This window comes from Vicugna pacos, chromosome 14 (genome assembly GCF_048564905.1).
Source record: "Vicugna pacos chromosome 14, VicPac4, whole genome shotgun sequence".
In the NCBI taxonomy this organism is placed as follows: domain Eukaryota; kingdom Metazoa; phylum Chordata; class Mammalia; order Artiodactyla; family Camelidae; genus Vicugna; species Vicugna pacos.
Window position 1 is genome coordinate 28,248,055 of NC_133000.1, and position 144,179 is coordinate 28,392,233.

The window sequence follows — 144,179 nt, forward strand, 5'->3', positions numbered from 1 at the left end:
CTGAGAAGGTAGTTAAAAATTGTAAAGCCTATGTAAATGGCTGAAGGGTCTGTAGAAATAGAGGGATTACCTCTGGTATACATATTTATTCAGCACTAGCCATGATTTTCTGAGAGGAGGAGGCTTAACTGAACTTCTGAGAAACAGCAGATTCTAGTTGAACATGAGGAGAACTGAAGTTGAGTATAAGTTGCTTTGAACCGTGAGCCATTGGCAAGTTATAAAAGCTACCCAAGTCTCAATTTCTCCACATACAAAGTGGGGAAACAGATATTTAATTCTTGGTGTTAAGATGTTCCAAAGGAGTCAGATATTAAGTGTTCCCAATAAATCATTTCTCCTGTAAATAAAGCAAAAACATAATTGAGTAACAGTGTTATTACCACTTCTAATGCTATTATTAGCAATAATTTTTGTTTATTGAGCATGTTATATAATCTGCATTGGGACAGTGGCTTTACATAAACTTATTGAGCATTACCTATGCACTCTAGCTATTTTAATGAGCTACCAGTTTTATGTCATATCCTCTAGATATAATTTTAAAATCAGTTTTGTCAGGAAGAAATTTTTTAAAGCAATTATGTAGATGAGAAATCCCTATTTGTCTGGAATAGAATTGGTCTCTAGGCTGAAAGACTATAAGTATTATAGGCCTTTAGAAGCTTTATCACATCCACTGTCTTGTTTGAAATCATATCTCTTTGTAGTAACTAATGAAGTTTTCAGTAGCTCCGAGTAACAGCTGAGACAACAAAAGTTCAATTAAACTGTGACTTCCCTGGGTTTTCTTAGAAACTGTTGGAGCTTTGACTTAAATTTAGTTATTTTTAACCTTTAATTCCAGTTTCTTTTACCTTATAACATACTTTATCTCTGCCTTGATGATAACTTGGATACATTAGTAACTTTAGAAATATATTTTAAGGGTCATGTTGAATAATTTTTTCTCTGGTTTTCTGGAAGTCAGGACAAGAGGGTATGCCTCTAAAACAGTAGAGAAGGATTTTAGAGTCTAGGATAAATTTTTTTTTTTTGCTTTTACAAGCTGTGAAACATTGTAATGGAAAAAATATAACAATATTTGGATGAAGATGTGATCAGAATAGGCTAAGTGATTCACCCAAGATGTTCTCCCAGCTTAAGATGATAACATTTTTCATCATGTATATTGTCCACTTTCCTGTAAACTTCTTTCTATGCCTGTGAAAATAGATTTAGCTTGCCCTTCTTCCCCAACACATACACCACCCAAACTCATATCCCTGCACACAAACAGAACCTTTTAGAATGGATAATGGTAAACCATAGCAGCTCTTTGATTGCTTGTCCTAGGTTAGTTATATTTGCCTATTACTCAAAACAGTGGTTTCTGATGAAAAAGTTATAAAACGGATGAGCAAGGTGGGCAGAAACAAACTGGATGCTCAGGTACTTAGAGAATGAACTAAGCAGGCCTCATACTTTGCTGTGATTCTGCATAGAGATCAGCTGAAGCAGGTGTTGACCACTTTGCTTTTTCTCTTCAATACAATGAGGTAGAGATTTTAACTTCTTGGCACTCACATACTAGGCAACTGAACCACTTGAGACTGTCACAGGTGAAATGGGATGAAAGTTTTTGTCGATGTCATTTTTTAGGTTGTCCTTTTCTCTGCATCCTGTGGACTGAAGCTGATAATTTTCTAAAAGAGTTGCAAGTATAGCTATTACTCTCTTCATAACTTGTCTTATCTCTGGAATCAGTTATCAACTTACCTGCCTTAAGTATGATCATTATGTATTTCCCATACTGATCAATTTATTTGGAAGATACTGTCTGGGAGTTTGGAAAGGTCTGTGAGCATTTTAAAGATGTTGTTTGATTGCCTAGGAATATTTCACATATTGACATGATAGCATAGTTATAATAACAAACAGAAAGTATAAAATGTGAAAGGGAATAATTATTCTGGAAACATTATATGTTAAATGCTGTTTTCTGTTCAGATGGCCATTAGTAATAATCTAGTAATAATTGTGTTACCCTCAGTACCTATAGGATCTGCTCAGATTCTCTACTGAGTAAAATTTTGTGGCATTTAACTACTGCGTTCCAAAAAGAACTTTTGCAAAAATAAAAAAAAATGAAAATCCTGTGTTCCATAGGTGTGTCTGTTCTTGAACTGTGATTTTTCACTGGAGGGGATGATGACATTACCTTTAATTAACTATATCTTTGAAAATTTACTTATAATTCAAGACATAATGCATCTGGCAAAGGTTCTGGTGCTTAATATGATTTAAAAAATGCTCCCCCTACACCTAATCTGAAGTATTTAGTTAATTACTCATCTACTCCTATCAAACCTAAATTGAGTCCAATCTGATAGAGAGCAATCTGCATAATGATGGTCTCAATAGACAGTAAAGAACACAAATATCTCATCTTTCTAGTTTCCTCTGGTAATATCTGGTCTATTCATTATGATTTCAAAGTGACAATTCTTTTTTTATTATTATTATATTCTTTTGAGCTAAATGTATACACATGCACCTTCTATGTTTGTTCTTTATATTGCTTTCAATTAATTTTCATTTATTGAACATTTGATGAAGTGCAGGTCAACATGACTTATTTTCTGTAACTTTGATCCTACACTTATATAAGGGAACACAATCTATTAAAAGGTATTGAGAGATTCTAACTTACTCAGAGAAAACTTGAGGTAACTTTAACCAAGTCACCTTAACTTGAGGCTCCCAGCTAGCATAATGACTTCAAGTCAACCTTAATTCATCCAGTCAGTGTTGAATTTAACTCAGGATGTAGTTGGATTCTATTGGGTTTCTGAGAAATTTATCATACTTCAATTTTTTGGAAAAGAATAGCCATTTTTAGATTAGATAACATTCTTTGGAGAATTATAAGGCATTTCCAAAGAAGTGCCATCATTCAGAAATTATTCACCCTGTGATGTTTTACCAAAATCATACATCTGTGTCATATAGGTAACTTGGCATTAAAATTGCACTTATTGCTGTGTATATGTGTGCAGACTGAACATAACCAGGAAATATGCACTCTAAGTGATGTGCTTAAATGCAGAACTAAGAAATATTGTCTCACAAGCTTGTCAGTGGTGTGCAGGATGCAGTCTTGTTTTTTTCCTAATTTATGCTGCTGTTCTTTAGCTTGCATTGGAGTTGATATTATATATTTGGGAGAATACAGCATAAAATGGTAAGCTCTTTCTCTTTACAGTAACAATTTTACTTTGATTTTTTAGATAGCATAAATTCTGAAAAGTCAAAGTTCTGAGCAGAACCAGAACAAATGTACAAGTAATCACACAGTCAAGAATTGTGTAGTATCTGAGATTTCACCATACCTGTAAGCTAACAAGTGAGCCTACCATGGTTTTATGGATATTGGCAGAAGACAAGAGAGTCCTCAGCCAGAGACATAGGGCTTTATTACTCACAGTACAGCAGCAGCCAGAGTGTCAGCAACTTTTTTTTTCCAGTTCCTTAAGATCCAATTTCCACAGGGAAATATGAAGTGGGCCAGGTGACAACTGCTTACACAGAGTATTGTGTTATAGGAGAGAAACTCCAAACTTAGGGAACTTATATCTTATAATGGTCAGTAAGCATGCCCACCATTTGCTGTAGAGAGAGATACTTATTCTATTATTCAAGGCTGTTTCCTACACAAACAGCCGTGAAAAAAGTCTGTATTATAGAAGTTAGCAGAAAGTCAGTGCCTATACTTTTATGACATGCAGAAATGCAAAAGATCCTGGAGAACTGACACTTTCAAAGATGAGACCAAGATTCCTTGTCTAGAAGAGTGTCTACTTCTTGCCTAGGTTTATCTATCAGTTTCAGTTTCTTGTCTGAGAAAAATATCTCTTCCTCTATATAACACTTGGTAAAATAATTTGCTCTCATTTTCCCATCTCCAGCTTACTTCTTAACCCATTTCTCTCTGGAACATCTTTGAGGATGAACTTACCAGTCCTTATTTTTCTTGGTATCACAGTAGCAAATGATAATACAAATCATTTCTTCCTTTTTGAAACAAAGTCTTTTCTCAGCTTCTGTAAAACTATACCTCCCCTTCCATCATCACCTCTCAGTTTGCTCTCAGAGTTGGTTATCTTTTCCCTTAAAATCATCCATGTCCTTTGTGATTTGGTTCTTTTGTTTACATACTCTCTGTATGTGATATTACAAATTCATGGTGTTGATTTCTCTCAAACCTAGACCCAGTTCTGAACTCCAGACCCATATTACAACTTGCTTTGGGGACATCTCTGTTTAGATGTCTTACTGGCAAATTCATTCACCAAGTTTAACACATAGCTCACCACCTTTCTTGGTCCCCTAAACCTCCATCTTCTCTTCTGCCACTGTCTCATCAGCTGATACCACCATATTATTCTTTTCCGATTTATGTGGGTGCCATCTTTGACTCTGCTTCTCCTGTATACTATGTGTGCATATTTATCTATGCACTGTTGATTTTGCCATCCACTTCCCTCCCCATATATTTCTGTCATCCTTGCCATAACTACGTTAGCTCAAGCCACCCTCATATACTAGTGCTAAGCGTGTTAAGATTCTACACACCTGATCTCTGACTCTAGGGTCACTTTAATCAAATTCATTCTATAACCACAACTAGAGGAGTAAAATGCCAATCTGATCTTGTCATTCACCTGAATAGAACATTTTCTTGAGTCCACTATCCGTTGCGGTAAAACTCTAACTCCACATCATGGGATAAAAAGCTTTCAAATTTGTCCCTGCTGATCTGTTCTGCCTCATTTCTGACCATGTTTTCGTCCAGCCACATCTACATTCTCTCTCTTTCCATAGACGTCATTTCTCTCTTTTACCTAAGAACTTTGATACATGTTGGAAACTATCCCATTTGCCTATTGAACCAGATATCAAGTCCACAGGGAGGTTATTTTTCAGATTCATCTTTCCTGTCCTAAGGGGCTCCCATAGTCCCCTTAACCTCCTGTCCCCAAGCACTCTTTCCCATGAACAGTAGTTGTGGGTTTAAATTCTAACTATCCTTCTGCTCTGTTAGCTCCATGAAAGTAGGGACTTTTTTGTCTTGTATATTATATTCTCTAGGCCCACATACTACTCTGGGCTGAGTGAAGCTTCTCAATAAATATTTTTGAATGCATGATTAAACGAAAGTAAGATTTAGCTCTTTTCACAGTGAATTATATCTTTATCTTGGCAGGCCCAGGTATCTCTGTTTTTAATATAAGAGAATAATGATACCATTCATATAACAGGAATTACACACATATGATAATGGAGGACATTTTAGCATGATTTTATGTTTGTAGGTGTATGTGTTTTACTCAGAGCTGAATAATACCAGTAATATACTCTGGCCTTCTGGCATGTGGAAGTCTCTCAATAAATATTATAATTATTAATGAATGAATGAAAATAAGAGCTAGCTCTTGTCACAGAGAATTATGTCTTTTTCATGACAGATCCAATTGTATTTTTTACGTAATGCAATAATGATAGCATTCCCAGAATAGGAATTACACACATACAACAGTGAAGGCCATTTTCTCACAGCTCTTCTCGGAGCTGTACAATGCCAGTGACAGAATCAGGGATCTCTCGGGTGGATAAGTGGGTATTATCCATTGTATGCAGTGCTGAAAATGTGTAACTATTTTCTCTTTGAAGATATTGGTGCACTGTACTTAATCAGGATTCATTTCTTCAGGGTGAGGTTCTGCTAGAGCAGGTGCATGCCTGAACAGAAGCTGCCTTTTCTGCTTTGAATATACGTTCAATTCCTCAGAGAGTGTAGTATAAGTCAGAGGAGGCAGGGATCTTATTTTACGGCCGCTGCTGCCTTTTGTCTCTGATGACTGTTGCTCTTGCAGCTTTCTTATGAGTAGGGGAGAGGAGCAGCAAGCCTTGTTTGAAATGAACTAATACAGCTTATTCTTTCTCACTGATAGAGAGCAACTGTAGTTGTTTAGCCCAGTGGAGGCAGTGAGACAGCAAGAACCACTGGGGGCGGGAGGGAAGATGCTTCCCTTAGACGCAGCTCTTCAGCTCATAAAAAACTGCTCTACAGGTAAAGAAGTACTGATACTACAGGTTATCATTCTGTCCATGGCACTCTGGAGGAGAAACCCTTTGAGATTATACCAATTAAGTGAGCCTTTCAGTAGCCTCAGTGATTAGAATGCATATGATCTCTTTCTCATATTTTCTTGTGGATGTGTGTACTTGAGTGTTGTGTATTTATTGTGAAGTGTGCCTGGCAATTTCGGAGGAATTGTTTATTTGTTTGGTGCTATTCCACAGCACATGCTGTGCTTTCTCTTTTAGGGACAGTAGTAGTGCTTGTTACATATGATTACTATTCTGTAACTGTGCTTGGTTCAAGCTCTAAAAAATATATATGCTATTATTGCCTCCCAACTTTATTTTTAGCTTCTTAATAATGTTGCTGTATCTTGCAACACCCCTCAGAGCTCAGGCTTACATAATGTTAAAAGGCAAAGAAAGCCAAAAACGTTCTTATAATATTCTTAGAGGAAGATACCTGCTATTAAAAATATTTAACTTCTACTAAAAGACTAAAATGTCTTTTGATAATATGTTTGCAAAAAAAACCTTTTTGCTACTTTGAGGGCACTATCACAAGTATAGTTTATATCATTAAACTTAATAGACATTGCATAAATAAAATTACTTTCCTTCATTCCTAGAACAATTCTTGCTCCTTTTAGTATAAAAATTATATTTATATGAAAAACTTTATTCGTTCATTTTATTTATTTATTTATTTATTTATTTATTTATTTATTTATTTATTTATTTATTTATTTATTTATTTATATTTGGAGCTATCTTTTCTTGGCTTTAAGATAACTTTGTAGCTTGAAATTACTTGGCATTTTCCTTCCAGATTAGAGATTGTATATTTTGACCTTGGAATCTGGATTAGACTAGCACAAAGGACTGATTTTATCTTTCCAAAGCTCCACGTCTCCATTTTCGACAGAAATCACTTCTGTAGATTGTTTCTATGGGAAGATGTCAACTTAAATTTTTATTTATTTTCAAAGGACTAGAGAGGACCAATGTTTATTTAGAAGCAATTTCTTTCTAATTTTGTTTTTTTCTCTGCATTTTATTGAACTTCAGGCTTCATAAGGAACTTGCCTCTACAACTGTGGTTCATAATTATATGTATCCAGCATAACATCCTTCATAGTAGTAGAGCAGGCAGACAGCTGTTCCTAATGGCAAGTGAAGAGTGAAGAAACAGCAAACAAGTATAGCAATGTTTATGCATATAATATTCCCTGGGTTCCACATATTTTCTCAAACTTTAAAAGACAAGTCTCTAAATTATAAACAAAGACACTCAGGTTCAGTGAGTTAAATAACCTTCATAAGTACACAGAGCTAGTGAGTGGTGTTATGAAGGATGGTGAATAGAATAGTTAATATATAACACTCCTCAGTAAAGCATGAGAGTTTGCCCACAGTTTAATAGTAGTCTGTTTTCTTTCCAGGAAGCAGAAATTATTTACAATTCCTTTTAGGAAAATAAAATGTGTAACAGCAACACTTTCAATTATTAGCTAATAGAGGTAAATATGACCAATTGTAATTAGTACTAAATTTAGCAACATATCCTTGATGATAGTGACATAACTAAAGCATGGAACTTTCTTTCTTTCTTTCTTTCTTTTTTTTTTGATGGGGAGAGTTGCCAGAGTTGCAACTATTTAAATGTTATAAAAGTTCAAAATTTTAATGTAACTTCCAGGCATTCCTATAGAAATCTCATAGCATCTTTCAGTTTTCCCTAGCATTCAGATGTGAATTAGTATGTTCAACCCTCACATGTATGTTTTCAGCCTGCACCATTTTCTATTCATTGTTAGCTTATCTATCCCCTTATATTTCTCTTTTTAACATTTTTATTGATTTATTATCATTTTACAATGTTGTGTCAAATTCCAGTGTTCAGCACAATTTTTCAGTCATTCATGGACATATACACACTCATTGTCACATTTTTTTCCTCTGTGAGTTATCATAAAATTTTGTGTATATTTCCCTGTGCTATACAGTGTAATCTTGTTTATCTATTCTAAAATTTTGAAATCTCAGTCTATCCCTTCCCACCCTCAACCCCCTTGGTAACCACAAGTCTGTATCCTCTGTCTGTGAGTCTATTTCTGTCCTGTATTTATGCTTTGTTTTTGTTTGTTTGTTTTTGTTTTTGTTTTTCAGATTCCACATATGAGCGATCTCATATAGTATTTCTCTTTCTCTTTCTGGCTTACTTCACTTACAATGACATTCTCTAGAAGCATCCATGTTGCTGCAAATGGCATTATGTTATCAGTTTTTATGGCTGAGTAGTATTCCATTGTATAAATATACCACTACTCCTTTATCCAGTCACCTGTTGATGGACATTTAGGCTGTGTCCATGTTTTGGCTATTGTAAATAGTGCTGCTATGAACATTGGGGTGCAGGTGTCATCCTGAAGTAGATTTCCTTCTGGATACAAACACAGGAGTGGGATTCCTGGGTCATATGGTAAGTCTATTCCTAGTCTTTTGAGGAATCTCCACACTGTTTTCCATAGTGGTTGCACCAAACTGGATTCCCACCAGCAGTGTAGGAGGGTTCCCCTTTCTCCACAGCCTCTCCAGCATTTGTCATTTGTGGATTTTTGAGTGACGGCCATTCTGACTGGTGTGAGGTGTTACCTCATTGCAGTTTTGATTTGCATTTCTGTGATAATTAGTGATATTGAGCATTTTATTCATGTGTTTTTGATCATTTGTATGTCTTCCTTGGAGAATTGCTTGTTTAGGTCTTCTGCCCATTTTTGGATTGGGTTGTTTATTTTTTTCTTATTGAGTCACATGAGCTGCTTATATATTTTGGAGATCAAGCCTTTGTCAGTTTCACTTGCAAAAATTTTCTAACATTCCTTAGGTTTTCTTCTTGTTTTATTTCTGGTTTCCTTTGCTCTGCAGAAGTCTGTAAGTTTCAATAGGTCCCATTTGTTTATTCTTGCTTTTATTTCTTCTAGGAGAAAATTTTTGAAATGTATGTCAGATAATGTTTTGCCTATGTTTTCCTCTAGGAGGTTTATTGTATCTTGTCTTATGTTTAAGTCCTTAATCCATTTTGAGTTGATTTTTGTATATGGTGTAAAGGTGTGTTCTAGCTTCACTGTTTTACATGCTGCTGTCCAGTTTTCCCAACACCATTTGCTGAAGAGACTGTCTTTATTCCATTGTATATTCTTGCCTCCTTTGTCGAAGATGAGTTGACCAAAGGTTTGTGGGTTCATTTCTGGGCTCCCTATTCTGTTCCATTGGTCTATATGTCTGTTTTGGTACCAATACCATGCTGTCTTGATGACTGTAGCTCTATAGTATTGTCTGAAGTCTGGGAGAGTTATTCCTCCAGCCTCTTTCTTTCTCTTCAGTAATGCTTTGGCAATTCTAGGTCTTTGATGATTCCATATAAATTTTATTATGATTTGTTCTAGTTCTGTGAAATATGTCCTGGGTAATTGGATAGGGATTGCATTAAATCTGTAGATTGCCTTGGGCAGTGTGACCATTTTAACAATATTGATTCTTCCAATCCAGGAGCATGGAATATCTTTCCATTTTTTAAAGTCTTCTTTAATTTCCTTCATCAATGGTTTATAGTTTTCTGTGTATAATCCTTTCACCTCCTTGGTTAGATTTATTCCCAGATATTTTATCACTTTGGGTGCTATTTTAAAGGGGATTGTTTCTTTACTTTCTTTTCTGTTGATTTATCATTAGTGTAAAGAAATGCAACTGACTTTTGAATGTTAATTTTGTAACCTGCTACCTTGCTGAATTCTTCAATCAGCTCTAGTAGCTTTTGTGTGGACCTTTTAAGGTTTTCTATATATAGTAACATGTCATCAGCATATAGTGACACTTTTACCTCTTCTTTTCCAATTTGGATCCCTTTTATTTCTTTCTCTTGCCTGACTGCTGTGGCTAGGACTTCCAGGACTATGTTGAAAGGAGTGGTGAGAGTGGGCATCCTTGTCTTGTCCCAGATTTTAGTGGGAATCTTTTGAGTTTTTCACCGTTGAGAACTATGCTGGCTGTAGGTTTGTCATATATAGCTTTTATTATGTTGAGATATGTTCCCTCTATACCCACTTTGACAAGAGTTTTTATCATAAATGGGTGTTGAATTTTATCAAATGCTTTTTCTGCATCAATTGAGATGATCATGCGGTTTTTGTCCTTTCTCTTGTTGATGTGATGTATACATTGATTGATTTGCATATGTTGAACCAGCCTTGTGTCCCTGGGATGAACCCCACTTGGTCATGATGTATAATCTTTTTTATGTGTTGTTGGATTCTATTTGCTAAAATTTTGGTGAGGATTTTGGCGTCTATGTTCATCAGTGATATTGGCCTATAATTCTCTTTTTTTGTAGTGTCTTTGCCTGGTTTTGGTATCAGGGTGATGGTGGCTTCATAGAAAGAGTTTGGGAGTATTCCCTCCTTTTCAATCGTCTGGAAGAGTTTGAGAAGGACTGGTATGAGTTCTTCTTTGTATGTTTGGTAGAATTCCCTCATGAAGCCGTCCGGTCCTGAACTTTTATTTGTAGGGAGGTTTTTAATTGCTATTTCTATTTCCTTTCAGTGATCGGATTGTTCAAGTTTTCAGTTTCTTCTTGATTCAGTTTTGGTGGACAATATGTTTCCAGAAACTTGTCCATCTCCTCTAGGTTATCCAGTGTGGTCCCATATAGTTTTTCATAATATTCTCGTATGATATTCTGTATTTCTATTTTGTTTGTTGTTATTTCTCCATTTTCCTTTCTTATTTTGCGAATTTGTGGTCTCTCTTTTTTCTTCTTTGTGAGTTTGGCCAGAGGTTTGTCGATTTTATTTACTTTTTCTAAAAACCAGCTTTTGGTTTGGTTGATTTTTTTCTATGGTCTTCTTAATCGCTATTGTATTTAATTCCTTTCTGATCTTTACTGTTTCTTTCCTTCTGCTGCTTTTTGGGGCTTTTTGTTCTTCTTTTTTTTTTTTTTTTTTTTTGGTTTTTTTATATTTTTTTATTTATTTATTTTTTACATTTTTATTGATTCATAATCATTTTACAGTGTTGTGTCAAATTCCAGTGTTCAGTACAATTTTTCAGTCATACATGGACATATACACACTCATTGTCACATTTTTTTCTCTGTGATTTATCATAACATTTTGTGTATATTTCCCTGTGCTATACAGTGTAATCTTGTTTATCTGTTCTACAATTTTGAAATCCCAGTTTATCCCTTCCCACCCTCTACCCCGCCCCCCCCCCGGTAACCACAAGTCTGTATTCTCTGTCCATGAGTCCATTTCTGTCCTGTATTTATGCTTTGTTTTTGTTTGTTTGTTTGTTTCTGTTTTTTAGATTCCACATATGAGCGATCTCATATGGTATTTTTCTTTCTCTAATTTTTCTAATTCATTCAGGTGATGGGTTAACTTGTTTATTTGAGATTGTTCTTCTTTTTTGAGACAGGACTGTATCGCTATAAACTTCCCTCTTAGCACTGCCTTTGCTGTGTCCCGTAGGTTTTGAGTGGTTGTGCTTTCATTATCATTTGTCTCAAGGTATTTTTTAATTTCAGCTTTGATTTCCTCATTGATCCATTAATTTTTTCAATATCATACTGTTTAATCTTCATGCTTTCATTTTTTTCTCCATTGTTTCTCTGTTGTTGATTTCATTTCATGGCATTGTGGTCAGTAAAGATGTTTGAGATAATTTCTATCTTCTTAAAATTGCTGAGGTTCCATTTCTGCCCAATTACATGATCGATCCTGGAAAATGTTCCATGTGCACTTGAAAAGAATGTATATCCTATTTTTTGGGGGTGTAATGCTCTGAAATTATCCACCAAATCTAGTTTTTCTATTGTAGTACTTAATTTCTCTGTTGTCTTGTTTATTTTCTGTCTGGAAGATCTGTCTAGTGATGTTAATGCAGTGTTAAAATCTTCAACTATGATTGTATTCCCATCAATACCCCCCTTTATCTCTGTTAGTAATTCTTGTATGTACTTAGGTGCTCCTATATTGGGTGCATACATATTTATGAGTGTAATATCTTCATCTTGTATCACTCCTTTAATCATTATAAAATGTCCCTCTTTATCTTTCTTTATGGCCTTTGTTTTAAAGTCTATTTTGTCTGAAATCAGTACTGCAACACCTGGTTTTTAGGATTTTCCATTTGCATGGAATATCCTTTTCCATCCTTTCACTCTCAATCTATGTTTCCTTCTCCCTAAAGTCGGTCTCTTGTATGCAGCATATTGAAGGTTCTTGCTTTATTATCCAGTCTGCCACTCTATGTCTTTTGACTGGAGCATTTAGTCCATTAACATTTTCAGTAATTAATGATAGATGTGTGTTTATTGCCATTTTGAACTTATCTTTGCGGTTGAATTGGTATATCCTCTTTCTTCCTTTCTTCTTCCTTTTGTGGTTTGGTAATTTTCCTTTGTTTTATCATAGATTTTATTTAATTTTTGTGACTCCCTTGTAAATTTTTGGCTTGTGGTTACCCTTTTTTCTAAATCAATTAAGCTATTACTATAACTGTTTTTATTAAACTGATAATAACATGATCTCAAACCCATCCTACTGTTAAAAAAATTTAAAAAAAAAAAGAAAAAAAATTCTATATTTCCCTGCCTCCATCTCTTACTCTCAGTGATTTGTATGCCTTCTTTTATAATTTCGTGTTTTCTTTATTTGTAATTCATTAGTTACCACCTTTCCAGTTGTGAGTTTCTCATTTCTGTAGCATCCTGCTGCTTTTCTATTCAGAATAGCCCTTTCAATAATTCTTTTAGCACAGGTTTAGTGTTGCTAAACTCCTGCAGCTTGTTTTTGTCTGTGAAACTCTTTATTTCTCCTTCTATCCTAAAGGATAGCCTTGCTGGATAAAGTACCCTAGGCTGCATCTTTCTTTTCATTCAGGGCTTTGAATATAACTTGCCACTCACTTCTGGCCTGTAGTGTTCGTGTAGAGAAATCAGCTGAGAGTCCTATGTGGGTCCCCTTGTAACTTACTCTTTGCTTTTCTCTTGCTGCCTTTAGAATCATTTCTTTATCCTTGACTCTGGCCATCTTGATTATGATATGTCTTGGTGCGGGTCTATTTGGTTTATTCCTATTTGAGACCCTCTGAGCTTCCTGTACTTGGATATCTGATTCCTTCTTTAAATTTGGGAAGTTTTCAGTCATGATTTCTTCAAAAACCTTTTCAATTCCCTTTGACCCTTCTTCCCCTTCTGGGACCCCTATTATGCAAAGATTGGGACGCTTTATATTATCCCATAGGTCCCTTATGCTATTTTCATTATTTTTTATTTGCTTATCTTGTAGTTCTTCTGAATGGGTGCTTTCTATTGCCCTTCTTCTAGATCACTGATTCGTTCCTCTGCATTAACTAGTCAGCTTTGCACAGCTATTAGATCATTCCTCATCTCTGTCAATGAGTTTACTGATTCTACTTGGCTCTTCTTTATAGCTTCAATTTCATTTTTGACATATTTTATATCTCTAAACACTCTTTTAATTCCTTCAGCAATTTGATCACTCCGTTTTTGAAATCTTGATCTAGTAGGCTATCGATGTCTATTTCATTGATCTTTCTTTCAGGGGATTTCTCTTGTTCTTTTAATTGGGAAAGGTTTCTTTGTTTCTTCATCTTGCTCATACCCCTCTGGCACTGTGGTTTATGGAGTATCAGTTGTCTATTTTGGATCTTAAGGCTTTTGTCTATCTAATGCCTATTTAGGAATAGAACTTAGGAACAAAAAGAAGAAAATAGAGAGAGAAAGAATTTTAAAAGAAGGGAGAAAGAGTGTTTGAAAACAGTGTATAATGAATAATAGAAGAGTGAATTGAAGCAGAGTATTAATCGGGTTGATTAATACTTTTAAAAAAAGGGGGGGAGATGAATAGATGTATTTGAAACCTGTGTCTAATGAATAACAGGACATCAAAACCCAAGAGAGATAGAAATGAATTAAGAAGTAAAAATTAAGAGAGTAATAGAAAATAGAACAGGTAAAAATAGACTTAAAAAAAAAGGAGGGGGGGTTGTCGGTGTTCTCCTGGAGTCTGTGTGCTTTTAATGTGAAGTCTTTCTGTCTTCATCCTGTTTTGAAAGCTCAGCTTGTTGTTTTCAGATGCCCTCGGTTGACGCCCTCTTTTGTGCTGCTCCCAACACCTTACGGCAAGCAGATCACGCCTCCTCCAACACGGGGTCAGGTGCAGCTCTCCTCTGCTGTGGGCGGGCGGGTCACTGCCCCTCCAGATGCAGCAGTCAGATGTTGTAGAATGGCCAGGCAGGAGGTTGGGTTGTGCCCCCTCCCAGCACCTCGGACAGGGGCTGTGTTCCTGCCCGAAAAGCGGGGGGCCGCTCTCCCTCTACCTGCGCTTCCTGTAACTCCGCTGCTCTGTGCGGCTGTGCCCTCCGCCCTGGTCGGCGCTCCGCAGGTGGGCTCAGGGAAGACCGAGGGACAGCCTTGTCCCTGCTCTGAGCCAAAACCCAGCTCCTTTTTTGTCTTTGTGGAGTAAGTTCTCTGAGGGACCAGGATGGATGGATCCTATCTGCCCCGGGCTGTAGGCCCGTCTCAGTCTGGCCTTTGAGGCTGCTAAGCCCTTTGGTTCGGATGCAGGTTTCGCCCCTGCCCCCTCCTGGGTGCTCAGCTCCAGAGGATATGGCGGCTGTGCCTGAGCCCCGCCTCTCTTCCCCCGAAAAGTTTTCGTGAGTTTTCAGAGATGAGGGTGTGCACCCTTCCCCTGAGAGCACATCAATCTTGCTGTTTTATGGAGGGCCCAGTTTGTTCTGCCCTGTGCACCCACAGCCACGGTGCACCGCCCCTTGTATTCCCCCAGGGCTGCCTCCATGCAGCCACCCCCGTCCTCCGCCCAGCTTGTGCAGCCTGGCCTTGCCCGCCGCTGCCGGCCTGTATCTCAGGCTAGGTGTTGGGGGGACGCTCTGTGCCTGTTTATCTTAGTTGTGTCAGACAAGGGCTGCTCTGTACAGATCCGAGCCTCGAAGTCTCCCCCTCCGTCCCGCTGGCCTCTCAGTTGTAGAGGGGAGACCCAGCAAGCGAGCGCCAGTCCTCCTTTGCCGCTCCCTCCCCTCAGGACCCGTCCCGTGCTTCTTTGTCTTTTGTTCTTTCTTTTTTCCTTTTCTCCTACCAGATTTTTGGGGTCTTTATCTTTTGAAGAGGGCGATGTTCTGTCGGAGTTCCGCAGGTGCTCTGGTTGGCTGAGTGGGTCTGTAGATTTGGGTCTTGGTGTATTTGTGGGAGAGGGTGACTTACGAGCGTCCTTCTACTCCGCCATCTTTTCCGTCTCCCCCCCTTTTATTTCAATTCATCCTTATCCTTCACGTCATCTTTATTTTCCCTTCATTTACTTTGGTAGCAAAATAACCAGTTCACAATATACTACTTGATGTCCTAGCTCTAACATTGCATTTCTTTCTTTTATGCATCATGGGACAATTTTGATTAGGGGAGAAGAAACTTTTTTTTTGAACTTATGTATTCCATTGATGTTTGTTTTATGAATTGGAAGACGTCTTTACCAATAAAATAAATAGAAGTACTGAAAATACTCTTACAAAGTTTATCTTTTTTAATAATTGGAAAAAGAGGGGATTGGAAGGTTGTTCTTACAGTGGAGAACAAATATATTATCTGTAAGAGTGACTTGGCTAGTCAATTTTGATAGTAAGAGATTAGGGTAACAATATTTTATTAAAAAATTACATAAGTACTTGCATTCAACTGATCAACAAATTTTGGAAAGACATTTCGATCTGCTTTAGAAAGAAGGATAAAAAAGATCTAGTCATATTCTATCTTACATAATATTTTAGTTATATTTATATGTATTTTATCTCCCTAAGTGAATCATAATCTCCTTGAAGACAGGAATTATGATATTTAAGTGTCTATCAAATATATGTCTTTCATACAATATTCTCCCAATACATGTGGACTGAAAAAATAAATTAATGAATCAGGCCAGAAACCTTCTTCAACTTCAAAGCTGTTGTAATGAGGGGATTAATTGTAAAGGGTTCCATTTAAAAACACTAATTAGGTACCTTATTTGATATTAGGTACAAACAGGCTCTTCTATTTATTAAGTCCTTTGAAGCTCATAATAATCCCACAATGAAAGCACTATTTTTGCTATTTTATATATTGGAACATTGAGGTTCAGAGAGGTTAAACAGTATGTCCAGGGACAACAGCTGAAGTAGAAAAGGTGACAGCTTTCACAGACCTTGGACTTCAAAGCTCTGTCTTTTCAGTTATAGTATTAGGGAGTGAAAAGAAAATACCACTAACAATCTAGGATGCTTAAGCCCTTTAGAGAGACTGTGTGTGTGTATGTGTGTGTGTGTGTGTGTGTGTGTGTTTCTAATAAATGTTAATGACAAATTCACTTTGACAGGTCAACAAAATCTAATTTAGTAGAGTCAATGAAGTATTGTTCTTACTTGCTAATTAACGACTTCTTTGCTTTCTAGACAGCAGATCCAAATCAGTGACTAGAAAGTTATTGGTCTAGAATAGGCCTGGATAAGGCTGTCAACAGCCTCTACTTTGAACACAAGGGACAGTTATGGTGAATTTGTCCCTATCTAATTAACAAAGTTTTACAGAATACATCCCTCTCATTTTGTGGCATCAACAATCACTTCACTAAATAAAGTATTTCAAGCACATTTAAAAAGTTCTGAGTAGGTAAACAAAGTTTTTTTTTAACTTTCTGCCTTAGATGCCCATTTATTGTTGGTATTCAAATACTTACTGATTTATGTAGCTGATATTATTGTGTGCTTACTAAACATGAGTTCAGTCTGCTACTCATTTCTTCAGATGTTGATTAGATAGAAAAGGAAGGAAATAAGGTACAATACTGAGGATGATATAGTAAAAATTGCTTCTCTGGAAAGAACTAGAATACTTTTATGGGGATTATTAACTCTACAACAGAATTTGAGGAGTCATCAATCTTTTCATGATCTTAATTTGTTCAATATGAGTTTATTTCTGCCTGTCAGAACATACAATCACATACAGAAAGATGCCCATGCTTACAATATCAGTTCTGATTCAGGCTGTTTTTATATCATCCTTCTTTTCTTCCTCTATCCTTCTTTATGCCTCTGTGCCTCCTTGTCTCCCTTCTCTCACTTTACTAATATTTATTGATTGTTAACATTTTCTATGCACTGTGGTAGGTATTGGGGCTACATAAATGAATAATAATGCTCTTTGCTGTCAAAGACTTCAAAATCCCTTTGGGGAGACTGACAGGTGAGTAGATAATTATAATGTATAATGAGAAAAGTAAGTGATAGTGATATGAAAATACACGAATAGTTTTCTGTGAGAGAAGGAGACACCTAAACTACTTTGGGAAGATGTAAACCAGAGGGATGATGCGTATGATGTGTCATGAAGCTCAGTGATAATTCTTTAGGGGTAGAAAGATGATAATATCAATCTGCACTAAGAAGAAAGATGTGTAATCAGAAAACAAGCCTATTATTAAAAACCTTATTTTGTCAGTGTCATTAGTAATTACAGTACATCCTTAAAGAGAGTTTTGGAAATTCCATTCCTAGGTCAGCTCGTTCCCAGTTACACTTCACAAATAAAGGATAGTAACAAGCAATGACATCTCACCCACTGTAGAATTCTTTTTCACAGTTTAAGTTTGAATGAGTTTTACAGTTTGTGTGTATAGTAATGTGCTTGTGGAAGCTGTTAAATAGAAAGACTACATGATGCTCTGACGTGTGTGTTTAGGAGAGAATAACGGCATCAATGGAAATCTTACCTCAACTGAACAACAATTTCAAGCATAAGAAGTAACATACAGATCTCAGGTTAAAAGAGGGTTAGATTAGGAATTCTGAATGTAGTTTTTCCAGATTTTTTATTGATCTGCAGAAAACTAATGAAAACTTAAAAAAAAAAGATTAAAACTCTGGAACAATAACATTGATTGTGAGTCTTGGAAGGTTTGTAAACTAGAGAACATAAACAGCAACAAAACAAAACATCATCATCATCAACACACACACAGACTGAGGCAAACAAACAAAAAAATCACTCCATGATCTATGCACAACTTGCCCTTTGAAATGAAATAGCACACTCCCTTAGGAAGTCGATATAAAGACACTCCAACTATCTGCCTTCTTCCCTTAGCTTGTCCAAACCAAGCAGAAGATAGGCAATGCCAAGATCTCTCACTTAAGACTGGCATTGAATTTTTCCTCACAGCAGTCTCTTGGGTATATTTATTGTTAGTCATGGCATTTCTCTACCTTTCCTGTCTCCACCCTGTAACCTCTCCTGGGACATTTCTCTTCCTTTTTTCATTTGAAAAAACAAAAACAAAAAAAATGAAACAAAAACATAGTTAGGTTCTGGGAATCCATGATGAGCAAAGCAGGCATCCTGATTGCAATCCTTATAGAGCTAATAACATAGTACGGGAGACATAATAAACAAGTGAACACGCTAGGGGATATGTAATTACTAACAGTGGTAAATAAACAATTAAATGCCATGTGTTTAATATATCGGATCCAGTGACAATGAAACCAGAAGCAGTGATCAATGCTGAATCTGAGCAGTGGTCACACCATGAGTGCCATCATAGAGTCTTCTCTGCAGAAGAGATGGGAAGGGCCCACAAGCAATCCATCTGACACCAGAACTTCTGGAGAAGAAGCGGGGCAAATAGTTTTAGAACAATAGGGGAAAATGCTATGTCCGGATAGAATACCCCCTATTCTACTACTGTCCTCTCTGCTGAACTGGGTAGCATAGTCCTGTAATGAGGAATCTACAATTAAAATGAAAAAAAATTAAGCAAGTTTAATTTTTTTCTTTAATCATCATGGAGCAGGAAGATCAAGTTGACAAGATAAATTCCCTGACAACACTGGTGATAGAATTTATGGTGGTGAAAGTGTCATTAGCAAATGAAACACAGTCATTGTCTAATTTCTGCCAATTCTCTGGACTATTTTACTATGCTGCTTCATAGTTATGCTTTCACTCTGTGCTAGCAATGTGAATTTACATGCATTTTCCCTGTTAAGAGGTGTGCACTTGAGCTAGAAAAAAAATGGTATCCTATGCTTTGCTATTTTGATAATGATACTACTAAGGAATAACATTAAGATTCAGTAATTAATCTGTAACTAAACATTCCATAGAGTCAAGAGCTTCAAAGTGATCTTGCTGATGTTTGTTAATGTGGCGACTGAAATTACTGCCACTGTTGAGAAAGTAGCCAAATTCTTCTTTTTCTTCTTCTGTTTATTTACATATTTTTCTTTTAAAGATTTTTCTAAAATATCTACAACCCAATGTGTATTGGCCATAAGTATCAGTTACTAATTTTTTAAAGTTTAGAAATAGTAATACTGTAACTACTATAAATGTTAATCCTTCTGTTTCATCTTTTAAGAATTCATGGCTCTAATATTTTAGACACAGTATTGCATATTGTTTAAGATCAAACATTTTGGAGCTGGATTGCCTGGATTTGAATGCAGACGCTACCAGGAGATTACTGTGGAACTTAAACAGGCCACTTAATCAGCTCTGTCCTCCAGTTTCTGTATAAAGGGAGTTTAGTTCTTTGTATTGTAAAATTGTTATAAGATTATATATATTAAGCTATAAAGGGCTATGAAAACTAACGTATATTAATGCTATCATTAGTGTAGTTATCATTATGCAGTGAAATAAGTTAATGAAATCATTGTTTGTGTTACTAAGCTAATTTTAAAATTTGTATCATCTGAACTTTGGAGACTTTTTTCCAATTAATATGCTTTCTCTGCTTTCCTGACAAATGTATTTGAATTTCATGTGCTCATTCTATTCCACTTTTACCTGTGTAACTGGAAAAAATCATGAAAGTATCAGATGGATTTGAATATTCATTAACAACAGCTTTGGCCTTGCCTTGAATTAAAGTAGCTTCTCTGTGTTGAGCTTCTAATTTGTCTGTCCCTGAACAAACTACATCCTTCCCAGTGGATCTACATGCTTCTGTGTACTCTATCCAGTTCTTTTTGTGGTGCATGGCAGACACTGCATCCTTATAATCACATGCTTAGGTGAGACCATATGCCTCTATTAATCATATGATTAATGCCAGTAATAATACTTCAATTAGCACAGAAGAACTAGAAAAAAGTCAAGTCCCTGGAGTGGAATTAAGAATTGTAGAGAGACAGAGAAAGAAGTCAATTCAAAACACTTTTGATCATAAGATTACTGATTCTCTGTTAAATAACAGTTCACTTATCAGGAAACTGTATTGAGGCATTACATAACAAGTAAATTTTTATTTTGTTTAATTACTGTAGTTTGGTTTGTTTGTTAAAACGGCTGGCATTACTTTAAACTAAGAACCACAGGATTTAGAGCCATGGGGTTGGATTGTTTTTTTATTTGAAGTATAGTCAGTTACAGTGTGTCGATTTCTGGTGTACAGCATAATGTCCCAGTCACACATATGTATACATGTATTTATTTTCATTGTCTTTTTCATTAAAGGTGACTATAATATATAGCTCCCTGTACTATACAGAATAAATTTTTTTAATCTATTTTAATATCTAGTGGTTAACATTTATAAATCTCAGACTCCCAAATTTGTTGCTTCCCACTCCCTCTTTTCTGGTAAGGTGAGTTCATCAGTGTCCTCTTTTTTCTTTTTTTTTTTTTTTTTTTTTTAGATTACACATATGAGGACTATCATATGGTATTTTTCTTTCTTTTTCTGGCTTACTTCACTTAGAATGATGAACTCCAGTTCTGTCCATGTTGCTGCAAATGGCATTATTTTATTATTTTCTTGTGGCTGAGTAGTATTCATTGTATAAATACATCACAACTTCTTTATCCAGTCATCTGTTGATGGACATTTAGGTTTCTTTCATGTCTTGGCTATTGTATATAACGCTGCTATGAACATTGGGGTACATGTTTCTTTTTGAATTAGAGTTCCCTCTGGATATATGCCCAGGAGTGGGATTGCTGGATCATATGGTAAGTCTATTTTTAGTTTTTTGAGGAATCTCCATACTGTTTTCTATAATGGTTGCATCAAACTATATTCCCAAGAGCAGTGTAGGAGGGTTCACTTTTCTCCACACCCTCTCCAGCATTTATCATTTGTGGACTTTTCAATGATGGCCATTCTTACTGGTGTGAGGTGATACTTCATTATAACTTTGATTTATAATTCTCTGATAATTAGTGATATTAAACATTTTTTCATGTGCCTATTGGTCATTTGTATGTCTTCACTACAGAATTACTTGTTTAGGTCTTCAGCCCATTTTTGGATTGGGTTGTTTGTTTATTAAATTGTATGAGCTATTTATATATTCTTGAAATTAAGCCTTTATCACATCATTTGCAAATATTTTCTCCCATTCTGTAGGTTGTCTTTTTATTTTGCTTATGGTTTCCTTTGCTGTGCAAAAGCTTATAAGTATAATTAGGTCCCATTTGTTTATTTTTTGCTTTTATTTCTATTGCCTGGGTAGACTGTCCTAGGAGAACATTGATAAGATTTATGTCAGAAAATGTTTTGCCTATGCTTTCTTCTCAGAGGTTTATAGTGTCTTGTCTTATATTTAAGTCTTTCAGCCATTTTGAGTTGATTTCTGTGTATGTTGTTAGAGATTGTTCTAACTTCTTTGATTTACTTGAAGCTGTCTAGTTTTCCCAACAGGACTTGCTGAAGAGACTTCTTTTCTCCATTGTATATTGTTGCCTCCTTTGTCAAAGATGAATTGACAGTAAGTCTATGGATTTATTTCTCATTCTCTATTCTGTTGCATTAATCCATATGGCTGTTTTTGTGCCAATGCCACACTTTTTTGATTACTGTAGCTCTGTAGTATTATCTGAAGTGTAGAAAGGTTATTCCTCCAGCTTCATTCTTTTTATTCAGTATTGCTTTGGCATTCTGGATCTTCTGTGATTCTATATAAATTATAGGATTATTTGTTCTAGTAGTGTGAAAAATGTCATGAGTAATTTGATAGGGATCACATTAAATCTGTAGATTGTCTTGGGCAGTGTAGCCATTTTCACAATATTAATTTTTCCAGTCTAAGAACATGGAATATGTTCCCATTTCTTTAAGTCATATTTAATTTCCTTAATCAATGTTTTGCAGTTCTCCATGTATAGTCTTTCACCTCCTTGGTCTGATTTATTCTGAAGTATTTTATTGTTTTGGATATGATTTTAAAAGGGGTTGTTTATTTACTGTCTTTTTCTGATATTTCTGATTTTAAAATGTACAGAATGAGTATAGATAGAAAAAGAGAGTGGACTAAGAATTGAGTCTGGGGAACTCCAGCATTAGGAAATGGGGAGAAAGAAGAAGATCTAATAAAAGAGGCCAAGAAGTAGCTGCCAGTACCTGAAAATGAGTGCCTCAGGTGGCATGGAAGTCAAGTGAAGAAAATGTTCCAAGGATGAAGGAAACGGTTGGCTTTATTAAGTTCTGCTGAGTAGGCAAGAATGAGAAAGTCAGGCAAATGTCCATTAGGTTTGGCAAGATGGTGTTCTTTGATGACATAAATAAGAGAAATGATGAGATTAAAAACTTCACTGAAGTGGACTAAAGAAAAAAAGAAGTAAGGAAGGAGGAAAAAATAGCAGAGAAATGGATTGATTGTTGGAGAGATGTGAGCACAAGGAAGTTTTTTATATACATAGTTTATAATTTATCATGTTGGATGCCAATGGAAATAATATGTTAGAGAGAGAAAAACTGATGCAAAAAAGAGGACCAAAGTATTTCTCATCTAGTAGAGGCTACACTGCTCTGAAGTCATATAGTTCCTTTTGAAAGGGGAAGCATTAGATAGCATTTATTGATATTCTTGAGGGGAAGCATCAAGATAGTGGAATAAGAGGATGTGGAAGGACCCCTATAAATCTGAAGCTGTAAGAAAGATATACAAAATAAGTTCCTAAGTGAAGAAAAGTGAAAGGGTTGGGACCTGTGCCCCTGAGAAAGTGAGAAAAAAGGAGATTACACAAGCAGACACCTACCCTGGGAAGTGAGTGGTTTGAGCTTTAGTCCTGGGGTCATATGCAGAGGAGACAAGCCCCATTGGTTGGTTGGAGGACTGCTGGGATAAATAGGAGTTCTGTGGGAAGCCTGGAATTCACTTGTGAAGAGTTTTCAGTGTCTAGCTCCTGAGACAGGGCAGAGAGAGGTCTGCTTTGGAGGCTGCTGGGTTTCCCACAACCACCTAGCTGCATGCTCCATCCCAAGCTGAGAGAACACTCTGGTTCTGCTCACTCCATGCCATATTGTAGCATTGGATCTGGGGCAGCCATTACTGCAGAAGACACTTGACCTTGGGATGCAGAGGCAACCTGGCCCCAGCACAGGGCCTGGGATGAGTGAGACAGCCATTGTTAGTGCTCACTTAAGCAGTGTCCCAGAAGCTGCCCAGATTTCTGAGCACTGCTGTTCCACCATAGCTCAATTCCCTACAACACCAATAGTCTATACAGAACCAGCCAGCCCTATGGGGCTGTTCTACAACAAGGAGGCTGAAACAGAGGCTGGGGGTAGTGATCAACTGGAGGATAAAGGGAACTTGCACCAGAGGCTGGGTCTAAGTGGAGACACAGGCACTTAAATGGGCAGCACATCAGGGGTCCATCTGTGGAAGGATCCCACTTGCTCCAGCACTCCCTTCTACTGAGGCAAGGGTTCCAGTTAGGGAAAAGGAAAAACACGCACTTAAAAGGAGAAAATCAAGCTCAGGTAGCCTTACCTCATACAAAGGTGATAGCTGTAAGCACATCCTAAGGAAAAACATGACTTGTATCATGTCAAATCCAGTTTTCTAACCAAAGGCATTGGACACATGCAGTCTGTATAGGGACACACTCACATAGGAATTTCACTTCATGAACACAGTATGTAACTATTTCACCTAAATTCACAGACGCAGAGAAAGTTGAGCAAAAAGAAAAGGCATAGAAACTACTCTTATTTGAAAGAGCAAGGAGAACTTCTGAAAAACAAACAATGATATTAAATAAAAATTTATCAGATGAAGAATTTGAAACAATGTTAACTGCCTTAAGGAAATAATTAATGTAAACAATGAACATTTTAGCAAGGAAATAAAATATATAAAAGGCCCATTCAGAAATAAATAACTTAATATCTGAAATTTAAAAGAAAACACAGTAGGTGAAATAAATAGTAGACTAAGTGCTATAGAAGAATATATAAGTGACCTGGAAGATGGGATAATGTAAATCATCCAATCAGTACAGCAGAGAGAAAAACAAACTAAAAAAAAAAAGTAATTTAAGAGATCTCTGGGATAACATTAAGAATATCAACTTTTGCATTATTGGGATCCCAGAAGAAGAGAGAAAGTAGGGGATCAAAGATGTATTTCAGAAAATTACAGCTGAAAAATTTGGAAACCTGAAGAAGGAAATATATCCAGGTACAAGTAGAATAGAGGGTCTTAAGCAAGATAAACCCAAACAGACTCACACTAAGAAATATCATAATTAAAATGGCAAAAATTAAAGTTAAAGAGAGAATTCAAAAGGCAGCAAGAGAAACACAAATAGTAATATACAAGGGAACCCCCATAATGCTATCAGCTGATTTCTCTGCAGAAGCTTTGTAGGCCTGAAGGGACTAGCATGATAGTTAAAGTGCTGAAAGGAAAAAACCTTCAATCTAAGATACTCAACCAAGCAATAATTTCATTTAGAATAAAAAGGAGATAAAGAACTTCTCAGACAAGGAAAAACTAGGATTCAGCAATGATAAGCCTCCCCTAAAAGAAATGTTGAAGTGTCTTTTCTAACTGGAAAAGGAGCAATGTACAGGAAAGAAAAAATCCAACTAAGAGAGACAAATATAGAGTAAGGACTGATGATAAACCACTTAAATAAGCCAGTGTGTAGATTAAAAGATAAAAATTATTAAAGCAACTAAACTACAATAAACAGATAAGACATAAACAAGAAGATGTAAAATATGACATCAATAACACAAAATGTGTGAGAGAGGAGTGAAAAATGTAGATCTTTTAGAATGCATTTGAACTTAAATGAATACCAGTTTTAAACAAGTAGATATAATGATGGATCAACATATATGAACCCCATGGTAATTACAAAACAAAAACCTACACAAAAACTTTTTTAAAAAAGGAACAGAAGTATACTACTAGAGAAAATCATCAAACCACAAGGGAAGAAACAAAAAGAATAAGAAATGAACAAAGAAGAACTCTAAAAACAACTAGAAAACAAGTAATAAAATGGCAATATGTACATACTTACCAATAATTACTTTAAATGTCAATAGATTAAATGCTCTAATCAGAACAAAAAATAAGATGATTATGGATAATAAAACAAGAACCTTTAATATGTTGCCTGCAAGAGACTGACTTTGGGGTTAAAGACAAACAGATTGAAAGTGAGGGGATGGAAGAAGATATTTCATGCAAACAGAAATGAAAAGAAAGTGGGAGTCATAATGTTTATATCAGACAAAATAGACTATAAAACAAAGGCTACAAAAAGATAAAGGAGGGCATTATAGAATAATAAAGGGATCAATACATGAAAAGGGTATAACACTCATTAACATACATGCACCCCATAAAGGAGCACTCAAATATATAAAGCAAATATTAACAGACATAAATGGAGAAATTGACAATAATACAATAATAGTAGGAGACTTTAAAACTCCACTTATGTCATTAGATAGATAACCCACACAGAAAATTTTTAAGGCAACAATGATTTTAAATGACGCAATAGACCAGTTGGACGTCATAGATATTTACAAGGAATCACATTCAAAAATAGCAGAATACACATTCTTTCAAGTGCACATGGAAATTTTTTTATAATAGATCAAATGCTAAGCCACAAAATAAGTCTCAGCAAATGTAAAAGCATAAAAATTATACCATTTTTTTCTGACCACAGCAGTATGACACTAGAGATCAATTACAGAAAGAAAAATGGGAAAAACACAAGCATGTGGAATCTAAACAACACACTACTAAAATAACAAATATGTCAATGAAGAAGCTAAAGAGGAAATACCTTCAGACAAATGAAAATGGAAAGCTAACACTCCAAAATCTATGAGGTACAACAAAAGCAGTTCTAAGTTTACAGTGATATAGGCCTTCCTCAAGAAAGAAGAAAAAACTTAAGTAAACAATCTAACCTATCACCCAAAGGATTTAGAAAAAGATCAGATAATGTCCAAAGTCAGCAGAAAAAAGGAAACAATATAAATCAGAGAGAAAATAAATAAAATAGAGATGAAAAAATAGAAAGGATAAATGAAACTAAGGGTTTCTTTCTTGCAAAGATAAACAAAATTGATAAACCTTTAGCCAGGCTCACCAAGAAGAAAAGAGGGAGGACCCAAGTAAACAAAATAAAAAATAAACAAGGAGAAGGAACAATTGGTATCACAGAGATACAAAAAATCATAAGAGAATACTATGATCAGTTATATGCCAACAAACTGGACAACCCAGAAGAAAGATATTAATTTCAAAAAATCTGCTACCTTCCAAGACTGAATCAGAAAGAAATATTCAATCTGAGCAGACTGATCACTAATAGTGAAATAGAATTTGTAATAAAAAGTATATAAATAGCTCACACAACTCAATATTAACAAAAAGCAAAAAAAAAAAAAAAACCTAATCAAAAAATAGGGAGAAAAACTGAATACGCATGTGTCCAAGGAAGACATACAGATGGTTACAGGCACATGAAAAGATGCTCAATGTTGCTAATCATTAGAGAAATGCAAATCAAAGCAACAATGAGATATCACCTTACACCTGTCAAAATAGCTATTATCAAAAAGTCTACAAATAACAAGTGTTGTATATATGGAGAAAATAAATCTTTGTATATTATTGGTGGAAATGTACACTGGTGTAGCCAATACAGAATGTAGAAATATGGAAAACAATATAGAGATTCATCAAAAAACTAAAAATAGAACAACAATAATATCCAGTAGTTTCCTGGGTATATATCCAGAAAAATAAAAACACTAATTCAAAAAGACACATGCACCTGAAGGTTCATAGCAGCACTATAATAGCTAAGATATGGAAGCAACCCAAATGTCCATCAACAGACAAATGGATAAAGAAGGTGTGAGATATTAGAATATTACTCAGCCACAAAAAGAATGAAGTCCTGCCATTTATAGCAATGTGGAAAGACCCAGAGAATATTTTGCTTAGTGAAATAAGTCAGAGAAAGACAAATATTTTATATCATTTATATGTGGAATCTAAAAAAATTATACAATGAATGTATACATTGAAATAGAAACAGATTGACAGATATAGAGAACTAGTGGTTACCAGTGGGGAGATAGAAGGGAGGAAGGGGTAAGATAGGGTTATGGAACTAAGAGATAAAAACTACTATGTATAAGATAGACAAGCAACATGGATATATTGTGTTGCACAGGGCATTATAGTGGTTGATTTTAATAACTTTTAATGGATTATAACCTGTAAAAATAATGAATCACTATGATATATACCTGAAACTAATATAATGTTGTAAATCAACTATACTGAAATAAGACTAGGAAAAATAATTCTAACTCAGCTTAATTGAAGGAAAATATATCCACTCATGGGTATGTGTTTTCCCAACTATCTTTTCTAAAACAAAAGCATGTAAAGGAAAAAAAGTGTAAGTCTGACTTTTCCAAATACTCAATATTACTTTTCAAAGATAACTACCATTGACAATTTATTGTATTCTTCTTTGTTTTTTCTATGCATATAAACATTTATTTTATTGACATTCTTATGTACTCTCTCCCATGGAATTAAAAAAATAACCCTAGTCTTTAATACATTGTGTTCTATAGCCTGAATTTTCACTTCTACTGTGAGCATCTTTCCACATTAATACATATAAATCTGACATTTAAAAAATAATGGACTAGTTTTCCATATTATGCACATTCTTTGTAAGTATTCACTTGCTGATACATTATTCATACTTTTGAACCAGTGCTTTTTACTGATTTAAGTATTTTTTCCCATTGTTCATTTTTCTTTGTAACACTATTTCTCAATTCCAAAATCAAGGTAATTGTGAGCTGCATACATGAGAACAATATTTTAGTAGCTTTGAATTTTGAAAGTTTTCTCTTCTCTTCTGCTGTAGAATTATTGATAGGTTTGATAGTGTGCCAAATCCTCTAGCTCATTATTTCCTGTGAACAAGTGACTTCAATTTATTATACCATCTTTACCCAACTTGGCTCTTTAATGCTATTACTTTCCTACTGTTATATTTTTGTGAACCTCAGATTGAATTTCCTGACATGAGTACATGAAATATAGTAAACAGAGATCCTCCCATTGGAAGAAAGTAGAGCTATAGGAGACTCAGAACAAAGTAGTTCACTCAGGGAGAGAAAAATGAAGGTGAAGACTAGCAAGACTGCCTTCTCAACTGGGAGTATTTTTTTCATTGTCACCCTCAAGCAGAGTGGTACAGGAAAAATTAGGATGATAAATGCTTTGAGGTGCCAATATTACTTTCTTCTGATTAGCATTAAAGATGGGAGTTGGGGTTGTCATCATTGAAGCCTGGAAAAGAGGAATTGTCCAGTCCTCGGGCTTGATACATGCTGCCCAGGGAGAACAGCATAGAAAATGTATAAACATGTTATTGGGTTGGTGTATTATTGTCCATGATAAAGTTCATGCCGGTAAAAAGTTCAAGGATATGGGCTTGTAATTAGGCTAGATTAGGATTTTCAGGAACTTGGAGCTGGTCATTTGTTTCTTGTAATACACAGGGGAAAGTGATTTGGCACTTGCTTTCTTTATTATTTTGTTAATTCCTGTGATCCCAAGGAATACACCTGAGATAAATGAGGGTCTTATGTCTAGGTGATGTAGCTGCCTTCCCCTCAGCTCTCAGTGATGCTGTCAACATGGCCCTCTGCACGTGGGCTGTGTCTTCTGAAGAATCACAAAGATCGAACAAAGGTCTTCCCATGACTCTTATCCGTTTGTAGAGGACACATTTCCATCAGTTAATAAACCACTATTTTTAGAGTGCCTATCACATGCAAGGGGTAGTTTCAATCAGGTAAACAGAAGACGTCCAATATGCCCTCTGTCCCTACCCTCAGTGGCCTGTAGAAGCATAAGGCACAAACATGAAAAGAAACAGAGCATGCAGGCTGCAAGTAAAAATGAGAAGGTCCACACAAGTTTTTAGATGTGCACTCAGGGGCTCTGAGGGTGGTGAACAGAACATCGTTTTTAGAGGAAGTAGGACTGGTATTGGACTTGAAGGCTGGATCAGCTTCCTTAGGTGAAAATCATGTTTCTGGAATGGAATTTACTAAAAGCCCTTTCTTTTTTGGTATCTATATACTTTGAAACTCTTAAAGATAATACTTTCACATTTAAAAAATAAATAGCAAAGAAGTATATATAATAAAATGGGAAAATTACATTCACCCTGCACTTTCCTAAGAAAACTATTAACAGCTGAGAGTATAGTCTTCCAAAATTTTCTGATGTGTATTAAAGATGAAGACGCTTCCCCAAGCCTTCTGCCCATCTCCTTCTCCTCCCCCCACCCTCTCTCTCTCACCAAATAGACACACACACATACCATACTGTCTAGAAACACCATGCTTGAGGTTAAGAGGGGACATTTTATTCTCATCCATTCTTCAGTCCAGGTCTATCTGAGAGTTCAAGGAGACAAATTATGAGTACAATGTTTATCCAGAGGCCTTGTTTCTTCTTGAACTCAACTCTCTCAGGGCCTTCAATTTTCTACCTTAACTAAATTCACCCAAATGGTGTGGGCCACCTTCTTGTTCTGAGGAGATTCTGCTCTAAAGGCATAACTGGCTTAGGCAGAGAACCAGGAGAAGAAAACCTGGCTAATATTGAGCCAGACACACTGAAGAAGTAAAGAGATTTTCAGGCTCAGTTAACAACTGAGAACACTAGGTGCTAATGAGTTCTGGTAAATAGAAGGCTCTCCCCCTGTCTCACCAGACAGTCACACATTTTCTAGAGAATGTAGCAAGGACAGAGGGGAGAGAGCAAAGGAATTGTTTACCCCCATATTTCTCCCTAGAGAGTGTAAAGAGGTTTCCTGTCTTCCGTGTAGGATGGAGAATGAAGGTGGAGGATGAGAGTTTCATCATAACCCTGCTAGAGAAGATAAGTGAAGGCACTTGAACTGAGAACAATTTATTCCCTTCCCTTGGGGAGTAACGACCCTAAGGGAAGAAAAAGAAAGCAAGTGATGGTCTAAATCAACTTGTCAGCTACATTTCCAGGAAAATAGGCTGGTGATTTTTGCTAGAAGACCTTATCTACAGAATGTTCTCAACAGGATGTTCCTGGCTTAAGTATTTCTTATAGTTAATATATCTATTTGGGTTTATGAGACATAGTTCCCTGGAAAATATCATGTAAGCTACATAACTCTCTGAGTATAAGATAAGAGATGTTTCATAACTTAAATATTCTCAACAGAGAGGTAATAACCCATTCATTCTCTCTTCCAGGACTCATTTATTATTCTGGTCCAGAGAGCATGTTTTCCATGTGGTGAGGAATGTTCTAAGGAGTCATGATGCATGTCCTAGACCTTAATATCCTTTCTTTACTTGTGTGTTTTTAGAATTTTTATCAAAGCTTGACACTAGAGTATATCTCTAATTCCTGTCAGTCTGATTTGGCAACCTGATTCTGTGTATCTACCTGGACATATACTCTGCAATTTTCATTTTTTACTAAATAGCATATAGTCTTGGTACCTTGATGTGTTGACCTGTATCATGAGTCTCAAAGGGGAACTTCTCAGATATGCAGAGTTTCAAAGCTACAGAATCATAAATTGAATTATAACCAGAGTCCCAGGTGAGTGTATGCATAATAAAGAATAAGAAGCACTGGCACAGTGAATTCACCCTCTTGCTATTGTCCCTTTTTTAGTAGCAAAACTTCTTGGTAGTATTATTATGCTATCAATGTCTAACCACTTATCTTCCATTTCCATTCCTGCTCATTACAATTTGGCCTTTTTTTTTCAAATTTTTTCCCCGAGAGTCATGTAGCTCAAATTGTTAGCATAATTTGACCAAATTTGTGACTTTCCATTTTGAATCATTTTCTTCTCTTACTTTTTGTGATGGTTCATTTGTCTGCTTTTCCTTCTGCTTTTTTGTCTCCCTTTTTGTCACCTTTTTGTCTGCAAGTTATATAAATGTTTCAGTATCTCTGGGATTAGTCTTGGATCCTTTTCTCTATTTTCCCTCTATAACTCTCAGGATTATTTCATTTTGCTATCTAGCTTTATAAACCACTTAAATATTTATTTTTCTGAATTCATATCTCTTGCCTACATCTGTCTCTGAACTGCAATTTACTTAAACTGTCAATCCTGACATCTCCACTTGGATTTCTAATCAACATCTTTATTTCAACCAAAATGAATCTTAAAATCGCCCCTCTCATCATTCCCCATCTACATTATTTTAGCTGCTTAGCCACATTCTTAGTGGCAACAATATCATCCATTAGTTAGTTGCCATTGTCATTGAAACTCCCTTTACCTGACCCCCCACATTCATTTTACTAACACATTTAGTCAGTTATACTTCCAAAATATATCTCAAATCTGTTATTTTTCTCCATTATCTCAGCTGCCATACAAGTCCACCATAGCTCTCAGGTGAGCAACTACAGACACTTCCTAAGCAGTTTCCCTGATTCCAGAACAGTCATTTATTATCTGTCCAGTAGTCATGGTAAAAAGCTCCATTCTGAAAATATAAATTGGTTATGTCATTCTCCTGCTAATAATTTATCAGAGGCTGCACTTTGAACAAAATCCAGATTCTTTTAATGCCTTACAGGAGTCTACCTGACCTGGTCTGCCTGCCACTCAGATATCATGTTCTACCAATCTCCCTGGATCAACAACCTCCAACTCCCCAGAGCCCTCTCTGTTTTCCAGGAACACCACATGTCCCAAGACCTTGAGTTTCTTCTTTCTTCTTGCAGGGAATGTTTCATATCAACACACACACACAAATCACAGTCACATATGTAGATTGATACGTATGTGTGTACATGTCTAAAGGCACATATGGATAAAGAGGCACACATATACAGCTACTACATAGATGCAGACATTCACACAGGCACACGAAGACACTTAACAGACTCCCACAAGCACATGCACTCACACACACATACCCCTAGTCTTTGTAGAATCAGCTTCTTACCCTTCAGGTCTTATTTCCAATATCAAATCCTTAGAGATGTTATCTTTGTTTTGTTTTGTTTTAACATTTTTTATTGATTTATAATCATTTTACATTGAATTGTCAAATTCCAGTGTAAAGCACAATTTTTCAGTTATACATGAACATATATATATTCATTCTCACATTTTAGATGTTATCTTTGGCAGTCTACATATAATAATTTTTCAGTTGATTTGCTTGGCTTGACTAAAAAGAAAATGATTCATCGATAAATAAGGACAAATTAGTTTCTTTCTTCTAATACTCATATACCATTTCATTTTTTAAATCTAAAATCTTCTAGCTGAAATCTCCAGAAAAATATTGAGTATGGTTATAGTGTATCTCTATTTATGATTTTAAAGGAAATATCTCTGCTATTTTTGCAAAACATAACATTTTGCTATTGCTTTCTTACAGATACACTCTCCTAAGTCCAGAAAAAAAATTTTTAATCCTATCTTACTAAGGATTTTATTTGGAATAAAAATTAAATTTTTTAAAACACTTTCTAGACTATACGGAAGTTATTATAAATCTTCCCCTCTTTATTAATGTGTTTCCTAATTTCCAGACATCTTTACCTTCTTGAAATGTATCTAGATTCTGTTGGTACTATCCTCTTTAGTATTTTTTAATCATTATTTATTAGTGAGATTGAATTTCATTACCACTACTACTACCCCTATTGCTACTACAGATACCATTGCTATTCTTTTGTAGTTGAGGTTATGACAATTTTATGGAATTAAAGGGGAATCTCACCAACTTTTACCATATACTGGGGCAGGTTAATTTCCATACTCCTTAAGATTTTCTAAAACCCATCTGGAATTTTTTTGTGAATAGGCATTAAACTATATTTTCAGTTTCTTCTGTTATTATCAATCTATTGGAGTCTTTAATTTCTTGGTGCCAATATTATTAATTTTTCTTAAAGATTACCCACTATATCTTTGTTTTCATATTTATTGAAATAAAGTTGTACAGAGCATTTTTCTAAATTTTGTTATGCTCCTTTACATCTATGAATATGTTCTCATTTTCATCTCTGTTGTCTATTATATTGTGTTTTCTCACAAATTTTCTTTATTAGACTTGCCAGAATATTGCTTTTTTAATGGCCTTTTTAGAGGTTTTACTTTTGGTTTTACTTATTGAATTACTTGATTTTGTTGTTCTTTAGTTTATTAATTTCTGATTTTTATCTCAATTCTTTCATCCATTTGCTTCCTTTATGTTTATTGTATTTTTTTAACTCTTATGGGTTGAGTTCTCAATTACTTTATACTCGTTATTTCCTAACAAGCAAAATGCTGTAACATTTACATTGGGCTTTCTTTTGGCTGAATCCTGTAACTGTGCTTATAAAATATTCTTATCACTCTTTTTGAATGATCTATGATTTCGATTTTTGGTAAAGAGACAATTTGTTATTGCTACATCATCAAATTTATTAAGTGAGTTGCTTGTTCTCCATGTTAATATTTGTCAACTGATCTAGATCCTCCAAATTATCTTCCACTTTTTAAATAGAAACCTTCTCACCTGTGGCCTGGGGAGAGGGTACAGCTGCTAGTCACTGGGCAAATCTAGCTTGTGCAGGATGTCTTTCATGAGTTACCTATGACTTACTCTTATTTCTGTTTTCAGATCCTGCTGATTCTGATTCCTCATCCTCTTTCATTGTCTTTTGGGGAAATTACTACTCATTTCATTGCCCATATTGGGTCATAAGATCATCAAATCCACCCTATTTCACCATCTGCTTTAGATATTTTAGAAATCTGATGTTTCTATATAGTATATAATGTTTCTATTATAGACTTAAATTTTCCAGTTTGAAAGAATTGTCCTCTCTTGCTCTCTTATTTATTTATCTCCCTGTCCTCTTTCTCTTTTTCAGCCAAAGAGAACCTCTTCTTTTGCATTTATCCTTTGATGTGTTTTATTTAAAATTGTTGAAAAATATGAAAAGTAAGCATTATATGTAAAGAAGAAATGAAACTATTCTATGTCTCCAAGCAAACTTTCTAAAAACAGTTACTAGTAACATAGTAATGGTGTGTATTTTTTCCAATTTTTCCCTATATGTGTGTTGTTATAGGTGTTTATGAATAGTTTTATGTAATTAAAAAAATAAAACCAGGTTATTCTATGCATGTTCATCTGGTAGTCTGCCCTTCTTACTTAATTAATCAAAATGATGCTGTTTTATTTTTAATTAACTCCTTTTTTTTTTTGTCATTTGTCATTTTGGCAGAGAGCAAAAATACAACAGTGAGCTCACTCACTATCCAGAATGAGAAACTCTTCCTCACTTCCCTCAAGGCTATTTGTGTCTTTTATTGACAATGAAATATGTTACAAGACCTTCCAAAAGTTGCTAAGTATTATCACATAAATCTACAAAAGAAACCCTTTCAGTGTGAAAATTAAACATAACTTGTATGTGATTAAGAGTAAAGAGCTGAAGGCAAAGGACTTTTTATCACCCCTCACATCTAAGTGCTGACAATTGCATTTCATATCACTGGGAATTCCTTAAAGTGAGATTACAGACAAATAACAAATACCTTGATCATTTTATCTTATGATGAATCTTTCCTTTGAGAAGCTTGTTGAACTTTCTAAGTGAAAAGTTAATATAGGATTTTTGCATCTAATGATGTGATATTTACTTACAAATTATTTTTCCCCTAAATTTTTGTCTTATTTTTGTTTTTAATAGCAATCAGGATTAAAAGGACCTATAAATGAAATGAAATATGTATTTTCTAGTTTCTAGAAGAATAAGTTCATACATTTGTGAAATTCATACATTCTTTTTGGCTTTAAAGGTTGTTAGAAGTCAGCCATACAACCATACAGCCTGAGTTTTTTGTGGGGCTGAGGGACTTCTGACCTGGATGTCTGTTTATTAATGATCATTTACCTGCTTAAGTCTTTTATATTAAGTATTATTTTCATTTACATTTTCAAATTTTATTACAAAATTGTTTGAAGTACTTAAGAATTAAAAAAAAATCTGCATTATGCCTCTGGTCTCTGCCTTTTCCATTGCTAGTGTTCTTTATCCCTGACTTCCCTCTTACTAAGTCTTGCCTGAGACTTGTTATATTTTATTAATCTTTTTATAGAAATGATTTTGGTTTGGGCTGATAATCTTTTATTTTTTATTTCTTATACTTCAGCAGTTAAAAAAATGCCTCATTACTCTTTGTTTCTTTTTAATCTCACATGATTTCTTTCAGCTTTCAAATCAAATTGTTGAGTATATTCTTCTAAATATTATAGAGGTCTTACTTGGGCTATAGCTTTTACTTCTTAGGCACGTTTCATCTTTTAATACGTTGTATTTTCATTATGATTATTGATCAGACATATTTGTAATTTTTACTTCTAAATGTGTTGTTTCTTTTAGCTGTATTTTTGTTATTGCTTTTTAAATTTCTAGTGATTACATCCCTAGTACTTATTTTATTTTATAGCTGGAAGTTTGTACCTTTGACCACCTTTGTCATCATACAAAAATATTACATTATTATTGAATATATTCCCCACATTGTACATTTTATGCCTGTGACTCATTTATTCTGTAACTGTAAGTTTTACCTCTTAATTTCCTTCACCTAGTTCACTCATCCCCATACTCTTTTGCACTTTGGCAACCACTGTTCTCTGTATCTATGACTCTGTTTCTCTTTTGTTATGATTGTTCATTCGTTCTGTTTTTAAGTGAAATCATACAGTTTTTATCCTTCTCTGCCTGACATTTCATTTAGAATAATACCCTTTAAGCCCATCCATGTTGTTGCAAAGGTAGGATTTCATTCTTTTTTATGGTTGAGTAGTATTTCTTTGTTCATATATACCACATCTTATTCTGTTCATCTCTTGATGGACACTTAGGTTGCTTCCATTTCTTGGTTTTTGCAACTTATGCTACAGTAAACATAGGAGTTTATACATCATTTTTAATTAATGTTTTCATTTGCTTTGGTTAAATATCCAAGCATGGAATTACTGAATGTATAGTAGCTTTTTTTTTTTAACATTTTTCATTGATTTATAATCATTTTACAATGTTCTGTCAAATTCCAGTGTAGAGCACAATTTTTCAGTTATACATGGACATATATATATTCATTGTCACATATTTTTCTCTGTGAGCTACCATAAGATCTCGTGTATATTTCCTTGTGCTATACAGTATAATCTTGTTTATCTATTCTACAATTTTGAAATCCCATCTATCCCTTCCCACCCTCCACCCCCTTGGCAACCACAAGTTTGTATTCTATGTCTATGAGTCTATTTCTGTTTTATATTTATGCTTTGTTTGTTTTGTTTTGTTTTGTTTAGATTCTGCATATGAGCGATCTCATATGGTATTTTTCTTTCACTTTCTGGCTTATTTTACTTAGAATGATATTCTCCAGAAGCATCCATGTTGCTGCAAATGGCATTATGTTGTCAGTTTTTATGGCTGAGTAGTATTCCATTGTATAAATATACCACCTCTTCTTTATCCAGTCATCTGTTGATGGATATTTAGGCTGTTTCCATGTCTCAGCTATTGTAAATAGTGCTTCTATGAACACTGGGGTGCAGGTGTCATTCTGAAGTAGGGTTCCTTCTGGATATATGCCCAGGAGTGGGATTCCTGGGTCATATGGTAAGTCTAGTCCTAGTCTTTTGAGGAATCTCCATACTGTTTTCCACAGTGGCTGCACCAAACTGCATTCCTACCAGCAGTGTAGGAGAGTTCCCTTTTCTCCATAGCATAGTACTCAACAGTGAAAAACTCAAAAGCTTCCCACTAAAATTTGGGACAAAACAAGGATGCCCACTATCACCACTCTTATTCAACATTGTCTTGGAAGTCCTAGCCACAGCAATCAGGCCAGAGAGAGAAATAAAAGGGATCCAAATTGGAAAATAAGGGGTAAAAGTGTCACTATATGCCAACAACCTGTTACTATATATAGAAAACCCTAAAAGGTCCACACAAAAACTACTAGAGCTGATTGAAGAATTCAGCAATGTAGCAGGTTACAAGATTGATGTTCAAAAATCAGTTGCATTTCTTTACACACACAGTGAATCAACAGAGAAAGAAAGTAGATTTATTGTATATTTTTTTGATGAACCTCTTTATTTTTCTCCATAGTGGCTGCACCAATTTATGTTTCCACCAGCAGTGCACAAGGGTTCCATTTTCTCCACATCCTTGCCAATACTTGTTATTTGTTGTCTTTTGATAATAGCCATTCTGACATGTGTGAGGTGATCTCTCATTGTGGTTTTGATTTGTATTTCCCTGGTGATTTGTATTGTACTATATTCGTCAACATTTCAGATTGTTATTGACTTAATTATATCACAATGTGATCAGAGAATGTGAAATTTTTTGAGACCTCTGTAGCCTAATTAACACATGAACTATTTTTATAAATATTCTCATACATATTTCAAAATGTTTTTTAATTAGTGAAAATTTTAATATTTATCTATTCATCTCTCATGCCCAACTCCCTCACTTCTCCCCAACCCACAAGCATAACTGTTAAGTTTTAAGTTAGTCTTTCCAATCCCCCTTTCACACAATGATTTTTATTTGTGTCAATCTGTGAAAATTTAATATTATTAAGTGCATTTTAAAAATAAGTTAATGATTCTGTCACTGGTGGCCCTCCAAAGAAGCTCTAGGTTTGAAGGACCCACCTCACGTGTCATGGTGTCCATAGTAGTCACAACCAACTGGCCTAGGGGCCAACCCTGCCCACCAGTGTGCCAAATCAATTGTAGTCCAATCACAACAAGAGGACACATACAGCTCACATAAGGAATACCTTGGAGCACTTGATTCTGGTGAGTGGGAGGATTGCATCCCATGAAAGACTACTCTTTCAAGACCTTGAGACATAGCTAATATACATAGAAATAAACACAAAGAATTAGGCAAAATGAGGAGAAATAAGAATACTTTCCAAATGAAAGAACAAGACAAAACTTCAGGAAAATAACTAAGGCAAAACACAAGTAAGCAAATTGCTAGATTAAATATTCAAAGAAATGGTCATAAAGATGTTCACAAAAGTGAGAAGAATTTTGTAAGTGCAATACAGGCATCAGCATTGGTGTTCCTTGAGCCTACAGCCAGCTGTGCCAGGACCTAGATCTACCTTCCAGTGATCAGTGGCCTCTGAATTAGGCAGGATTTGGCAACAAATCAGACAGGTGCCAGCAATGCCTATTAGCACACCCATAGCAGTCAGCTCCTCCACAACAGAAGGGCCCATGTAGCCTACATAGGGGTACATCTAGAGCATGGAGCTCTTGTGAACAGCAAGGAGTGTGGTGCTGAGCCACATAAGACCTCTTTTATAGATTGAGAAACATAAAAAACCTAACTAATACAGAAATGAAAACAGAGAATCAGGCAAAAAATAAGGCCACAAAGGAATATTTTGAGATAAAGGAATAAGATAAAACCCCAGAAAAAATGTAAGGGAAATGGAGATAAGAAATCTATTCAATAAAAAGTTCAAGGTAATGACCATAAAGATGCTCAATGAAATCAGGAGAAGAATGAATGAACACAATAAAATATTTAGCAAAAGTTAGACAATATAAACAGAAATCAAGCAGAGCAAAATAAAATAAAAAAACTCAAAAAAAAAACCAAGTAAAAAAAACCCCAAATAGAGCTGAATACAGGAAAAAAATACACTAGAAGGAATCAGCAGTGGTTAGAAAATACAGAAGAATGGATCAGTGAACTGGTAGACATAGTAGTGAAAATCACTCAAGCTGAACAACAGCAAAAAATGAATTTTAAAAAAAAGTAAAGACAGTTTTAGAGAAAACTGGGATGACATCAAGTGCTACATCAAGGGTCACATTCGCATTATAGGGGATCCTAAAAGGAGAAGAGAGAATGAAATCTACAGAAAACTTAAAGACATAAAGTTGGAAACTTCCCAAACTTGGGAAAGGAAACAGACATCCAGGTCCATGAAGCACAGAATTGTTGAAACAAGATGAATCCGAAGATGTCCACATCTAGACACATTGCAAGTAAAATAGCAAAATTATAGATTAAGACAGAACATTAAAAATTCAAAAAGGAAAAGTAAGTTGTTATGCCAAAAGAACTCCCATAAGATTCTGAGCTGACTTTTCTGGAGAAACTCTGCAGGACAGAAGGGAGTGGCACAATATATTCAAAGTGATGATAAGGGAGAACTTCCAACAAAGAATACTCTACCCAGCAATGCTATCATTCGTATTTGAAGGAGAGATAAAAAGAGTTTTACAGACAAGCAAAAGCTAAAAGAATTTAGCACTACTAAAATGGCTTTACAGGATATGTTAAAGGGACACCTCTAAGTGGAAAAGAAAAGACCAAAACTAGAAATATGAAAATTACAAAAGAAAATATCTCATTGGTAAAGGCAAGTATGCAGTGAAGGTAAGAGATCAATCACTTATAAAGATAGCAGGAAGGATACAAATCAAAGTAGTAAAATTATCTAAATCTAACATAGCTAAGGAATATATAAAACAAAAAGATGTAAAATATGATGTCAAAAACTGTAAATGTCAATGGGGAATAAAAATTAGGTTTGTTAAAATGTGCTTGAACTTAAGACAACAGTGACTTAAAATAATCATGCATATATACAGATTACTATATGCCAAATTTATGAAAACCACAAACCAAAAATCTGTAATAGATACACACACATGAAAGAGAAAATAATTCAAACATAACAGTAATGATCATTTTCAAATTACAAGGGAAAAGAGCAAAAGAAGAAGAAAAAATAACTAAAAAAACAAAACAATTAACAAAATGGGAATAAGTAGATACCCATGAATAATTACTTCCAATATAACTAAATGGACTAAATGTTCCAATGAAAAGACATAGAGTGGCTGAATTGTATAAAAACGAGACTCATCTATATGCTTCCTACAAGAGATTCACTTCAGATCTAAAGAGACATACAAACTGAAAGTGAGGGTATAGGAAAAGTTATTCCATGCAAATGGAAATGGAGAGAAAGCCAGAGTAGCAATAATATTATGGAAAGTATACTTTAAAACAAGAAAAGTAGTCTTAAGAGGGAAGTTCATAGCTACACAAACCTATCTCAGGAAACAAGAAAAATCTCAAATAAACAATTTTTCATTACATCTAAAGAAACTAGAAGAGGAACAAATAAAACCCAAAATTAGTATAAAGAAAAATAATTATATTTATTGTTTTAATAAAGATCAGAGCAGAAAGAGATGAAATAGAGACTAAAAACATAGGTCTATGAAACTAAGAGCTATTTTTGAAAACATAAAGAAAATTGATAAACCTTTAGCCAGACTCATCAAGAAAAAAAGAGAGAGAAACCAAATCAATAAAATCAGAAATGAAAAAGGAGAAATTACAACCAACACCACAAAAATACAAAGGATCACAAGAGATTCCTATGAACACCTATATGCCAATAAAATGGACAAGCTAGTGGAAATAAAAAAAAAATTCTAGAAATGCATATTCTCCCAGGGATGAAATGGGAAGGATTAAAAAATAGGAACAGAGCAAATACTACAGATGAATTTAAATTACTTATAAAGAAATGTCCAACAAATAAAAGTCCATGGCCAGATGGCTTCACAGGTAATTCTCCTAGAAATATTAAGAAGAAATAATACCTACCTTTCTCAAACTATTCCATAAAATTGAAAAGAAAGAAGTGTTTCTGAACTTATTCTAGAATTTGGTATCACCCTGAATTCAAAACCAAACAAATACACAATTAAAAAAGGAAATTATAGATTAATATCACTGATGAACATAGGTGCAAGCATCCTCAAAATATAAATAAAATATTAGCAAATCAAATTCAATAATTTATTAAAAGAATTATACACCATGATCAGGTGAGATTTATCCTAGGAAAACAATGATGGTTCAATATTTGCAAATCAAAAAATGTGACATTCACAGTAGCAAACTGAAGAATAAAATAATATAATCATCTCAATAGATGAAAATAGCTTTGACAAAATTCAACATCTTTAATAATAAAAATTCTCCACAAACTGGATATCAAGGGAATGTATCTAAATATAATAAAGGCCATGTATGATAAGCACACAGCTAACATAATACTTAATGGTGAAAAGCTGAAAGCATTTCTTCTAAGATCAAGAATAAGGGAAGATGCCCACTCTTGCCACTTTTATTCAACATACTATTAGATGTCTTACCTATAGCAATAAGACAGAAAGAGAAATAAAATGTATCCAAATTGGAAAGGAAGAAGTAAAATTGTCACTGTTTGCAAATGACATGGTACTATATATACAAAATACTAAAGACATCTCCAAAAAGCTATTCAAGCTCATCAATGAATTTGATAAAGTTGCAGGTACACAATTAACATAAGAAATCTGTTGTATTTCTACACACTAATAAACTATCAGACAGAGAAAATTTTAAAACAATCCCATTTACAAATGAATCAGAAATAAAATAACTAGGAATAAATCTAAGGAGATAAAAGACTTGTACTCAGAAAAATGTGAGATGTCTATGAAAAATACTGAAGACAATGCAGAGACATACAGTGTTCATGGATTGGAATATTTAATATTGTTAAAATGACTATACTATCAAGGCTATATCCAGATTTGATGCTATGCCTATTAAAACACAATGACAGTTTTTCACAGAATTTGGGCAAATCATTCTAAAATTTCATGGAATCATGAAAGAGCCTGAAAAGCCAAAACAATCTTGAGAAAGAACAAAGCTGGAGGTATTACCCTCCCTGATTTCAAACTATACTATGAAGCAATAGTCATCAAAAACACTATGGTACTGTGCACAAAAACAGGCAGATCAATGGAACAAAACAGAGAGCTCAAAAATGAACTCACAGTTTTATCATTAATTAATCTGTGACAAACAAAACAAGAATATACAGTGGAGAAAAGATTGCCTCCTCAATACATAGTTTGGGAAAATTGGACGGAATCAAAAGAATCAAACTGGACTACTTTTTTATATCATATAAAAATAAACTCAAAATTGATTAAAGATTTAAATGTAAGCCCTGAAACTGAAAACTTCTTGAAGAAAACATAGGCAGTACACTTTTTGACATTGGTTTTAGCAGATTTTTTTTGGATCAGTCTCTTCAGGAAAGGAAAATAAGAGCAAAATAGACAAATGAAACTACATCAAACTAAATAAACTTTGGCATAATGAAGGGACTGTCAACAAAATGAAAATATTACATACTGAATGGGAAAAGATATCTGCAAACAGTATATCAACATGGGGTTAATATTCAAAGCATGAGAAGAACTCATACACTCAACATTAAAAAAATAACAAACTATCCAATTAACATGGGCAGGAGATCTAAGTAGAAATTTTTCCAAAGGTCACATACAGATGGACAACAGACATCTGAAAAGATGTTCAATAACACTAATCACAATGGTAATGCAAATTAAAGCCACAATGACAAATCACCTCAAACCTGTCTCTATGGTTGTTATCAAAAAGACAACAAATAACAGGTGTTGGTGAGGATGTGGAGAAAATAGAACCCTTGGGCACTGTTGGTGGGAATATAAGTTTGATGCCCCCACTATGGAAAAAATATGGAGATAAAAAATATTAAAAATAGAACTATCATATGATCCAGCAATTCCACTCCTGGATATTTATCCAAAGAAAATGAAAACACCAATTCAAAAAGATATATGAACTTTCATGTTCATTGTAGTATTATTTACAATAATCAAGACATAGAAACAACCTAAGTGCCCATTGATAGATGAATGGATAAAGAAGATGTGATTTACATATACAGTGGAATATTTCTCAGTCATAAAAATGTAAAATCTCACCATTTGCAATAACATGGGTGGACCTAGAGCATATTATGCTAAGTGAAATAAGTCAGAGAAAGACAAATACTGTATGAGCTCACTTATATGTGGAATCTAAAAAACCAAAAAAATGAACAAACAAAACAAACAGAAAAAGAGTCATAGATACAGAGAACAAGCAGGTGCTTGCCAGAGAGGAGGTTTTGGGGAGGTGAATGAAGTAGTGAAGGAAATTAACAGCTTTAGTTCCAAAATAAATGTCACAGGTGAAAAAACAAGAGATAATGGATGAATTCAATGAGAATGTCAAAAATAAAGAAAGAAAATATGAAAAGGAGCCAACCAGAACTAAAGAACATAATAACAGAAATGAAAAGTACAGTAGAGGAATCAACAGCAGATCAGAGGATTCAGAAGAATGGCTCAGCAATCTGGAAGATAGGGTAGTGAAAATATACCAATCAGAACAGCAGAAAGCAAAGAGATTTAAAAACTGAGGATAATTTAAGGGATCTTTAGAAAATTATCAAGCATACTAACATTTATATTATAAGGATCCCAGAAGCAGAAGAAAAAAAGAAAGGGGCATAAAACCTATTTGAAGACATAATGGCTGCAAACTTCCCTAACCCCATGAAAGAAACAGAAATTCATGTCCAGGAAGCATAGAGTGTCTCAAATGAGAGGAACCAAAAGAAACCCACAAGACACATTATAATTAGAATGTCAAATTGAAAGATATAGAGAGGTCTTGAAAGCAGCAAGAGAAAACAATCAGCTATGACCTAGAGACTCCCGATAAGACTATGTGCTGATTTTTTTGGCAGAAACTGTGTAGTTCAGAGTGAACTGGAGCAATACTTCCAAATATCTAAAAAGTAATAGCTTACAACCATGAATACTCTTTCTGGTAAAGTTACTGTTCAGAATTGAAGGAGAGATAAAGGGTTTCCCAGACAAACAAAAGAGCTCATTACCACTAAATTAGCCTTACAAGAAATGTTAGACTTCTTTAAATAGAAAAAGAAAAGGCCATAACTAGAAACAAGACAACTATGAAAAAAAAAATCTCACTGGTAAAGGCAAACATATAGTGGACCAAACAACTATAAAGCTAGTATAAAGGTAAAAGTACAAAAGTAGTAAAAATCATCTTTATCTAAAATAATTAATTAACCAATACACAAAATAAAAGAATGTAAAATATGACATAAAAAATAAAACATGGAGAACACAGAGTAAAGATGTAGTGCTTTTAGAATGCACTTGGGCTTTAATGACCATCAACTTAAAACAGACTGCTATATATGTAAGTTGTTATATATGAACCTCATGGTAACCACAAACCAAAAACCTGTAACAGATACACAAAAATAAAGATAAAAGAGTACAAGCATAACATTAAGGAACATCATCAAATCACAAGGGAAGAGAACAAGAGAAGAAATGAACTGAGAAGAACTACAAGAACAAGGAGAAAACAATAAACAAAATGGGAATAGGTATATACTTCTGAATAATTACTTTAAATGTACACGGACTAAATATTCCAGTCAAAAGACATGGAGTGGCTGAATGTATATAAACAAACAAACAACAAAAAAAGGACCTACACACCTGCTGCCTACAAGAGACTCACTTCAGATCTAAAGATGCACACAGGCAGAAAGTGATCTGAAAGCAACCTAAGTGTTCAAAAATACATACAGAAGATTTGGTATATATACGATGAACTACTACTCAGCCATAAAGATTGAAATCTTGCCATTTGTACTAACATGAAGGGACCTAGAGGGCCCTATGCTAAGTCAATAAGACAGAGAAAGAGAAAAACCATATGAACTCACTTATAAATAAAATTTAAAAATCAAGACAAATAATAAACAAAACAAAGCAGAAATAGACTATAGAAACCGAGAACAAACTGGTGGTTACTAGAGGGGATGAGGGTGGAGGACTGGACAAAATATGCAAAAGCAATTAAAAGGTAACATACTTCCTGTTATAAAATAAATAAATCACAAGGATGTAATGTGTAGCATTTGGAATTTAGTCATTAATATTGCAATAACCTTGTACAATGATAGATGGTTATTAGATTATGTGATAGTTTGTAATGTATATAAATGTTGAATCACTATGTTGTACACCTGAAACATATAATATTGTATATGTACCATACTTTAATAAAATTTTTAAAAATATGTAAAAATAAATAATGGCATTGCATTATAAATCTCATTGTTTCTTGCTGTTTTTAAGAGTAATTTTGGAGCTCTATCCACAGGGCTCTGAAAAGATCTCATTCAGTCTTTCTGACTGCTGCATGGTTGTTTAAACCTTCACCAGATTTTTGTCTCCATTTGACAATGATGGATGTTGAGGTTGCTTTTGCACCACTAACTTTTTCTTGGACAATTTCTGAATGTTTTGAGGTGTATCTGCATATTTATATTCAGAACTGGAATTGATCATAGGTCACATTGTACACACATGCTGAATTTTATTAAACACTTTCAGATTTCTCTCTACAATGGCTACAATGGTATATTCTCCCACTCTCACCTCAACAGAGGTACAGTTATCCCACTTCCTTACCAGCTCTTGAAGCTATCTGAATTTCTAATGTTTTCAGTCTGGTGGCTGTAAAGTAGTATGTTGTTTTAGTTGACATTTCTTTTCTTTTTTAACATTTTTTATTGATTTATATTCATTTTACGATGTTGTGTCAAATTCCAGTGTTCAGCACAATTATTCAGTCATTCATGGACATATACACACTCATTGTCACATTTTTTTCTCTCTGAGTTATCATAACATTTTGTGTATATTTCCCTGTGCTATGCAGTGTAATCTTATCTATTCTACAATTTTGAAATCCCAGTCTATCCCTTCCCACCCTCCACCCCCCTGGTAACCACAAGTCTGTATTCTCTGTCTATGGGTCTATTTCTGTCCTGTATTTATGTTTTGTTTTTGTTTTTTGTTTTTGTTTTTTAGATTCCATATAAGAGTGATCTCATGTGGTAATTTTCTTTCTCTTTCTGGCTTACTTCACTTAGAATGACATTCCCCAGAAGCGTCCATGTTGCTGCAAATGGCATTATGCTGTCGGTTTTTACGGCTGAATAGAATTCCATTGTATAAATATTCTTTATCCAGTCACCTGTTGATGGACATTTAGGCTGTGTCCATGTTTTGGCTATTGTAAATATTGCTGCTATGAACATTGGGGTGCAGGTGTCATCCTGAAGTAGAATTCCTTCTGGATACAAGTCCCAGGAGTGGGATTCCTGGGTCATATGGTAAGTCTATTCCTAGTCATTTGAGGAATCTCCACACTGTTTTCCATAGTGGTTGCACCAAACTGCATTCCCACCAGCAGTGTAGGAGGGTTCCCCTTTCTCCACAGCCTCTCCAGCATTTGTCATTTGTGGATTTTTGAATGATGGCCATTCTGACTGGTGTGAGGTGATACCTCATTGTAGTTTTGATTTGCACTTCTCTGATAATTAGTGATATTGAGCATTTTATTCATGTGTTTTTGATCATTTGTATGTCTTCCTTGGAGAATTGCTTGTTTAGGTCTTCTGCCCATTTTTGGATTGGGTTGTTTATTTTTTTCTTGTTGAGTCACATGTGCTGCTTATATATTTTGGAGATCAAGCCTTTGTCAGTTTCACTTGCAAAAATTTTCTCCCATTCCGTAGGTTTTCTTCTTGTTTTACTTCTGGTTTCCTTTGCTGTGCAGAAGCTTGTAAGTTTCATTAGGTCCCATTTGTTTATTCTTGCTTTTAATTCTTCTAGGAGAAAATTTTTGAAATTTATGTCAGATAATGTTTTGCCTATGTTTTCCTCTAGGAGGTTTATTGCATCTTGTCTTATGTTTAAGTCTTTAATCCATTTTGAGTTGATTTTTGTATACGGTGTAAGGGAATGTTCTAGCTTCACTGTTTTACATGCTGCTGTCCAGTTTTCCTAACACCATTTGCTGAGAGACTGTCTTTATTCCATTGTATATTCTTGCCTCCTTTGTCGAAGATGAGTTGACCAAAAGTTTGTGGGTTCATTTCTGGGCTCTGTATTCTGTTCCATTGGTCTATATGTCTGTTTTGGTACCAATACCATGCTGTCTTGATGACTGTAGCTCTATAGTATTGTCTGAAGACTGGGAGAGTTATTCCTCCAGCCTCTTTCTTTCTCTTCAGTAATGCTTTGGCAATTCTAAGTCTTTGATGGTTCCATATAAATTTTATTATGATTTGTTCTAGTTCTGTGAAATATGTCCTGGGTAATTGGATAGGGATTGCATTAAATCTGTAGATTGCCTTGGGCAGTGTGACCATTTTAACAATATTGATTCTTCCAATCCAAGAGCATGGAATATCTTTCCATTTTTTAAAGTCTTCTTTAATTTCCTTCATCAATGGTTTATAGTTTTCTGTGTATAATTCTTTCACCTTCCTGGTTAGATTTATACCCAGATATTTTATTACTTGGGTGCTATTTTAAAGGGGATTGTTTCTTTACTTTCTTTTTCTGTTGATTTATCGTTTGTGTAAAGAAATGCAACTGATTTTTGAACGTTAATTTTGTAACCTGCTACAATGCTGAATTCTTCAATCAGCTCTATTAGCTTTTGTGTGGATCTTTTAGGGTTTTCTGCATATAGTAACATGTCATCAGCATATAATGATAATTTTACCTCTTCTTTTCCAATTTGGATCCCTTTTATTTCTTTCTCTTGCCTGATTGCTGTGGCTAGGACTTCCAGGACTATGTTGAAAGAAGTGGTGAGAGTGGGCATCCTTGTCTTGTCCCAGATTTTAGTGGGAAGCTTTTGAGTTTTTCACCGTTGAGTACTATGCTGACTGTAGGTTTGTCATATATAGGTTTTATTATGTTGAGATATGTTCCCTCTATACACACTTTGGTGAGAGATATTATCATAAATGGGTGTTGAATTTTATCAAATGCTTTTTCTGCATCAATTGAGATAATCATGTGGTTTTTGTCCTTTCTCTTGTTGATGTGATGTATTACATTGATTGATTTGCGTATGTTGAACCAGCCTTGTGTCCCTGGGATGAACCCCACTTGGTGATGATGTATAATCTTTTTTATGTGTTGTTGGATTCTATTTGCTAAAATTTTGGTGAGGATTTTGGCGTCTATGTTCATCAGTGATATTGGCCTATAATTCTCTTTTTTTGTAGTGTCTTGGCCTGGATTTGGTATCAGGGTGATGGTGGCTTCATAGAAAGAGTTTGGGAGTATTCCCTCCTTTTCAATCGTCTGGAAGAGTTTGAGAAGGACTGGTATGATTTCTTCTTTGTATGTTTGGTAGAATTCCCCAGTGAAGCCATCCAGTCCTGGACTTTTATTTGTAGGGAGGTTTTTAATTGCTATTTCTATTTCCTTTCTAGTGATCGGATTGTTCAAGTGTTCAGTTTCTTCTTGATTCAGTTTTGGTGGACAGTATGTTTCCAGAAACTTGTCCATCTCCTCTAGGTTATCCAGTGTGGTCCCATATAGTTTTTCATAATATTCTCATATGATATTCTGTATTTCTATTTTGTTTGTTGTAATTTCTCCATTTTCCTTTCTTATTTTGCCAATTTGTGCTGTCTCTTTTTTCTTCTTTGTGAGTTTGGCCAGAGGTTTGTCGATTTTATTTACTTTTTCATATAACCAGCTTTTGTTTTGGTTGATTTTTCTATGGTCTTTTTAATCTCTATTGTATTTAATTCCTCTCTGATCTTTTTTATTTCCTTCCTTCTGCTGCTTTTTGGGGCTTTTTGTTCTTCTTTTTCTAATTGATTCAAGTGGTGGGTTAACTTGTTTATTTGAGATTGTTCTTCTTTTTGGAGGAAGGCCTGTATCGCTATAAACTTCCCTCTTAGCACTGCCTTTGCTGTGTCCCATAGGTTTTGAGTGGTTGTGCTTTCATTATCACTTGTCTCAAGGTATTTTTTAATTTCAGCTTTGATTTCCTCATTGACCCATTGTTTTTTCAATAACATATTGTTCAATCTCCATGTTTTCCTTTTTTTCTCCTTTGTTTCTCTGTGGTTGATTTCCAGTTTCATGGTATTGTTCTCAGTAAAGATATTTGAGATAATTTCTATGTTCTTAAATTTGTTGAGGTTTCTTTTGTGCCCAAGTACCTGATCGATCCTGGAAAATGTTCCATGTGCACTTGAAAAGAATATATATCCTATTTTTTGTGGGTGTAATGCTCTGAAATTATCCACCAATCTAGATTTTCTATTGCAGTATTTAATTTCTCTGTTGCCTTGTTTATTTTCTGTCTGGAAGATCTGTCTAGTGATGTTAATGCAGTGTTAAAATCTCCAACTATGATTGTATTCCCATCAATATCCCCCTATATCTCTGTTAGTAATTCTTGTATGTACTTAAGTGCTCCTATATTGGGTGCATATATATTAATCAGTTTAATATCTTCATCTTGTATCACTCCTTTAATGATTATAAAATGTCCTTCTTTATCTTTCTTTATGGCCTTTGTTTTAAAGTCTATTTTGTCTGTAATCAGTACTGCAACACCTGCTTTTTTGGCTTTTCCATTTGCATGGAATATCCTTTTCCATCCTTTCACTCTCAATCTGTATGTGTCCTTCTCCCTAAAGTGGGTCTCTTGTATGCAGCATATTGAAGGTTCTTGCTTTATTATCCACTCTGCCACTCTATGTCTTTTGACTGGAGCATTTAGTCCATTAACATTTACAGTAATTAATGATAGATGTGTGTTTATTGCCATTTTGAACTTATCTTTGCAGTTGAATTGGTATATCCTCTTTCTTCCTTTCTTCTTCCTTTTGTGGTTTGGTAATTTTCCTTTGTTTTATCATAGATTTTTTTTAATTTTTGTGACTCCTTTGTAAATTTTTGGCTTGTGGTTACTCTTTTCTGTAAATCTATTAACCCATTACTATAACTGTTTTTATTAAACTGATAGTAACATGATCTCAAACCCATCCTACTGTTAAAAAAATTTAAAAAAGAAAGAAAAAAAATTCTATATTTCCCTGCCTCCGTCTCTCACTCTCAGTGATTTATATGTCTTCTTTTATAATTTTGTATTTTCTTTATTTGTAATTCATGAGTTATTACCTTTCCAGTTGTGAGTTTCTCATTTCTGTAGCATCCTGCTGCTTTTCTATTTAGAATAGCCCTTTCAATATTTCTTTTAGCATAGGTTTAGTGTTGCTCAATTCCTGCAGCTTTTTTTTGTCTGTGAAACTCTTTATTTCTCCTTCTATCCTAAAGGATAGCCTTGCTGGATAAAGTACCCTAGGCTGCATCTTTTTTTCATTCAAGGCTTTGAATATATCTTGCCACTCCCTTCTGGCCTGTAGTGTTTGTGTAGAGAAATCAGCTGAGAGTCTTATGTGGGTCCCCTTATAACTTACTCTTTGCTTTTCTCTTGCTGCCTTTAGAATCATTTCTTTATCCTTGACTCTGGCCATCTTGATTATGATATGTCTTGGTGTGGGTCTATTTGGGTTCTTCCTTTTTGGGACCCTCTGAGCTTCCTGTACTTGGATATTTGATTCCTTCTTTAAGTTTGGGAAGTTTTCAGTCATGATTTCTTCAAAAACCTTTTCAATCCCCTTTGATCTTTCTTCCCCTTCTGGGACCCCTATTATGCGAAGATTGGCATGCTTTATATTATCCCATAGGTCCCTTATGCTATTTTCATTATTTTTTATTTGCTTGTCTTTTAGTTCTTCTGAATGGGTGCTTTCTATTGCCCTGTCTTCTAGATCACTGATTCGTTTCTCTGCATTATCTAGTTGGCTTTGCACAGCTATTAGATCATTCCTCATCTCTGTCAATGAGTTTACCCATTCTTCCTGGCTCTTCTTTATAGCTTCAATTTCATTTTTGACATATTTTATCTCTCTAAACACTATCTGTTTTATTTCCTTCAGCAATTTGATCACTCCTTTTTTGAAATCTTAATCTAGTTGGCTATCGATATCTATTTCATTGATCTTCCTTTCAGGGGATTTATCTTGTTCTTTAAATTGGGAAAGGTTTGTCTGCTTCTTCATCTTGCTCATTTCTCTCTGGCACTGTGGTTTATGGAGTATCAGTTGTCTATTTTGGACCTGAATTATTTTATCTATCTAATGCCTATTTAAGAATTTAACTTAGGAAAAAAAGAAAAAAAATAAGAGAGAGAGAGACTTTTTAAAAGAAGGGAGAAAGAGGGTTTGAAAATAGTGTATAATGAATAATAGAAGAGCGAGTTGGAGCAGAGTATTAATAGGGATGAGACATCCTTTTAAAATCTTAAAAAGAAAAAAGGGGGGGGAGATGAATAGATGTATTTGAAACCTGTGTCTAATCAATAACAGGACATCAAAACCCAAGGGAAATAGAAATGAATTAAGAAGTAAAAATTAAGAGAGTAATATAAAATAGAACAGGTAAAAACAGATTTAAAAAGAAAAGGGTGGGGGAGGTTGTCGGTGTTTCTCCTGGAGTCTGTGGGCTTTTAATATAAAGTCTTTCTGTCTTTGTCCTGTTTTGGAAGCTCAGCTTACTGTTTCCAGAGGCCCTCTGTTGACGCCCTTTTCTGAGGTGCTCCAAGCACCTGTCCGCAAGCAGATCGCGACTCCTCCTAACACTGGGTCAGGTGCAGCTCTCCTCTGCTGTGGGCAGGCGCGTCACTGCCCCTCCGGATGCCGCAGTCAGATGTTGCAGATTGGCCAGGTAGGAGGGCAGGTCGCGCCCCCTCCCATCACCTCGGTCAAGGGCTGTGTTCCTGCCCGAAAGGCGGGGAGCAGCTCTCCTTCTACCTGCGCCATCAGTAGCTCCGCTTCTCTGTGCGCCTGCACGCTCCGCAGTTGGGCTCGGGGAAGACCGAGGGGCAGCCTCGTCCCTGCTCTGAGCCAAGACCCAGCTACTTTTTTGTCTTTGTGGAGCAAGTTCTCTGAGGGACCAGGATGGAAGGATCCTATCTGCCCTGGGCTGTAGGCCCGACTCAGTCTGGCCTTTGAGGCTGCTAAGCCCTTTGGTGCCGATGCAGGTTTCACCCCCGCCCCTGCCTGGGTGCTAAGCGCCCAAGGATATGGCGGCTGTGCCTGAGCCCCACCTCACTTCCCCTGAAAAGTTTCCCCGGGTTTCAGAGATGTGGGTATGCACCCTTTCCCGGAGAGCACATCAACCTTGCTGTTTTATGGAGGGACCAGGTTGTTCTGCCCTGTACACCCACAGACACGGCACGCAGCCCCTTGTATTCCTCCAGGGCTGCCTCCCTGCAGCCGCCCCCGTCCTCTGCCCGGCTTGTGCAGCCTGGCCCTGTCTGCCGGTGCTGCCCCCATCTCAGGCTGGGTGTCAGTGGGATGCTCTGTGCCCATTTAACTTAGTTCTGGCAGACAAGGGCTGCTCTGTACAGATCTGAGCCTCGTGGGCTCCCCCTCCATCCCGCTGGCCTCTCAGTTGGAGAGGGGAGACCCAGCGAGGGAGCGCCAGTCCTCCTTTGCCGCTCCCTCCCCGCGGGACCCGTCCCACACTGCTTTGCCTTTTGTTCTTTCTTTTTTCCTTTTCTCCTACCAGATTTTTGGCGTCTTTATCTTTTGAAGAGGGCGATATTCTGTCAGAGTTCCGCAGGTGCTCTGGTTGGCTGAGTGGGTCTGTAGATGTGGGTCTTGGTGTATTTGTAGGAGAGGGTGAGCTGTGAGTGCACTTCTACTCCACCATCTTCTCCGTGCTCCCCCTAGTTGACATTTCTTAACTACTAGTGAGGTTAAATATTTATTGTTGTGTTGTCTTTTATTCATTTTTCTACTGGGTTGTTTGCCTATTTTCCTGTTGATTGCCACAAATTCCTTGTGATTTTAGATATTATTCATGGGATATAAAGTTAATGATGAGCTTCCAAACCTGTCTTCCAGATAAGCTCGAAGTGACATGTGTTGCTACCTAACTTTGTTTGGTTATAATATAATAATACTATTGAGCATTTTATTTCTCAGTATATTTTCTAAAGTTTCCCTTTGGCTCACACTAGTCTGTAATAAAGTTTACTTTATCATAGTTAACTTTTCCCAGATATGCCATGGGACAAATTTTTTTAGGGGTACAATCACTGTAAACTTATCACCAAAACCCTAACCTTTAGTGTTTTTATTTTTGAAATAATCCTTTAAAGAGCATTAATCCCAAGAGAAGATATGAATAAGGAGGATCCACTTTGCTTCAAAATCCTTATCTTATTTTACTTTCCCCAATACTTTGCTAGAAAAAAACTGTGTCCTACAACTCTACCATGTCAATTCTAATCCTCCATACTTGCTAATGCACTTGAATGAGAGTCCCCCTAGTTTTTAGTTTACTACCTTACGATACTAAGACTCCCCTCCATCTGGCATTGCTGCCAACTGTGAAGTATATAATTCTAATGTAACTGCTTTAAGGGCATGCACTTTGCAGTTGGAGTTCCGGGTCACCTCCAAGAAGCTTTGACATGTGCAGTTTGTCCTTTCCTTCCATAGATAACTTGCAAAAACTCAATACAGAGATGTTGATTTTTTGTGATGCTTCAGCTGAGGGACAAACTAGTCCAGAATTTCAGTTTTTTTTTATTTAGAGTTTGCTTCTAGTATATCTGAAAATGTGATCTTTTCACAATACAGATTGCTTTGCTTTGGGTTTTATAATCCTGTACTTTATATCTTAATGTTCCATAAAATGTCTATGTTGAATTAAAATTCTTGAAAATAGAAATTATTTTTAATGACTCTCATGTATTAGTATAAGCCATATGAAATATCTCATATATCATCCCACATGTCAGATGACTTATAGGAAATTTCTGCTTTGGAGTTAAATGTGTTCAAATATAAGCAATTTCATATTTCCACCTTATATGCAAAATAACATGCATGATATTTGAGTATATGTGGGTTTGAGGGCTTGAAAGGCTTACTTACCTGTGTCCGCTTAGTAAATGATGCATAAACCCTTGCTTGATACCAGGTTTCTAATTCAAGTGCTGAATAGGAGCACCTCAGCAAAACTGCAGTGCAAATTAATTAACAGGATTATTTAAAACAGCCTAAACTTAGTTTATGACTACAAGCATGGGATGTTGAGGTGCTTAGTTGTACATAACTATTAATTTATGCTATTTTAAGATAAATAATATGTAATTTGTTGAGAGAGAGAGAGAGACATTTTCTGTTGTTATGGCTTAGGAGAAAATACAACTAACTCTTTAATTTAGAATTTATATTTAAATTATACTCTTCTTTTGAAGAACTTTTTCCAATAAAGATAACTGAGTTTTAATTACTATTTGTAAAAAGTCCATCCCAATGCCTGGTGTTCTTGATATAAGACAGCACAATTGGAGGATTAATTCCAAGTTAATGAGCTCATTTTCTTTTCCTAACTTGCAGAAAAGAGCAATAAATAACAGCTCTATAATACAAATGGGGGAAACTGCATCGTCTATAGAATTTTAGAATTGCAAGACAACTTCCAAAAGTTGAAAAGATAACCCAGGTCGGGTCTACCATTTCTCAGACTAGAAAATTGAGGTTTAATTATCTGTCAAGTCTGGCACAGTAGGAGCAGATCAGGGACAACTACCCAGGATACTCAATTTCCCAGTGTTCCTGCTGTGAATTAGAATAAAATCCCCATTATATTTTGTTTTCTTTAAATGGTTCCTTTTTGAATGAGGAACATGATCTGGAAGCATGTATTCTTCCAACACCTTATTTCAAGGCCTTTATATTTTTCCTCCTCACTGGTTACAACAATAACATTCTATCTATTCCCCCTGTTTCCAATCTTGCCTTACTTCATTTTCTACGTTTCCAAAATAATAATCTCATTAAGACATGTATTTCATACACCATTTCCCTATTTAGACATCTTCAATGGCTTTCAAGAGAAAACAGTCTCCTTATTGTGACACCAGAAGTTGTTTTGAACTAGTGTCTGCCTTCTGCCACCATTTCATCACTGCGTGGTGCTTTCTCTTTATATACCATGCACACCCGAGTACTTACAGTTCATGACTCTAATAACCTCTTCTATATTTCAGTGCTTTTGCAAAGACTATTGTCCCTGTCAGATCACCACCATATCTCATTTTCATCAACATCATCCTCTCTCTTCCCCTCCCAGGGCCATTTTCTACACCGGGATAAGTCTTACCCAAATTTCAACACTCAGTCACAATGTTACTTCTTCCACAATGACTTCCTCAAGTTGTCTTCCACTTTCCTAGTGCTTCCCAAACACCCTGGGCTCAACTTGATTTCAGCAATTGTTATATTTATTATAATTCTGCATCTTTGACCATCTCCTCTGGAGCTGGGACAGCATCCTTCACGACTGATTCTGGAGGCCAGGACAATGTTCTGTGGTTCTCAGAGCACCATTTATCATCAATCATGTTACACATAAACATCAGGTTCTTCATTTGCACAGGCTCTACGAAGAAGCCCTAGACATATGATCTTGTGGTCATACACTTTAGTAAAACTTGAAAACAGCAAGCAACTTTTGCATTTTTAAAGGAATTCCTCATCCCTGAGGAATACCTTAGGCTCCACACTGGAACACACTAATAAGACACTCAATAAATGTCTGTAGAATGAATGAATACCTTCAACCATATATTATCTCCATATTTCTAAAGTGTGTAACTTTATGCTAATATAGTTTTTAGATTTGTTGCCTCATCTGTTAAAATAAGAGAATGGTATTTAGTCTCTATCATATTGCAGGCCAATTATGACAACAAGATTCTTAAGTACAAGAGTGGAATGAGTGTAGAGCTCAGTCCAATGTTGCCTGGAGAGTTGTGGGTCTGAGTTCCAGCTTAGCAAGTGATTGTCACTGAAGTGTGGTTTTAGGGCACTTCCCTTGAAGTATCTGTGGCTGGTCTTTTAGTGTTATAGGGGTCTGTAGAGAAGGCAAAGAAGTGACATGCACGCATTCTTTTGCTCATTTATCACTTACATGTATATAATGTATGATGAACTACATATATATCACATAACATGCATCAATTACTAGGAACTTAAAATATACATTCAAGCAAGAGGACAAAAATAAGTAATTAAACAAGTGGTCTCAGATTGAGGTATCAGAAGAGATAGGAGAAATAAGAACTGATATCATTTAGGGCATCGAAAGTCATAGTTTGGAAAATGTTTTTATTCAGGTGGCATTAGAAGGACTTTGGAGGATTTCAGTCAGAGGACTGATGAGTTCTGAATTATTTCTTAAAAGTAAATTTTACTACTGTGATGAGAATGATTTCACTGTGGACAAGAGTAGAGTGTGTAAGACTTGCTAATGTTGAACTGCTACTGAGGCAATGAGAGCCTGGTTTAAGGTAGATGGAAATGAATAAAAGAAAATAAATCTGAGATATATTTTAAAGTAGAGGTGACAAGACTTTGTTAATGGATTAGCTATGAGGGTCGATGTAAAGTCAGAAATCAGTTGTGAACTTTTTCTTATTTGATGGATAATGATGCCATTTACAGAGATGAAGAAGCAACAAATGGGAGAAGTATCACAATTTCTGTGAGAGTAAAGCAGGCAATGTGTTGTACCAAGTCTAAATCAAGATGGAAAAATTCAAAGTATTTTATAAAGCCAATAATAGTAATAGCTTTCCCAATTTTCTCTCAGTTGAACCTCTTCCCATATATCATATGAAATATCCAAAGGGGTGGCTTCTGATATTTACTCATTATTTATGTCATTCAGTACAATATTACTCTGATACTCAGAATCTGTACAGATAGGAGTCTATAAATACTCCAAAATATTAAATTATTGCTTCTTGTAAAGTATTATGATGAAGATACAGGTATTATGATATGATATGATGATGTTGTTGCTGCTAGTTCAACAGAAATTTCAATTTCCTGGATCACAATTTACTTCTAAAACTTCAACACTCTGAAGACCCCCTTTGCTGCCAATAACAGTAATGTTGAGATAGAGAAGAGAAGGAAAAAGATGAGAAAGGCAATAGAAAAAAGAAGAAGATGAAGGGATACAGGGATGAATATGATCTTTTGGACACTGAACTATGGTGTGATGGATTAGGCTCCTCCAGAAAGTGTCATGTTGTCTCGTTTCCTCCAGAAAATATCTTGTTTCATGATTTTCTCCTTATCCCTTCACAAGATTCTGTCTTTCTAAATCTCTCTTGGGTCTTTAAGATATTCAAACTTATTTATATAGGATGTTAAAAAAGAGGCATAAGGTTGAAAACAGGTTTGTAGTAGAAGTAAATAATTTCAATATATTGCCTGCTAGTCTTAGCACTTGGATTTGAGTCTGACTGTGGGTGTGAATTAAGTGGAAGCCCAGCCCTCTGCTCTGACTCTATCAGTCGAGCACACTGTTGTCTCTTAACAGTATTTGGGGGGTTATATTATTCTAGGAAACAATGGTCAGTTGGAAAGATTCCTGCAATTTTTGGTCCATGCATTTCTAATTTTCAATCTAAAATCAAATGAAGCTCTGCTTTCCAAAACTTAGAATTCTATTTTATTTGAATACTGGAGTACTAAAGGTGCCAGTAATTATTAAACTCATCACAACCATTTACCTGTTTACTTCTTTTGCACTTATTTTAGGAAAATTTTAGAAACTCAGGCATAAAGTTGGCATGTTGAACTGGAATTATACTGTAGATTTGCAACCTATATAAAATATAGGGAAATAACCTTAATTCTATAAATTATGGCACTTTAATTTCCCAACTTTTCCTCTAGTGTATTAAGAAAAATTATATTTTAGAAATATACAGAATATTTATAGGGCATAGTTCCAAATAGCTCTTTCATTTTTCTCCCTGATATCTAGAATCCACTACTGTATTTTTCCTCCACTTTTTTTCAGGCAGCTTATCCTGAGGTCAAGCTATTTCTTGCTGTAAGAGAGTCAGCACTGAAATAAAATAAACCAGAGTCCAATGTTCTTGCATTCAGTTTGGATAAATTTTCTGTCCCTTAAAGGTAAAGTCATCAACTTCTGACTCACTGTTTCTTAATAATGCACCTTTTAACAAAGTCCTTATCAAATGAAGCAGATGCAGGCTTGGTAGTGGCTGCTAGAAAGCTCTGGAGAGAGTAAAAATAGATCATACCCTCCTCCAAAAGAAAGTAGTTGTGTAATTACAGGACCACATTTCTATTTGTAAAATTTTTCTAAAGAATATTGTTCAACTATATATTTAAACAGGATGTTTCATCTAAAATTAGATGTATATTCTATGTATTTTCATTTCCACTTATGTATACATTGAAATGCAAAGAAATAAATCATGTTTTTAAAGATCTCTACTTTTATGTAGTGTTACTGTTTAAATTTCACTAGGATCTGTGATGTCTGTATAGTATTTCAAGGAAATGATCTATTATCACAAAGAAGACTAAAAATTTACTTCTGAAATATCCCAAATCAGCTAATTGATGCAGTGTTCTTGCAGAAAAAGATAAAAAGTAAAATGTTACTTCCCTTTAAAAAAAAACTTCCAAATCTTAACTAACCATTATTCATTGGCATCTCTGCTAAATAAAGAAGGAATCTTCTTGAAACCATGAAACCATTTGGCTCCATGCTGTTTGAAGAGACTACAGGAAGATATTTTTAGCCTCATTTATTCTTTTTATGGTTCATAATTTTGACATTTCAATGCTAGTGATGTCCCTGCTACTCTCTCCTTTACTGCAAGGTTCAACTTGATGTTTGAAGTTTTCTAAACAAACATAGAAAGGGTCAAGCAATTTACTTAATTCAATAGCTACCTAGCATAGATTACTATTAAAGAATTATATATGATTTATTTTTCACTAAAGAGAAAAAGTCAAGAAAATTGAAGTAAAAGAGAAAAAAGTCATATGTGGAAGAGAAGGCTTCTAGCATCATTGGGTATTTATTATCTAAGAGAGTCTAGTGGGTAAAGGAAAGATTGTGTGTCTCTACTTGGCCTCAGCTAACTCCAGTGAGCCATGGGCTTAATGTTAGCCTTAAATGTAAGGAGAGAACAGATGGCACACAGATTCATGGTTTTTGTTTTCAAACTGGACAATGCTAAATGTTTTTGGTAGCCTTAAGACCAATAGTCATTGCACATTTATTCTAGTATTGCCTCCCCTTTCTCTTGGTTTCCACACCAGAGAACTATGAGATTGATGACAGAGGATGAAATTAAATAAGCTAAAGTAAAATTGAACATCAAGAAAAAAAAAAAACTCACCCAAATTCTTCAGTACTTCAATACAGAACTGAGAGCCAGAGGGAAATTCAGCTTCCTCTTCAATTTACTAGGCACTCTGTTATGATTCTTGATCAATTAGTGTATGAAAACAAGGTTCATTTAACATCTTGGATGGAAGAAGGTTTTCCTGATAGAGAACACCACTTTGTTGATCGCAGGGAAAATAAATGTAGCATAATGGATCCAGGGCTATATCCAAGAGTATATTTGTTTTCATGATTTGCATGTGATGATCATCTCTAATGTTTTTTATGGTTGGTTTGTAGGTTTTCCACTTAAAGAAATATATACAACATGAGAATTGTGAGTTTAAGTTTTATTCAGGATCTTACTGAGGACTGTAGCCTGTAAGACAGCCAGTCAGTAAGCTCTGAGAAAACTGCTCCATAGAGTTAGGGGAGAAGCCAGTTTATATGTGATTTTTGGCTAGGAAGTACATGCAGTCAAGCATACAGCTTGGTAAAGATTACCACTAATTACAAAGAACAGGTATCTCAAGTGAAAGATTTTAGTGCTTTCCTATGCATGGGAAGATGCAAGAATCTGGGATCATTGAAATTCTCCCTGAGATATGCATGTAACAATCTAGCAGCCTGTTTATCCAAAGCTCAGAAGACCTCATCCTGTTTTAGGTCCTGAATTCCTCTCAGAGTGCACTGTCAGTGGGCAACCTCAGTGGGTTATGACTTAACCCTTGTAGAACTGGGTGATGAACAGTGCTCTTTGCTCTTCTTTGTTCACAAAGTAATAAAGTTTGGGATCATTTTATGAGGCCCAACCCTGATGGAAAATTAGCCTCACTTTTAGGCTAATTTGAAGTTCAAGAATTCTTGAGAAACTTCCATTACTCTAAGAAATATTCACTGATCCTATCTAGAAATCTTAAATAACATCTATATTTAAAATTATGACAGTGATGATTCCTCTACATTTACACAGAACATTATAATATACAAAATACCTCTATGTTTTATTATTTGGTAAATTCTGTGTTACATAGAGATGAATATTTCTTCATGACTTTTCAGTTAACTATCATAAAACTGTGTACAAAAAATAAGCATAATTATTCTGATAGGGATAAGGCATAAAATAATGATAACTGACTTGCCTTTGGTCATGGCAGACCCTTAATTCATTTGGTTCTGACTCTGGGTATTGCTCTGATTTCATGATCCTAACTACCACTCTAAGACCTCCAAGGCAGACAGTCGTCATTTTACTATTCATTATTTCATAGTCTTCTGACTAATGTGTTGACTTGCATGCTTATTCACATTCTAGGAGAAGATAGTTTCCATTCTTCACTTTTCCCCCCTAAGGAATCTTTTCCATCCAGTGCTTTTAGATCTTGACTGAATTGTCAGCTTTCTTAAAGAATTGGTGTCTTTGTTGTTTGGGATGAGAGAGGGGGGCAATTACTGAGTGCCCTTTAGGAATTAGTCTTAGTGTGAACATGGTGGCAGTGACTGATGACAGATGAAAATGTTATCAGCACAACAAAGCAAAACAAAATAAGACCAAACTGTTTTCTTCATTCAAGATATTTAAATTGTCATAAAAGGCAATAAAAATTTCTTCCCTGTAAATCTAGAAGTATAAGTGAAAATTTTTCTTAATGGTGGATGATGACTATCATATTTCTATTTCTTACATAGGTTGACTAATTTTTCTCTTTTGATTTTCCATAGAAATCGCTTTTTGAACTATTTGAGGAGAGAGATATAACTAACAGATGCCGGATGAAACAGTTTTCAGCTTATTTGCTATCTAGAGCATTAAAATGTGACAGCTGGAAGTTATGATGTTGGGGGCCAGTAGAAGCTTTTCTTTTTCAATTTAGTGTTCTGTTTTGTTTGGTTACAATTTGTCTTTATTTCTAGATTTCAGGTTAGTTGAGATTTAATGGACAGTAGATTTTCAGGCTTCTTACAATATGATTTCTCATACTATTGATGTTCTAATGCTGGGTCAATGAACTATTATATTTTAAGAAATAATTCATGTTGCTCATGTTTATTAGAAATTACCCTATTACTCAATCTCTAGCAAAACTATCAACTACTTCAAAATTTGAAACTTTAAATTATCAAATGGAGTTAACAAATTTGGAAAGTTGTTGCTGTTTTACTTTCATTATAAATCGTAGATTTATTTTAGGGTTTAAAAATGATAGTGATTATTTAAATCTTGTCTTTCCAGGGATAATAAGCTCAGAGAAATTAAGAATCTCAAAGTTAAATAACTAGTTGATAGCAGAGCCAGACCTAAGGCTTATATCTGATTATAGAAAAATAGATTGTTTATGGAGTAATATCTTTTTGTACATGCATAAATGAGAGCTATTCCCCATATTCTCTGAATGTCCTTAGGCAGGGACTGTGTCTTATTAAATTATATACACCCACTGCACAAAGTTGTGCTTGCCATTTAACAGATAATTACTTAATATTTATTCATGCACTCTTGATACTTTTGAAGTTATTAATTAAAATATGTTTTTTAGATTGGCAGATTCTTATAAAGTTTCATATATACCTTCCATGTGATTCAGTAATTCCTCTTACGTATTTATCAAAAAGAAATAGAACTAAAGGTCCACAGAAAGCTTGTACATGAACATTTTTCATAGCTTTAATTATAATAGCCCCAAACTGAAAATAACTCAAATGTTTATCTACATGAAAGGATATACAAATTGTGCATTCATATATGCTGTATCTTAATTAAAGCAGTTGTTTCATGTTGTGCAAACTTGCTAAAACTCATTGAGCTGTACATTGAAAAAATAAAGATGTTTTATTATATGCATATTGAATCTCAATAGGGTTGTATTAAAAATTATAAATGAAATTTTCTATATCTTTTTTTAACAAATGCAAAATTCCAGGGAGTAATTAATAACAATATATTTATATCTTCTATTTATATCTTAATCTTCAGTTAAGTGTGTGAAATCTGTTAACACCAGCCAATCAAGACAAGATCTTTTGGAAATATTCTTTACCATAAGCTTAATTTTACCTAATAAGCATATTGTATGACACATACAAATGAGAAACCAGTGTAATGTTTATTTTAAAATATTACTCATTAAATCATATGTATGGCACTCCTTCTACTGTGTTCTTGCTTTAATGACTTGCTTAGTTGTTAAACACAGGTAAAGATAGTCAGACTTTCCTTACTAGGAGATTATTATCTTAAAACATCAAAGCTTCCTATTCTTATCTTCTTTAGTGCAGACTCATTATCTATGTCATGTGTAGTGGCCCAAATTTCCCTACATAGGGAATACAACACTTTTAACTTAGATAATGTGAACCTTTCAATGAATAAATTAATTATACATATATATTCTAAACTGTGTGAGAGATTGCTAGTTATTAGAAGCAAAATTCAATATGTATCCACCAGTTATATGTGACAGAGCACATGCAAGCAAATAAACTAGGAATTGACAACCTGGGTGAGAAGCAATGACCCACTTTGAGAAGATGTGTTAATAAATGTCTCAACAGACAGGTCATGAGAGGACACAATTTTTCTTTTTAATGTGAATTTTAAAGGTTAAACTATATCCAGTTTGTCTTAGTAAAAATTCAATACTCTATAACTCATAAGTATAATGAAACTTTTATGAGTAAAATCTATTCTTACTTCCTGTCTCTGTCATCTTATCTCTGGGTAATAAGCTTTAAAACTTGATCACCTGCTTTGTAAACTAGTGTTTTATTTTAATTGTTAAAAAAAAAAACCCAAGGAGCAGCTAAGATGGTGGAGTAGAACACTCTTAGCTCACCCTCTCCCATGAATACACAAAGAGAGACATCCATGGACCCACCCATTCACTCAGAACACCTGCTGAACTTTGACAGAACATCACATTCTTCAAAAAACAAAATGTGTCACAACTCTGTTAGGAGGGAAAAAAAGAAGCAGAAGGAAATTAACACAGGACCTGTCCCATGGGAAGGGAAAAGCAAAGGAGGTATAGTGGTCCTATGCTGGAACTCGCCTCTCTAATGGAGAACTCAGTGGGGATAGAGGGGTGCCTCCAAGGCTCTGATCTGTGCACAGCAGCCTTGGCCAACAGAACTAAGTGATATGGGCACAAAGGGTCCCTGCGATCCTCAGCCCTAGATATGGGCCAGCAGGGGTGGGATGAACAGACTGCCCAAGGCAGGAGGAGGACTGGGGCCAACTGCACAGAGGTAGCCTCAGGCACTGTGGCTGGGAGTGTACACATAACAGAATAGCCTGGGTCCTCCATTAAAAAAAGAAAGAAAGAAAGAAAGACTACTGGTGCACATTGGGGAAGGGGCACAATGTGACTGGGCCTTTGTCTCCACAGACCCTCAGCACCATTGATGGCACATTCTCAGGAGAAGAGAGGCAAAACTCAGCCATAGCCACCATATTCGCTGGTGTGCAGCTCCCAGGAGGAGGTAGAGTTGAAAACTAATTCCCTACCCAGGGGCTTCACAACTTCACAGGCAGACTGAGATTTGTTTACAGCCCCAGGCAGAGGGGAACATTTTGCTTTGTGGGTGCCTTTGTGGACCCATACCTCTAAGAAGCAAGCAAGGAGTGGAGTTAAGGCACACAGCAGAAGTGAGAGCTTCTGTGGCTCTTTTCTGCCAGCCTACCTACCATGCACAGATGCTGTGCTAGGAACAGCACTGATCCAGTGGTGCCACCTGCAGGCCTCTGTAATGAGTAAATGGAGGCGGTGTAGCAGGGGCGGCGAGGGCAGGGGCAACATTTGGCCCTGGGGATGACACTGCCTTTGTAGCATGAACTCACAGTCACTGAGGTCTAGGGGTCCTATTGATGCAGACCTCAAAGATGAGCAAATGGAGTTTATGCAATAGAGCAAGTGCAGGAGCAGCATTTGGTGCTGGGGAAAACACTGACCTGATAGTGAACCATGATACAGGTATGTGGCCCAGAAGTCAGTGGAACTGCATTGGTAGCTCTGAGGACAGAGAACCTGGGGGATACCAGAGAAGTGCACTGACATTCCTGTGACTAAAGTGGGGACAAGGGCATATTCAACAAAGAGTAATTAAAGTGCTCCAACCCTGCCTACTATGCACTGCAGCTCAGAAGTGGGTCTGGAAACCTCCTTTACAACAAAAGGGGAACAGACCCGGCCTCTTTCAGGGCTGTAACAACCACAAAACAAAAAGGAGACCCCACTAAACAACAGGGGCATGCTCTGGTCACCACAACACTGGCCACACTTCCAATCAAAGGGATAACAGCCTACATACATGGAAGAAAGTCATGGCAACTACCCATACTAAAAACAGATCTTGTGACAAAATTATCAGGGGTACACAGTCTACACAGGATCACGTCCTCTTTAAAATAAAAAAAAGTCCTTTCAAGACAGCAGTAGATAACTGATGCTCCATAATGCATAGTGCCAGAGAGATATACATAAAATGAAGAAGCAGAGGAGCTACTCCCAGTTAAAAGAAAAAAGAAATCCCCTGAAAGTGATCAATGAAATAGACCTCAATAGTCTACTAGATCATAACTTCAAAAAGGGAGTGATCAAAGCAATGAAGGAAGTAAAAGAGACTATCAATATAGAAAGAAAACACTTTAAAAAGGAAATTGAAACAATAAAGAGGAGCCAATTAAATACAGAATACTCAATGGCTTAGATAAGAGCCAAGCTAAAGGCAGTCAAAAGCAGACTAGACAATGCAGAGAAATGAATAAGTGACTTAGAAGAAAAATTAACAGAAATCACACAATCAGAACAGCAGAAAGAAAAGCAAATAAAAAACAATGGAAGCAATATAAAGGACCAATGGGATAATATAAAACATGCCAACCTAAGCATAATAGGGGTCCCAGAAGGAGAAGAAAAAGCAAAGAGGATTGAAAAGGTATCATGAATAAAAATTCCCCAAACCTAAAGGACTCAGATATCCAAGTACAGGAAGCACAGAGCATCTCCAACAAGAAAAACTCAAATAGACCTACCACAAGACATATCATAAGTAAGATGGCCAAGATTAAAGATAAACGATTCTAAAGGCAGCAAGAGAAAAACAAAGAGGTAGTCACAAGATAACCTCCATAAGGATTTCAGTTGATTTCTCTACACAAATATTGCAGTCCAGAAAGGAAAGGAAAGGCATACTCAAAGTTCTGAATGAGAAAAAGCTATAACTTAGGATACTTTATCCCACAAGTCTATCCTTTAGAACAGAAGGAAAGAGAAAATATTTCACAGACAAGCAAAAAGTAAGATTTCAGCAATACTAAGCCTATGCTAAAAGAAATATTGAAAGGTATACTCTAAATAGAAAAGAAGCAGGATGCTACAGAAAGGAGAAAACCATAATTGGAATGGCAATAACTACAATGAGTTGCAACAGAATAAACATGAAGTGGTAAAAGAGGACATCAAAATCATTAAAGGTGGGAGAGTAGAGCAAGAATATATAGTTTTTTTTTTCTTTTTTTCTATTATTTCTAGGAGTTGTTTGAACTTATATGACTATCAGTTTAAAGCAAACAGATACAGTAATGGTTTAATATACTTGAAAAACAGGGTAACCATAAACCAAAAGCATACAATAGAGTCATAAAAAACAAAAAATAAACCAAGATAATACAAAAAAATTATCAAGCCACAAAAAGAAGAAGGAAAAGAAAGGAACAAAGAGGAAATACCAAATCAACTGCAAAACTAAGTTGAAAATGGCAATAGACACATCTACGAATAATTACCATAAATGTCAATGGACTAAATACTCCAATCAAAAGACATAGAGCAGCAAATTGGGTAATAAAACAAGAACCTACAATATGCTGAATACAAGAGACACACTTCAGGGAGAAGGAAACACATAGATTGAAAGTGAGAGAATGGAAAAAGATATTCCAAGCAAATGGAAACAACAAGGAAGCAGGAGGAGCAATACTGATTTCAGACAAAATAGACTTTAAAACAAAGGGCATAAAAAAGATAAAGGACACTATAAAATGACTGAAGAAGCAAAACAAGATGAGGATATTACATTCCTTAACATATATGCACCTAATATAGGAGCATCTAAATACATGCAGGAAATACTAACAGACATAAAGAGAGAAATTGATGGGAATACAATAATAGTGAAAGACTTTAACATCCTGCTAACATCACTGGACAGAGCTTCCAGACAAAAAATCAATAAGGCAATGGAGAAATTAAATGACACAATCAAACAGTTGGATGTGGTTGATATCTTTAGGACATTACATAGCACCCCATCCCTAAAATATACATTCTTTTCAATTCTTATGGAACATTTTCTAGGACAGACCACATACTCGGGCACAAAAGAAGTCTCAACAAATTTAAAGGAATAGAAATTATTTCAAGCATGTTTTCTGACCACAATGCCATGAAATGAGAAATTAACCAGAAAAATGAAAATGAATGAGAACAAAACGACAGCATGGAGACTAACCAACATGCTACTACTAAGAAACCAGTGGGTCAAAGATGAAATCAAAGAAGACATTAAAAAATACCTTGAGAAAAAGGACAATGAAAACACAACCAAACAATATCTATGGGATGCAGCAAAAGAAGTCATCAGAGGGAAGTTCATGGTGATACAGGCCTTCCTCAAAAAAGAACAATCTCAAATAAACAACCTAACCTATCACCTTAAAGAATTAGAAAAAGAAGAGCAAACAAAACCAAAAGTGAACAGAAGGGAGGAAATAATAAAGATCAGGGAGGAACTTTATGAAGTAGAGATAAAAAATAATAGAATAAAACAATCAAACAAATAGCTCATTTTTTGAAAGAGTAAACAAAATTGACAAACCTCTGGCCAGGCTCACCAAGAAGAAAAGAGAGAGAAAACAAATAAAATAAGGAAGGAAAATGGAGAAAGTACAACCAATAGCACAGAAACACAAAGTATCATAATAGAATATTACGAACAACTATATGAAAACAAATTGGACAACCTAGAAGAAATGGACAAGTTTCTGGAAACATACAGTCCACCAAGAGTGAATCAAGAAGAAATAGATCACTTGAACAGAACAATCACTATAAATGAGATAGAATAAGCAGTAAAAAAACCTCCCTCCAAACAAAAGTCCAGGTCCAGATGGCTTCACTGGGGAATTCTACCAAACATACAAGGAAGAACTCATACCAGTCCTTCTCAAAATCTTCCAAAAGATTAAAAAGTAGAGTACCCCCAAACTCATTCTATGAAGCCACCATCACCCTGATACCAAAACCAGACAAAGATACTACCAAAAAGGAAAATTACAGGCCAATATCATTGATGAACATAGATACAAAAATCCTCAACAAAATGTTAGCAAACAGAATCTAACAGCACATAAAAAAGATCATACACTATGATCAAGTTGGATTCATCCCAGGGACACAAAGATGGTTCAATGAATGCAAATCAATCAATGTGATACACCAGATTCACAAAAGAAAGGGCAAAAACTACATGATCATCTCAGCAGATGCAGAAGAAGCTTGTGATAAAATTCAACACCCAGTTATGAAAAAAACTGTAACCAAAGTGGATATAGAAGGAACATATCTTGACATAATAAAAGCTATTTATGACAAACTGACAGCCAGCAAAATACTGAATACTGAACAACTGAAAATCTTTCCCCTAAAATCTGGAACAAGACAAGGATGCCCACTCTTACCACTTCTGTTCAACATAGTCCTAGAAGTCCTATTCACAGAAATCAGGCAAGAAAAAGAAAGGAAAATGATCCAAATTGGAAGAGTAGATGTAAAACTGTCACTATTTGTGGATAACGTGATACTGCATATAGAAAACCCTAACAGCTCCACACAAAAACTCCTACAGCTGATAAAATAATTCAACAAGATAGCAGGATACAAGATTAACATACAAGAATCAGTTAGTTTCTTTTCTTTACATCAACAATGAATTATTAGGAAAAGAAAGTAAAGAAATAATCACTTTTAAAATTGCATCCAAAATAATAAACTACTTAGGAATAAATCTGACCAAGGAGGTGAAAGACTTATACATGGAGAGCAACAAAATATTGATTAAGAAACTTAAAGATAACTTAAAGAAATAGAAAGATATCCCATGCTCTTGGATTGGAAGAATCAATATCATTAAAATGACCATACTGCCCAAGGCAATCTACAGATTTAATGTGATCCCTACCCTATCAAATTATCCAGGACTTTTTTTCACAGAATTAGAACAAATAATCTTAAATTTTTATGGAATCACAAAAGACCCAGAATTGCCAAAGCAATACTGAAGAAAAAGAATGAAGCTGGAGGAATAACCCTCCCAGATCTCAAACAATACTACGGAGCTACAGTAATCAAAATAACATGGTATTGACATAAAAATGGACATGTGGAACAATGAACAGAATAGAAAGCCCAGAAATTAACGCACAGACCTATGGTCAATTAATCATCAACAAAGAAGGCAAGAATATACAATGGAGAAAAACAATCTCTTCAGCAAGTGGTGTTGGGAAAACAGGACAGCAGTATGTAAATCAATGAAGTTAGAACACCTGCCCCACTCCATACACAAAAATACACTCAAATTTGCTTAAAGACTTAAATATGAGACAAGGCACTATAAACCTCCTAGAGGAAAACAGAGGCAAAACCTTCTCTGTCATAAATTTTAGCAATGTTCTCCTAGGGCAGTCTGCCCAGGCAATAGAAATAAAGCAAAAATAAACAAATGGGCCCTAATTAAACTTATAAGCTTTTGCACAGCAAAGGAAACCTTAAGCAAAGCAAAACAACACACTACAGAATGGAACAAAATATTTGCAAGTGATGCGACTGACAAGGGCTTAATTTCTAGAATATATAAATAGCTCATCTAACTTAACAGAAAACAAACAACTCAATCCAAAAACAGGCAGAAAACCTAAAAAAGCAATTTTCTGATGAAGACATACAAATAGCCAATAGGCACATAAAAAATGCTTAATATCACTAATTATCAGAAAAATGCAAATCAAAACTATAATGAGATATCACCTCACACCAGTCAGAATGAGCACCATTCAAAAGTCCATGAATGATAAATGCTGGAGAGGGTGTGAAGAAAAGGGAACCCTCCTGTACTGTTGATGGGAATGCAGTTTGGTGCAGCCATTGTGGAAAATAGTATGGAGATTTCCCCAAAAACTAAAACTAGGCTTACTGTATGATCCAGCATTTCCACTTCTGGGTATCTATCTGAGGGGAGCTCTAATTCAAAAAGACACATGCATCCCAATGTTCATAGCAACACTATATACAATAACCAAGACATGGAAGCAACCTAAATGTCTATTGACAGATGACTGGATAAAGAAGTTGTAGAATATTTACACAATGGAATACTACTCAGCCATAAAAAAGAATAAAATTATGTCATTTGCAACAACATGAATGGACCTAGAGATAGTCATTCTAAGTGAAGTAAGCCAGAAAGAGAAAAATACTGTATGATATCCCTCACATGTGGAATCTGGAAAAAAAAAGAAAAGAAAAGAAAAAAAAGGAACTATGAACTCATCTACAAAACAGAAACAGACTCGCAAATATAGTAAATAATCTTATGGTTACTAGGGAAAGGGGATGGGAAGGGATAAATTTGGGAGTTTGAGATTTACTAATACTTACCATTATATATAAAAATAGATTTTAAAAGGTTTCTGCTGTGTAGCATAGGGAACTGTGTTCAATATCTTGTAGTAACCTTCAATGAAAAATATAAAAAAAATGTATGTATATGCATGAGTGGGATATTGTGCTGTACACCAGAAATTGACACATTGTTACTGACAGTACTTCAATAAAAAAAGCTAACTGTCTTAAAAAATGTTATTTTGTATTTAACATTTATCCTTTCAAAAAAAAATATGAAATCACCATGAAGCATTTTGTATGTTTTGAAACGGCGCTGAAGTTTAAATATGTGGATTATAGTGATAAGTGAAAGAGGAGGGAGAAGATGAAGAAAAAGAAATAGGAGGAGGTGGAGAGGGGAAAAAGAAGGAAAAGGAGAGAGAGGGAGGAGGAGAAGAAAAGGAAGAAAACTTTAAATTTTTTTTGCAACTCAGCAGGGTGGCAAGACCTGGAAGCAGATTTCAGGTTATTATCTGTAATATATAGAACAAATTCAGCAATATTCCTCAGTAATGCCTGGCTTCACCTCCTGTGTACAAGTGGGTTTATTCCTGAGGCAAGGCCAACTGAAATCTTAAAACAAGCAGAGTTTATCTTACCTCTATTTCAGTTCCTCTCACTTCTGAGAGACTGTGCTGTGCCTAGTGCTGTGTGACGCCTCATGATGCAACAGTGAACAAGACATGATTTCTAACCTCATGCTGCTAAAGAACTCACAGACGTTATATGAAAAAGATACATATACAACCATCAATGTGATAAATATGATATGAACATGAACATAGTTATGTGCACAGATGAGGGAATATTTCATTTGAGGAAGACATCATAGAGCCTTGAAAAGATGAGAAGGTATTCACATGGGTGGTTCAGTTCATGCACTTAATTATCCAACAGATAATGCTGCACCCTACTCTGAGATGGTTCCTATATTTGGCCTTGGGCTTGCAGGGGTGATCAGAGACCAGCATCATCCATAACTCCCAGGGTTTATAATCACACAAATGACAGTGTTTTCACACTGCAGCAGATGCTGTGTATGAAAAGTTCATGGTATGAGAGTATACAGGGGACCTGACTCTTGGAGAAAACTGGGAGGAGTAGGTCAGGAAAGGCTTTTTGATGAAGTGACTTTGGGCTGTGAGCCAAAGATAAAGTGAAGATAATTTAGGCAATGGCAGGGAATGGGGAAGAGTGCACTAGGCATAAAGGCTATGGCAGGAAAGTTCATGGTGTATCTGTGCAGTGGAAGCAGTGCAGCATGGCTGGAGAGCAGGTTGCAAGGAGAGGAATGTGAGAGGCCAGAGATGGCCTCAGGGAGTAGCTCATCCAGGACCCTGTAAGTGGCTTAAAGATGATGAACATTTTCTCAAGAGATTCACCCCCCAAAAAACCTGAACAGATTTCTTCAAAAATACTTTTGCTGCAGTTTGAAGAGTAAATTTTAAGAAGCCTCAGTCAGAAAGCTACAGCATTGTGCCCACATGACAGACTGTAGTAACTTGGACTAGGTAAAGCTAGAGAGAAATAGACAGACAAAAATGAGGAAGAGACAGATTTAAACTCATAAGGTAAAAATCAACAAAACTTAGTGATGGATTTGCTGTGGAGTGGGGAGAGAGCTAAGGATGACTGATCCTTGGGGTTCTGGCTTGAAGAATTGGAAGAATCAGAGCACTCTTCAATAGGGACAATGGGGGACTAGTTCAGAAGTTTAGCTTTGAACTGGCTGTTTAGGGTATCTCTGGAACATGCAAGTGAAGACAGTGTGAACTGGATATATCAACGTGGACCTAAGAGGCCTGGACTAGGGTTTTATATATAAAAGTCACAAAGATGTGACTGAGTAACTGAAGACCATGGGATGAGTGGAACTGCCCAAGAAAAGTATAGAGTGACAAGAGGAAAGGACTGAAGAAAGTGCCCAGAACAGCATTTGACATTTAAGGAATGTGTTGAGAAAACTGAGTCAGCAAAGAGAAAAGAAGGAACAGATAGAAAATAAGGGACATCCCAGGAACATGTGATACTATAGAAGTAAGCGAGGAGAACGTTTTAAACAAAGCTAGAGTGGTCAAATGGGTTTAGTACTGATGAAACTCAAGTAAGATCAAGACTAAAGACACCCATTGATTTAATTCATGTAGAAGTCACAGGTGACCTGATGGAGAATTGTCACAGTAGGATCACGGGGTTGCACACTTGAGTGGGTTGAGTGAATGGAGATTGAGAAAATTGGCAAAGTAAGTATTAACTAATCTTTAAAGGAATTTGAGTGGGAAGGAATTAGTATAAACATGGAGTAAAGAAGAACTTTTATAAATTGCTGAGATGAATATGGGGGTCATAATTTAAAATTTAATTGACCAATAATATGTAATAATTACTAAAATGTTATGATGCTTTATAATTTATGAAATAGATTTACAAGTTGCTTCTTTTCCTATAATCTATTCAATTTCCACTTGCTTCTGGCATTTTGATATCTTCTTTTTGTTCCTCTCAATTCATTCCTTTACTTGTCATACCATGATGCATCCTTGTCATATAATTAAACCATAATTAATTATTATTATCTGAAAGTGGAATGGGATTGGGTGTTTTTGATTGGGCATAGTGATTCATGTTACGTTGATATTATGTTTTCTTTGCTTCCAAAGCTTTTTTTTTAAATGGACATTATATTCTACTTTGTTTACAGTTTCTTTGCCAACCAATGCATCTTGCTGTATTATGCCATAAGTGGCATAAAAGTGGCATAAGCTGAATATAACACTTTCCTGAAAGTGTTAGGTCATGTGACAAACTTTCTTGGTAAGTAAAATAGGAAATTCTTGTTCCTCCTTAACTTCAAGTAATACTGTTCTGACTTTTATAATAATCCATGAAAGTAATATATCACTTAATATAAAACAGATGCCCTATAACATCTTATTCTCAAAATGACCATTTGAGACTAATATGATTTTATAAATGAGTAAGTAAAGACTCAGTTTTATTATATAATTTGAACAAAATCACCCTACAAGTAAGTGGTAAAATTGGAAATAAAACCAAGTTTTCCTTAGCTCAATTTCTCTGCTCTTTGGAACATTTTTTCACATGGCTGAGTAGTGCAGAGTCAGAAGCATACATCAATCACTATGAATTTGTGGGCTGCTCCTAATCCAGTGACAGGGAAGATGTGCTCGGTCCCCAGGCAAGTATTCAGAGACCAGCTTGCATATTTTCTTTAATTCCAGACATAATTTAGCCAAATACATTAAGTAATGGAAGGCTTACTATTTATTTCTCCTTTACTCTGTTTTGCAAGACAAAAATGTGTGATAGAACACTTCCATGCTACTGTTCTCAGATGATGCTGACACAGAACTCTCACATACAGCAAGCAGACCAGAGTGCTACACTGCCAAAAAAACAAAAAACAAAAAACAAACAAACAAACAAAACAATAATGGCAGTCTCTTTCTAATTTTTTGAGGTTAATTTTCTTAGTTATACAGAAGTTACTTCTTACTTATAAGAATTTACAGATACAAATTGTTTATTTTTCCAAGTTTCATTTTTGATTCAGTATTTTCTATAAACTTTTGGCTACAACTTATCTGTTAATGAATGTTAATGACAAAAACTAAATAAAAACAAATAAGCAAGAATGTCTAATATAAACAATTTAAGAAGAGTTGATTAGTTCCAAAACTGTTTCTTTTTTTTCCTTTCATGGACAAGATTGCTTATGGTTGTGATTTAAATTATTCATTAATTACAGTTAAATGTTGGGAAAATTGCTCCTTGTTTTTACTAAAATATTTTATCATCTCATAGTATTCTCCAAAAGATATAATGGATCATGAAAAGTAATATTACTTTAGGAACATTACCATCTCAGCCTTGGATCATAGTTCTTGTGCATTAAATTGAATAACCTTACAATATTGGTGAAATTTCTTAGGGTAGTTAATTGTTTTACAAATGGTTTTGGATGCCTTAGGGAAATGGTTAAAATGCTTCTATTATTTTTTTTGCTGCTGCATAACAGAGAGTCTAAAATTTAGTTGGATAAGACAAAAAATAATTTTATGTTTGTAGGTGTTTAAGGGATTTGGAAACTAATCAAAGGATCAGAAGTGAGAGTAGTCTATACATGCTTTATTGGACTGTGCTTTGAGAGGTTTGCAAGTGGGAGAAATCTCTCACAGCAGTCTGTCCAGAGGCTACTGAGGGGTGTTATGTGTCAAGAGTATCTAGGGGATGAAGCAACACAGTGCAGTCTTTGAGTCAGAAAACTCTGAAGAACAGTTGCATCTTTGAGTCTTTTAACCACAGGCTATCTTATCTATGGCTGACAGATGGGTGAGGTTTCTTGGGGGTATGCAAAGCAGGTTTTGAGCTATTTTTAAATAATTGGATTTGTAAAATTTTGAGTTTGGCACTGGAGAGATTTTGAGCTAACAGGTCTCAGTCTGCAGTGAAGAACAGAACAACTTAGGGCCAAAACACAGAGGTAGTCTTTTGGGATCATGTATGTTAACAGCTATGCTTAAAATTCTGAGGGTCAGGACATGTCAAAATACAGTAAGAATGACTCATGTCTGCTCCTCATTGTTGGAGTGCTCATCTGGTTAAAGGTGGTTAGATGAGTCAATTACAGTCAGATATCTGAAGCCTCAGTTCTGGCTGTCAGCCTGATTCCTGGGTTCTTCCTCACATGATGTCCTGGGACTGAAATATCCAAGAACACTTCTTCACTCAGATTTCACTCATGTCTGGTGCTTGGTCTTGGGTGGTTTAAATAACTGGGAGCTAGTCAAGCATCTCTGTTTCTCTCCCTATGTAAGTTATTTTTGGTTCCTCACAGCATGGTGGCTTCAAGGTAGTAAGGCTTCTTACTTAGTGGCTGGCTTCTCCTAGAACAAGGATGTTAAGAGATGTAATTGTAGGCTACTAAACTTCTTATGATCCAACCTTGGAAATAACACAGAGACAAAAGCAGATTGTTGTGTCAGTCCATGCTCAAGAGGACAAGGCTATCTATATAAGGAGGTAAATACTGGAAGTCATGGCTTACTGAGGGGACACATTTGGATACTACTACCACAAAAAATTATTCCTATTATAATAAGCACATTTCCTTAAATTTAATACTTTGTTTTTTTTTATTTAAAAATTTGTTGGTTAATATTAGATTTTCTAACTTTAATAATATACATGAGAATTATTTATTTAATCTTTACTAACATATATCACTTAGTACAAGCTGGATTGAAAATACAGTTTAGTCTGAAATTGAATTAAATATATCCAAACCACAGCAGTGAAAATGTATAGTTAAGAAAAATATCTGAGTATTCAAATGGCTAGATATTTTAATTAAGATTTGTTTTCTTAACTTTCAGGTCTATATTGTACAATGCCTAAAATTACTATGAAGGAATAGGGAAGACATTTTGTATTCTACTGATAACCAAAATATCCCATAGGTATCTCTATTTGTATTGGAAATTATACTACTGACTGAAAAGTAAAATGGGATTGGAGAAAACATTATGAATTCTTTAGAACAGGAATTATTTGGAACTGAGTGTTGATTGTTTCTTTTGTATTTGATATTATTAATTCATTTTAGATCTATTTCCATTTTCTCTTTGAGTTTTCTTATTTCTGAGAAGGTTTCATTAAATATAATATTCATGTCAAGATTGATTAGAATTCCTAAAATTTTTCTTTCACCTTGAAAAAAATGCAAGGGAATGCCTACTACAGGCACATAAAAGGAAATAATCAAGTGAACTATCATGAATTAGAGGAAATCCAGATAAGCTAAAGAAAAAAGAAAGAGAACTTTTGTGATTATCTGTTTCATTTAAATAAATGAACCCTAAATTGTCTTCTAGATATTTATATATCAATTTACCATGTATTGTGTTTGCACCATGAAAATACACTTGATAGCTTTAAAACTAAAAATGTAGTATTAAAAATAAAAGAGAGCATTCAATAGGGAGTGTTCAGGCACAAATAAAGGGATGTGGCATGACATTTCTGAAAAAGGGTAGAATTTAGTTAAGAATTAACTTTACCTTGTGTAATGATCAATAATATTTTTTCTTAACCATTTCTTTGCTAATTTGGGCAAGTGTGACTGGGAATAATGCAAAAGAGGTAGAATTAATACTGACTCTCAGAATAATGGGTGAAATCAAAGAAAACTATATTCTTTCATATTTAGTTTCTGGGAAATGTGCAGCTGGCATCAGAATCCGAAAATGTCAACTTACATGACTGTATTTTTTTGACAAGTTACTTGTGACCTAGATTTCAGCCAGAATTTCCTAAAAGTGTGGTGTGTATGTGTGTATAGGTATATAAGTGTATGTGTGTGTATCTCAAAAAACATAATGAACAAAATAAATATTGAAAGAAATAGAATTAAATTACTTGAGAAGGGACTGTGATTTGGGAGAAACTTAGCATGAAAGATCTAGGTTTGAGTGTATGTTCTACCACTTGTGGATATGTGTTCTTGGACAATCTATAGTACTCCTTTAACTTTTAGTTTATCTCTAAAATGGAGATATCAGTCCATTACAGTCTTGATAAGAATTCAGTGATTAAGGAGAGAAAAAATTCTTTAAAAGCATTGAAGTACTAATCGGATTTTTTGGAAGATAATTCAATTTCAACTTTCATCTACTATATAAAACAGCATGGATTTTTATAGCAAAAACTGCTAAGAAACTGAGTTTGCACTAATATGTTAACACAAGAGACATCAGTGTATCAGCCAATTTTCTTCTGTAACTGAGAATTTACAATGCTGGTTTCCTTTAGGAGAATACCATTTCAAGGCTGAGGGAAATGTCTTTATTTTCTATATATATATAGCTGTTGTCTTAATAAAGTTGTTATTGCATTGGGTTATTTGCATTGATTCAGGTTGCCTTAGATTTCCATTATGTAAATTTATTCCATACACAAAATACTTTGTATGGCAATTACTTTTTCAATTTAAAAGTTTGTCTCATTTTAATACCCCTCCCCGAGATCCATTTTTTTTTCCTTTCTTTTATTAACTGCTCATTTGTTAAACAACAACTGAGATTGGAATGACATGAGTGACTCAGATGTTCTTTTGATTTGGACAAGAGATATATTATCTAATTCCTCTAGAGACTTGACAAATTTATTAAAGTTCAGCTTATGGATTTACTTGACTAAAACGTCTCTGCAAAGGAAAACAGTCAAGAAAGTTAATATTAAACTCAAAGTCTGGAAATTTCTTTTTCTCTAAGACAAAAAAAAAAAAAATCCTAATGCAATTTGTTCTTCCCAAGAGCAATCACTGCTTTCTAAACTTGTTTTCAACAAATCCCTAATTACTTTATTTTCTTATTGGATATGGGTTAGTAAAAATTATCTGCACCTCCATATGAAGGAAAGTAAAATTAATGTAAGTCACAAGATTTGTAGATAGAGTGAACGTTATCAATCTAATGTTTTTCAGACTTATTTTGAACCTTAGAACACTTTAGTCCAATGAAATTTTATCTTGGAGACATGGAAACATGTCTCTATCACAGCTGCTTGAACTTTAATGAAATAATTGGACAATCTTGTTAAATGACTGCTGCGATCTGGAGTGGGGCCCAGGATTCTGCCTTTCTAACCAGCTCCTGATGCTTGCCACTGCTGTATGCAAGTTCATGGGCCACATGTGAGTAGCAAGGCTGTAGTTGATTGGTTCTAAATTTAGCTGAACATTGGACCCATCTGGGAATTTTAAAAAATAATTATGCCTGATCCCTCCCCCTGAACCTGGGATTCTGGTTTGGTATGTTTGTATCCCAGGTATTATGATTTTAAAAACTCCTCAGGATATTCTAATGTGCAGCCAAGTTTGAGAACAACAATTCTAGTAAAAAAGTGTGTGTGTGTTTGTGTGTGTCTATGTGTGTGTGTGTGCGCATCTGTCTGTCTGTGTTGGGAGGAACAGGTGTTATAGATCCTGTTTTATCTTTCCTGGAATTTCTCTCCTATGCTATCATAAAAATACATTTAAAATCAGATTGTGACTAAAACTATTGTTTAGTAATTTTTTTATTGAACATAATATAAATACATTTAAAAACAGGTTGTGAGTATAATTTTTGTTCTGCATTTTATTTGATTTTAACAATATATCATGGGTAAACAAATACAGAATAGCACTGTGGTTGTGAAATATGAATGCTCCATGGTTTATTTTACTAATCCTATAACATTAGGCATTTAGGATAGTTCTTTTAATATTAAAATAAATAGGATGATGAGTATTATTCATCAAATATTTTTACACACTTTTCTTATTTCTCAGAACAGTAGAGAACCAAGGTTGGGCAATAGAAGCAGTCCAGTCTGGTGGGGAAGAGTATTTAAATCACTGATATTGTTTCAAATTGCCTGTGCATGGTGATAATAAAAGTGAACTGGCTTTTAGTCAACTTTATTATTACTGTAAATTCTTTACACAGAATGTACCTCATTATTGCCTGCATCTTGGGCCTACTGTTTCCACCACCCTGACTTTGGAAAGAATTCTAAAGCCACTGTCTTATAATAAATTTTCACAACAACTCTGTGGTAAGATATGAACTTTCCTAGGGTTCTAGATATATATCATGATATTTATACAGAAGCTTGCACAATTAACATCTCCAATAGCAAAACATAAATATACATATGAAATATTTATTTCAAACATTGAGGATTAGTACTTTTAATATTTGACAGATTGACAAAATTTCTATGTCTTTCTTCTACTACAGAGATTGGATATTTATTATGTCTGTTAAGCATTTGCTTCTTTTATAATTATCTAATTTTGTTCTTTGTTTTTCTAGTGGAGTTCATATTTCTTTGTTGATATGCAGAAATAATTTAGTAAAATTATCATTTATTTTCTGTCTAATATGTTAAAAGTAATTTCTCCCAGTTTTTTTTTTGTCATTTTAGTTTGTTTATGACATGATTTTATTTAAGTACAGAAGTTTAAATACTTTTGTAGTTTGACCCAAAAGCCTTTTCTTTATGATTTCTTCTGGAGGTGTTAAGGCCTCTCCAACAAGTTTATATAAGTAGCCACCTAAGTTTTAATCCAGAACTGTAAAGGTTTATATTTTTCTTTAGCTCTTTATCTGAAATAGTTGATTTGCATTATATAGGGAAGTAATTTATTACTTTGTTCCTAAATTGTTAGCTGACAAAATAACCACTTAGGGCTTTGTTAATACACTACAAAATTAATTTATAAATAGAGGTAATAGTTATTAATTATATTAGGTAATAATATCACAATTAATACATTAAAACATACAGATATATGTATGTATATATGTTTCTGAATTATCTATTCTGTTTTCTGTTTTCATCAATTTCTTGTGGCAATAAGTTTCAAGTATTTTATTGTTGTGTACACTTTCATATTTATCAATAAAATTTCTTTTTGATTTCTATTTTCCTGTAATTATCTTTTCAGAAAAATAAGAAATGCTTTTTTCAGCTTAAATAATATTGTTTTGTGATTTTTGTTTACAATCACTACATTTATAAATTAATATATATGGAGTGGGCACTGACAACTATATATCAGAAATCTTTCTATCCAAGAATATTTTATGCATATTTATTTATTTAATAATTATTTTATGAGAGACTGGATCAAGATGGTGGAGTAGTAGGACCACAAGCTTGCTTCTCTTAATGACTACAACAAAACCATGACTACTAAATAGCCGTTGGAAAATAAAAGCCTGGAACCTGGCAAAAGAAATCCTCTTAAACTGGAAACATGAAGAGGGAACAACAGTAGGATGGAAGGAGGGGTATGCTCATGATATAACTGGGTCCCATACCCCCCAGGTGGGTGACCCACAAACTGAAGAATAATTAAGTTGCATAGGACCTTCCATAGGAATGAGTTCTGAGTCCAATGTCAGGCTCCCCATTGTGGGGTTTCTTCCTGCAGGTTTTGGAAGGTCTGGGGAGGTAGGGGGTGGATTTGGCTCACCCTGGGGACATAAAAGCTGGTGTCAGACATTCAGGGAGTGTTCATCTACAAGAGCTTTCCTGGAGGCTTACATCTTGCTTGGATCCTTAGCACCAAGACATAGCCCCACAGAATAACCTGTAGGCTTAGTTGCTTGGATGCCTCAAATGAAATATCATACTGGATAGGAACACAGATCCATCCATCAGCAGACTTTCTGAGCCCACAGCCACCTCTGGGTGTGCCCATAGGCATGGCCCTACCAAACAGAGGGCCAGGACCAAGGCCCACCCAGCAGCAGGAAGGCACTGACTCCTTCTGCCAGGAAACCTGCATAAGCCTCTAGTCCAATCTCACCCACCAGGAAGCAGATATCAGAAATAAGAAAATAGCAATCTCAAAGCTTATGGAATAAATTCAAAAGCAGGCCAGACTCTACCCTGTAACTGACCAGTCACTGGCCCTTGGGTGACAAGAGAGAAGTGAACTGCTGGGATGCATAGGACATCTCCCATGGAAGGCCACTTTTCCAAGGCCAAAAAACATAACTAACCTACCTAAAAATACAAATAGAAAGTTAGAGAATATGAAGTAGTAGGGGAATATCTTCCAGGCCAAGGTACAAGATAAAATTCTAGAAAAAGAAATAAATGATGAGGAGATAGGCAATTTATCTGAGAAATAGTTTAGAGTAATGATGGCAAAGTTATTCAGAGAATTCAGGAAGAGTATAGATACACAGAAGGAAGTTTTTAGCAAAGAATTAGAAAATATAAAGAATGCCCAAATGAAGTTAAGAATGCAATTACTGAAAAGAATAACAGACTAGAAGGAATCAAGAATAAACTAGGAGATGGAAGAGCAGATCAGTGAGCTAGAAGACAGATTAATGGTAATCACTACCACAGAACAGAAAAAAAAAAAAGAATGAAAAGAATGAGACTAATTTAAGAGAGCTCTGAGATGACATAAAGCTCACCAATATTCTCATTATAGGTGTCCCAGAAAGAGATGAGAGAAAGGACCTGAGAAATTATTTGGAGAGATAATAACTGAAAACTTCCCCAACTCGGTACAGAAAACAATCACCCAAGTCCAGGAAGTGCAGAGAGTTCCACACAGGATTAACCCAAAGAGGAACACACCAAGGCATACAGTAACCAAATTGACAAAAATTAAAGATAAGGAGAAAATATTAAAATCAGTAAGAGAAAAGCAACAAATAACATACAAGGGAACTCCCATAAGGTTATCAGCTGAATTTTCAGCAGAAACTCTACAGGCCAGAAGGGAATGACATGATATATTTAAAGTAACGAAAGGAAAAAAATTTACAACCAAGAATACTCTATCTAGCAAGGTTCTTGTTCAGCTTTGAAGGAGAAATCAAAAGTTTCACAGATAAACAAAACTAAGAGAAATTGGCACAACCAAACCAGCTTTATAGCAAATGTTAAAGGGCATCTCTAGTCATCATACAAGAAAAGAGAACTAAAAGAAGAAAGAGATAAAAAGGCCTACAAAACAACCCCAAAACAAGTAACAAAATGGCAATAAGAATATACATATCGATAATTACCTTATATGTAAATGGATTAAATGCTCCAACCAAAAGACATAGACTGGCTGAATGGATACAAAAGCAAGATCCATATATATGCTGTCTGCAAGAGGCACACTTCAGAGCTAGAGACACATGCAGACTGAAAGTGAGAGGATGGAAAAAATATTTCATGCAAAAAGAAACCAAAAGAAAGCTGGAGTAGGAATACTTATATTAGAAAAATAGATCTTAAAATAAAGATTGTTACCAGAGACAAAGAAGCACACTACCTAATGTTCAAGGGACAAATCGAAGAAGAAGAAAACTGCAATGAGGTATCACACCAGTCAGAATGGTCATCATTAAAACATTTGCAAATAATAAATGTTGGAGAGGATGTGGAGAAAAAGAAACTCTCCTACATTGTTGATGGGAATGTAAATTGGTTCAGCCTCTATGAAGGACAGTATGGAAGTTCCTTAAAAAACTAAAAATAGACTTACCATATGATCCGGCAATTCCACCCCTGGACATATATCCAGAGGAAACTATAGTTTGAGAAGATGCATGCACTTCAGTGTTCACAGCAGCACTATTTACAATAGCCAAGACATGGAAACAACCTAAGTGTCCACTGATAGACAAACGGATAAAGAATATGTGAGATATATATATATTATATATATATAATATATATAATATATATATATAAATACTACTCATCCCTAAAAATAAAGAAATAATGCCATCTGCAACAACATGGGTGGACCTAGAGATTGTCATTCTAAATGAAGTATGCCAGAAAGAGAAAAAAAAAACATATAACATAGCTTATATCCAGAATCTAAAAAAAGGACACAAATGAACTTAATCTATAGAAGAGAAACAGGCCCACAGATGTAGAGAACAAATTTATGGTTATCAGGGGGTAAAGGGGGTGAGAAGGGATAAACTGGGAATTTGAAATTTCCACCACTTGAGAAGTGATAGAAATGTTAGCTATCTTGATTGTGGTGGTGGTTTCATTGGTGTATACATCTATCAAAATTCACCAAATAATACATCTGAAATATGTGTACTTTACTGTACAGGAGTCATACTAAAATAAAGATGTTAAGAAAAAAAGACACAGGCACATCCATTGAGGATGGTTTATAGGTATTCACAACAAATTGTAATTATTGGCAATCTCAGATAGATGGAATTAATAGAATAAAGAGTAAAATAATTCTCTATTGGAGACTTGAAATTTCCTGCCTGTTTAAAACATGTAATAATAATATAACTTGAAAAATAGCAGTATTTTAGAAAAGTGATAGAAAAAATAAATGAACATACATACAGAATGCTCCTCATTGGGCTTCCTTATATACTGCTGGTTAAACTGTAAATTTCTGGAGTGCAATTCAAATAAAAAATTTAAATGCATTTATTCTTTGATGCACAAAAATTTAATTCTAGAAATTTATCCCACCAAAACCAATTCCAATTATAGGCAATGACTACTATGAAAAAGTATATTAAAAGCTTTCATAATAGCAAAATATTAGAAATAACCTAAATGTCCAAAAAAGTAAGCTAGTTAAATAAGTCATAAAGTGTCTGTATGATAAAATATTGCAAAAAAAATTAAAAATTATGCTATAAAATAATATTTAATGGCATTAGAATGTTCATGACATATTGTTAAATGAGGTAAAATGTAAAGCAAAAAATAATTATGGTCTTATTTCAAGGGAATCAGTTTTATTTGCTTTTTTTCAAATTTATGCTTATGTAGTCTTAATAATATATGTCAGATTGTATGTATATAAATTAATTTTATAGTATTGTGCATGTTTGTGTGTGTTAAGTGTTGCTGTTTGTTCTCTACTATGCTTCAAAAAAGAAATTGGGAAACTTTAAATATATATATATATATATATATATTTCCTTGAAACTATTCTAATACCCTAGTACCAAATTCTTTATATTTTCAATAAGTAAAATTTAATTATATATATTTATATATATACAATTAATTTAAAAAATTAAATATATATGCCACAGAGATGAAGAAATTGAGATCCAGAGATGCAGTCTTGTTTAAAGTCATAACTTCAGTAAGTATCAAAAGTATCAAATTAGAATTGGAATACAATTACAGTAAATGGACTGAATGCTAATTTCAAGGAACTTGTAATTAGTTGGTGACATAAAACATGTACAAATGAAAGATTAAGGCAAACTTAACTATATATCAAAATATTAGTTAGCATTTACAAAGTAAATGCTAGGGTTTGTCTGGAGTTCATTATGTAGTAAGCAGAATCATGAGGATGTGCTAATTGACAAAGTATCTAAGTCAATTTTTATCAACAAAGGAGTGAAAAGTAACTGTCTAGTAGCCCAGTTTAAGGAACTCTATTTTATTCTGCTTACTTGTAAATACAAGTAGAAACCTGAAACTGATCTGGAAACACTTCCATTTCAGTAATCTGTGAACAACACCAAAGGACATTGAAACAACTATTCAATAACTTTGAATTAAGGAGAGAGGATTTCAGTTAATGTTTTACTGTATCTTTTTTCATCTTTTTTCCTCTGTTCACTCAGACACACAGAGACCATGGTCACTGCCACCATACACAAATATTCAAGATGACTTAATACTGAGTTTTGTATCCTGCCTTTTGTTTCCATAATATTTATTTTTTCTTACTTTTGGTATTCTTATACTTTGTTTCATTTTTTTCTTTGCTTTTTTATCCATTATTATTTTTAATGGCAAAATTTTTTTTTATATTTATCTTTGCTAGTCATTTGGAAGACTTAAATCATCCTTTTTTAGCCCTTGAAAACATTATATTAATATATAAAATAAATGTTTATCTTAAAATAATGAAATAAGAAAAAAATCCACATTTTTCCCTCCATCAAAACTCAAAAAAAAAAAAAACCAAACCATGAAACAACAGTTTTTAGGAATTGAAAAATAGGCAACCAAAGACTATAATCCTTTAGAAAAGTGAAACAAATGAGGCTAAGTCCTACAATCTTCTTAGGAAAGAAATACCAAAGAGAATCTAGCAGTCTAGCTTGGTTGAGGGAACAGATATCAAAGTCTGGGGAGACCACGGTAGCTAAAATCTGTGGAGCAGAATACTTGAAATGGGGAGAAACAATGAGAAAGAGCTCTAGAAATCTACATAAGCTTCTTCTTGTATCTTTGGTTGTATACCAAGTTATGCCTAAACAGGGTAACACTTCATGCAGCTGGGGAAAAGTTTATGGTGGGGGTGGGGAATTATGAGAGAACTGCAAGGTGGAAAATTTCTCACTCAGGACACTTGATTGAGTTTCTGTGAATTATAGTGAAGAGATCTCATCAAAAACATGGGACATGCAATGGGGATTCCAGAAGTGTCATCCTTTAGTAATGGAGCTAAAAGAACACTATAAGAAAGGCTATTCAAAACACCATTTAAAAGCTAAAAGTCAAGATTTTAAAGCATTGAATTGATTCATAAGTAACTTATTTGCTTGTCAAAACAAACTACAATAATCAACAAAAATACAGTAATGTGTAGCACTCAGCAATATAAAATTTAAAATGTTAGAGTTCCATTAAAGAATTAATATGTGAAAAAGCAGGAAACTGCGATCCATAACCAGGAGGAAAATTATTATGGACAATGTGGGCTGGTTGGTGAGCCAGTGTCACAAAGGTTGGTAAAATAATTTACCAGAGATAAAGTATGAGAATGGAAAAGTTTTTTTTAGGGTTTGCTGCCATAGACAGCGGCAGGCCACACAGAAGAGAGGTGCCTGTGTGAGCACTGAGGGCCAGTTTTTGGGGTATTTTATAAAGTAGGGTTGTTAGGTAGTTTAGATAGAAATGAGCACTGGGAAGTGGGAGAAGAAAGGGAAAGGAAGAATCTAGAACACAAGGAACCTGAACTGTCAGTCAACCAGAGTACAGGGAACCTGAGTTGTCAATCAATCAATTGATTAATCAATCAATCATGAAACCATGATGAACAAACTGGAAAAATGAGGGAATGGTGTCATTTTGCGTCTCTTGGATTGGCCCACTCCCAATTCTTGGGAGTGTACTATCTTTTACTTTGTTTAGTTCACTAATAAAAATCTTGCTTAAATCATGCGTTCTGTCTCTGGTCAAATTTTTTATTTTGGTTGACTAAGAATTGAGGTAATCCTTATTTCCCTTTTCCCACATTAATTTTGGTGCCTTGACTTAGATGGCATGCTTAAACTTAATCTTTCCTCCTTCATTTCCCTCTCCCTCCTCAAGGCCAGCCAGTGGAGCACAAGCTCCTGGGGCCAGTTGTGGCAGCTAGACTGAGAATACAAGGCATGGTAGGGTGACCAGGCATTGGCTAAACTAAAGGAGATCATTCCAATCAGACACGGAGATACTCCAGCACATGGTGAGACTGTGGCCTTTCTCCCTTTCTGGAATGGAGGCTGAGATATCAGCTTCTTTCCCCGAATCAGGACCCTAGGATGCTAGGCACTGCTGACTCACAGCTACCTGCTAGGATGCATTTGGCTGTGGACAGAGGCTGAGATGTCAGCTTAGTCCATGGGCTCTTCATTTTAGGATGCTAAGTTCTGAAACCCCCCCCCCTGTATCCTACCCTTGTTTTTCAGATGGGATAGCAAGAGTCTATACCTACTGGGACTCCTTTGGGCTGCATATTGGCCAACTGGGATCATTTTAATCTACAAACCCTTAAAAGAAAAACTTATATTCCTTTGTAATGTTGCTTGACCACAATATCAACTTCCCTGCAAGGAAGCATGGCCTATAAATGGGAGCATAAACTCAATCATCTTGCTCCAGCTGGATCTCTTCTGTAAGAGACAAGGCAAATGGTCTGAAATACCATTCATTCATATTTTTTACTTATTGAGGGACAGCAATGATCTTCCAAAAGAATGTAAGTTAACCACTCAGGTAACAGTTATATCTAATAACCTACTGTCCTTGACACCCCTTAGAGGGGGGAACTCTCCTAAACCTATGCCCTGCCCTCCTCTCTCTACCATATACCTGTCATTTCCCTCATACTCAGGAAAGACACTGCCTTCAGCTCCTCCATTACCTTTGATAGCTAATACCTTCCCCCTCTTAGAAACAGGTGGAGAATTTGGTCCTCAATTCATACATAAGCCATTCTTTCTGGTAGAATTGAGACAAATTAAGACTGATCTGGGAAGCTATTCAGACAACACAGATAAATGCATAGAGGCATTTCAACACCTCACTATGGCATACAATCTTACCTGGAAAGATGTTAATATTATCCTTGGCCAAACCCTATCTGACACAGAAAAAGAAATGGTTCTCAGAGAAGCCAGAAAATATGCAGACAGTCTTCATCTTCCTAATGATAAATACCCCACAAAGGAAACAGCTGTTCACCCAGTGCACTCTGGATGGGATTATAATGGCCTTAACCAAAAGTGGGAAAGAGACCATTTTAAAGTCTATGTTAAGGCAGGACTCCAGGCAGCCCAACAGAAGGTTATTGATTGTTCTAAGGTGTTAGCTGTTAGTCAGGAGCCTGTAGAAAGCCCCAATATTTTTTAGAGTGGCTCTGGGAGGCACTTACTAAGTATACTAACTTAGAACTTAGCTCATATGAGGGACAAATCATCTTAAAGGACAAATTTTTCACTCAGTCTGCCCCTGATATTAGATGAAATCTCCAAAAGGTGATCCAGGAACCTGGAATAACACTTGATGAAATATTAACCATTACTGCCACAGCTTTTTAAATCAAAATCAAGTGCAAGAGGTCAAGGCTTAGGAGAAGGAAAAAAGGAAAGAGGACAGGCATGCCCAAATGATTACATCCCTTCAAGGGCAGCCAACATCCCTAAATCCTCAGCTCCCCGCAGCCTGAGACAAGCCCGATGATAAATACATCTGCCGCTGACCTAGTCAGTGGGCCAAGAAATGTCCCCATAAGGACGAAGCTCCAAGATCTGCCTACCTTTGGTGTAACAAGCAAGGTCATTGGGTGGCTCTCTGTCCCTTGAGCCAAATGACCTGTGAGGGAGAACCAGCCTGCGATCTGCAGATAGGTGTCCAGGACTAAAGAAGCCCCCACCAGTCAGCCCCAAAGCAAGAGATCTCCATCACTTGGCTGGAGCTGCGGATATAAATGGATGTGGCAGGTAGGAGAATAACTTCTTTTGAATACCAGGGCCACCTACTCTGTCCTAACTGCCTTCTTCGGACACTTCTCTAGATTTTGTACCATCATGGGAGTCACAAGTAAACCAACCTTAAGATTCTTTACTCACTCTCATTGTTGTTTATGGGATGAATGCTCATTTATGTAGATGACTTACTTATCTGCTCCCCTACTTGAGAACAGGTCCTCCAACATGCAATCCAGACTCTCAATTTGGCTGAGTGGGTATATAAAGTTTCCAGATCCAAGGCCAAAATGGTCAAACAAGAGGTAAATTATCTAGGAGTTGTCCTGACTCCTGGAAACTGTAGCATTTTCCCTGAATTAATTTGGAGAATCTTACAACTCCCCAACCCCACTACTCAAAAACAGCTCAGGGAATTTCTCAGACTAACAGGTTACTGTAGGATTTGGATCCCTAACTATAGGTCTATAGCCTTACCTCTATATGACAGTTTAAATGGTAAAGATAACTCAGTACCTATCCAGTGGGGTCCTTCCCAACAGGAAGCAATGGAAGAATTAAAAAAAATCTCCTAGTAAGATCCCTGGCCTTGGGGCTTCCAGATATCACAAGGCCCTTCCACTTATATGTTCATGAGAGAGGAGGAATAGCTTTGGGAGTCCTCATCCAATGGCTGGGTCCTATCCAACAGCCTATGGGATATCTCTCCAAGTGGCTAGATCCCACTGGTAGAGGCTGGCCTTCCTGCCTAAGAGTATTGGGAGCCCTTTCCACTCTCCTGGAGGAAGCTTCTAAGCTAACCCTGGGGACACCTATACAAGCATACACTAACCATCAAGTATCTGATCTTTTAAAAGTCAAGGGACATTTCTGGCTCCCAGATGCTTGAAAACCTAGATGTCACTGTCTCCATTTGTGGGACACTCAATCCTGCTACACTATTACCATCACCAGATGAGTCTCTTCCCTTTCACCTATGTCATGAGACTCTATCCATTTCTCTAGGAGCTAGAACTGATCTCACTGATCAACCCCTGGAAAATCCTAATGAGCTCTGGTTCACCAATGGAATACACATATTCTTGTGAACCTCTTAGTGATCTGTGACTGCTTTTCAAGCAACACTCTGGTGAGACTTTTCCATCACCCTAGGGGACTATGGATCCCTATTAGATAAACCTTTTTCTTAAATCTCTACTGGATCTAATATTTTCTCTTTTAGGTACCCCCCAAACTGTTTTAATACTAATTTAAAATGTCTCTAACATTAGAATTCCTCTTTTACTCCACCTTTAGTTCATTGGACTAACACTCTAACATCTGCCTTCTAACACTTAAACCAATAGAAAACACAGAAATCAATTTTTTAAAGACTATTTTTTCTGTTTAAGTAGGTATGACCCTTGTTTGCCCCTTTCATCCTTTGGCTAGAATTAGCTCTATATATTTGACCTCTATCTTTTCAATCTTCTTATGAAATGTGTTTTTTCTCATCTAGAGATGAACTTCAAATGGCTATACAACAAGGTAAGCAAGCAATCAACCAAGACAGCTTTATATAAGCCCCTTGATGGACATTGACCCTTTACTCACCAAATACCCAGTTATAGCCAGCTGGTCTGAGACCCCAGTAAGCCAGCCCCACCAATGCCCCAGATCAGCAGGAAGTAGCTAGAGAAGTCATTGCCCTCTATGTCCCAAAGGTTTGGCATCCCATGACTGGAGGAGAGAATGTTAGGTAGTTTAGTTAGAAATGAGCATGACAGGGGGAGAGGAAGGGGAAAGAAACCATCCAGAACACAAGGAACCTGACCTGTCAATTAACCAGAGCACATGGAACCTGACTTGTCAATCAATCAATTAATCAATCATAAAACCAGGATATAAAAACAGGAGAAATTAGGGGATGGTGCCATTTTTCCTCTCTTGGATGGGCCCACTCCCAATTCTTGGGAGTGTACTATCTTTTACTTTTTTTACTTCACTAATAAAAATCTTGCTTATACCATGCTTTCTGTCTCTGGTCAAAAATTATTTTTTGCGGGTGCCTAAGAACCAAGGTAATCCTTATTTCCCTTTTCCCAGTAACAGGGTCACAAGATGCCTAATTGGCTTGTGCACAGGCCTCTGGTTGTAGGTGAGGTAAGAAGTAGGTGAGGTAAGAAGTTTAGAGTCCATGAAGGGCGGTGGGATCTATGACTCTGATAACATGGGCTGAAGCAAGCCAGCCTGAGCTATTGTGAGTTTAGGCACTACCTAGGGCCATTAGTTTGTTAGGGGAAACACATCCAGGAAAGAATCTACTTTATCTGTTGAGGGATCACAAGCAAACTTTAAAGAACATCAGTTGGTCCCACATTCCCCCTGACAGATTGGCAGTGACAAATCTTTGGAACAATGGTGAAGGTCTCATCTTCCATATCTACTTCCTGCTGAACTGTGGGTAGTGTGCTGTCCTTGCCTATAGTGTCAATCAGTCTAGGGTTATGGGGCCCCAGCATCCCTACAGCAGTTTTTTCTTTTTAAGATACTTAAGATAAATAGGACAGGTTTGGGGAATGATGAAAGGATTGGTGGGCTTTGGATTATTTCTGGAGCCATACCTCTGATCCTGGCACAGAATGAGCAGTGGCAGTGGCAATATATTGCACTTGACTTTTGTCTCATTTCTTATCTTTTTACTTCCAGGAATGTTTTTTTTTCTCTCAGGGTCAGAATTTTGAAAAGATATTAAGCTAGTTTTTCCAAACCACATATGCAAAAATAACCAGTTTTAGAATTTTCAAATAGCTTCCCTAAACCAAGTTTCTCTGGAGTCTAAAAAATATAATTATAATACCATCTTTTTCGTAGTCACAGGCTAGTAACTAAAATCTATCCAGTCACATAGAATTTGCCCAAGTGGGCTCCATGGTGGAACAGAACCATAATCTTCCATTTCATAAGACAGAACACAAAGTATAAAACACATACATGCATGGCTGTCACCAACTGACCAGTATAAGTTCTAATCAAACACTCTCTTACAGAACCAGATCTAAGTTTTGAGAGAGAGCCACAAAGGCTTGGATATATGAGACTTTGGATCATTTGCCAATATGAGACAGAAAGAATCAAGTTGGAAGATTATATTAGAGCTGAGAGTCCCATGAAAGGGTCATGTCTTCTTGGAAGTTGGTGTTGGGGCCAGGCAGTGTTATAGAAAAGACAAGTCATTGTCTCATTAAGTTCTGGGGATCAAACTTATCCCAATATTTTAAGATGTAACCCTTAGGTGAGTCCCAGGAAATAGAAGAACAAAGGAGAGAAGAAAACCAACACAGGCTCTGTCCCAGGATGTTCTACCCCAGAGACAGAGAGGCTAACAGGCTCTATTCTGGGGTGTCCTCCTAGAAAGAGAAAGATTAAACTTCTGATGTCCTCTTACTCTGGGCATCTCCCAAGAAAGAGAAGCTGGCAAGCACAAGGGCCAAAACCAGTACAATGGCTAAAAAGGTGATAAAGGGGGCCAAAAAGCAAAGAAAAAAATGGGGGACTCACCCACCAGTGATTTCTACCTGGTGTGGTAATCGAAGGCCAGAGGCACAGCCAATCTGGAAGCATGATCTGCAAAAAGTGGAGAGAAGGCATAGAGGTGCACCATGTGGTTGGACCCAAGATCCAAAGAGACCCTAAAGGGCCAGAGATAGAGAAAGGGAGAGATAGAGGAGATGAACATTCAAAAAAAGATAAGGTGACTTTCCCATGAGCATTCACCACTAAGGGCTTGGAGTCATTTTGGTCTGTCAGACCGAGTTTCAGAGTCCACTGAGAGTAGCCCAGCCAAGGTTCCTCAATCTTTGGTAAGACTTCAGGGAATTCCCAAATGTTAGGGAGAAGCAGAAAGATATGAGAGAAGAAAGGACAGTAGAATAGGAAAGAAGGAAGCATGCCTTGATGATCTAGTTTCCAGAATAGAACATCTGATCCAGCCAGGGGGAGAGAGGAGTCAGCCCTGACCAACTGGCTTCTTAGAAGCATCCAATTAAGCCAGGAGGAGACTCTCATAGTGAGGAGGAGAAAGAGAGAGAGAGAGAAGCCCAAAGGGCTCCCTCAGAGTCCTAGCCATGTATGTACCAACAAATGTTGTGGGACAATGTGGGCTGGTCGGTAAGTTGGTGGCATGTGGGTTGGTAAAAGAATTTGCCAGAAATAAAAAATGAGAATAGCAAATGAGTTTATTAGGGCATGCTGCCATAGACAACAGCAGGCCACAGCAATGAGAGGTGCCTGTGTGAGCACTGAGGACCAGTTATTGGGGTATTTTATAAGGTAGTGTCACAAGGTGACTAAATGGCTTGTATACAAGTCTCTGATTGGCTGTAGGTGAAGTAAGAAGTTTAGGGTCCATTAAGGGTGGTAAAGTGTATGACTCTAATAAGGTGAACTCTGAAACAAGCCAGCTTCAGCAATTGTGAGATTAGGCATTACCTAGGACTATTAGCTTGTGCAGGGAAACACACCCAGCAAAGAATCTACTTTATCTGTTGAGGGATTACAGGCAGACATATGAGAGCCCAGGAATGGGGGTCATTGGACTTGTAATGACATCAGTTGGCCCCACAAAAGTGAGTCAGCATAAACAGAAATGAGAGAGATGACATAATCAACAAACAAAGACATTAAGTGAGCTATTGAAATATGTTCAATATGACCAGGATTTATTGTTTTTAAAAAAGAATAAAATTCTAAAAATAAAATTTAAAATTCTAAAAATTAAATTTCTGAAATAATACTTTCACTGCATTTGTTTACTAGCTGATTAAACATTAAAGAATAAAGTGTAAGAATAACAAAAGTAAAATGTTGGTGAACTACAAGAAATATCAACTGAATTGTATAGGTTGAAACACGGAGAAAAATTCTTAGTGATCTGTGGGAGTATATCAAACAATTTAACATATGAATAATTGGAATTCCAAGGAAAAAAAGTGGAAGAAAAATATTTGAAAGATAATAGTTGAGATCTTTTTCTCCAAATTTGGAAAAATTGGAAACCATAGATACAAAGGGTTTAAAGAACCTGAAGCAGTATTAAAAAAAGAAGACTACACCAAACACATTATGATGAAATTTCTGAAAACCTGCTAAAAAAACTTTAAAAAGCCTTGAATTACCCAGATAAAAAGTTATAATAGCTCCAAAGTTACAAAGATAATTACCATAGACTTTTCATCAGAAACTAAAAGCTAGAAGATAAAAGAGTGATAACATTAAAATGCTGAGTGGTGAAAAAGAAAAATTTACCAACACACTATTCTATACTAGTTATCTTTCTATTATATCTTTATAAAGTTATATCTTTCTAGCTACTATTATCTTTCAAAAATTAAAGTAAAAACAATTTTTTTCAGATAAGAAAGTATGAGAGAAAGAAAATGATTTTAGATCTAAGCCAAGAAATAAAAAGTATTAGACATGATAAATGTGTGGATAATTTTTTTAATTGTCTCATTTTTTAAAATTTGGTCAAAGGCATTTGATCACTTAAAGTAAAATTGTAACAATATATTATGGGATTTATAACATATACTAAAGCAAAACAAAAGTACAAAAGATGGAAAGAGGGGTATGGAAGTAGAATATGTTTTTATACTATAAATTGGTATAACTGAAAATAGATGGTAATAATTAAAAATGGATATTATAAACATAGAAAAATCAGTAAGAAATAGACATAACTAATATGCCAAGCATTTGTATAATAAAGAGTCATAAAACTTCACAATTAATCTTAAAATGTCATAAAAGACAAAAAAGGAATAAAAAGCTGTATCATTAGGAAGCAAAGACCAACATGATAAATTTAAATCAATCATCAATAATTACACTAAATGTAAATGATACAACCATTTCAATTAAAAAACAGATTATCAGATTGGATTAAAAAGAAAAAAATGAATAATATGCTTTCTACAAAAAAAACAATAAAAACCCCTAAAAACAAATAAGGACATAGCTGAGAAAACAGGATGGGAAAATATATTATAGAATTATTAATCCTAAAGCTGGCATGACTATTTTAATATCAGACAAAGTAAGTGTCAGAAAGATGAATATTACCAGGAATAAAGAGGGTCATTTTATAATGATAAAGCAGTCAATTCATCAGGAAGACATGTCTAAAATATGTGTGTATCCCATAGCAATGCTTCAAATTACATTAAGCAAAAACTGACTTAACTAAAAAGAAGAAACCCTGACAAGTCCACAAATCTAATTGGACACTTCAATATTCCTCTAAAAGCTGGAAAGGGTGTGGAGAAAAGGGAACCCTCCTACATTGTTGATGGAAATGTAGTTTGGTGAAGCCATTATGGGAAACAGTATGGAGATTCCTCAAAAAACTAAAAATAGATTACCAGCAATCCCACTTCTGGGTATACATTTGGAGGGAACTCTAATTCAAAAAGTTGCATGCACCACAATGTTCATAGAAGCACTATATATGATAGTCAAGACATGGAAGAAACCTAAATGTCAATCATCAGATGACTAGATAAAAAAGTTGTGGTATATTTATACAATGAAATACTACTAAGCCATAAAAATGAATAAAATATGCCATTTGCAGCAACATGGATGGACTTAGAAATTGTCATTCTAAGTGAGGTATGCCAGAAAGAGAAAGAAAAATACAATATGGTATCCCTCATGTGTGGAAGCTGGGGAAAAAAAAGAAAAAAAGGACACTATGAATTCATCTACAAAACAGAAACAGACTTACAGACATAATAAACAATCTTATGATTATCAGGGAAAGGGGGTGGAAAGGGATAAATTTGAGAGTTTGAGATTTACAAATGTTAGTCACTATATATAAAAATAGCTTTAAAAAAGTCTCTTCTGTATAGCACAAGGATTTATGTTCAATATCTTGAAATAACCTTTAATGAAAAAAATATGAAAATGAATATACATATGTATATGCATGACTGGCACATTGTGCAGTACACAAGAAATTGACACATTGTAACCTACTGTCCTTCAAAAAAAATACTCCTTTATGATGTTCACAGGACAGAGATAAAAAATTAATAGGGATACAAAAATATTAAACAATACATTCAATTTACTTACTTTAATTCACATTTCTACAGCATTCTTGGCCAACAACTGCTGAAGGTGTCGACAAAGATCAAATTAAATCCAAAATAAATAAAAGCAAAGAAATAATGACAGTATGGTAATCCACAGATTATGAGATGCTTTACAAGATTAGTACAAAAATGCATACTCATTGAAATCACCTGAGGTTGTAAATCCACCAGTTTACTAAAAATTTACAGAGGCCAAAAATCTTAATCAAGAAAATCCTTTCATGTAAAAACCATGTTATTTTTATCTTTCAGTCTCTCATTACACCTGGAATGGTGCTGTGTATACTAGTGGCAGCTCAATAATGTCTCCTAAATTGAGCTATATTGCATCATTATGCATGTTTTACAAATGTTACTTCTGAATCCATCAAATTTGGAAACACACTCACTATAGAACCTCTGCTAATATAAGAACTAAAAAAGTCAAATAGCTGAGAGTATTCTATCACTGAAATTTCAAGCTTAAAACTTCAGGTATTAGAGCGAGTTTTTAGAAGTATTCCATCAGCTATATTTGTGCCAAAAATGATTCAAAATATACACAGACAAAAATCAATCACATGGCCATGAAAGCTCATCACTGAATCTACCATGACTAATTCTCATCATTATGGGAAAAGGACAGAAGTGAAAGGTGAATAGCAGGCAGTTAATCAATATCAATACTCATGATATGAAGTAAGGCAGATATTTAAAATGGACTGGATTAATTTATCTTCTGGTTGCAAATACTCCAGTGAAGAATGATTGGTCATTTGTTTTTTAAATATAAGTTCATGTAGCTTTGTCTATTGGGGAGCATGGGACAGTTAGATGGGTTTAGTAAATGGGAGACAGAAAGAGAGAAGCTTGAACATGAGATATTTTCCTTTTGGTAGAAGTTTTTGTGTGGATAATACTGTTTTACTGGGTGGTTATAAATCTCACTCGTGGTTCTTCAGTTTAAGTATCATTTTCTCAAAGTCTTCTCTAATTTTCACTCTAATTTTGTTCCCCTGTCATAGTATTACATAGATCTCTGTCTTTTTCCTCACCATTACTGAAAATCTAATAATTTGTTCAATGTCTTTCTTCTTTTGTTTTCTAAATTCTGAATTCTATGAAAGCAGAGATCATACTTGTTTTGTTAGCTGCTATACTCTAGAGCCTGTTCAGGTATCTGGATCATAGCATGTGGCCATTAAATGTTGACTGAACATATGAATGCTTAAGATTCAGCAACATTAGTACAGTTTTTAGTGAGCTCTATATTCACAATCTTCTTTCCTTTTTAAGATTTGGCTTTGGCCTTTGTTGGTCTGTCTTTATAATTTTAGATTTTAAAATGTATTTTGAAGGCCCAGAGATGATAGTATTAATGGCAGTGATTCAGCTATGTTGCGTAAATCTTAGGCATAACACACAGCTAGTTGTTCTAAAGTCTACCATATAATAATCACAATCAAGTAGGTATAGATAGAGGAGTATCAAGATGGTGGATTAGAAGGACATATAGCTCATCCCTACCATGCATACGCCAAAAATTACATCTACAGACCCATCCACTTTCACAGAACTCCTACTGAACTTTGGCAGAATATCTCTTACTTTGAAATACAAGAAGATCCCCCACAAAAAAAAAAATTAGGAGAAAAAAATACCAAAAAAGACATTGGACAGGGAGGAGTGGCAAAGGAAGAAAGTCTCCCTCACCCTGGGACAGTCCCTCTCCAGCAGGGAGGTCAGCAGGGACAGAAGGAGCTTTTGAGGCTCAGAAGTGAAAATAGCAGCTGCTTGGCAGATGAAACTAAGAGAAACCAGCAGAAAGGGTCCCTATGATCCCCAGCTCTATATGCAAACCAGCATGGGCAGGCTGGGACTGGCTGCTGGAGTTCAATGACAAGCCCTGGAAGAGGGCTGGGGTTGACTGTGCAGAGACAGCCTCAGGGGGCTGGAGTGTGGTGGAAGCTATAGCTGGGAGTGTGTGCAGAACAGAACAGCCTGGGACACCATTAAAAAAAACAAACAAACACTGCTGCTGTGCATTGGTGGGGTAGGGGTGCAAAACAGCCAGGACATAGACACTCTCTGCTAAGCCCAGAGGGCCTTCTCAGCACCACTGTTGGCATGTTCTCACTAGAAGAGAGGTGGGTCTCAGTTATAGCCATCACAATCACTGGTGCATGGCTCTTTGGTGGAGGAGGTGCTAAAAGTTGAATTCACACTTAGTTATCCAGCAACTTCATAGGTGGGACTGAGATTTGTTTACAGCCCCAGGCAGAGGAGACCAATTTGCCCTGCAGTGCCTTTTTGGACCCATGCTTCTAAGAGTAACAGGTAACAAGTGGAGTTCTGGCACAGTGAGGGTGGATCTAGCATTTGCAGTGGGCCTGCATACCATATATGGACACAGAGCTAAGATTTTCACTGACCCTGTAGCAGTTCCTAGTGTCTGACAGTGGTGGCTCTGTGGGCACAGAACTTGGGGGTCACCTGAGTGGGTTGCTGACATTCCCATGGATGAGTCAAGGACAAAGGCACCATCAACAAAGACTACTTTGTAAGCCCACATAACAATTGACAGACAACACCACAGAGGGCACTTCCCAGTGGACTACTCCATTGGAGGAATACTCAGTGACTCTTCTTCTAGCTGAAGTGATCCAACAACGCTTATCACACACCACAGCTCAGATACAGGTCTGGAAGCCTCAATTCCAACAACAGGAGAGGACATCCAGCCCATCAGGGCAGTGACAACCACAGAACAGAAAGGTGGCCCTGCTCAACATCCAGGGCAGGCTTTGATCACCGTAACACCAAACACACCCACAATCATAGTGATAACAACCAACACATGTGGAAGAAAGATGTGGTAAACATCCATACTAAGAACAGCCCTCTCAACAAAATTATTAGACATACACAATCTACAGAGGAATGCTCCAACTTAAAGAAAAAGTCCTTTGAGACCACAGTAGATAACTGATAATCCTAAATCCACAGAGATGGAGAAATATAGGTAAAATGAAGAAGCAGAGAAACCACTCCCACTTAAAAAAAACAAGAGAAGTTCCCTGAAAGAACAATAAATTAAACAGACCTAGACAGTCTACTAGATCATGACTTAAAAAAGGAAATGATAAAAGCACTAAAGGAAATAAGAGAGTCTATGAATTCTGTAAAAATGAAATAGAAATTACAAAGAGAAGCTAATTAAAAACAGAAAATTCAATGGCTGAGATAAGAACTGAGCTAAAGGTGGTCAAAAATAAACAGGTAATGCAGGGTAATGAAAAAGTGACTTAGAAGACAGGATAACAGAAATCACCCAGTAAGAAGAGCAATCAGAAAAGAAAGTAAAAACCATTTAAAACAATATAAGGGACCTATGGAATGATATAAAGCATGCCAATCTACACATAATAAGTGCCCTAGAAGGAGAAGGAAGATAAAAGGGGATTGGAAGGGATTTGAAGAATTCATGGGAAGAAAACGTCCCTAACCTAAAGAAGGAAACAGATAGCCATGTAAGGAAGCACAGAGGGTCCCAAATAAGAATGAAATAAAACTACAATAAGACATATTATAATGAAGATGAGCAAAGTTAAAGATAAAGAAATTATTCTAAAGACACCCAGAGAAAAGCAAAGAGTTAATTACAAGGGAACCTCCATAAGCTTTCAGCTGATTTCTCTACACAAACCTTGATGGCCATAAGAGAGTGGCAAGATATATTTAGTCTTGAATCTTTAGAATAGGTTCTTTTAGAATAAAAGAAGAGATAGGGAAATTCACAGATAAGCAAAAATTATTCAGTAATACTAAAACTGTCCTAAGAGAAATTTTGAAATGTCCACTCTAAATAGAAAAATAGGAAGCCATAAAAAGGAGAAAACCATAGTTAGAAATGTGATAATTACAATAAGTTGAAACAGAATAAACATGAAGATATAAAAGAGGACATCAAAATCATAAAGTGTGGGATAGAGCAGCAAGAAAATATTGATTTTGTTGTTGCTGTCATCCATTTTAGGATATGTTTGAGCCTATAGGACTATCAGTTAGAAGCAAACAGATATAGTAATGCATTAACATACTTGAAAAACAAGGAAATCACAAATCAAAAGCATATTATACTCACAAAAAAAGAAACCCAGCTAATAAAAAAGAAAATTATGAAACCACAAAAAGAAAAAGCAAGAAACAAAGAAGAAATACCAAATCAACTGGAAAACAAAGTTCAGAATGGCAATAAACACACATCTACCAAAAATTACCATAAAGATCAATGAACTAAATACTCCAGTCAAAAGACATAGAATGACAGACTGAAAAATAAAACAAGAGCTTACAATATGCTTCCTAAAAGAGATCCACCTTAGGATGAAGGACAAATATAAGTTGAAAGTGAGAGGATGGAAAATGATATTTCATGCAAATGAAATGACAAGAAAGCAGGAGTAGCAATATTTATATGAGACAAAATAGACTTTAAAACAAAGTCCATAAAGAAAGATAAAGAAGGAAACCATAGAATGAACAAAGGAACAATACAAGATGAGGATATTAGACTCATTAACATATATGCACCCAATATAGGAACACCTAAATATATAAAACAAATACTAACAGACATTAAGAGAGAAATTGATGAGAGCACAATAATAGTAGGACACTTCAACACCTCACTAACATCATTGGACAGATCTTCCAGACAGAAAATCAATAAGGAAACAGAGATACTAAATGACACAATAGAATAGTTGGACTTGGTTGATATTTTTAAGATATTATATCCCCCCCAAAATAGAATGTACATTATTTTCAAGTGCTCGTGGAACATTTTCTAGGATAGACCACATGCTCAGGCACAAAATTAGCCTCAACAAATTTAAGAGGATAGACATTATTTCAAGTATCTTCTCTCATCACAATGGCATGAAACTAGAGATCAAACACAGAAAAATAAATGAGAAAAATGCTGCATGGAGACTAAACAACATGATACTAAAAAAATCAATGGGCCAAGGATGAAATCAAAGAAGAAATTAAAAAAGTACTTTGAGATAAATGACTAAAAGCACAACCACACAAACTCTATGGGATGGAGCAAAAGCAATCTGAAGAGGGAAGTTCATAGTGATTCAGGTCTTCCTCAAAAAAAATAAAATAATTTCAAATAGGGATCCTTTTCTACTACCTAAAAAAATTTAGAAAGAGAAGAAGAAACAAAACTAAATATTAGCAGAAGGAAATAAATAATAAAGATCAGGGAGGACATAAGTAAAATAGAGATTAAAAAACAATAGAAAATGTCAATCAAAGCAAGAACTGGGTTTTTGAAAAAGTTAAAAAAAAAAGTGACAAACCTCTGGCCAGGCTCACCAATAAGAAAATAGAGAGGACAGAAACAAAATAAGAAAAAAAAATGAAGAAATTGCAAATGACACCTCAGAAATATGAAAAAAAAATCATAGGAGAACAGTATGAACAATTATCTGCCAACAAATTGAACAACCTAGAAGAAACTGATGTTTCTAGAAACTTACAATCCACCAAGACTGAATCAAGAAAAATAGATCAGTTGAGAAGACTAATCACTACAAGTGAAATTGAATCATCAATAAAAACCTCCCTGCAAACAAAAGTCGAGGACCAGATGGCTTCATTTGGGAATTCTAACAGACATACAAAGAAAAACTCATACCAATCCTTCGCAAACTTTCCAAATGTTTGAAGAGGAGGGAATACTTCCAAACTCATTCTATGAAGCCACTATCATCCTGATACTAAAACTAGACAAATACACTACCAAAAAAGAAAATTACAATCCAATATCATTGATGTACATAAATGAAAAAAATCAACAAAATATTAGCAAACAGAATCCAACAACACATAAAAAAAGATCATACAACACAATACAGCTGGATTTACCCCAGGAGCACAAAGATGGTTCAACATACACAAATCAATCAATGGGATACACCACATCCACAAATGAAAGGATAAAAATCACATGATCATCTCAGTAGATGTAGAAAAAAACATTTGATATCATTCAACAACCATTTATGATAAAAACTCTAACCAAAGTGAGTATAAAGGGAACATATCTCAACATGGTAAAAACTGTTTATGATAGCCCACAATCAACATAATAGTCAATGGTGAAAAGTTGAAAGCCTTCCCACTAAAATCTGAAACAAGACAAGGATGTCCACTCTCACTACTTTTATTCAACATATATTGTAAATTCCAGCCAAAGCCATAAAGAAAGAAAAAGAAATACACGGGACCCAAATGGGAAGAGTAGAGGTAAAATTGTCACTATATATGAATGACATGATAACATATATAGAAAACCCTAAAGTCTCCACACAAAAAATACCAGAGCTGATAAAATAATTCAGCAAGGTAGCAGGATACAAGATTAACATACAGAAATCAGTAGTATTTCTTTACATGAACAATGAAATAACAGAAAAAGAAAATAATGAAACAACACATTTTAAAATTTCAGACATAAAACAAACAAACAAACAAAAGTTAGGACTAAATCTGATCAAGGAGGTGAAAGAATTACATGTGAAGAACTACAAAACATTGATTAAGAAAATTATAGATGATTTAAAGAAATGGAAATATATTCTATGCTCTTGGATTGAAATAATTGATATTGTTAAAATGGTAATACTACCCAAAGCAATCTACAGATTTAATGAGATCCCTATCAAATTACCCAAGACATTTTCTACAGAACTAAAACAAATAATCCCCAAATTTATATGGAATCACAAAAGATCCAGAATTGCCACAGCAATATTGAAGAAAAAGAACAAAATTGGAGGAATAGCCCTCCCAGAATTCAGACAATACTACAGAGCTATGGTAATCAAAAGAGCATGGTATTGGCACAGAAACAGACATATGGATCATTGGAACAGAATAGAGAGCCAAGTAATAAACCCACAGACTTAAGATTAATAAACCTTCAACAAAGTAGGCAAGAATATGCAATGGAGAAAAGACAGTCTCTTCAGCAAATGGTGTTGGAGAAGCTGTATTTCTGCATGTAAATAAATGAAGTTAGAACACTCCCTCACCTACAAGTAAACTCAAAATGGCTTAAAGACTTAAATATAAGATGACACTATAAACCTCCTAAAAGAAAATATAGATGAAACATTCTGTGACATAAATCTTAGCAATGTTCTCCTAGGGCATTCTACCCAGGCAATAGAAATGAAAGGAAAAATAAACAAATGGGACCTAGTTAAACTTACAAGCTTTTGCACATCAAAGAAAGTCATAAGAAAACAAAACAATGTCCTATGGCATGGGACATAATATTTGCAAGTGATGTGACTGACAAAAGTTTAATTTCCAGACTATGTAAACAGCTTATACAACTTCATATAGCAGCACTATGTACAATAGCCAAAACATGGAAACAACATAAATATTCATCGGCAGATGACTGGATAAAGAAGTTGTGGTACATTTATACAATGGAATGCTACTCAGCTGTAAAAATATAATAAAATAATGCCATTTGAAGTAACAGGGATGGACCTGGAGATCATCATTTAAGTGAAGGAAACCAAAAAAAGAAAGAAAAATACCATATGATATCACTGATATGTGAAATCTTAAAAAAAAAAAAAGACAATAATGTGCTTATGTGTAAAACAGAAACAGACTCAGAGACAGAGTAAGCATTCTTATAGTTACTGGGTAAAAGGAGATGGGAAGGGATAAATTGGGAGTTCAATATTTGCAAGTATTAACTACTATATACAAAATAGATAAAAAAACAAATTTCTTCTGTATAGCACAGTGAACTGTATTCAATATTTTATAATAACTTATAATAAATAATAATATGAAAATGAATATATGTATGTATATACATGACTGAAATATTATGTGGTACATCAGATTTTGTCACATTGTAACTGACTATACTTCAATAAAACTAAATCAACCAACCAAACAAAAAACTATTAAGTAGATATAATAGTTGAATAGAGTTTATAATCTGTATAATTTTTATATTTTAATTTTATCTGTACTGTAAATTACTCTCTTCAAATCTAGTTTTCTAGCATGCTAAACATCTTACTTGTTTTTGAACAAATTAACCTGATAGAACAATAATAATCATGTATAAAACAAGCTTCAGGCAATTATAATATTTTAAGCTCTTAATATTAATAAGTCTACTTATAAATTATTTAAAAGAGAATTTTAAGCACAAATCTCTCATAGTGTCAAAGAAAAAATATTTCTTGTCAATCATGGAGTAATCGGCTTAAATAAATCTTTTATTTTGGAGCTTCTGTGACATTTTCCTGTTTATTCTTAACACTCCCACAATAATATCCTGAATGAGTTTACACTGGACTTTTTTCAGGGTAGAAAAATTGGTGGAATGAAAAATATTCTGTGGTTGAGAAACATGAAAGACTTTCACCATGTTGGCTCTTTGATACATCTTTGTTCTTGAGTAATTAATTGCCCTTTTGCAAATTAAAAGCTCTGATCTCCCTGCTGTCATGGATGCATGGGCTATCTCTCTAGTCTTTACATTATACCTTCAATAAGGCAAAGGGGTGTTTGAACAGTACATAGAATATGTTCCATTGCTTGGTGGAAACACAAGCCATCTTCTAGAAGACTTTTGCAGCTGATATTACCAATCTGCTTCATGAACTGTACAATACATTCAAGGAGAGAGAGAGCAGACTAAAATTAGCAGTCTAATTTTAGTGTATGATAACTTGCAGGTCAAATATAAGGCAGGTAGTCTAGACCAGAGGTTGGCTTCTGACATATTTATTTGTCAATTTACCAGTGAAAATACTTATCATGTTACTATTGTATGGGATTCCCCCTTACTTAAGGGTAAGATATGCAGTATATCTCATACAGACTCACAGAAATGTAGCCTTATACATCACAACACAGTCTTGACTTTAGGGAAGTAAAATATTTTATATTTGTGGGGATTTTTCCTTATTTTTTAGCCATCCTGAACAAACTATAATACAACTAGGGATTCTAAAGTCAGACCTCAAAATATACAACAGGAAGATAAAGCTGGAACCAAGAAATATGTTTAGGATTTTTTGAGGCTAGTGCTGGATGCAATTTCCTACTGGATATTTTCTGTTGCTCTGGAATACAAGTGGAAGCAAGGATAATGTTAAATTCAGATTACTGATTTTCTCAAGGCAGCATTTCAGTGTTTCCCCAACTTTAATTAACATGTGCTTCCAGAGCCTCTAGATGCCCTGAAATTTTATTGAGAATTCCAGCAGTAAAATTTTAATGTCATTAGGAAGAAAGAAAACGAATTTTTATTAACACCATGTGCTAGGCACTGTGTTAGATATGCTCAAAGCTGTTGTTCTTTCAGATGCTTACAGATACCTTAGAATACAAGTGTAAATGCATCTTTTCAGAACAAGATGAGACTCAGAAAGGTCTGTAACTTCCCTCTGCCTTTAATAACCTCAGAAAAGGATTCAGCACTCTTTTATCTTACTCTAAAATGCAGCTTTTTTTCTTACACTTTACTGCTGAGGAATTATACAGAAGAGGTTGATAAGCTCTTGTATGGTTTTACCTAAAAGGATCATAAAATGACTTCATTAAAGATTTAGGACATTTCCTAAGCAGCAGCCTTTTAAACATTACCTGCTAGAGAAAGCTGTGGAGTCTCATCTCTGAGGATATGTGTAAGTTAACTGAAATGCACTGTTCTTTAAGTTCTTATTGCCTAATAATAGGAAGACATGAACTTTGAGGATTTTTTTTTAAGTAATGCTGATGTCTTCTCTAACCCATACTCAAAGTCTTCTCTTTTGTTTCTTATCACAAAAATAATCTGACATAGCTGCAAGGTCTAGGTGTGTAGACTATAATTATGTGACTATTTCTCAGTAAATTAAGCAGATGTAGAGGGATCATCCTCACAGAATTGGCTCCACTTGAGTCATACATCCCCTACCTCAGACCAGAAATATGCTTATTCTCAGCTGCTAAATTTTTATTTCATCCTGTTTAATATAATTTATCTGTATTATTATTTCAAAGCAACTGAAATCACAATTAGTTACTATAAGTAGCACCATTTAATTTGATTTCTGCTCATTTCTTGACAGGGACTTCTCATCTGGTAAACTTTTCAATAATCATATTGAAATTAAGTGTCGCATGAGTTGCACGAGTTATTTAGTGTTTGTGTTCCCATTCCAAGTAAGTGTAATTCATTGCTGTATTTGTATTTATGACTAAATTGCATGTTTCTATCTCACCCTTTACTTGGTTAATTTAAACCAAGCCTTACAGGATTTGAAAACTGTTTCTTATATACTTATGCAATTAAATTTTAATAGAACATAGTGGTGTCTCTCTGGATAAGACTATAATAATTTATCAAATCATTTATAATGGTAGTGTCATTAGAATAGGAATGATGGTTGCAAACTCTCCAAATGAAAATGAGTTATTGAACTTTATAGTGTCTTTATAGTGTTGTGTCTTTCTACCTCAGTAAAGAAAGTAACTTTACAGCTAAAAGTGGCATTCAGTCTAGAATTGAATCCATAGAAGTTAAAGGATTGATTTGGCAATAAAGTTGATAACGCTCAATTTTAGGATAAAACGTGGAAAGAGAACAAGTATTGCTACATTATATTCACTATATTTTCCTTACCTAAACCTTGGATTATGATCCCCCAAATGAAAAATATATGATACAAAAATAACCTTTAACTTAGAATTTGTGTTAAAATGTTAATTTTGTTGATTTGGAACCTGAAAATATTTTGTCATTAGAAAACCCAGAGAAGATACCTAAAAGCATAATTTCAATGAAAACTGGTGATTTCTGGCCTCTTGTTCAGATTTACTATTGCAGAAAAGTATGTTGCAGCTCAGTGTTACAGCTCAGTTGTGACAGCCACCTGGATCCGGGCAAGAGACCAAGCAGCACTTGGAGGGTTGGAGAACTCAGGTTTATTATGCCAGTAGGCCCAGAGGAGTTAACACTTTAAGCTCTGGACCCCGTCTGTAGGTTTACACAAGGTTTTATATGCTGCCAATCTACATTTTGCAACATCATATACAAATAAGGTGTAACAAAATTTGACTAATTAGGAATGAGCTTTGTAGAAATGGACCAATCAGGAGTGGTAGAAATGGACCAATCAGGAGTGAGCTCCATGCAAATGAAGCACTACAAATGGACTAATCAGGAGTTAGCTCAGGGAGCCAATAGAATCTTAGGGATAAGTTCCACTTTCCTAGAAGTAAGCTGTTTCAGAGGCAAAAAGCGAGATCATGCCACCAGGCCAGGGAAACAGATGGTGCAGGCAGGAGAGTAGTGGCCCGGCCTGGGGGTCCTTCTTGTCTTTTTGATGGGGTTTCCCACCTCATTCCCCCCTTTTGATGCTCTCTTTAACATCTATAGTGAACATCAACCTTTAGAGTGGTACCCTTTACTCACCATGGGGCTCTTCCTGGTCCAGGGGCCTGTACTGAGTATCCACTAGCTATAGCCGTAGTGACTCTATTCATGAGCTAATGAAATGGGTAATGAGATTAAGGATGCAGGGACCAAACAGCAGTACTAGAAGGATCATAAGGAGGGGGCCTGCTAGGGAGAGGAGCCAGGAGGCCCAACTCCAGAGGTTATTCCACTGTGTCCAGGAATTTACTAATTCCTGGTTCCTGTGTTCAGTTTGATCTCGTAGTTATTGGACCATATTTCTGACAATTCTTGATTGATTTAGACAGAAATAGCATTCCTCATTAGGAAGAGATAGAGTCATCCCTTTTTGGCAGTAAGCAAGTATAAATCCCTCCTGTTTTGTAGGACTATTGCCACTATGGAGTCTAACTGGATTTGTAGTCATTAAGGATGCAGCCACTTGTTTTAAGTCTTTAGTGACCTCAGCAGATAACTGCTGGTAATAGTAGGATGATGAGGCTATTCTTCCTATACCTGTGCCTATTCCAGTTGCTATTCCCTGCCAAATGAGTAGTGGTATTGGTTGGCACTTTTTGATCTAGTATGGTCCATCAGGGATATGGGAAGGCTCTGATTATTAGGTGTGATGTTCATCTGAAGGGTAAGGAAAGCCAATGTGCAAGTACCTGTCCAATTGGCTGGCAGGCACCAGTAGGCATGTGTCCTGCATATGACAAAGGTTCCTGGGCTTGGTGTGCACCAGGGTTTGATAGGCATACAACTATAAACAGTTGTGCAGTTATGAATTTGGACACACTGGGCAGTGGCTAGATTTCCCATAGAATGTTTTGTCCCTGGGTTGTAGATGCAGTCAGGAGCTGTCTGGGCCAACTGTACATTAACTGACTTGGGGCTTATATCTGCAGAGTCTGGGGACCATCCAGGGTGGCCATTAAACTTGGTTAGATCTGAGAGGCCTATTGGGCTGGCTACATGCTGGAGGGGGCCAGGACACAGGCAGAGCTAGCAATCACTTGCTAGTTGTGGGTTAGTAGTATTAAGAAGGTGATGGACCTTGCTTAATAAGGGACTTAATGGGGGGTCCTGGTTATAAGGCACGGGTCTAGGTCTATTTTCCTCCCAGTCCTTACCAGGTCTATAGAAGGACCCTGAGTGTGTGGGCTGGGGGGGTTCCTGGGGAGAAGGTCCATGTAAAATGCAAATCGGTGAATGGGTCCCACTGGAACCCCTGTCATTGAAGAGATATGTCAGCAATTACTTTTACAAGCAGCAGAAGGGTTTTGGATTTCTTTCATTTGTTTTTTAAACAGGGAGGTATTGTTACTATAGCAGACACTGACTGATCATTAGGCTTCTCATTGTAGAGAGATAGAGTACAGCTAGTATTAGTTTCTGGCCTATGTTCCAATCTGGGGTGCAGTGGCTGTCAGTCCTAGAGCTAGCAATACAGCAACAATACTGATTAATAAAATAAAGTATGGGTGGCAGTAAGAGTTCATTTTATGTCCTGATTGGTGGTTCCTCAGGCATCCACCATGCATTGACTAGCCAGCTTCTGGGTGTGGCTAGAGCAAGGATTGGTGCTTTCTGCCAGGTGAGGTGGGCATCTCTGGTCCTGATTTCAAGTGGCTCCTTGAGGTCCTGTTTGATTCTACAGACGTCCTTGTCTCACGGTGGCAATTATCTCTTTACTCTGATGTGGTGACGCCATGGGGTGATATCTGCAATCTTAAGAGCTGTTGGGATGGTTAGTATAACTGGGTAGGGGCCCCTCCAAGTGGGTTTGGGTGGCTCCTTTTCACAATCTTTCACCCATACTTGATCTCCAGGCTCATATGTGTGTAACATTGTTCCTAGTGAGACTGGGATCCTGTCAGTTACCCATCTATGGACTTTCCACATAGTCTTTTTCGAGGCCCTGCGTTTGCTTCTGAAGTTCTAAGCTTCCCATTTCTCTAATTTTTTCTTCTAGTATAATCAAGGTAGGGGGTTTCCCATATACAGTTTCAAAAGGGGAGAATCCAGTCTTGGACCAAGGGACATAGAGTACCCACTGGAGAGCCATGGGCAGAGTGTTGAGTTTCCAAGGTAGTTGAGTTTCTCAACTGAGTTTATCATACCCTGTTTTAGGGTCTTGCCCATGTGCTCTATCCTCCCTGAAATCTGGGGCCTGTAGGCCACATTTAGTTTCCAACAGGTGTTTATAGTGTTTTTGCGACTTGTTGTACTATTTCCACCATGAATGCGGGTCCATTGTCTGACCCTATGGTTAATGGCATCCCAAATCTGGGAATAATTTCTCTGAGTAAGGCCTTTGTTACTTCTCTTGTTTCCTCAGTCCGTGTTGGTTATGCTTCTACCCATCCAGAAAAGGTGCAGATAAAAACCAGCAAGTAGTTGTATCCTCTGCTGGGACACATTTCTGCAAAACCCATTTTCATATCTTCAAAACAAGCCTGGCCATAGCACTGGATTCCTTTTAGTCCAGTTGACCCCTGTTGTGCTTTGTTCTGGGCACATATGAGGCAGTGCTGTGAGATTGAGGCACAGGGAGATGGAATTCAAGGGATCAGACAGTACCATTCCATCAGAGCCTCTAAGGCAGTCTTTCCAAGGTGGGTGAGCTCATGTTGCTGAAGGACACCCTGATGGGCTGATCATTCAGGTATATGTATCCATTTGTCAGGCATCACTCACCATCCTTCTTTTCCATTGATTCTTCCTTTAGTTTTGGCCCAAAGGTTTTCCTCTTGGCTGTATGCTGGAGATGTTGGCATTTTGGGTGTTAGTCAAACCTTTGGGATGGCACCAAGATCTCTGGCATGGCTTGATTGATTTGCTGTTTTTTTGCATAGCTTGATCTGCTAGTTGGTTTTTTGTTGTTGTTGTTTATGGGGTCATTTTCTTTTTTGGTATTCTTTACAGTGGATGATTGACATCTCTGTGGGCTTCCAAATTGCCTTTCATAGAAGTCCATGGGAGACTTGTCTTGCTTTTGGATCATGGTGGTTTTAGACATGTTGGATGGTTTCTTTGCCCTGGCTTGCAACCCATGTAGGAGGGCTCTCCAATATGTCCACAGAGTCTCCCGTTCGGCTTGGGAGTTAGAGTTCCATTCTGGCCTTGCATCCGGGGCTGCATTTTGGGCCCATTCCTCTGCATCCACAGTTCCCTCTGGGACCTACTCTTGTAGCCATTTTCTAGTTTCTGTTATGATCTGCTTTCTTTCTTCAGTATTGGAGAGTGTCAGGAGCAGCTGTTGAATGTTGTCCCAAGTCAGCTGTTGGGTCTGGAAGGTGAACTCTAGGAGGTCAATCATGGCCTGGGGTTTTTCTGAATATGGCAGAGTGTGGTGTCACCAGTTCAGGAGGTCAGTTGTACTGAAAGGCTGGTAGTACAGGATGGAGTGGCTGCACTGTACAGAGCCATCATCATTAACTTGTTGGGGCACTTGGGTCTCCTAGAGAGGCATCCAGAGGGTAGCCGCTGGCTGGGTGGCCTGCAGGGCCAGAGTTTCCTCCCCATGGACTCCTGGTCATTAATGTGTTGGGGCACTTGGGTCTCCCAGAGAGGCAACCAGAGGGCAGCTGCTGGCTGGGTAGCCTGCAGGGCTGAACAGACTTTCCTCCCCATGGGCTCCCTGCCCAGAGCCCGAGGTTGCTGTGGCGGTACAGGTGGTGGTGGACTGTCTGGTAGAGGCAGCTGTGGTGGAGCTGCAGAAGCAGGAGAATCACATGGCAGGGACACCATTGGCAGTTCTTCAGGGTTCCTCTAAAGGACTGGCCTCATTGCATCTTTCTTTACTACCTTCAGTTTTGGGACCATGAGGATCTTATACTGTCCCTGACCATTTGTGTAGACCTGGAGCCATGGAGGCAAGCTTTGGGTGATTGTTAGCCAGAGTCAATATATGGGAAATGGTCGTGGTGCCCTGGGGGCATGGTGATTATCCAGTATATGGCCCTGACAGCTAATAGGTCAAGTGTGCTTTCCAGGGGCCATCCCACTCCAAAGGTGGGCCACTCTAACTCACACAATGTGCGCAATTTTGCTGGTGACAATTTAACCCCATAGTTTCCTGAGAAACCCTTTTTGAAATTTTTGATCATGCATTCCAGAGCTGTTGGCTTTGATTTTGAGGCTCCCATTAGTATTAGTTGACAGATTTTATGGCCTATAGGTGTGGGTTTGCTGTTTTTCCTACTCCTCAAAACAGTGGGGTTCTCAAAGAGCCTGCTGCCTCACTGGGCCTAATATCTATCTGCTTGGATGCAAGTGCTGCCAATGAGTCAGGGTTTGACATTTAGGCAGGTGTCCCTGAGGCTATCCTGGGCCTGGATGAACTCTAGGGGTCCCTGCATAAAATATTTTTTATAGCCTGAATTGACAAAATATGAGGCCAGGATGGCCAGCCAGTGACAGAATAAATGGACCAAAAAGAGGAACCTCAAAAGAGGGTTCTAGCCAGTCCTGGGGTGGCTCAGGTCTTGTGGTCTTAATTTTAGACAGAGGAGTAGTATTGAGGCTGGTTTATTAATTGCAACAGGATATTCCAGGGGACTGGTGACAAGGTCGCATCTGAAACTCTTTTTTTAAAGTAGTCTCATCTTAGTCTCCAAGGGCACAGGGGTTGTCTCATAGGCTGTTCTATGTCCCTTTCCCTGTGTAGCTACCCTGTGCCAGTGTTGCAAATGAGACAAAGGGAGGGTTTTCACTGCATCCACCTGGCCCCTCCCCTTGTGGGGACAAAGGTGCCTCTTAGCTTTAGCAGGTCAGTATAAACCACTGACTCTGATTGATACACTGAGGGGCCGATACCGCCATAAGCATATGAGATCACCATGGAAACATAGGTTGGGACTCACTTGATTTCTGTAGCAGAATGCCTTGGAACTACAAACTTGAACCTGATTGTATGTTTTTCAGGCTGCACATACTCTCTCTCACACACACACACACACACACAGATTATTTGCATCCTTCCCTTCCTATCACCAGGGAATCCCTAATCTAATCTAACCTGATCTTCCCATCCAGAATACCATTGGGCAGGAAGCCTGACCTGATCTCCCTGTCTGGAATACCATTGGAACGGGAGCCTGGAGGAGGTGATCAGTTTCCTCTTCTGTCCATTTGGACAGAACCTGAATATGCTAACCTAAATATGGACGCTTCCTGGGGCTCCTACCTTGTTCGGCCATGCTGCTTGGTGAGTTGTTCCATCCCTCCACTGAGTCCAGTTGGAGCACAGCTGCCCAGAGGACTGAATCATCTCTGCAAAGGAGGACCTGGAATAATTTCAGGTGGCGCACCTCCTTGTTTGCTTTCAGAGTTCCTGACCTCCAGGTAGTTGCTCTGTTGCCCTGGTGGCTCAAGGGGCAGGCATGGTTGGAATCTTGCTGGGGCCTCCAGAAATGTTGCAGCAAAGTGTGTTACAGCTCAGTCTTATAGCTCAGTTGTGGCAGCAACCTGGATCTGGGCAAGAGATCAAGCAGCACACGGAGGGTTGGAGAACTCAGGTTTATTATGCCAGCAGGCCCAGAGGAGTTAACACTCTAAGCTCTGGACCCTGTCTGTAGGTTTACACAGGCTTACACAGGCTGCCAGTCTATGCTTTGCAACATCATATGCAAATAAGGTGTAACAAATGTTGACAAATTAGGAATGAGCTTGGTAGAAATGGACCAATCAGGAGAGAGATAAATAACCAATCAGGAGTGAGCTCCATGCAAATGAAGTGTTACAAACGGACTAATCAGGAGTTAGCTCAGGGAACAAATAGACTCTTAGGGGTACCACTTTCCTAGAAGTAAGCCGTTTCAGAGGCAAAAAGTGAGATAATGCCACAGAGCCAGGGAACCGGATGATGCTGGCAGGAGAGTAGTGGCCCTGCCTTGGGGTCCTGCTGGTGTTTTTCATGGGGCTTGCCACCTTATTACTATGGGATTGAAAATGAGTTTTCATGTAGGAGAACTTCTACACATGTGTACAATATTTGTGGACTTAGTGTTTTCATTATTATTTTCTGAAGTTATTTGAATTAATGAGTAACTTCTAATAATTCATAAATCAAAGTCATTTGGTTCTTTATTTTAAACCACAGGTAAGACAACAGAGTCTCATTTAAGAAATGTGACAAATTTTAAGACAAAAATTCATTAATACATCAGCATACTCTGGTTTTAATTTGAAAGTAACTTTTTATAACAAAGTCTCCTAAAGCTTCCAAAGTAGTTTCTGAATCAGGTGCACTAAGAGACAATGAGCACAGATTTAAAATTTAGGAGTTGCTCCTTTCTGTGGTTACTGATTATACACATGGAATCCATAGTCATTCAGGCAGGATATGCCAAAATTTAACCTCTTTTTCAGATGGTCTGCTCCAAATACTTTATCAGCCTATTAACATTTTGTTAAGCTATACATTATCTAGAAACAATATTTATTGCATTTTAACAGCCCATGAAATATATATGGGCTTATCTACTTCTAAGTTGCTTGAAGTTGGAACAGAGGTTCTTTGCACATCCATCTACCATTTGTGTACAAAATTCACTTTTTATTCATTCATTTATCCCAAAATTACTTATTAAGGCTACTTACTGACTGTTGGTAATTAGAATATATTGATATACAAAATATTATGGGAAACTGAAAGTAAGGCAGGTTAAGAAAGTTGTGATTACTGAAGTTTAGATAACTTTAGATGATGACTGAAGATGGTTGAAGGAGGAGAGTTAGCTGTGTGCAAATCTGGAGGAACAGCATTTGAGGCAGTGGGGAAAGGCTAGTGCAAAACTCTAATATTAGAGTGTGTCTGGTGTTGTCAAGAAACAGCAAGGAGTCCAGTGAAGCTGAAAGAGAATAAGAATGAGGAGAAGGAGATGGGATCACAAGTAATGAAGAATAAGGTCATATGGGACATTCTAGGCCATTGTATAGGCAGCGGGTATTACTCTGAATGCATTTGAAGTAGACAAGACTGAAATAGGTTATTGGGGAAAAAAGAAAAACTAAAGACTTTTGTTGGAGTCAAAGACAAAAGAGAAATTAAAGTGACTGAGGAATTCAGAAAGAGGATGTGTCTACATTACCAGAGCAGTAAGGACCACAGAAATCAGGCAATAATTGTGTATGGTTCTCTATATGTAACAGGCCTTCCAATAAAACCTCAAGTTTTTTTTATAAGGTGCATGTAGTTTTAAATTTTTTTCATCCACAGCTCACTTTCCAAGTATACTCCTTCTTTTGGTGAACTCATTCATTTTCATAGCTTGAGTGAACATTTCAATGCTGATGATTCTCTAATTTACCATTCTCATCCACTGTTCTCTTCTGGGGACCAGATGCATAATGTCAAAGGACTACTTGGCCTAGTTCAGTAGAAATTTGACACTGACACATTTCTCTGAATTAATTACTGGTCGTCTTTCAAGTCTTTGCTTAAACTTCACTTCTTTCTGGAATGCTTTGACTTTCATTATATTTTATTATGACAGCCCTTAGTATACTTTTAGTCATTTGATTAGCATTTTCTTTTTCACAAAACTACATGTTTCATGAAGATAGGAAATACTCCTATCTCACCTTTCATTATATTGCTAGTACTCAGTAAATATTTTGTTTTTGACAAACTAGCAGTCTTACTTTCCTATGGGGTTTATATTTTACACATTTTACCATTGAATATATATATAATAGTAACTCAGAATATGAAAATTATATCAAGGATAGCAAGTTTTAGGTGTTCAGAACAGTCAACATAATATAACCCAAACTGCATTATTTGAACTGCATTATAGTTTTAGCATATTTGTGAGCCTGATCTGGAAAACAAACATCATTGCAAAGGAAAGAGTCATGAAATTACCACAAAATGAATTTAAATTAAGGACATATCTTACCTTCATTTATTCTCACTTTTCTATAGACTTATTAAGAATGGTCCTACCATGCTTAAAATGTTTTAAAAGAAGAATATCTTGAATATAGTATTTCTGTTTGATCTAAGTTCTAATGATTGGCCTTGTGAGAGAGGGATGGATGAGCTTGGGGATTTTTTTTTTTCTTAATTTATAGGTCGCTGGGACATAGAAGAGCAAAAATACATACAGAAAACACATGGTTATGCCTCTTATGGTGGGTTGAAACTTAAAAAAAAAGTGAAAAAAAGAGTTAAATGTGATTCCCAGGTATCAGTTCAAGGGGGAAAAGAAAACTTAATCCTAGAGATTTCTTTGTATATTAGATACTTGAGATTGGAGAAAGAGGGAAGGATTAGAGGAAGTGAGAGTTTATAATTCATATTGTAGTCTTGGAAGCCTACAAAGTCATCCTTATGTTGGCAGTAAAGGAGTGGCATTTTTATTTTATACATGGAAAAACTGAAGAATGAAGAGATTAAATGTACAATGCATGTAGTGTTCAAGTTCCTTGTCATCACTGACTGATTCTATCACAACATTGTGCTCCTTTTTCTGTAGAGTTGATCCAAAGTAGAGTCTGTGAATGTTCAGTCATGCCTTGGATTTCCTCTGTTCTTCTCCTTCTGCAATTAGTTATCCATTAAGGAGCCATTAAGATAATTAGCAGGTATTTTCTACAGTTGTAGCTGAACATAGTGTATCAGTTCAGTCATGTTTGCTTTTCCTAATTATGAATACTATACAAAGCTGCTTTTGAAGGTTGAAATTTCATGAGGAAGTTTAGTCAACAGGTGTAATATTTTAGCCCATTACCCTCTGATTAGATAGCAGTTTTCTGTGTTATGACATGAGATTTATAGTATTTTTTTAGCAAAGCTGGAAACATATTGTATAGTTTGATATATTGATAATTAAAATTTGGTGAGTTGAAGGTGATTAGTAACTTCTCAGACAGGTCTATTCAAATACTCAAATAAATTTTAGAATGTGAAATACTTCTCCCTGTGAGGCGTACTACATTTTATAATTGCTGAAATTGTATGGCTTATAGAACAGTCTATGACACTTAGCCTAGAGTTAAGTGATGTACATTTAGTATGATCTGCCATCCATTAATTAATACATTGGTACCCTTCTCTTATCTTTTGCCACTATCTGAAGGGATTTCTCATTATGTTCTCATTAATTTCAATTCTGACTTGATGACATATATACTGGCGCTAATAAAGACTCTAGCAGCATAAAATTGCACTTTAATTTAAAAAATGCGTTGACCTTATTTGATGCGTGCAAAAGACATTGGAAACATAAAAATGTATATTCAGTAACATTTTAAAAATGTCAAAATAAGTTTACCTTCACCCTTACTATGTAATTAATAGTAAAATATTTGATACTGACCAAGATAGACTTAAAGAACTCCCCTAAGCTTGACTGAACTTTAGATTTTTTTTTTTCTGACCTCCCTTTTCTTGGAGCATTTACTTAAAAAAAACTTGCGACTGCAAGTTCTCTATACAGTTTTGAGATGTAAGTGTTCTACAACTCAGGAATGCCTTCCTCAAAGACCTGGGAACAATCCTTTGGTAATGTAATTATTGTCATCAAAAAAAAAAAAAAAGAAGTGCCTCCATCTTCCATTCTCTGTGGGAAGATGGGAGTCTAACTCAATAAGCACCAACCAGCAAAAACAGATGGCCTAATCTCACACGACCCATAATGTCTTTCAGTACTTAAAAACACTTTTGTTTCAATGGAGTTAGGCTCAATATCTTTCCTCTGTTGCAATAGTCTCCTTTCCATATTGCAATAATCTTGAATAAAGACTTCCTTGCTTTTTTGACCAGTCTGATATCATTTTTCTTTTACAGTACAAATTAGTAATAAAGCACTTAGGGAATGTTAGACATATTTCTAAGTGCCTTCATATGTTAATTAATTTAAATAATTTAATAATTTAAATTAATAGAAACTCTATGAGTTAGGCTCTATTATCGTTATCACCATTTAACCTCACAACATAGAGATAAAATAGTAGGAAGAAAACAAAACTTAAACTCCCTCACTTACTTTTAGCTCTCAGAGACTCTCAGTCCTAAAAATCCACTCATTCTTTCCTCTTTCAATTAATGCCAAACATTAATGTCTGCAGACTTTGTCATTCATTCACTTGGTTGATATACATGCACTGACTTCTCTTGTGTATCAGGGATAGGGATAAAGCATCAGATGTGACAGACATGACTCCTTATCTCATTGAACTTAGTCAATGAGGACATGGACAAGTAAGCAGGCAATTTGAATGCCTTTTGATAAAGGTAGTAATTGCTGCTCTGTGACATATAGACTCAGCACCAGCACATACTTGGTGAGACTGGGAGAGTCTTTCAGGGGAAGTAACTCCTACACTGAGAATTAAATCAAAGAAGGAGGAGATGAGGGTGAGTGTCCCAGGCTGAAAAAATATATTCAAAGCAAATGCACATTCAGTGCCAAGAAGCAAGGGAAAGCCAGGAACATAAAGGAAATTAAAACAATAATGTATGACTAAAACAAAGACTACATATGCAAGGAGCTGGGGATGGGGGTAAAGGAGAAAGAGTAAGGGTACAGTGGTAAGTGAAGGTACTTTTATAACAGAAAATGCAAAGTCATATTAGTGATTTGAGGCTTGATCATTAGAGCAGTAGGGAGCAATCTGAAGAATTTTATGCAAGGGAGTCAGATCATATTTGTGATTTTTGAATATTCTTTCTGTATTAGTATAGAGAATGAAAGAATATATAATAATATTTAGATACAGACTGCATAATAGTTAATTTGTTTTTTTAAGAAAAGAGCTTTTAAATAAAAAATAAAAATTAAAAAGTATCTATTTTAAATGAATCTCCTAGAATTTTATTTTGCACATTGACTGCACCTTTGCAAAGAACATTAGGCTTAAGTTTACAAAGGCATCTTTGTTAAATAATGCCTGAAAAAGTGTATATCTAGATACTGGCTCAGTTCATTCCTAGTATATACAGCTGCCTATTGCCATTTGCAATTCAGGTCGTTAATGCTACAATTAGCTCCAAGCAGGTGTGTATATTTTTACAGTACTCTTTTAAAAGAAGGGCTTTTGGCAAACATACTGTTCTGTTCATGTTAAAATAGGACATAATGTGAAAAGGTACTGTTTTACATTTTGAGATAATTTCCCATTTGCTTCTAATTATCTTGCTATTGAATAAGCACTGTTCTTTTACAGTTTTTTTTTCATAGATATGGTGTAGTTGCTTTGGATCTAGTAGATTTAAATAAGCTGTGTATCAAAAAATGTCTTAAAACATCTTTAACATTTTAAATGTTTTCCATTTGGCTACACCCCAGATAGAACTGAAATAGGGGAAAAAAAAGGGGTTGAAGTTTTAATATTCTTTTTTTTTAAGTTTTAATATTCTTTTGTTTGTATTAGATTGTAGTGTCCCTAATCCTTTTTATGCTAGTTTTCAGTTGATGTAAATGAAATTGGCTGAGTGACACAGTGCTGAGTGGAAGGATTGGAAATGAAAACTCGGACGCCAAATCAACTATATTATTTTTAATCAGAGTTAATTGATGCCAGCTGTGTGGTCTGTGTGCTATTTTGCATTATGGTTGAAGAAAGGTGTGGTTACTCTTATTTCAATTTAGAAACTGTAATTGGTTGCTGTTTACTGAGAACCTATGGATAGAGGTGTACTTAGTGTTTATTGTACAGAGAAAAGACTTTAGTGGTTCAAGTGGTACAGTGTAATTTGGATTATTAGTGTGAGATTTTTAATTCTTTCATAAACAACAGGCCTGCTATATAGTTTTATAGTGACTTTAGGAAAATATTATAGGTCTCCTTGAAGATAACCATTTACTAATCTATTATAGCATTAGATCTAAACTTTTCTTAAACGTCCAAGTCCATCACTGCTTCTTCCCTAAATCTTATTTCTGTAGATTAACTAGTATAATTATAATTAAACTCATTGCAATTTAAATTGGCATAAATCTGGGATGGCCACAAAATGGTTTCTTCAGATTCATATATGCAATACACTCATGTATGCACACACAATAGGCATATGCAATATACAGAAGCACTTAATACCCATACATATGCACATAGCATGCACGCATTCTCATCTAAAAGAATTTCCAAATCAGTTAAAAATATAGTGTTTGTGAAGGTCATTTGATTATGTATTTAAATAGATTTTTAAATGTGGAGTTTGATTTGCTTGCAGAGAAATGACAATTCTGTTTTCCATTGTCTTTCACATGGGTTTATTCCTAATAGTCTGTTTCTGTTAATCTATCTGTTGGTTTAAGCAAAGGAATTGGGTAACACAGTTATCATATGACCATATTATTTGCATTGCATTGAGACCACCTTTATATGATAAATCCATGTATGAATTGATTTAAACACGTTGTCCTGTACAGGCCAAATACTGCAATAATAATGGATCACCATTTAGTTGAGTATCTACTTGAAACCCCCTGAAAAATCATCATGATTAAAGGGAAAATACTCATCCTAGGGAGAATAAGCTCTTCCCCTGCTGTCCTAGATTGTTACGGCTGGTCTAAGAATTAAATTGGCATGAGACAGATTAACAGAAGGAAATCAAAGGCAAGTTTAAATACATGTATCTGTGAGAGAGACTCATGGAAACTGAGTAGCTCACCAAAATGGCTTTAACTCTCATCTTAAATACTGTCTTCAGCTAAAGACAAAATAGGATATTGGGGGTAGTAGTTCGGGACTTCAAAGGAAATGAAGGCAAGTCACATGAAAATGGAAGGAAATGTTTGTTAGCCCATGCAGAGTCAATGGCACACAGAGGGAAATTTTAACAAACAGACTTCTCTAGGTTACTTCCAGTCTACAGACCTAGCTCACACTATTGTTATCTATGGTGATAGCTCCCTTCCTGGAACAGGTCCTATGTCTAAATTCTTTTAGGTAGTTAACAGAGAAGGTCAAAGGCTCTTTCTGAGTCTTTTGAGCCTTGATTGTCTTTAGCTAAAAATAATCTGCATGCCAAAGAGACATATTTTGGGGTAGCACATTTTGCTCCTCTACAAAACAAATTTAATCTTTAGGTAATTCTGACTGTTAGAATGTATATTTTTAATATTGAGACTTAAATCTTCAGACATATGGCTATTAAATATTGCCACTTCTTTCATTTTGTCTTACAAATAAAAATAAAATCTGCTCTAAGTACCTGAGATATTGATGAAGAAAAGAACAGAGAGATTTAATTTCCAATTAGGAAACTGAGACCAGTTTTCACATATTCAGGGATCTCTCCTCTTCCTTTCCAATTCCAATTTAGAGTGCAAATATCAGAAGAGATGGAGAATATTATGTGATTATAAAAAGTATTATCATTAATTATTTAAAATTTCCTTTCCACCAACGTTTCCTATATAGCCATTTTGTTATCTCTAGAGTTTAAATGGTGACAGATTTTATTTAATAATCAAAATTACCTTTCTGATACAACAAAAGAGTGAATCCTAATGTAAATCATGAGCTTAATTTAATAATAATGTATCAATATTGGCTCATTGATGATAACACATGTACCATAGTAGTGTAAAACTTTAATAATAGGGGAAATTGTGTCCAGGATGGGGAGAGTGTTGATACACAGGGGACTCTTTGTACTTAATTGCTCAATTTTTCTAAACCATAAAATGCTCTAAAAAGTGAAGTCTATTAATTTAAAAAAGTTATAAATTCATTAAATACACAGGCAATTTTTTCTCTAGCACATCCCCCCAAAAATATCTGTCTGGTACCTATTTATTTTCAGAAGGACTTAAATTAACTAGTTGTTAAAGTCTGAAGATGTTTTAATTTACAAATATTGGTTCAAAGTGTCTATTTAATGTACCCAAAGGTGAAATGACATATGGTATCTCTATTCTAATTTTTTAAAACACCTAGAAAATTCCTTTTAATAACCATGTATCTCTGATACAATTATTTCATATAGAAGATGATTATTCCCTAAAGAAAACTTTCATATGTAATTATTTTAAATTGAAAATGTTATAGTAAGGTGACTTCTACTAAAATACAAGATTGCCCCTCTTTTCAGATATACAATTCTAAAAGTCAAAGTAGTATGAATTATGAGATTTCGTACCCAGGATTTGTAAAGACATTTCAAAATTTCCCTCCTTTTCATAGAATGAATGAAATAATAGTTATCAAACTTACTTTTCCAAACTGTCCAAATTTCTCTCTTTTTATACTTCTCAATGTAAAGGAGATTTAGATATTTAGATATAACATTGTTAAAACTCTGAGTTTCTTATTGATCTTTCATATTTATGTATAAAAGGCAAATAAGCAACTGAATTTATTAAAGATATTTTTTGCAAAAGCTTTAAAACGTGTCCAACTATAAAGTCAAGCACATTTTATGAGATATCAGATTATTCTGTATTTGAACATAATGGCTGGTCATTAAGCTCTGTCAAATCTGAGTTCATTACATCCTCAATTCTACTTCCACTGTTATCTCTGTTGAAAGTTAAAATGTTTAAGTTTATTGTTTAAAAAATCTATTTAGAATCCAAGATGAATTTTTAATATCCTTAGGTGAAACTTGATGTACTAATCAATCATAATGTGCATGAGTACCTGATCCAAAGTGATATGATATTTAAGATACATACAATATATATGAATATATATAGTTTCAAGAAAAACAAAAGTAACATAATATTTAAATAAAAAAATTACTGACTCAAGAAATGCATATATATTAGATAAAGTGAACCAAGAAGGAGATACTTTGCTTCAATTCCTCAATATTTACTCTTCCTTGCGTCAGTAATTTCTACTTTTCTTGGCTTAAATTATGTGTCACTTTGTTTTTGTTGGATCAGTAAGCTGGAACTAGTTGGAAACTATTTTTAAATATATAGCATATATTTCATAAGGAAATAGTAAATCTATTTTAATTAAAACATATTTTATAAGTAGTTAATAACAATAACTATTTATTGAACTATATATTAAATATTGTGCCAATTGTTTTATAGCTATTACTCTTAAAATTCTATCAAACTCTCTGTGAGTTAGGCACTATAATTTTGTATCTTGCGTATTTTACATAGAGTAAATAAGTGGCTTGCCCCATAGTTCACACTCATGAAGTAAATCTGCACAGATAGCATCCATTCATTCATTCCTTCTCTATCTGTCAGAGTTCAACCACAGATATATGAGGAGTTTCTATTCCCCTGAGGGGAAATCCCAGCCATGTTTTTAAGGACTTCCAACTGTTTATCCAGGATAAGCTCCCTTACTTTAAGTAGAGGGATTAGCCTTTAGTTGCATTTGCAAAGTATCTTCACTGCAACATATTGATTTGTGCTTTTTTGAATTAATGGGTATTGTAACCTAGTCAGGGTGACACCTTAAAACACTGTAACATATGTATTCATCCTTTTCACTAATTTACTGAGTACCTACTATATACTTGGAATTATTCTACATTCTGAATACAGAGTGGTGAACCAATAAACACCATCCCTCCTATTAGCAACTTATTAAAGGGGAATGCAAACAATAAACAATGCCTGTAGGATATAATTATTAAATTTATTAGCTCTATGAAAAGTCCATATGTCTATAAAAATATTACAGAAGTACCTAATTTATATTGGGAGTTGTCTCAGGGAAAGTGATTATTTTAAAGTGAGATCTAGAGGAAGAGTGACATTAGCAAGCAGAAAAATCAAAGAAGAGTGTTAGGCAGAAGAGGCAAGAAAGAGCCTATGAGATCTTGAAGAACTGAAAGAAGGCAAGACATGGGCAATTAGCACAGGAACTCGATTGTCATTCTAAGTGAAGTAAGCCAGAAAGAGAAAGAAAAATACCGTATGATATCACTCATATGTGGAATCTAAAAAAGAGAAAAGGAAAAAAGAAAACACTAGTGAACCTATATGCAAAACAGAAACAGACTCGCAGACATAGTAAACAAATATGACTACCAGGGTAAAGTGGTAGGAAAAGATAAACTGGGAATTTGAGATATGCAAATACTAACTACTGTATATAAAATAGATAAAACAAATTTCTTCTGTGTAGCACAAGGAACTATATTCAATATCTTGTAGTAACCTATAATGAAAAAGAATATGAAAACAAATATATTTATGTATATGTATAACTGAAACATTATGCTGTACACCAGAAATTTAAATAACATTGTAAACTGACTATACTTCAATACACAAAATATTTTGTTTTGAATGTATATAATACCACATACAAAGCACTCTTGGAAAATAAATGAATAAATAAAGCATACCAAGCCCCTATATTTATCAACCAATTTACAGGATATACAGTGAACAGGACATACTAAACACTATGAGGTTGCATTGATTATACTTCAAATTAAAAAAAAAATGGTAATAGATTTCTTCTCCCCACCTCAACTTTCACCCCAGTGCCTTGTAAAGTCATTGAAAATTTCTGTGTAGGGTGATAAGATTTTATTTACTTTTTAATCTGATTACTGTGGTGTTCTATGAGAAATGGCTTGCAAAAGTGGAAATGGGGCAATTACATGTAGGATCTTTTCTAATTAATCCACTATCAGAAACTTTGACATCTCCTCAGAAGGGGAACGCATACAACCCCTTTGAGATTTAATGCCATAGGGGGCCTCTGGTTTTCTTTGGGTGTACTGGGACTTTCCCAGACATGGACAGACTGGAAAACTTGTATAGAAACTGGTGAATTAAATAATTTACATGACACAATGGCATCAGGCTTTGTGACTGAAGTCAGTGATTCTGAGGACAGAGGGACGTTACCACAGGTAATGTGGTAATATATGATTCTCATCAGTGGATGTGGCCACTTTGCATTAAAAGCAACAGTATAATCAACATTTCATATTAGTATCTTATAACTAATTTCCATGAAATCAACTATGCTATTTGAGGAATATTTTCTAAGCCTTTCAATGAGCCCATTCTATCCATTATGAACCTGCTCAACACACACAAACTTACCAACCAGCAAGAGAGAAAAGATGGGGACATTTAGAATTTTTTGTCCATGCAATTTATGTTCCTATTTACCTATAATATTTATTGACTTCAGTTCTCTTCCATGTACTCAAATGAGTCCTGTGTAAGACTCTGATATTTTGAAAACTGTATTGATTGTGTAAGACTATGATTCAAAGAGACACATAGTCTCTTATTACTATAATCACAAGTAAAACAAATGAAACATGGTTTTACTTTATAAAGAGAAATTTCCCCTCCATGAAAAACCCAAGCTAAATATTAAATTTAATTTACATTATTGATACTTGGCCCAGTAACAGATGTACTCCTCAGCTGTTTTCAGAGTCGTTCTGATACTCTTATTTTTAGAAATTGCAGTGAGGAGAAGTCAACTCTTGGAACACCTACTGCACCATTGCTCTGTAATACTATTACATTTTCACTGATGATGCTGTAATTTGATGTGTTGAACCCTGCATTATTTACTGAGTTTTTGTGCCATCACAATTTTCAGAACTTCTAGTTACCCAGATATTCATTCAATTTAGGGAAACATATTCTGGCTTATTTTTTATCATGAATAAAAATGCATGTGTTCTTTTTTTGTTGTTGTTTTAATGGTTCATTGCTACTAACATGATTTATCTTTTTAGTTGCCTGACTAGTTAATGTAAATATCAGATATGTATACAAATAAATAATTTGCATTTGATGGTAATGTTTTCCACAGAAATGATCAGAAAAATTATTTTGTGGTCCTAAATCAATCTTAACTCATGAAACAGGAAGATCTGCCAATTCCCTTGAATACCTTTCTTTTCTTTTTTCCCCCTTGCTTTTAATCTTGATCTACTGAATGTCATTGCCACCTTATTAGTTCTGGATAATCTCTCTCTTTTCTTTCAACAATGGAAGAACAGTAAGCACTAGTCAAATTGTTTTGTAATGACTCTTGTACAGCACTGTCATTTATTCTGAGCCATTTATAAAGAACACACAGCACAATGTTCCTGTCAATGTGTGTAGATAGGGTCAGGCTAATACAGAAGTGTATTAAAATGGCAGGGCACCAATTTAGTTCATCCTTTGTGAAATGCTGAGTTATTTTCTTGCTACAAAGATTGAGCCTTTGAAAAATAGGTTTTGAAGAGTATTTAGTATTTCTTTCATTCTTTCATTTTCTTCCATACCTTTAGGAAGAATATTCTGGAAACTTAAAAAATCTACCAGGCCAAATAGTCCATATATACTTTATTAGGGAAATCACACTTAAAACAATTGTAGAATGATTGAAATTTAATTGTTTACTAGCCAAGGTGATTAAATTACTAACAGATTAAGGGGAGAACATTTGGCGAAAGCTACAGGCAGTTTCTTGTGTACTGTAAGCACAGAACCGCAATTAATCATACAGTCAAAACTAATTCTAATTAATCTATAATGAAAATAGGAGTTTAATTTTAGATTTAAATTTAATTTTTAAGATATAATTTAGTAGATACATAAATTTAAATGGTGATTTTACAATATGAAATTAAGCAATGATTTAGATTAGAAAATGAGCTGTTACTTTTGCTTTGTAGTTCAAGAACACTTTTTTACTACATAAACACTTACTACATAATTTACTATGTAAGATATTTAGAGCAAGAAAGGTGTGAATAATAAGATGACAGTAATTCAATTCTTAAATCCAGCCCATTGATATCATAGTTTGTGTAAACTCCTCCTAGATTCTGTTATATATTCAATTGTTACCCATGTTCTTCTCTGCTGTTGGATGTGTGCTCTTTTTCATGTGTCTAAATTGTTATGTTAATGAGACTTTGAGGAGGATAGAGAGTGGCAGGAAGGTGGGGTGGTATGAAACGGAAGCAGTTACACATGAGGTACACATTCACATCTGAGAGATTTCAGGGGAATTCTTCCCATGTTTCTCTCAAATACCTAAACATATAGTTTAGAAGAGAGAAAACTTCCTGTGAATATCATCTGACATATATTTCTAGATTTAAATACTATAAAAAATTTATCCATTTGGATCTTTGTTTAAGTCTATAAATTCCAATATTAGAGATAAATACAAATTTTAAAAGCTATATATAGAAAGAGAGACTGTAAAATATTGGCCTTGACAAATTAGGGTATGAGTGATGTCAAAGGACTATGTTATATATTAAGTTCACTCAACGCTATGGAGAAATGTTATAAAAGTGGTCAGTTTTCAGAAATCCATTCCTCCCATTCTACTAGGAAGATGACATTTCTTTATATTATCTAGTAGGAGATATTTTACAGTTTTGAGATGCTTCAGGCCAGCACAAACTGCACAATTGACATTTTAGGAAATGGGCTTTTTCTCTTGTTCATCTCTAAATATCAATTCCTGCAAGGATTACACTTAACATGTTAGAGTGGTGATTTTTATGGATATTTTGGCATTTCTACCTTTTAGATACCTAAGAGTGAGTCTGGATGTAATGTGATAGGTCAGTGTGATGTCCTTAAATAAAACAAAAATAAGATTTTTTTTACACCTACTATTTTACTTGCAAAATAAGTGATTCTTTTCAAAAACTTTAAGTTCAGTATATATATTTTTTCTGCTTAAGCGATAAAGTAAAGAGAATATACACATAATATTAAACTCTATATTTTGCCAAAGCAGTAGATAACAGCTATTCACCAAGTATGAAATAGACAAACATGACTTTAAATCAATGATGCATAGATTATAGTATTCTAAAATAAATTTGTGATACAATGATAACTTTGAAATGTTGTTGCCTATAATAATAGTATTTGGTGGATTAAAAACCATTTAAAGAAATCAGACTACCAGGAGAGAATGGAGAAATAATTCTCATGAATATATTAGTATTCAATAGCTTTTATTCTTTATTTTTCAACAATAGTGTAGTGAATATTAAAGAAATATTTTCAAGCTGTGTACTCCAATCAACTCTTTATATTATAATGGTTTCCTTATATATTTATCCACAGTTAGAGGTTAAAAATTTAAGTTTTTTTCCAGCATGTTTGATTAAAATATGCTTATTTTTGGTAGCTTATGAATTCATTTTATATATTATTGAAAATGTCATACAAACTCTAGAATTGTTTTCAAATTTGGGAAGGCCTCCAAGAGGTTTTTTAGATATATGAGTAAGATTTAGAAGAATTTTACACAGACTGTCTTCTGGCTTCAGATATTTTACAATCAGATTTTCTCTCCAACTTATAAGATGAGGTGCCATCAGGCCTTCCCCAATCATGATGTGATTCTGATCCTCTAGCACCTTAGGTCATAGGGTGGAAAAGAATTTATGGAGGTCATTCCCACACTGGAACAGGTAGCAATACTCTATTTGTGTATAGAAGTGACTATGAATCACATAAATATGTCCCATGAAATTCAAACTAAATGTATCCACATCTTAACTCAGATATACCTCCAAAATGCTCAAAGTCATCCTATGCTCTCTAACAAGAGAGGAAGATTAATAGAAAAACACCGTGGTCTTAACCAATTGCAGTTAAGTTATCTCACTTTTGCAAACTTTTTAAAAATCATATGACCATATGAATACATTTCTGGGTCATTTTCTGGGTCTTGGAAGGAACCTAGGCAAATAAAATACCCTGGTATATAAGTTCCATTAGCGCCAAGATGGATCTGTCTCTGAAAATTATGTAAAGATTAGATAAAAAGTCAGATGAAAATCATGCTCATTATAAATGTTTACAAATTAAGTTCACATTAGGGATGGCTAAAGTGTGGATTTGAGTTCTTTACTTTTGAAAGAGAAATGACTTTCTATCATTTAAAAAATCTGAAAACCATTAACTCAATGTTTTAAACACTGAAATTTCCTACTCTGAGTGAAGTGATTTGACACTATGCTTATATTCTGTTCTTTTTCTTTGTACTCTTCCCTTGGTGACTTCAGTAAAACCCTATCACTATATCATGTTGCTTTCTTGATGTTTTATCTTTCTCTTGATATCCCATCTAATTATGCTATTGTTTGCCATTAGTTGGTCACTGATACTTTAATATTTCAAAGATATCGTCCATCAGATATTATATGAAAGATGATTTTCACCTTTATTTAGCATTTGTAACCTTGTCATCAAGAATCCTGGTGTAATTACATATGAATTTTAGGATTATTTGTTCTACTTCCCTGGAAAATGTCCTGGGTAATTTGATAGGGGTTTCATTAAAACTGTAGATTGCTTTGGATAGTATGATAATTTTAACAATACCAATTCTTCTAATCCAAGAACATGGGAGAGCTTTCCACTTCTTAAGTCATCTTTAATTTCCTTAGTCAATGTTTTGTAGTTCTCCATAGTATAAGTCTTTTACTTCCTTAGTCAGATTTATTCCTAAGCATTTTTGTGGGGGATGTGATTTTAAAAGGGATTGCTTCTTTACTTTCCTTTTCTCATATTTCATCATTAGTGTAAAGAAATGCCACTGATTTCTGTATGTTAATCTTATATCCTGCAACCTTGCTAAATTCTTTTATCAGCTCTAGGAGTTTTTGTGTGGAGCCATTAGAGTTTACTATGTATAGTATCATATCATTCACATACAGTGATAATTTTACCTCTTCTTTTCCAATTTGGATCCCTTTTATTTCTTTTTCTTGTCTAATTGCTATGGCTAGGACTTCCAAAACTATGCTGAATAGAAGTGGTGAGAGTGGACATCTGAGTCTTGTTCTGGATTTTAGTGGATTTGAGTATTATGCTGGCTGTAGGCTTGTCATAAATAGCTTTTATTATGTCGAGATATGTTCCTACTATACCTACTTTGGTTAGAGCTCTTATCAAAAATAAGTATTGAATTTTATCAAATGCTTTTTCCACATCTATTGAGAGGATCATGTGATTTATTTGTCCTTTTTCTTGATGTGGTACATCATGTTGATTGTTTTGCATATGCTGAACCATCCTTGTGTCCTGGGGGTGAACCCAACTTGATCATGGTGTATTATTTTTTTATTTATTGTTGGATTCTATTTGCTAATATTTTGTTGAGGATTTTTACATATTTGTTCATCAATGATATTGAATCACAAAAAACACAGAATTGTCAAAACAATAATGAAGAAATAGAGTGATGCTGGAGGAATAACCATCCCAGACTTCAGACAATACTACAGAGCTATAGTAATCATAGCAGCATAGTCCAGGTGCAAAAACAGTCATATGGATCAATGAACAGAATAGAGAGCCCAGAAATAAAGATTTTTGATCAATTAATCTTTGACAAAAAGGCAAGAATATACAACGGGGTAAAGCAGTCTCTTCAGCAAAAGGTGTTGGGAAAACTGGACAACTGCATGTAAATCAATGAAGTTAGAATACTTTCTCACATCATGCACAAAAATAAACTCAAAATGGCTTAAATACTTATAAGACACAGCACTATAAACCTCTTAGAAGAAAACATAGGCAAAACATTCTCTGACATAAATCTTAGCAATATTCTCCTAGGGCAGTCTGCTCAGACAATAGAAATAAAAGCAAAAATAAACAAATGAGCTCTAATTAAACTTATAAGCTTTTGCACAGCTAAGAAAACCATAAGCATAACAGAACAGCCTACAGAATGGGAGAAAATATTTGCAAGAAATGAGACTGACAAAGGGTTAATTTCCAGAATATATAAGCACCTCATATAACTTAATAATTTTTTAAAAAAAACAACACAATCCAAAAGTGGTCAGAAGACCTAAACAAGCAATTTTCCAATGAAGACATAAAAATGGCCATCACGCATATGAGAAAAATGCTCATTATCACAAATTATCAGAGAAATGCAAATCAGAATTTGAATGAAGTATCGCCTCACATCAGTCAGAATGGTCATCATTAAAAAGTCCAAAAATGATACATGCTGGAGAGGGTGTGTAGAAAGCAAACCCTCTTATACTGTTGGTGGGAATGTAGTGTGGTTCAGGAGTTGTGGAAGACAATATGGAGATTCATTATAAAACTAAAAAATAGACTTACCATATGATCCAGCTATCCCAATCCTGGGCATATATTCAGAGGGAACTTTATTTCAAAATGATACATGCACCTCAACTCACAGCAGCACTGTTAACAATAGCCAAGACATGGAAACAACCTAAATGTCTTATCAACAGATGACTGGATACAGAAGTTGTGGTATATTTATACAATGAAATCCTACTCAGCCATAAAAAAGAATAAAATAATGCCATTTGTAACAACATGATGGATCTAGAGATGGTCATTCTAAGTGAAGTAAGTCAGAAAGAGAAAGAAAAATACCATATCCTATCAATTATATGTGGATTCCAAAAAAAAAAAAGAAAAAGAAAAAAAGAAACATAAGCTTATTTACAAAACAGACAGACTCATAAACATAGAAAACAAACTTACAGTTACTAGGGGAGGAAAGGGTGGGAAGGGATAAATTGAGAGTTCAAGATTTGTAGATACTAACTACTATATATAAAACAGATAAACGGCATGTTTCTTCTGTATAGCACAGGGAATTATATTCAATAGCTTGTAGTAACCTGTAATGAAAAAGAATATGAAAACCAATATATGTATGTAAATGTATGACTGAACTATTATGCTGTACACCAGAAATTGACACATCATAAACTGACAATACTTCAATAATAATAATGGAGAATTTCTGTGTATATTTATGGCAGTCTCTTAATCACCCCTTCACATACAATCTTTTACTCCTATTTCCTCTGAACTCCACCCCCATACCTTATTTTGGGTCCACCTTTTTGATCTAGGTCATTGAAAGAGCGTATTAGCTTGTTTCCTAGCTGATGCCTGAATCGCTTGTCAGAACATATACTGCCAGATTAATCATGTTGAGATGCTGCTTAGATAAATACACCAATCTCTATCAAATTATTGTTTTTATTTATTTATTTATTTATTTATTTATTTATTTATTTATTTATTTATTTTAAATTGATATATAGTCAGTTGTAACGTGTCAAACTCTGGTGTAGAGCATAACGTCCCAAATATATATATATATATATATATTCCTCTGTGAATGGACATTTAAGTTGTTTCCATGCCTTGGATATTGTATATAGTGCTGCCATGAACACTGGAGTGAGTGTATATTTTCAAATTTGTGTTCCTTCTGGATATATGCTTCTGTGGTTTCTAGACTTCAGTTTAATGTTCAAATATTTTAGTTGTTATACAAGCTTCTGCCTTTTTACTAATAGCTTGATCTATCTCTGCTATTGCCTCATATGTAATCTCCACTTAAGCCATTCTAGTTAATTTCTGGCTTTTTGGACTCCTGATAACTCAATGCTTTGTATTTCTACATGCTATTCTTCGGGCATGGAACATTCTTATCCCACCTTTTTTTCTACTTGGGAAAGTTCATCATGAACTTCAAGACTCATCTCAAGAGCAATCAATCTCTTCTAAGAAAATTTCCCAGTTTTAAATAGGCTCATTGAGAAATCCATTCTTTCCTTTGCTTTCATAGCTCCTGGGTATAGTTTTGTGAGATCAATAACAAACTACATTGTAACCATTGTTTATTTTTTACCTCTTTCTTCATAGACCATGAGTTCAAAGAGATAAAAGCTATATTGTTCATTTCTTCATTCTGAGCACAAAATGTGTCTGGTACATGAAGTGATTTCAAATATCTTTTGAATGAATGATTAATTGAAGGAAAAGCTCTGAGGTGTAGGTTAGAAATTAACCTACTAAAAGTTGAATGTATAGATAGGTGGGAGAATAGGGTTATCATTAGACCATGCAATTCTGTAAAGCAGGAGCAACCTATAGCTTTTCTTCTTAATTTGTTGAAAATTTGGTAATATTAAGCCTACTATTTCTTTTCCCCTCTTACCACATCTTAGTAAATCTTAAAATTTAGAATATATAAAATGAATTAAATACCTAAAAACATGACAAATCAGAAAGTAGAGAAACAAGCTCAAAATATGGAAAGTAATTTACAAATTGGAAACCCTCAGTGTGTATAATAATTGATACAATGTCTAAGAGGACTCAGTGTTCTTCAGGAGAGTATACATGCTTTGGGTAGCTCTGAGTAAAATTCATTATTGATGATAATGGCTATGGAAAAAGAGACCAAGTCAAAGAAAGCTTAAAATGTTTATTAAAATCAATACTGAATAAATGATAAATGTACCTATTTGTATACATCACTAGAATGTCCATTTTCTTTTTCTATTGCTCTCTTCTCTCTAATATATGTGCACATGTGTCACCCTAAAAAAGAGCATAATGGATTTTGTGTTTTTTGTGTATTTATGGGTATACAGAACATCTTTATTGAATTGATTTTCTCAAAATAAAAATATCCCTCTCTTGTCTGTTTTATTTCTTGCCTGAGTTTCTTTTGATCTACTCTTGGAAAGTAAGTTTTTTATTTATTGACATTGTCCATAAATCTTACATTCTTCAGTGTTGTCACCTGATTTTATAACAAGACCTTCCTTGTTACATGGCTAACTAAAACCTATTTGGATAGTTCATGTTTACATTTAATATAGGTTGTGGAGGTGCTTGCAGGTTATTATAGTAATTAAAAATAATGCCATATCTCATTAGTTATGCTTAATTAGGAATCTATGATGATCTAAATAGGAATGATGTTAAAATTTACTTTTATGATTGCAGAAAAAATATTGTGTGGAACAAATTTTTAGTGTACATAGTAATTTAGGAGGATTGTTTAATGATGAAAATATGTTATGTCAAATCCTTAGAAGTGTCACTTTACATGGTAGAATTAATGGGTCAATTTAAATTCTTTCACTTTCTGCATTTTTATTTTACTTTACATTGTGTTATTTTACCTAGAATTTATCTCCTTATGATTTTATTTAACATTAGTTATGATTCTGTGTTGGATATAATTTTGTGTTGGATATAACTTAATAACTTGAATTTTAGATATTCTCTAGTTAGGAATTGCCACATATTCAAAAGTGTTTTTTTCAATTATTTTAAGTTAGAGAGATTTTTCTACATAACTTGATTATTACAGGTGCCAAGAATTCATTGGATATTATACCAAGATAAATTAAAATTTAAATGCTTTAATTAAAAATGATTACATTCAAGTTACTTATAATGAGCAGAAAGGAATAGCTAATTCAAAGCAGTTTTTTTTCCCCAAATGTGAATACATAAGAAAGTCAATGTGTGGATGTCCTAAAATCATTTATTATTTTAGATTATGGTAAGTCAAGAAAGGTTAATCAAACTTAAATCAACTGCTAAGAGTATCTTTATCTCTACTTTCTTTCATGATACCAAAATAAAGTTTAATGTTAAGACATCTGATACTAATTCAACCTAAATTCAAAATCCAGCTTGCTACTGATAAGCTCTGTGGTCACTGCCAAGTTTTTTCATTTCCTTACATTCTAGTTTATTTGTAAAAAGTGGATAATAGTAGTTACTTAATAAGTTTTTCATGAGAATTAAATGAATTATGAATAAAATTTTCTCAGCATGGTTTCTGGCAAATAGCACTCAATGAAGAGTGCACAAATTAAATGATTTTAATACAGTTAAATATAAACTGTATATAATAGTATAATCAATTACTTTCAATTTTGATTATAATTAAACAAAGCACATTTCCATTATCCTCAAAAAGAGCGATTTAAAGAATATCATTGGTGGGAAGTTGGGTACTTAACACTGGTTCATGTATGCATGTATTAACTACTGTTAAAATTTTTCTAAAAGTCTTTGCAGGCTCTACTCCCAGGATTAATAGGTGGTGTTGGCTGTTAAAATATAACCTGCATTTAATTTTATTGATTCATTTTATGAATTAATTTATGTTATTAACTTCATTTACCCTACCTCATTATCTCCTTTGCAACATGCTTCTTATACTTCTGGACACATTTAATACTGGAATTCTCTTCAAATTGTCATCCCTTAAGTGTTGGCTTTTCTCACTGATTTGTCCTCAGCTCTCTTATCTTTCCATGTCATCTACTACTCTTCAGATGTTTTCATCTGTTGTTTCATCTACTCCAATGACTTCAATTATTATCATTTGCTAGTAGGTCCCACATTTATTCTTCTAGCATATAGCTCTTTAGATCACAAAATCCAATGCTCTATTGGGCATCTTTGTCTTGATTCTCATAGGTACTTTAAATTCATTATGCTCTAAACTGAAGTTGGTATCATCTGTCTGTAAACTTTTCCTCTCATAATAACATTCACTGCAATAAAAATTACTACCATTACCTAGTTGTGAAAACTGAAAACCTGGATATTATCTTTGACTTATATCTCCATCTCAGCTCCCACAACAATCAAACACTAAATTCTATCAAATTATTTTCATTCCTGCTGTCACCACCCAGGGCTTGATGATATTAACTCTTTCCAAGAATATTTCAATAGATTTTTAAATTCTATACTTTTTACCAGTTCTTTGTGCCTCCATTCCATTCTCTGCAGCATAGAGTGATCTTTTAAAGTACAAATGTAATAATCTGGCCCATTCTCAAAATTTGGGGAGCTCAGGCAAGAGTGTAAATGAAGGTGCATGGCTCTTCCCCTTCTCTATCTTCATGTTTCATCCATTACTGCCAGGGCATTTATATATAAGTGCTATTACATGCACTTATATTCAGACACTCCTACCTGTATATCTATCTGATCATTGTCCACAGCCATCCTCCTCTTTATAGCTGTTCAGGGACCTTCCCTCAGGCCTGGAGGTAAGCCCACAGCTAAGATCTGCCCTTAGGGGACAGACCTGGAGAATAAGCCACACAGGTCATAGAGGCAGCCTGGGATCATCTGGGCATGGGATTCTGCATGAATATATACACAGAGAATGCTTATAAGGAGCCAAGGGGGTTTGTGTGCTTGGCCCTTTGGACTCCTTGCTCTGTGGATGGAGGCATGGCCAGAGGAAACCATGGGCAAGAACACATTTTTGGATGTCAAAGTGTGATACTGTGTTATTATTACTCCCTATTCAAAATTCTTTAATGACTTCTTATTTTCCAACATCAAGTCCAAACTCTTTAGTATAAATTACAGGGTCTTTTATGGTCTGATTTTTGTATATTCCTCCATTTTATTTCTCAACATACTATATCTCTTATTCTAAAATTTAATAAATCAGGAGTCATTTTAACTCATTGAATATGGAATATTCTCTCTTTCACCTAGGCTTTTGTATAAACCATTTTCTTTGCCTTCAGCCCTCTGCATCTCCCCTCTATTTGGACATTCCTTTTTTTATATTTTGTATCTCAGCTAGATGCTACTTTTTTCAAGGAAGTTATTTATCCACAATAGACTTCTGTACCTCTCCACCACTGAAGGTTCATGCCTCCCAGGTATCATGCCTTTAATGTTTTATTATACAAATGCTCAACATTCATTCTGTGAATCTGACTGGAGATTACTATGAATCCTACCTGATTTTGGAACATACTCCATCTTCAATGCCATAATCTATAAGGTAGTGTTTTCTGGGATCCTTTGCCCCTACCTCTTCTGTTTTGATTCCTCTCCTGTCCCATTGCAAACTTTTGGCTTCTTCCTTGATTTTTATAAACAAGCATTTGTACCATGTTAGTAATAGAATTTTGTTGAGCATAACTTAGTTGAAAATTCCAGGAGTCATCTGGAAGAGTCAAAATCACACAGCACTACATTTCAACTGAAAATGCTTTACATATATTTTTCTTTTGAGGTTTCTCCTTGGCTCTCTCTTTTCCAATGGGAGTCTTCCCCCTCCTTACTTTTTCCTTACTGATTCTCAAAGTTCAATCTTTTTGTCCTTAATATGCATCCACTCTTCATTTTGTAGATTTTTCAGCTCTTCCATAGTTTCTATCCCACAGAAGTCATACTGAAATATATTCTAAATAAAGCCAATGTATCTCTCCAAAATATATTTTTAAACCAGTTTCTAAGAAGGAAAAAAAAATGAGCTGTGTTTACAGTTTGATCAGGATGTGCTGAAGTTGGATCCAGTTTACTGGCCACTGCTTGAGATCTATCAGGAAGCTCAAGTAGAACAATTATTATAATGCTTATATCTAACCAGAGTAAATTCTTGATATTACATATCTATCTCATTAAAGCAGCTTGTACTTCAGTGACAAAAAAATAAGAGTTAACCTTATAATATTTTGACCCATAAAAATCAGTGAAAATTATGCATTAATGTGTAAATGATCACCATTAGCAGTATTCTTTCATAAAATAGATGTATTTCTGCTTTCTACAATGTTGTATCTGCCAGATTTGCCACCTCCAGAAGTGAATCATTGGTTTATTATTGCTCCAGGCTAATTGAAGAAAATGTTAAATCTCAGCTTTGTAATTTGTGCATATTGACTACATGATCAGTGAAAGAGAAAGAAACCAGAGATTTTATGGAACAAGGGCCACCTGTGTCTATTTTAAAACTGATTAAGTATGGTGCAATCTATGGCAAAATGACAGCAATTATAGATTTCAGTATGTAAGGATTAAAAAGAATCACATTGGAAAGTTGGTAATTGACTGATAATTGTTTTCCAAGTAATATTATACTTTAACTTAATTTCCATAGATAGATATCTTTGGCCATGGCCACACTACTGGGTGAAGGTGATGTTGAAAGAAAAAGGCACTTTTGGTAATCTCTATTATTGCAAACCTTACACAGATGTTCATTTTTTTAAACATTTTTTATTGAGTAATAGTCATTTTACAATGTTGTGTCAAATTCTAGTGTAGAGCACAATTTTTCAGTTATATATGAACATATATATATTCATTGTCACTTTTTTTTGCTATGAGCTACCACAAGATCTTGCTTATATTTCCCTGTGCTATACAGTATAATAATGTTTATCTATTCTGCATTTGAAAATCCCAGTCTGTCCCTTCCCACCCCCCACCCCCTTGGCAACCACAAGTTTGTACTCTATGTCTATGAGTCTGTTTCTGTTTTGTATTTATGTTTTGTTTTGTTTTGTTTTGTTTTTAGATTCCTCATATGAGCAATCTCATATGGTATTTTTCTTTCTCTTTCTGGCTTATTTCACTTAGAATGGTATTCTCCAGGAACATCCATGTTGCTGCAAATGGCGTTATGTTGTCAGTTTTTGTGGCTGAATAGTATTCCATCATATAAATATACCATTCTTTACTCAGTCTTCTGTTGATGGACATGTTTCCATGTCTTGGCTATTGTAAATAGCACTGCTATGAACATTGGGGTGCAGGTGTCATTTTGAAGTAGGGTTCCTACTGGATTTATGCCCAGGAGTGGGATTTCCTGGGTCATATGGTAAGTCTATTCCTAGTCTTCTGAGGAATCTCCATACTGTTTTCCACAATGGCTTTCCTTGCTTCCCTCTCCCACTCTTAATGATTAGATGTCTCCTTTTACAATTTTGTGTTTATTCTTTTTGTAATTCATGGCAGTTATCTCCTTTCCAGTTATGAGTTTCTCACTTTTGTAGCATACTGCTTTTTTTCTATTTAGAGTAGACCTGTCAATATTTCTTTTAGCATGGGTTTAGTGTTGCTAAACTCTTTTAGTTTTTGCTTGTCTGTGAAGTTCTTTATCTCCTTCTATTCTAAAGGATAGCCTTGCTGAATAGAGTATACTAGACTGCATCTATTTTTCATTCAGAGCTTTGAATATATCTTGCCACTTCCTTCTGGTCTGTAGTGTTTATGCTGAGAAATCAGCAGAGAGCCTTATGGGGGTTCCCTTGTAACTCACTCTTTGCTTTTCTCTTGCTGCCTTTAGGATCATTTCTTTATCCTTGACTCTGACCATCTTGATTATGATATGTCTTGGTGTGGGTCTGTTTGTGTTCTTCCTGTTTGGGACTCTCTGAGCTTCCTGTACTTGGATATCTGATTCCTTTAGGTTTGGGAAGTTTTCAGTCATGATTTCTTTGAATACCTTTTCAATCCCCTTTGTTCTTTCTTCCCCGTCTGGAGCCCCTATTATGCATAGATCGACAAGCTTTATATTATCCCATAGGTCCCTTATATTGTTTTCATTGCTTTTTATTTGTTTTTCTTTCAGCTCTTCTGATTGGGTGCTTTTTGTTGTCCTGTCTTCTAGGTCACTTATTCGTTTCTCTGCATTATCTAGCCTGCTTCGTACAGCCTTTAGGTCAGATCTCATCTCAGCAAATGAGTTTATTAATTCTACTTGGTTCTTCTTTATTGTTTTTATTTCATTTTTGACATATTTTATCTCTAAATACTATTTCTCTTAGTTCCTTCAGTACTTTGATCACTCCTTTTTTGAAATCTTGATCTAGTAGGCCATCCATGTCTATTTGCTTGATCATGTTTTCAGGGGATTTCTCTTGATCTCTTAATTGGGAGTGGTTCTGCTGCTTCTTCATCTTGCTCATATCTCTCTGGCACTGTGGCTTAAGGAGTACCAGTTATCTAGTTTTCCTGGAAACACTGCTCTTAATGATTTTATTGAGAGGCTTTTGTGTCTTTGCCCTGTATCGTGAACTCAACTTGCTGTTTCCAGAGGCCCTCTGTTGGCGCCATCTTCTGTGTTGCTCCCAGTGGCTGTTGGCTAGCAGATCGTGCCCCCTCCCAACACTGGTTCAGGTGCTGAGCTATTATCCAGTGGGCGGGTGGGTCACTTCATAGTCAGGTGCTGCATTCCTGCCAGGAAAGCGGGTTGCTGCCTGCCCTCTCCCAGCACCGGTCACTTCTCTGCTCTGTGCAGCTGCCTGCTTGGCCTTGGGTCAGTGTTCCAAAGGCAGGCTTGGGGAAGACCACAGAATTACCCCACCTCTGCTCTGTGCCAAATCTCAGCTCCCTGTTTGTCTTGGCGGTGCAAGTTCTCTGAGATGCCAGAGCAGAAAGATTCTATCTGCCTCCAACTGTAAACAAGTCTCAGTCCTGCGTAGGAGGTTGCAGAGCCCTCGTATGTGGATTCAGGTCTTGGACCTGCCCCTGCCCGGGTGCTGCACACAGAAGAATATGGCAGCTGTGGCTGAGTCCCACCTCTCTTCTCAGGAGAAATGCCATTAATTGTGGTACAGGTCTGAGGAGACAAAGGCTATGGTGCCCCTCCCCCCAGGTCATGCCAGCCATGTTCCTTTTTTTTGCAATTGATGGGGGACTGAGGTTGTTCTGCTCCATATCCCCCTCCCATCCACGATGCATGACACCCTGAAGTTCCCCGGGGCTGCCTCAGTGCAGCTGCCCCAGTCCTCCACCTGGCTAGTGCCGCCTGACCCAGCCACAGCTGCTGGCTTGCATCTCAGTCTGGGTGTCATGGAGACCCTTTGTGACCATTTAACTCAGTTCTGTCAGTCAAGGGGTGCTCAGGGCAGATCTGAGCCTTGAAGGTTCCCCCTCTGTCCCACTGGCCTAGCCGTTGGAGAGGGGAGACCCAGCAAACGAGCACCAGTCCTCCTTTGCTGCTCCCTCCCCTCAGGATTGGTTCCACATTGTTTTGTTTTCCTTCTTTCTTTTTTCCTTATTTCCTACCAGATTTTTGGCGTCTTTGTCTTTCAAAGAGGGTGATGTTCTGTCGGAGTTTGGTAGGTGCTCTGGTTGGCTGAGTGGGTCCATAGATGAGAGTTTTGATGTATTTGTGGGAGAGTGTGAGCTACATGCATCCTACTACTCTGCCATCTTGCTTCTCCCAGATGTTCACTTTTATCTGAAACTGCTGTCAAATGATCTCTTTCCTTTTTGTTTCTTAATATAAATTCACTTAATATGGTACAGTAATGTAAAGAAATCAGGTGTTAGGCTGAATTTATTATGCAGTAAGTAGTGCTTTTTGTTAGTGAGCTAGCCTTATAAAAGAAAACCTAATTGGGATATTGTAAATGACATGCCTTAAATCTATTTCTTTAAGATAAATTGATTAATTTGAGAGAGGAAGCTACAATGTGATAAATATCAGTGCAAATTTTTTTCCCTTGGTTATGTTATTGATCCATAAGTATGATATAATATCTCTTATGGAATGGAAATTTTGAAATTCACCATTATCTTATATGTTTAAGTTTATAGCAAGACAAATATAATATGAAGTTGGAGAGATCTCAAAAGTTGACTCATCAGAACTCACCTTCAATCAACCAGCCATGATGCTAAAGATTCTGCATGCAGCCTCTTAAGGCATTTATGAGGATGTGGTTACAAGGGCAATAACTGAAGTGATAGTTAAGTGACTTCTATGAAATGTTATTTGACTTCCAGAAAGTTAGGGCTAGGAAAGACCTTAGAAACTGAGTACCCCAAATCTCTCATTTTGCCAGCATAGACTTGGAGATCCAGAAAAGTAAATACCATCTTCAAGATTATATAGTGAATTAGCTACAGAGTTAGAATCTCATTTCTGCTCTGTCACACCAAATAATAGTGGTAGGTAGCATTTAGTGAGTACTAGGCACAGTTCTAAACACTTTATATATATGTATTTATTTAATCTTCACAACTACTCTATAAAATAATTATCATATCTCTTTTTTTTTATTGACGATCAAACTGAAGTTCAAACATGTGAAGTGATCTGAGATCACAAAACAAGTAGAGAGGGAAACAGTAATGCAGACCCAGGCAATCTGACTACAGCATCTGTGACTTTAACCACTATACTTTATTGTGCCCCATAGCTGACTACTTAAATCTACAATTGAGTAGTTCAGCATAGTTACTATTTAAAAATGATTTTAATAGATGACTTAACTAAATGCATGTGTATATATAACTGAATATTATTTGTATAATAAATATGTATTTATGCCAGTATGTATATTTTATTCTTAATTACTTTTTAAAATCTCCAAAACCCTAGTAAACAGAAAATAATGCACATTTCCTGCTTATGTTCAAGAAGTATCCAGTTGCAAAATTCCTAGTCAAATGGTCCCAGATATGCTTTTTTTTTTTGTATAAATGGGGAAGGAGGTAAATAGAATGAGTAGATACAGAGTATTGTTTTTCTTTCAAATTTGAGCTACTAATTGCTCATAATTATCCTCTACCCTTAAATAATTCACATTCCTTAAGTTATTACTATATAAAAATAGAATAACAAAGAAAAAACTATAACAAGATAAAAAATGGAATTACATGGATTTATAAGCAATATATATGCATTTTTCACTATTGGTATCATTTTGCAGTGATATGGTTGATATCTTTAAAAACATGAAATTCAAAAAAAATTACTACAGCTCCCAATTTATTTCTGAATCACAGTTCTATGAGAAGTTATCTGTTTCTTGTGCCATGTTAACCCTTTCAGATTTCACTGAAGTTTATCTTTCACTCAATGATTGTTTTTGATCAAGAAATACTGATTTCAACAATTTATTATATTTTCTGCCATGGTAATTATGAGGCAAGAACAAAACCATGCTTAAATGCAGATGTTGGACTGTTTGATGAGCCCAATTGCTAGTTAAATAGCATATGTACTCAACCATCCTTGAAGTTCTTCAAATTTGTGTTTCAGCAAATGTACAAACTACTGCACATAATAAATCTTTGGTATTCTTAGGGGGAAAAAGCCACAGGTATTAAATCTGTAAATGCTAAATGACTACATTTTAAAAAAGAAGTTCAGGGCATATTTTAATTAAGATCAAACTGAATTCATGTTTTATAAGATTTTAGATTCTTTTGATGATGGGACACAGTAGTTGGACAGATGAAAGCCAGAATTCTCTGTTACAGCTCCAAATAAGAGAAGGCTGCTAAGTAGGGCTACAGAGGGAGTTGCACTCTGGGACAGGGTAGCAGAAAGCTGGTGCTGTGAGGGGAACCTTAAGTACAAGAGAAGTGGCATTATCTAGGTTTCTTGGGCTCCTTTGGATTGGCTAATTTGAATAATTTCATGGGCTCTGGGACCATAAGTACCGTTCCTAGTTGTTTTGTACCTGGGCTCAGGTTGATTAGGTCAGGTGCTTAGTGGCCTTGGGTGTAAGAGCCCAATAAAGAAAGTGGTAGGAATGTAGTCTCAACCAACTGTCAGAAAAGGTGACTGACCAGCCTCTAGACAGAGCCTCAAAACTGGGTCATAGAAAAATAAAAACAAAAGCCAAGTATTAAAATATAATAGCTTGCTGTCAAATAAACCTCAAAATGTCACACTTAACCTAACTTAAGTTTATTTTTGTCTTATGTTACAATTCAGTCAATGCAGATGATTCTGGTAGATAGGCAGCCTCCTACAAGAGATTCAGGAACTTGTGTTTTGTCTATCTTGTGACTCGTTCATTATCTAGGACCTTGGAGATATGTTCTGGATTTTCTCGATCCTATTGGCAGACTGGGCTGGGCAGTGTGGAGAAAGTACATCTGTTCTTAACCAAAGCATTTCTTATGCTCACATTCCATTGGCTAGAAGTCATTTCAGCTCACTGGGGTGACAACGGTCAAGAGGCTAGTCAATGTAGACCTTGACAGAACAACAAATCCCCATTGATAACTCTCACTATAGAAAGTGAGTATGATTCTTTGGTAGACACATAACTGCTTTTGCCACAGGAAAATTTTAGAATATGTATTGTTATGCACATATATACATTCACATATTTGCATACATGTAAAACGTACACACATATTTTGCATATACGCATATGTGTCATATAGGTTTTATGTTTTATACTATATTTTGTACTTATATTTTATATTATGGTAAAGCCCTTTAGATAAAAGTGAATTTATCTCATTGTAAAAAGTTTCTACTTTGATATATATGTTGACTCCTTATAGCCCATTGAGATTCTTAGTTTCCCCTGGCAGGATTTTTTCTGTGGCCTTAAATGTTGTGCATTTGGCCTGAAAGGATTTGTTGTGGATTTTTAATTATTTTTCCAAGTGGAGCTTCACAAACATTATATAGAATGAAGAAAGACAAATACAAAAGACTATGTTCTTCTTTATTGTTGAATATTCTGCCTCTGAGATTTGTTCATATTGAAGCACATGGTTGTAAAAGATTCATTCTCATTGCTGTGCAGTATTCAACTGTGTAAATATCCACAGTTTATTCATCCATTCTACTGTTAATGGGTACTTGAATAGTTGCCAGTTGGGAGTTATGATGAATAGTGCTAGCAAGAATATTTTAGAATGTGTCTTTTGATGAACTTGTGTATGCATTTATACCATATATGCCTAGAAGCAAAATTTCTTGCCTATAGAATATAAATATGTTCAGTCTATATACACATAATTTCCTAGTCTTCTTTTACTATCTATTATAATTGATCAAATATAAGACACTTTCCCTATACTCTCTTTATTTAATTTTTCTGCAAAAATTTTTGTGTAAACAATAAAAATATGTAAAAGAAATTTGTGTGGAAAGTCCTGCTAATTTCCCTAAAATATGGACTATTTTATTTTTATTTCCATTTAGACTTTATCAATCTTAATTAATTAAATATAGGCTTTGTGTTATGCTTATTTACTATGCATCATTTTATGAATGGTTAAACATATTTCTGTTTTTCATAATTATTAATTTTTATGACTGCATTGAATTCATTTACCAAAAGTAGCAATTTCCTAATATAGACTATTTACTTTAAATTTTCACTAATTTTTGAAACATTTATATTTTTAAACTCTACTGTATCTGTGGCACCCAGTTTCTTGGGTTTGCTATGTGCTTGGGAAAAGAAAATAGCATGTTTTCTGTCTCTGACCTTTAACAAACTTAGAGAAAAGTGAACTTTTCATGACAGCAAGTCAACATACTTATCTTCACAGTAACTGACACTTACTCTGCCTCAAGTCTGAGTGGCATCACATTTTTTTCCAGAAAGTTAAATTGTTAAGATCTTGACAACCAAGTTCTTGGTTGAAACTTGGACATTTGGATCTACCTTGATTTCTTACTCCTGTGTCACAAAATTCAACATGTCTGATACAGAAGTAAAAGAAAGCTCTTTTCTTTGTTCCCAAGCTTTGCAGATTTCATGGTACATATCAGTGTCTGTCTCACTCTACCCTACTCCCTATGCTCACACTTATCCTTGGAGTTTTTATATTTCACTAATAATTATAATTTAATGACATGTGAGCAGACTAAAGCAAATAACAACTTTAGTAAGACTATGTCACAAGCAAAAATACTTTCTTAATCTGAACATAATGCTGCATCAGGAAATTGCCTCAAACCACTCATTTTTGTTTTGATTACCAAATAATGTGTATTCAAGAATGTTAGGACTCAAGTATTTTCATTGGCTGTATAAGTTAAAGCAGGGACTGTGTTTTTAATGGCAGATCTAAATGTGGGATATAGATACCTATGACCCCATTAAGTAGTTCTATCAAAGATAAGGTGTCAAAATAAAATAATTA